Source organism: Athalia rosae, chromosome 5 (assembly GCF_917208135.1).
Source record: "Athalia rosae chromosome 5, iyAthRosa1.1, whole genome shotgun sequence".
In the NCBI taxonomy this organism is placed as follows: domain Eukaryota; kingdom Metazoa; phylum Arthropoda; class Insecta; order Hymenoptera; family Athaliidae; genus Athalia; species Athalia rosae.
Window position 1 is genome coordinate 11,866,721 of NC_064030.1, and position 140,662 is coordinate 12,007,382.

Here is a 140,662-nt window from a genome sequence, read left to right on the forward strand (position 1 = left end):
ATTAATTTTATATTAATTACTCCTATTTCTTATAGGTTAGGTAGGGACCATCGTACGCCACGTTACAATGCCCCCCCCCCCCCCCCAATAAATATGTCGAAATGAGAACGATATTAGTTGGTGTTAAATATTTATCAATGAACCCTCTTTATTGTATTTATTTATTTTATTTTTTTCGAAGCATTTAGACATCTTTATTTACAATCTGTATTATATTTGATAACACCTGTCTCATCATTGTACTATGTACTCCGTTTATTTATTATTTTTTTTTTTTTTTATTTTTTTTTAAGAATAATTTTTCTAACATTTCTAATTTGATTTTAGATAATTTTCGTGGAACAATATCGTCTCAGCTGATAGACACTATGATGGGGGAATTTTTTACAGGGATACAAGATTCGAAAACAGGGGGTTTTTGGAGACGGGGCTGACGACTCTCTCCTTAGGATCTAGGGGTTGAGGATTTTTTATGGGAGAGGGAAGGAGTGGCTGGACAAGTTCCGGAATCTGGTAATAGGCTTGGATCCATTTCCTGGTCATTTTCTCCTCCAGCGTAGTTGATGTTGACAGATTTTCAACATTCTGGAGCCTTTCGAATTCACGTTGCAGAGGAAATCGAAGAGGGGTACCTGGACTCCAGCTGGCGATATTGTCCTCGGATTACCGAAAGTATTACTGATTTCGCCTCCAAAATTATCATAATTATCTTTGAACTGCCCGATGTCGTTGATCACGGCATTTGAATTAAAATTTAACTCAAATCGCACATTTCCAGTGATAAGTGTTGGGTTTTCAACCCTTTTAGAGGTAGCCCCATCAATATGTATGATCCGAAAGCGATCAAGCAAAGAGACATCGCCATCAAAGTTACAAAAATGACCGAATTATGAATTCAACACTCACTCTATTCAAGGCGATCAGCGTAGACACTCTCTCTATCTCCCCCTTCCAGGCCAAGCATTGAATTTGCCTGCCGCTGCCATTATTTCCGGTAAATTTGAATAATTTTTCTTTTTTAATTTTACCAACAACTTTAATTCGTTCAACGGAGTCAACGTAGACGATGATCTCTCTATGGAAAAATTTGAGTAACAGATAAATCAAATGTATAATGCGATTTATAGCATTGCACATTTTTTGTATCTTCATAAAATCAAAAAAATTGTCTTACACCGTCCGGTCACTAGGAGAAATGTCGTCGATAACTTCATTCGGAGATAACGAAACCACGATAAAGTTATTCAAGGAATTATTGAACTGCTTGTGACGGCAAGTGTGCAGGCTGAAAGAATTTAATTTAAACAAATTTTTGTTTGAAAAACAAGATGTATGAAAATTAGTAACTAATTACCTGTAAATGGGTTGTCATAGTATTGGCCAAGAGATAAACTTTCGTTCTGACTCGCTGGATTCTATTAGAACTCGAGTCGATTATTTATGAAGCTATATGCGTAGCAATTTGTTGCGTGATCCAAAATCAGAATCACTACGGTATACTCTTACGATGTCCACCTGTCTTTGATACGAGAATCGACGAAGCCACGTACACGCGTAAAATTAATATTCCAATGTACTTGGATTCAAAATTATTTCATTGATATTTGTAGTAAAATAAAATAATCATGCCGAGCACTACAGACACGTCGTGAAGTTAGACTGCACTGTTTCGTGTACTGGATATCGAACAATCACTTCAAGAGCTGCATACTTGGCGGGCGCATTTTTTACACACGCTCTCATGTTTTTATATTATAATTTCAAGGAATACATTCTGCTACATTGGAAATGCTATAATTCAAAGTACATTACAAGAATAAGTTATAATTTTATTGAAAACTGATGCACAAGTGAGCAAACAAAATCAGATTCACGAAACCATGTAATGGACAACCTTAAAATACAAAAGAAAAGACAGCTAAAATACTCTCCCGGAACAAAAAACATTGGTAAGCCAACAGAAAGTAATCAAATATAACACGTAAGACGTCAGAACAGTCCTCATCCGATATACATGAATCATTGGCACTTATATATTCATCTGACATTTGACATAGCACAATTAATAATGAGTAAGTTTGTTGAACGAGGTGAAGGTTCCAATTCCTGATACTTCAGTGAAGTTACACATGTTTTTTTTTTTAATACGAATATTCTAAGCGTCATACTTATTCCATTAGCAAATATACTCAAAGATGAATCGGTTCGCGATTAAATTATCGTAACCGATGAAAAATATACTGCGAATAAAAATTAGCGGGTCACCCTGTTTTCACTCCGAAAAGCGTCCAATTCCGAAACCTCATAACCGCTCGAAAAATTCAGGTGGAGAGAGGTAATTGAGGTGAATTAGAGCATTTTGAAGCTTGAAGCTTCACCTTCCAGACGCTTTGAGTTGATTTGGATAGCGCTTTATTGTTCACTAGTTACACCCTCCTGATTCAACTCGTGTAGAAAACGTGAAGTAAACTTCTGACTTTGAGAAGGTGCACGAGGTGCTTCAGTCGTTGGATTTCAATTTTTCTGAAGTCATTTTAAAGGTTAAAGTGTCCTCTTCGAAATACGTTTTTTTTTCATTTTCGTACGTTTTTTTGCATGAGTTATGCGACTCTGAAGGAATTATTGTCCATAAATATTTGATCGAATATCCTGACCGACTCAGTCATCGTATCAAAGTTTTTCAGGAACGATTTTGAAGCCCGAAACTTCGAATTTGCAAAACCCTTATCGCAGTATTATCTCATGTGAATTTTTGAAGCTCTGTTACCTTTCGAATGCACCCCTCCGCATCTCAGTGTTGAAACTTGAAATTTTACCTCTTGCAGGTCGCGTAAAAATGGCGAAATAAATGGCCCGTGGCGCATTACTCATGTAAAAAAACGTATAAAAAATTTCAAAAACGTGTGTATATTTATATCTGAAACGAACTGTTTGTACCAATCTTGAACATTCGCATTTTGACCAATGCCCGTGATGTCGTGTCCCAATCATCGGACTGCATTTAACTTACATAGAGTCAATAACTAGAGTATTTTCAGTAATTGGAACATCTACCTCATATCGATCATCTTCGTGAAAAACGCGATTCAGATTTTCATCTTACATCAGAGAAGTAGTGTTTCCACATATTCAGGCATATATAAAAAACTTTATCTGTATCCGAGATATCTATTTTTCCAATTTAATTGAAAATTCAAGTTCATGATAATTGGGAATTGAATTAAAAAGCCTGTATACTTGCAATCGGTCTTCAACATTCTGTTTGCCTATACACAGGAAAAAATCAAATATTTATTTATTTGTACTCTCGATTATATCCCCTCGATTAATGATGAAATAGCAATTACCCTGTAGAGATGGAAAAATAGAAAACATGGAGTATCGCCTTGGGGATTAGGGCGTCGGGCGTCGCCGATTTTCCTGAAGGCTCCCTAATCCTCAAGGCGATACTCCGTTAGTATAGGCCAATCCCATTCGTCAAATAGTAAATGATTCAGGCTAATATGTACGCAGTAATATACCTGCACGTTGGCCCATTTTTTATTTCAAATCCTATTCATGATCCTAAAGATAATTTGGAAGAAATAAAATGATACAAAGTACACTCGTAAAATAGTATTCTGGAGCAAACAGATGATAATATAATGCGCTCCCCAAGGATGCAGCTCTTGAAATGATTATTCGATATCCAGTACACGAAACAGCGCGGACTGACTTTACGACAAATGCTTGTCGGGAATCTGTAGTGCTCCGCGTTATTATTTTATTTTACTACAAATAACAGCGAAATAATTTTCAATTTGGTACTTGGCGGTTTATTTTTACAGTTCGAATGTTTTTGCCTTAGTCGATATTTACGATTCGGTGGAGGTCGGGTAGCAAATAGCATTCATTCATTTGGCGATGACTTCATAGGTTTGTAAGGGGTTCGGAGGGTTCGCGTGGCTACCAGAAAGCATCTCCAACGATTAATTGAAATATTTGATCTAGTGATTCAAAGGAAAAGATTAAAAAAAAAAAAAAATGTTACAGCAAATTTTCACTGGGCCCCGGGTTCGGCCTGATTAACAAATTATGTAGTGATATTTGAATGGTTGCGGCATTGATTGAATTAAGCGTTACATAATTGAAAAATGCATATGAAACTTTATCTGTATGATCATAGCTCGAGCAAGTTCAAATATACAAACATGAGTACAAACTACATAGTTTACAATATCGTGATTTGAATAAAAACGAGATTTTTAATAGACAAGACGGATTTGACGAAAGCAAAACATCTCAAATATTGAAACTAAAGAAAACATCGATGGGTTGGTAATAGTAACTGATAATAAACTACACTTTACCATTCAGTAATAGAATTACCTACATATCACGGCCATCTATAAAATCGCAGTCAAAACTCATAATCCTGAGTCAACTTGATTATTTCATATCTTGAATTATTGAATACATTAAATACAATTATACTTGTTATACCTGATTATATATTTATCATGTGTTTTAATAGTTTACAAAAGATAATTAGTCGTATTTTCTCGAGTTCAATAAAAAAAAAACCACTAATAAAAATAGTCTTTAGCTTTCGATTTCGCGTGATCTACACACTCAAGTATTAAGATCCTATCTCCAGGTAGAAATTTGAACTTCCCAGGCACTTTATGGAATATTCCGTAATAATTTTGCAAATTTTCACTCTCCGCCAAGAGTAATAGCATTATTGTTCTGGCAAAGTCCTCCAGCTCGCTTATAAGATCCCCCGTAATTTTGCGGAAACACAAGACGTTGTCCAGGTTGTTAAATTTCAAGATATTTTTTACGTGTATAGGTACGCGAACGCCTATGTCAACTTCCATCCGTTCCCACAATTTACGGCGACGCTTTTCTTCAACATCAATTGTGCCCTGCATCTTCTGTAAATCATTCGCGGTACCGTTAATTCTATCGACAGACATAGTTAAACGTGTCCACTTTCTGCGGTGTTACGTCCGGCCGTCCTTCTCTTTCAATAGGTTGAAAGTACTCCCAAATTGATTCTGAAATTTAATTTTCCATTGAGCATCCCACTTCAGCTTAATAAATTTTTAATTCTGAAATAACTACCAAAATAATACGTGCAACATTCTTATTTATGTTTTATTTAAAGCATGCTTATGATTCAGTCAAATAGAAGAAATTACAAATGTATCGATGAGTACGAATAAAAAAAATACAAATAAACGAAGATAAATAACAAAGAAAGCAAATCGTCTCGAACAATAAATGATCCCAGATAAAATATTTTCAATAGGGCTATAAATGAATAACATACAACTCATCGGAATCAAATTGACGGGGTAGTGCACTCCTTTTTTTTTTTTAAATCGATTTTCCAAAATATTAAATTTGTATTCCATAAACCTCCAAAAGCAGAAGGGCAGTAAGGCATAATAGAGGGACTAGGCATTGCCGAAAGAGCGTAAGAGACTTTTTAATTCATAATTATCTAAGAATTATAGCGAAAAAAGCTTGAATACTTTTTTATCGAAACCATGCTCTTTGAAGAACCACGAAAAATTCCGCTAATTGGTTTTTTTCGCCAAAATACTCTATCGTGGTTTCAGAAGAGTTATTTTTTCAGGCAGCTATACTACGGTCATATATCAGATGAAGAGTCTTGAAGAAAACCTTTTCATGCAATTCAAGGGGTTACATGGGTTGACTTCGCTAAGAAAAAGCTGTTTGGAGAAATGTTTTTCCTATAAAGAATGAATTCTTCATTCTGAGTTTTCATTGCACCATAGATACACATTCAGTGAACATTCAGTAGAATTTTGGCTCAACAATGTTCCAATCTCAAGCAAGGCGAGTCCATTTCCGGTGACACCCCGGAAGTTGAAGTTGGATATGATCGTTGAATTGTTTTTTATAGTAGGTAGAGATGTATAACTGGACTAATGATAAATTCGCTTAATATGTATAATCAGGTTACAGTGCCAATTGTATAGAAGATTGCTTGTCACTGATCGTGAGAAAGTGTCCGTAGATCATCAACGCTCTTGCCTTGTCAGTCATATTTCTCCCACCCATCATTCCCCAATCATCGATTCTCGTTCCCACATTCAACCTCTTTTTCGATGATTCGTTACATATTTAAATACTAACCGGACACTATTCTATACCAACCTGACCTTGAAAATAGCATTTAACCCTCTGTAGCGCCGTGTAACATTTCTGTCGCAAATCGATTCTCTGCCTATCAAGATTAAAATATTTTTTCAAACCCATGTTGAGTCAATGATGCTCATCTGACAATAAAACGAAGCAATGATCGGACTGTATTTTCTAAATGAATGAAAAAATTCAAATTTTCCAGAAACATATGTATTATTATTTTGTTCGACAAAAACTTTCCACTATTTATTTCGAAAATTTTATATCTTGCCCTACAGACCGAGGGTTGAATAATATCTGCACCAATTTGCAAAATTTAGCAATTTTTCAACAAATCTACCCATATTTTGAACCACGATTTCCAACAGTTTCAAACACTTGCGATGCAATTTTTTTATTATTGAAATGCTTCCAAGTAATTCCCTATAATTTCTTATGACTTTACCGAATTTCACGTTATCCATAAGGATCCTTTGATTTCCTCTACTCGACAGTACGACGTTTAGCCGTTGAATGTACGATCGATCACCTGAGCGGAAAGCCCATCGCAAAAATGTTGGAATAAATCGATAACAAAACAATATCGCAATAGACCGGGAGGCTGTATATTGTGTAATTCGGTGCCAATTTCCCGTCTCATTGTTAGTGACCGAAAAGGTAACAGGCGATGTTAGGGGGTTACGAAAGGCGTTGACTGAAGATTTTTAAAGACAGCCAGCGAAATAGGGTTTATTGAAGCTCGAGATTTTTACTGTCGCCGGACGCCCTCTCAGTGACCTCGAACAGTTCGGACTCAACTACAATGTTCGGCGACGGGTAACGTAGGTCGTCAAACTGTATCTTACCAGTCGCTATACGAGTTCTGCTATGTCGACGTCAGCGTTCTAAATACAGGTTATTCCCGGAAATTCCGAATTTATTGAGAATGGAAAACGGTTTAGTCGACAAGTCCACTTTTTACGAATTGCAGAGAACCTTCACCAGAAAATAATGGTTCAGGTATGACGTCCAGAAACTCTTAGGAAAAATTCGGATTGCTTTATAAGAAAATTAAAAAGTTGTGAACAATGAGGGAAAAAAAAATGGAAAAAGCCATCATTTTTTAGGAATATTGCAGATTAAAGAAAAATCCTTGAAGAACGAGAAATTTGCCGAATAAAGACCTATTCCTGAGAGTCTACCGCCAATATTTATAATTACAATTTAGAGATGAAAATAGTGCATAAACACGGGTGATGTGACTACTCCGAGCTCGGCACGATTCTTTCGTACGTAAACACAAAAAGAAAGTTACAACTCATTAACGAACGAAAAGATTCGGAAACCATTTGGATACTTGAATAAATAAAACTGAAAAACCAAAATCGTAATTTCCCGATTACTCATGCTTTTGTTAATCTAGAACTTTTCACAACTCCTCATTCAACATAAAACCCCAATACAAAAACCGCAAATTCTTTTACTTCTGGAATTTATTTTTAGAAAGTTGAAAAGAAATCCCGTTTGACATGTTTGAATTTCCAGTTTCGACTTTTTTACTAACAATCAGAAGGATGAAAAAATTGAAACATAGAGCTATGAAAACGACCTTTGTTTAAAATGATTTAATTGTTTCCTATTATAACCACGAAAACTGTATGAAGACATTTCTTAATTAACAATTCTTGTTGCTGCTGAATATCAATATCAAATATTTTTTTTTTAATCTGTAATGCTGAGTCATATTCTACAAAAATGGTCTATTTTGTATTCGTTTATTGAATGAACAAATTTTCAAATACGAATGACTATCCGTGCTATTTACTTTTAATATTTTGTCGTTGATTCTTTGGCCGAATTTTTGGAAAACTTCGTTTTCAGGAAGCACTGTGAGAAGGTAAATCAACATGGCTTCCCATATAGTCGCTTGAGTCAAAGATCCATAAGACAGAAAAGAACTGTCGCTTGAACCGAAGATCCATGCAGACAAAGAAGAACTGTCGCGTGATCCGAAGATCCATGCAGACAGAAGAGAACTGTCGCTTGATCCGAAGATCTAGGCAAACAGAGGAGGACTGTCGCTTGATCCGAAGATCCATGCAGAGTTTTATTTTGCCGGATCATTCCTTAATGGAACTTTGCGACGGCAGCACGAAACCGAAATCTTCTCTGAAATTTTCAGAGCTGATTGCTTCTCGTCTTCTGAAAACGTCGCTTAATTTTTGTGAAACGATTGCATCATCACAAAAGTTGATAAAAAGCCTTACACTTATTGAGCAACCACCTTCGCAAGCGCTTCATTCGCAATTATGCCTTGCTGCAACCGGGTCGTTAGGCGACGAATTATTTGCACCTTGGATCTGACAATACCGCGAAGATCCAAGTTCCGCCTCGACCAATTTTAGAATATTAATTTAATTCACAAGTTCAAAGCAGTGTCAATTCTTGATAAAACAACACAAAATATGAGCGATAACTAGCTAGATCAAAGATCTAGCTATAAGTCCACTTTTCACGAATTTCAGAGCACCTGTACCTAAAATCATGGTTGAAGTTTCATGCGATTTGGAATGGTGTCTAGAAATTCTTTGGAAAAATTCAAATTGCATTCCAAGAAATTCCAAAAGGTATGAACAATTCAGTGAAGAACATGGAAAAGGACATTATTTGTAGGGACTATCTCGAAAACTATCGCAGATATTGCAAATTCAACGATATTGCTTGAAAAACAAGAAATTTCCCGAATAAAGGCCTAACTCATTAAAGTTTACCGGCAATATTGTGCCATTTCAATTGGGAGGTGAAAATAGGGCCAAAAACGGGTGAAGTGACTATCCCGAGCTCCGCACGATTCTTTCATACATACAGAAAAAGAATTCCTACTCGTGAAATATATATTGAGGAATAAGATTCAGGTACCATTTGGGTACCTGAATGAATAATAGCCAAAAACATATTCGCAATTTCTCAACTATGTGTGCTTCTGTTAATCTAAAACGTTTCACAACTTCTCAATAAACATGAAAACCCCCTTCATTTTCAAACTGAAAACCACAAATTATTTTACGTGTGGAATCTATTCTCAAAAGGGTTTCAAAGAGATCTAATATTTCGATAGCTCCGTATTCTTATTATCGAAAACTACATGGAAATATTTTTTGTTCAATTTTTAAGCCCCATCGTTTAAAGAGTTGTTGTAAACGAATGCGTCGTTAATAAGATAATAGAATGTTTTTTTGGAAAGTGAATCTTTGATGCAAACGATGATTCTTGAAAGAAATTTCGTTTCTTAAAAAAAAATTTTTATCACTTAAAACCCAATTTCTTAATGACATTTTTTTTCAACAACTTGTTATGAATATTAAGAAACCGTTTTTCTTCCAAAACTCTTAATTAACCTTTGTCTTCATTGACAAAGAAAAGAAAAATGTCATTTTTTTATTTTTAGTTTAACAAATAAGTTGTTACAAACAAATTAAAACAGCAGAAAATTATCCATTTTACATTAATCAAAGACCAAATTGAGCTTACAGCCAAAGTTCTTGTTCAATTATTTTTTATAATTCATTGCGATTGTTTTGAAAAAAAATTTGAGACAAGTTGCAGATATAATGTCATATCAGTAAGAGTGTATGAAATACATATTCAAACATAAAAGCAGGAAAAACTTGTTTACAACAATTTTTTGAACAATGGGAGAAAAATTAAGAAGAAAAACATTTTCATGTAGTTTTCGATAGGAAAAATGCGGATCGATCGAAATTTTGTATGAAATAACTTTTTCCAGATGCTCAATTCAAGTTTCTAATTTGTTCACTCCATAGATTGTAGATGAAAAAGAAAAAAATAAACATTTCAAAATTTTCTCAACGAGGATTTATTTGGAAGCCTTTCAAGAATAATAGGTTCAAGAAAAGACAAGAATTCGAGATGTGTTTCTCGATTATGTTATAATCAACTGACGGTGTTCATGTACATGCAGCAAAAAATTCCTTAGTAATCCATGGATAACTAATTGGAAAATAGCGATAACAATATTTGGCCGCCGGATCATTGTTTCGTAATCTATTCAGTAGGTGTCTGAATTTTTTCATCTCTTATTTTTCATATTTAATACTGGCTGGTGAGGGCGTGACGCGCGTAAACCAGACTGCCCGTTTTCATCAGTATTTTCACCCTTCTGGGAAAATTATGAAGAATGGTCCTACAGTTCCGGGAATGGGGACTTTCTTTCGGGAAATTTCCTTCTTTTTTTGCATATTTTTGAAAATTTGTGGAAAATCCTAATAACTTTTCAACGTAATCGTGAAAAACCAAACCCCTTCTTTTTACTAAATTGTTGATAACAATCGCAATATTTTCGAGCGCCACTGCAATTCAAATTTTTCGAAAAGTTTGCAGACGCCATTTCGAATCAAATGACACCTCGATCATAATTTCCAGAGAAGGCGAACTGGAATTCGTTGAAATGATGCATGTTGACCGGATTAAATGGATACAATGTATGCCGTACGTTCTGCAGCAACCGCTCGTTAGAAATAAAGAAATGGACGATACAATTTCAATTGATTTCAATCTTTCTTATGTATTGAGTAGTTTGGTTGCATTTGCCAACTCGGTGCGAAGAATATGTATTATTCGAATCCACATGTCGTACAGTGTTCCTTATTCAAGCCGTTTATAAAAGATGGGTCATTTGTATTCATAGCAAAAAAATGTAACAACACCAATCAAATCTAAACGTAAAACACGATCGAATCGGTCAGGAATAATTTGACCAAGTTTCAACTTCAATAAATAATTGGAATTGTGTTGTCCGACTACTTGTTTGAACGACTAGTGTTCAGTTTTTCAAAAGAACACTTTTTTAGACTAGCTTTGCTATCACTCTCCAAAGCGATAGAGTCAAGTTCCAGGAATGTACTCTTTCTCGGTTTCGAAACATTTGGAGAGTGATGGGAAAGCTATGGTATTTTTTTCAGATTTTTCAATGGTGTCGATCATCGTAAAAATGACTCGCGAATGCCGCCGCCGAGCGTACACCAAGTAGCGAAGTATAGGAGAAAAGATCCGGTATTCTCAACGGTTTGACGCGCGCGAGTACGCGCCTAAGCGATGATATATTCTCGGATTTATTATTTGATGATTTTTTACTGGAAAACGAAGCCGAACGCACCTCTGAAATTAATTTACAGGCTGTAGTATAGTTCAAAGTATATATCAGCATCACATTAACCAAATGATAAATAAACTTTTTCGGAACCACCTATTTTTTCTGAATCTGTGGCACTATCCGCGTAAATGCTAAAAAAAGAATTGAATCTAACATCATTTTTGATGAAGTTATGATTTTTGAAGAGAATGCTGCTCAATTTTTCGATTGTTAATAATAAATCGAAGTTTGCACTGATTCAAAAATCCTCTGGCACAAAAATTCTAACTCCCCATGGACTATCGACATACAAAATTAAAAAAATATTTGAGAGGTTCACGTGGAATGGCCCATGTACAGAATATAACGACCTCTTGGTGAACTATTGACCTCGCAATTTTCAAATCATCAACCAACTGATGTCTACAGTAATAATTATAATGACAAATAGTTACATTTGTATCATCAATATAACCATTTTTGTATTACCTATGGAAAAAAATGCATTTGAACTCGGAAGCCTTGCATTCCTATATCTCTGTAAACTGACGACTTTAATCTGAACAATATCACGCTAATGACTCACTTTGGTGCGATTGATATACTGTAAAACGAATGCTTCACTTTCGGATACACCCTGTATGATATAATTGAACTGTTTTTTCCTCCTTCCATTTCCGTAATTATTTCTTTTGCTTTCAATCTTCGATTTTTTTTTGTGAGACCTACAATTGAAAACTTCCAAGAATTCCTAATACCATATATATCAATTTACGTACATTAATGTCTATTTGTAGTTGTAACTTTTTCCGTGGATACTCATTTCAAAATGGTAAGAAAACAAAAAATTGAAACGAATCAAGTTAGTTTAAAATAAAATTTTTATTTTTTTAATAAATATTCGATATAAAATTGTATTTCTCGGTTATTGGGTGGTTCTGTGAAAATTGAGATCATATCATCATAGAATGTTGCGAATGTCAGGGGGTAAGCCATATAATGCACTAAACGGCCGTTATATTTGAGAAATTCATTTCGGATCTTAATCGTTATTTGTAAGCCCAAAATCATGTGTTTTTTTTACATTAATCACTCCAATATTGGGCAAAATCATATTCGCTTATTATATTTGGTAGGATAAATACTCCTGTAGTGATAAAAAAGTAACACAGCACACACGTAGAATGAATCTTCATAGAATATACATATGGGGCATTCCATGCCAAATCACCGAGTTTTTTTTTCGACCCCTTTCGATTTGGCTGAAAATGAACTATTATTTTCTACCCTATCAAAGACATTTTTCTGAATTTTTTCAGATTTTTTTTCCCAACCCAAAAAAAGTTACGAATTTTTGAAAAAAAACCGCTCTTTTTTTTTAAAATGCTATAACTTTCTCAAAAATTTACCTTTCGGAACGTTTTTTTTTTTGAATTCTTGTTTTTAAATTTAGATTTTAGAAAAAAATATAAAAAAATTTCCAGAAGTCAGGATCTATGAAATATTTTAGTTTTTTCAATACAATCGTGATTTTTTCAAATTTCGACACTTTTGATTTTCAATTTTTTTGTCTTAAAAAAAACTTCAACTAAAACTGTATTTAACCCCGCCATTCCCATTTTGTACCGACTTTTTTTTCTAATTTTTTTTTTCGATTGAAAAAAAAGTTTTTTTCAAATTTTGCTCATTTTATAAAATTTGCACTAAAATTTTTTTGGTTTGCTTCTTAAGCCTCAGAGGTCAAATAAAATTAAACTAAGAAAAATATAAATTGTATTAGTAAGAATAAAATTATTTTTGTCAGCTTAAAATATTTTCTCTAGGTAAAATGTTCTCAATTTCTCAATTTTTTTTTATTTCTGTCTTTTCCCGCGGAATAGTCGCTTTAAAAACTTTTTTAATTATTGAATTCTGTTGTGGAGGTAAAGTCCTATTCTTCATCACCAAACTCCAAACAACACTGTGTGATTAAGAAACCGAGGAAACAATCGTTGAATCAACGCAAATCATTATAATATTGAGAATGTATAAATTATAAAACATTATACTTAAATAAAATAATTTTACTCTTACTAATACAATTTATATTTTTCTTAGTTTAATTTCATCTGACCTCTGAGGCTTAAGAAGCAAACCAAAAAAATTTTAGTGCAAAATTTTATAAAATGAGTAAAATTAGAAAAAAAAAGTTGGCAGAAAATGGGAATGGCGGGGTTAAATACAGTTTTAGTTGAAGTTTTTTTTGAGACAAAAAAATTGAAAATCAAAAGTGTCGAACTTTGAAAAAATCACGATTTTATTGAAAAAACTAAAATATTTCATAGATCCTGACTTCTGAAAATTTTTTTATACTTTGTTCTAAGAACTACATTTGAAAACAAAAATTCAAAAAAAAAAAAACGTTCCGAAAGGTAAATTTTTGAAAAAGTTATAGCATTTTAAAAAAAAAAAGCGGTTTTTTTCAAAAATTCGTAACTTTTTTTGGGTTGGGAAAAAAAATCTGAAAAAATTCAGAAAAATGTCTTTGATAGGGTAGAAAATAATAGCTCATTTTCAGCCAAATCGAAAGGGGTCGAAAAAAAAACTCGGTGATTTGGCATGGAATGCCCCATATGCATTATTCTCAATATGCGTATCACATACCATGAACTAGCGTGTTAATTATGTGATTATATGGTCTATCATTTGTAATCAAAAAATTTCTGCAAATATAAATAAAAACACTCTTCTCCATCCACAAACGAATGGAACAATTATTTCTGGTAGATATTAGAGCAATGAGCGAGAAAAAAAACACGTTATTTTGGGCCTACAGGCTACAAATACCGAATATGATCCTTCATTTCGCATACTATTGCCAATGAACAATCAAATATTCAGTTACAGTACAGCTATCGTAAGTTCCAGATTACATGCGCATATTCGATATTATGAGCCAGAAATTTGAATACTTACGTGCTTCGTTTTTCATTGCTAGAGATTAAATGAGCTCGCGTGCAAGTTCTAGTAAAAACCGCGGCCGTTGACTGAAGATTATTAATCTTCAGTCAACGCCGCGGCACATTCGGCGAATAATGCAGCATGTTTTTTGTGCTGTCGTGACGGCATACTATCGTTTCTTTTTTACCGATGCGACCGATAATGCAGAACTACACGGTTAACGCCGTGCCCCCCGTGGCCCATTGCTTGCGTCAAATTATTACCTACGGCTGGCTGTCTAAAAATCTTCGGTCAACGCAACACATCGTCGGAGAGTTCGCGAGGCTTTCGATTCTACTGCAAAATTTTAGTCTGGAGGAAAGCGATAATGGTGTGCCGAATGCAGCAACGCAATGCGAACTAAACTACAAAAGATCAAATATCGCAGGGCAATATCTCACTCAAAATAATGTATTCTAGTAGCGATTAACAATATTCGATAGGGTATCGCAGACGATGGTCTTTCGATATTCGCCAAAATATACGGTACCGAACCTCAACGCATCTACGTTCGTACCCGAGAAAATAGTGACGTAATCTTTGGATTTCACTCAAGCGAAATACGCAACAACAGCAAAAGTAAAAGCAATTAATGCTTAAGGCGAAATTAGGTGCAAAAATTAGGTGTAATAGTAAGCGAGAAGATACGCTACTAGAGTAGATACACCAGCCAAACTCGATATCAAAATAATATTTTTTCAACACGTGCATGGAATCGGCCTTTTGTATCGTAAGTTAAGTAGATGTCACATTGCTTATTTTTCACGTGGACTAATTATACCTCCGTCGGGAGATCATGAACTTTGGTTCATGATTTCGAAAGTTTATCGAAATTTCAGTTTAGTTGAATTTTGGTTCAAAAATTTTCTATTGGAAAAAGGGCCTATACTTGCATTTATTGACAGAAGTACGATGTGCAACAAGGGGTGAGGGCAATTTCTAGGTAGAGTGAGATGATGGTGCACGAGTCAAAGTTGAGGGCTGAAACCTACCCTAACGCATGCCTCGCTTGAAATGGCCCGTTTTCTCTTCTTAATGTATAACGTACGTACTATTCGAAGGTAACAACCAACCCCATTTAATATCAAAATAATATTCGAAACGCAACATCCGGCCACCAAGCCTCTCTTACTTTAGCCACCAACGCGGTTCAACAGCAGCACGCGGGTTCGTTCACAACAATTTCAATTTCTCAACTCAATGAATTACCAAAATTAACAAAGGAGCTTCATGGTTTTACATAAAATCATCGGCTTACCTTACAAAGAGTAGTGACGATAACAAACTTTGGCAGTATGTAGAAGGCAGCGACAACGCGTGATTTGGTGTCGTAGGACAGGCTTGTCGGTCACGGGCAATGTAGTCGACACACAACAAACGTCGTAACGTTGGGTATAGATAGGAATAAAGGTGCGGGAAGCGTGGTGGGGGTATGCTTGTGTACGTACACCGACCGTGTTCATGAGTGAAATACGGAAACACGACGCTATCTGATTTAGGTTCTCGCAAAATATCCCTAGTCGAATTTACAGCAGCGCCACAGCAGAGGTGGGGGATCGCATCGACCGGCCACGATCTGTTATGATCCACGGTGTGTTTACCGAAAATATTAGAATCTATCTGTCGATAATATCGTAGAAACCACGACTGATGTTATTTTGATCAGAGAAATGATATGGTGGATTAAATAGGATAGGATGATCTCCGTCGATGACAGAGTAAACACTTGCCTTTGATGCATTAGAAATGAGTGTTCTGAAAAAAGGACAATAAACGAGACGCATTAAGGATAATCCCACAAAAGGCACCTACGGTGCAAAAAAGTTCGCCAAGTACATCAAATATTCAACAGTAACTACCATTAAAATATATCTAATGATTGTAACGATTCTCTTATTTAGGGGATCGCTAGCCTGGTTGATCGGATTAAGACGATCGACCGATATGTTATGGATTAGGATCTTAGGACCAATGAATTCAAATTAATGTTAACGTCTTTTGACCTATAGTCATTTTATATTAATTCCAATAAATTGCGTTCATATATGCACATAACAAAAGCTTATTAAATCTCTTCGGTCCACTTGTCTAACAATCTTGAGGTGTAAAAATGAGAATATATGACGCTATCACAGATATAATAATAAATTAGTGAACCAACGATTTGCGGTGAAAACAAGGCACAAAAATAAATAACGATTATTGTATAAATAAAAATGTCGACAATAACGAAATAACAGGCAGACTTAGCTTTAAGCAAAACATATATGTTAAAATGGACAGATGAAGTAATTGTGTATATGACAGAATCAAGCGTAGAAAGGACTTATAGATATAAAATATATATTAGGGCCTAGTATGAAACAGTTCGATTCAAGTTCTGGTCTCCCTTATCTCTCGTGGAAATGTATATTATTTATTTGAAACTTATCTGATAATTTCCTGGGTATATATATATAGGTATATTTGACGTGCACGTCGCAACGATCCTGGGAGACACACACTATCTCTGGGCTTCCTTTTGATTTCTGCGAATCCTCGGCTCTTATCGAGGAATTCCCGATCGTCCCTCTACCTCACCTCGGCGATCATCGCCGATAATTATTCTATCGCCTTCCATTCTACACATGAAACTCGGCCCTCCACCTTGTTGGTGCCTAAACAGGCACCCACATGATTAATCAGAAGAATTCATGAATAATAGGAAAAAAATAATCCAAATCAATTACTGTGCCAAGTACATGGAACTTTGCTACACGAATAGAAATTCTCGAGAAGATTGGAATAAAAATAAAACAACCCTAATAATTATTTGAAAGATTACGAAATTGGAAAGCAATTGATAAAAATCAATTCAATGAATTAAAAAACAATAAAGATTGGAAATATAAATTAAATTAGAAAAAAAATATTGGAGTACGTAGTTCTTGGCGGGCTAATGCTATATTGTCCTGCAAGAATTCTGAATTTTTTCTCCGAAATAGCCCGCCAAGTCCTACTACTGTAACGTGCGACTTTCGGTGCGTCAACAATTATAAAGGGTTCGCCCCCTTGCTGGAAGGTTTGGAATGATAAAGGTTCGACAATTGGTGTTCTCGTGATTACTTATTTATTAATACGTAAGAAGCCCTATTTGATGAAGAGGATTGATGTTGCTCAGCCGGATGGTAGTGGAGAGTCTCAGTTTTCGACGGAATAGCGAGAAGAAGGAAAACTCGGAATTAGGTGGGGTTTTTAGATGCAGCTAGCAACAGCATAGATCAACAGTATGCAGAGTGATGCGGTGGAGAAATAGGAGAAGAGGATGTAGAGGGTCGGGTTGATCGTGGTATAGTTTGATTGTAAGAGAAGAAAAAGAAGAAGAAGAAGAAGAGGAAGAAGAGGAAGAAGAGGAGGCGTTAGACGTAACACCCCCCCCCCCCCCCCCCCGCCCCGTTACACGGAACATAGGTTTTGGGACAAAGGGTATGTTCCTGATACAGAGGTGTAATTAGGGCGTAGGTATTGATATGATGTGTTTTTACAAAGTTCTTAGTGCTAATTAGTTGATATCGATACAAATGGTAAATGTAAAGTTCTGAATGTATATATGATTTTCAATACTGGATATACTGTGTTCTTATTCATTAGGTAGGTTGTCTGATAGGTGGACCAAGTAAGTACGGGATAATCCTTTATTAGGTCCGAAAGTACATTTGTTCAACTAACGTACGTAAACATGTTATCCTATTACTTACATACTAATCTTTAGACTTGTGAAGATGGAAGAAAAAGAATTCGATTTTTAATCGATATTTTGGCAACCATATAGGTAATAATAGTTAATATTCACATATAGTCCCGGACAAAATTAAGTGGACACGTAATTTTTCCACGAACGTCATCTTGATTCAATAAAAAAAATCAATAAAAATGGAATTTCTTGTTTTCATTCTACCTATTAGTTTTCAATTCAAATGAACAAACAAGCATTTCTATTGGAAATAATATTTCATACGAAATTTTCGATCAAGATCGAAATGATGAAAAATTTCAAGTTGACAGAATTAAGTGGACACGTACAGAATTCTATGTTTTGATTCTGTTGTGAGATGTATATCGACCTTCATGAATGTCAACACTCGTAACCATAAGGTGAACAACAATGTTATGAGTTTAGTACGCATTATGACTTTCAATAATCGAGTTCGTAAAGATTACATCAATACCGCCACGAAAAAAAAGGGAAATCTGCACAGAGATTCGAAATTTTATTATATCAGACGTCAAAAATAATATAAGTTATCGAAAAATAGCTGGGAAATATAAAGTTTCAAAGAGTGCAGTGGAAAAAATCTACAAAAAGTATTTGGAACATGGAACCATTGAAAACTTACACGGTCGTGGACGAAAGCGCAAAACTAATTCTTACGGTGAAAGAAAAATTGTAAGAGAAGCTCGACGTAATCCAAACGTAATATCGAGAAAAATAGTCGAACAGTTGAAACTAGATATCAGTTGAAAAACTGTAAGGCGGAGATTGAAAGAAGCGAACCTGGTGAGCTGCGCAGCAGTGCGTAAGCCACATATTAGTAAAATGAACAAGAAGAAACGATTGAGTTTCGCAAAAAAATACGTTAATGTGCCCTTAAACTTCTGGAAGCGGGTAGTTTGGAGTGATGAGAATAAATTTGAGTTACTCAATAAAAAAAAAAGAGAACGTGTTTGGAGAAAGCCAAATGAAGCCCTAAAAAAGCAATATGTTACGCCTACTGTAAAGTATGGAGGTGGGTCAATCATGATTTGGGGGTGTTTTTCATGGCATGAGGTAGGAAATCTAGCTTCCGTTGAAGGAATTATTGATGCTGATAAATATATCGATATTTTGAATGAGAATTTGGAGGAATCGGTATTGAAAATGGATATGGAAGAGAATTTCATATTTCAGCAAGACAATGACCCCAAACATACTGCTAAAAAAACGAAACAGTTCTTCAGAGATTGTGGGATTGAAGTTCTCGAATGGCCGCCACAGAGTCCAGATCTTAACCCGATCAAAAATTTGTGGAGTTTGTTGGATGGAACGATCTCTCTGGAGTACCGACGTAATAAGAAAAAAATTTTGTCCAGACTACAGATGGAATTTGAGAAAATTGACTGTGATTATCTGAAAAAATTGGTTGAAAGCATTCCTTAAAGGTTAGAAGCAGTCATCAAAGCTAAAGGCAATAATACTAAGTATTAAATATCCATACCGTTGATTTTGGATTATGTTATTTTATGATTTCGTACAAATCCGAATAATGTCCTTTTAATTTTGTCCACCCATAATTTGAGATTTTTTTTAACTAGAACGACAAACTTATCTATATTATTTCATCTAAATATGATACTTATTCATTCGGTTTAATTGAGTATCATTCTGTGAAAAGTGAGTGTAGATTTTTACGCAAAAATGATTCTTGTCAAAGTAATAAATGATTTTTGTTGATAATTACGACTGTCCACTTAATTTTGTCCGGGACTGTAGATATAACACAATACATTCATGATGTTCATGAGCTTATGACTATCTTAATCTCTAAGGCGATACAATTGATTTTTACATGAATGCATTCAATAATCTGCCCTGATTTCCCGGAGTTCTAGAGGGTGTTTTCCGACTCTAGTAAAGGTTGATGATTGTACTTTCGGGTACTTAGGTTTCCTTATTTCGGGTTCTACGGTGGGCAAAGGTGGTGGAAGTGCCTTCGGGCGTGTATCGCGTGTTATATTGTAGCTGATTGTGTCGAGGTGAGGATGTTATAATCGATGTTCTTATGTGCCACATCTGACTATTGTGGTTGCCTGCGATAGTTCTAAGGGAGTGATTGGTATTCAGTCCGTATATAAGCTAATTCTAGTTTATTTAAGTGTACTATTTAGGTTTTTTACTGTTGGTAATGTAAATCTCGCCTAACGGCTCGTAGCGACATCTCCCACACTCGTCTTCATAAGAATGCCCCAGAAACCTTACGCTCATGTCGCGACATGTCGCAACAACACGACTGTCATAATTATAAATCGTTTTCGATTGAGGGGTGCTGTTTTAACTGGGAACAGTTCTGAGTCGGAGTCGTTTGCAGTGTCGGCAAGATCTGGTGGTCTCACATTTTTCTTTCGCGGTGTCGGATTATTCGATGATTCCGTATTTCGGAAGCGCTTGTAATGTCTGGTGGTTTCCGGAGCCGAGACCGTTTCAGACTCGTCCGTTGAGTCCGAAGAGTGTAGTGACTTTGTGAATTTCTTCTTCGGAACTAGACTATTTGAAGATTCTGTGTTTCGAAAGCGTTTTGAAGGTTTGTTTATTGTTGGAAATTCATTTCGCGGGTTTGAATTGCTTGAGAGATGTGCCGTACGAGGTTTCGGAAAGCGCTTGATTGTTTCATAGTATTTATCGACGTTAGGGTGTGTCGCGGTTATTTCGATATTTGAATCATCTGATGCGGGAGATTTTAAGCTTATTACATTTGATGGCAAAGAGTTAGCGGACGTGTTTTCTACTCTTGGCTGTTTAGTTGGTGCTGGATTTGTAGAGTCGTCAGAGGTCTGTCGAGGATGACGCGGATATTGGTGTGATATTTTTTGTTGCTTATTTCTTTCATCTGCCGCGGTGCTTGTTTCTGACCGGAGACGTTTACCGTCCATAGGAAAAATTTGGGTGGAGTCTTGCGGAAGATTTCGGGAAAGTGCATCCGCATTTGAGTTTGCCGTGCCCTTTTTGTATACTATATTGTAAGTGTATTCATCGAGTGTCAAGCGCCAGCGCAATAACCGGGAGGTGGGGGTCTTTAACGTTATTTAGCCAGACAAGTGGTCTATGATCGGTAACTAAGGTGAATTGCCGTCCGTACAGGTACGGCCTGAAATGTTTCACTGCAAAAATAATTGCTAGGAGTTCCTTGTCTGTTGTTGAGTAATTGATTTCTGCGGGTTGTAACGTTCTGGATGCGTGAGCTATTGGTAAATCTTTTCCGATTTTGCCTTGACTAAGTACAGCGCCTATTGCATAGTTTGAAGCATCAGTTGTCAATACGAAAGGCTTATCAAAGTTTGGGTATTGTAATAAGGGTTCGGTGCATAATGTATCACGTAGTTTTTAAAAGGCTCGTTGATGTTCTGAGGTCCAGAGAAATGGGATATTCTTTATCAGAAGGTTGGTAATGGGTCTTGCTATTTTGGACATATCAGGAATGAATCTACGGTAGTAGCCGATCAGGCCTAAAAATTGCTTGATTTGTCTGGGGTTCTTAGGAGTTGGGTAATGTTTCACAGCCACTATCTTATCTGGATTGGGTTTGACATCGTCTTGTGTTATTATGTGCCCTAAATATGCGACTTCTTTTCGCAAGAACTCGCACTTGTCGGGTTGTAGAGTAAGTCCAGCTTTTTCTAGTCGACTCATCATTTTTTTGAATTTGATTCCATGTTACTCTATTGATCCGGCATTAATAACGATATCGTCTAAATAAACGAACCTAGAAGGACTTGATTCATTAGTCTTTGGAAGGTGTAGGGCGCGTTTTTTAGCCCAAATGGCATTCGGTTGTATTCATAATGTCCATGAGGTGTAGAAAAGGCGGTTCTCGCACTGTCAGTAGGGTGCATGGGGATTTGACGAAAGCCCGATGCCAGATCGAATGTAGAGAAGTATTTTGCCGAGCCTAACTGATCTAAAATGTCGACGATGTTTGGAAGTGGGTACGCATCGCCGATTGTTTTCTCGTTAAGTTTACGAAAATCTATTACCATTTGCCACTTCTTTTCGCCATGTGCGTCGGCTTTTTTCGGGACTACCCACACGGGTGAGTTGTAAGGCGAGGATGAGTGCTTAATTATATCTTGCTCAATGAGTTTGGTTATTTGTTTTTCGATTTCAGCTCTGTGTTGTTTGGGGTAACGGTATTGTTTCGTGTTTATGGGTATGTTGTCGGTTCTTGGTATGGTGTGTTGAACGAGCTTCGTCGAGCCCAGCTTATCGCCCGGCAAAAAAAATAAATGATTATATTCGGAAGTGAGATCAATTACAGACTGCCTCTCTTCCTCATTCAGGTGATCCAATCTAAGATTTTGCTTGAGGATGTCGAGACGCTTCGCATCATAGTTAGGTGCGAATTGGAGTATATGGGGTTTGTTAGTGTGTATGCTACCGCGATTTTGTGTCGGTGAGTTGCTTGTGTTGCGTTCGTGTACCTCTTCTAAAGTTACCGTAGGCCTTCTTATCTCAACAGCTGTTTCGCTCGAGTTCATCGCATAAGCGTTTGCCTACTTGTTACGATTGCATTACCTAAAAAAATATCAGGGCCTAGGTCTAATTTGTTGATAATTCCTGTTTTTGGTGACGATTTTGCCACTTTCAACGGTATCACAATCGCGGATCGTGGGGGAATCGATATAGTTTCTTCGTTTAAAATTTTTAGTGTCTCATTGTTGTCTCATGTTACCTTGCTCATCGGGAACGAAATTGCGGTGTTGGTGTCCCGTAGAAATTTCATGCTCACAATACCCGCCTCTTTGATTGGAAACGAGTCATTTACTAAATGGAACTCATATGTTGATTTACCGACTTGGATATCTGAAGTTCCCAACGTGTGTACCGTTTCGGGTGTCATACCTGTTATTGTCACCGTATCTGGTCGCATATATGCGTTAGGATTTACCATACCGAGCTTGATGACGTTTATGTCGGCTCCTGTTCAAGCAAGAGTGTATTGGTATCGTTTTTGAGCTACGGTGCTGCTATCTGAACTTTTGGAGTACATATTAAGGATGTTGTTAAAATGCGATAAGTATTGATATTGGCATTTTGACGTCGGTAGGTGAGTGGGATTGTGCCCGTGTTTTGTGAGAAGATTCGGTTTCTTTCAAAACAGACAGTTGCATTCTCGGAGCGTAAGAAATCCGCGCTTAAGATTCCGTCTTCCATAATTGGGAATTGATTATGTACTAGGTGAAATTCGTGTCTAGTTCCCGCAAATTCTAAGTCCATGCTTTCTAGTGTTTCTACGGAACCTTCGCCTATTCCTTTGATGAGGCATGTATCTTTCGGTGTGAAACGTGTATCTGGGGTGATTACTCCGACTTTAATCACATTTATATTCGCGCCCGTATCTATTAGTAACTTCGCGGATTTTCCACGAACTTGCTTGGACTCTATGGTAATTATTGGTGAGCCGAAAAATATTCTCCTGTCGAGTTCGGACGCTCCTCCCCGGTTCGGGCCGTCTACGCTTCCACGCGACGATCCCGTGATTCGTTTAAATCTTCGGGATAGCAATTTTGTTCTATTTCGTTTTACAGTGCGGTGCTCACGTGCGCGTATCTACCGCGATGGTGATTTGATTGCCTGTGGCCCGGCTGATTTTGGAAGTTACTATTGTACTGCTGACGATTCGGTGTATTATGTCTGAAATTTGACCGGTTGTAGATTCGATCATCGGTTCTGCCAGCGGGTTGATTCGATTGACCACTGACTCTCGGGTGGTCATTTGATCGTGCGACATCAGATGCGCGGTTAGGTTGATCGCGTCGCCCGTCGTGTTGATCGTATTGAGTATCTTGGGAGTTACGATTGAAAGGATAGTGTCGAAGATCCTGCTGGTTCTGAAAATTCCGCGTACGGCACTCGCTGTACATGTGTCCGTTTATTCTACAGAACGTGCAGTACTTATTGTTACGTTCTCTTGACATGCAAATATCAATGATATGGCCTGATTTCTTACAATAGTTACAGTGAAGTCTGTTTCCAGCCTCGGGTCTATGATTATTTTTAGGGTATTCCCTATTTCTATTGTCAGTTATGGTATCATGATTGGTATCCTGTCTGACCTTTTGTATGTGTTACTAGACGGACATACGGTTGCTGGGAACTTCTCTGAAATCCCGCTCGCGCAGGCTCGTTAAAGAATCGCCAATGAGGAAATGACCGGGAGTGTGGACCAGGGGGTCATTGGAATCAGAAGAGATTGGGGTTAATGGACGTGAATTTAAGATCGCTTCTATTTCTATCGCTAAAGTGTTGAATTCCTCGAAAGTGAATAAAAGGTCTGCACCTGCGGTGCGTTTGAGGTGTAATTTGAAAGATTTGACTGCGGCTTCCCACAGCCCGCCAAAATTTGGTGATAGCGGCGGTATGAAGTGCCATTGGATGCCCTTGGTGGATAGAAAATTCTCGATTTTGTGTTGCTGGTCAGCTTCGCGCAAAATCTTAACGAATTCGCGAAGTTCGTTGTTTGCTCCCACGAAGTTCGTGCCGTTGTCAGAGTAAATGTCGGTGCACAGACCACGTTGGCCGATGAATCGTCGCAGGGCTGCGATAAATCCGTCACTTGTGAGATCGCTGACGACTTCTAGGTGTGTGGCCTTTACCGACAGGCATACGAACACAGCGACATATACCTTGATTTTGTTGCGATTGCGGTATTTTTTCTCCTTGAGGTAAAACAGACCGCAGTAGTCTACTCCGACGTGTTCGAAGGATCGTGTTTCGGTAACTCGAGATTTTGGTAAGTTTCCCATGACCCAGCTTCCTAATGGGGGGTTTGTTCTGATGCAGGTGATGCATGGTTTGATTATTTTCCAAGCTTGGCTACGACCGTCCAATGGCCAATAGCGTCGACGGATTGCGTAGAGCGTGGCTTGGACTCCAGCGTGAAGATGAGTTTGATGCTCGTTTTGAATCATGAGCGTGGTGACGCGATTGTTCTTGGGCAGAATAATGGGGTGTTTTGCGGAAAATGGTAAAGATGAGTTTTGAAGTCTGCCGCCCACTCGCAAGATTCCATCTTCGTCTACAGATGGATTTAAACGCGCGAGCTTGCGTTCGACTCCCAGGGATCTCCCCCCAATGAGGCCTTTAATTTCTTCAGCGAAGACCTCCGTTTGTGTCAGTTTAATAATGGTTCTCAATGCGAATCGTAATTCGGAAACCTTGAGGAAGCCCTGGTTTCTTGGTTTTTTCAAGAAGCGTAGGCAGTATGCGATTACTCGCTGCAATTTCGTGATGGACGAGTACCGCTTGAGTATTCCCAATTCTGTTTGATTTGTTGTGACGAGACAGCTCGCTTGTCGTTGCTCTGGTAGCTCCTCGAGTTGCGGAAGGTCAGTGGTTGGCCAGCTTCGTTCCTCTTGACTAAGCCACGACGGACCGTTGCGCCAGTGAGAAGGTTGTATGAATTCCTCGGGTGCTTGCCCGTGAGATGCAAGGTCTGCAGGGTTGTCGTGTGTACGGACATGATGCCAGTCTGTGCTGCTGGTCTTCCCTTGAATTTCCGAAACCCTATTAGCGACGAATGTTTTCAGTTGGTGTGGTGGTGTGTTGATCCAATGGAGCACGATTGTGAAATCGGTCCAGAGGCGAGTTTGGTGAAATTTCATTTGGATTTCTCGTTTTACTCTGGTCGCCAGAGAAGCCAAGAGTAATGCTCCACATAATTCAAGCCTAGGGATGGTGATTGTTTTAAGTGGTGCTACTCGTGATTTGGCGCAGAGTAATTCAGTATGAATTTCTCCTTTGTCGTCGATGGTTCTGAGGTGAACACAGGCTCCATAGGCTTTTTCGCTGGCATCGCAAAACCCATGGAGTTGAATTTCCCGGGCGTCGGTCGGGACGACCGCCCGTTTGAACGTGAGGTTGTTTATGACTTGAAGCTGTCGGTAGTAATCTGACCATTCCGTGTGAAGACTGGTAGGTAGCGATTCGTCCCAATCTAGCTTCAGACTCCATAAACGTTGCATAATGATTTTAGCGGTGACGATGACTGGAGCTGAAAGACCCAAAGGGTGAAATATCTTCGCTGTTTCGGACAGAATGAAACGTTTTGTGATTTGAGATGAAATGTTAGATGCATTGAATGTGTAGACGATCGAGTCTGTACTGGAATTCCAGTATACCCCGAGAGTTTTTAATGTGGCTGGCTCTCCGAGGCTCAGGTGTAGATTTACGCCTTCTCTGGGAATTTCTTCCAGGATTTTGGCATCGCTTGCTGCCCATTGGCCAATGTTGAACCCACCGCACCTTAGTAGTTGTGAGATTTCCTTTTGCAAGCAGATGGCTTCTCTTATCGTCGGAGCTCCAGTTAGGACGTCGTCGACATAAAAATCCTCCTTGAGGACCCTTGTCGCTTTAGGGAATCGGTGTTTCTCGTCTTTTTCGAGCTGATGTAAAGTGCGAATTGCTAAATATGGCGCAGCGGATAATCCGAAAGTGACCGTGTGGAGTTCGTAAGTTCGTATGGCAACAGTCGATGATCGCCATAGTATTCGTTGATATTTTCTGTTCTGTGGTCGGACGATGACTTGACGGTAAATTTTCTCGATGTCCCCAGTCAGAACGTAGGCGTGTTTTCGGAAGCGAATCAACAGGACGAATATGTCTGGTTGGATAGTAGACCCGACCAGAAGAGTGTCGTTCAGTGATATTCCCGTGTTAGTTTCGGCCGATCCGTCAAAGACTACTCGTACCTTGGTTGTGAGGCTGCTCTCCTTCATGACCGCGTGATGTGGCAGGTAAAAACCCGGTTCTCCTGTTGTTGAATTGTCGTCAATTGCGGTCATGTGTCCGAGGGTCAGGTGCTCTTGCAAAACTGCGTGGTATCGCTGCTTAAGATCCGGATCTCGGTCAAGTTTACGCTCCAGTGCAATTAACCGCTTGTGGGCCCCAGGTTTTGATTCCCCTAGATTCTTGATTTTGTCATTGAATGGTAATGCTACGACGTAACGCCCTTGCTTGTTTCACGTGGTGTGTTGGTCGTAGTGTTCTGCACATTTCACCTCTCCTTCGGTGCGATGTCTTGTGGGAGGCCCTTCCTCGAGCTCCCAGAATTTTGTCAAGTCAAAATTTGGAACGTTGACAGTGGCGTGACACGTGCTCCTTATTGTTGGTCGAGTGAGGGGTGCGTTTCCACCAATAACCCAGCCCAACCCTGTCTTTTGTAAGTAGAGATCGGGACCCTCAGGTGTCGATAGATTCAGCTGACCGATGGACAATAAAGACAAGGTGATACCTGCGCCCAAGAGTAAGTCGACCGGGGCAGGTATATGAAAGTGCGGGTCGGCTAATTTCAGATTGGGCGGAATTTTGATAGCGTCACGATTTATTGGATGATGTGGTACGGTTTGCGATATGTGTGGCACTACGAGGAAGGTGAGTGTTCGCTCGTAGCCATTGATCGGCGATCTTATAGTCGCCATAACTAGATTTGTCGCGAGCGTGGTTAGTGCGTTGACTGCACCAATAGATATTGAACAGGTAGTTTTCTTGAGACGCAAGACCCTTGCAAAAGCCTCGGTCATGAAGTTTGTTGTCGAACAAGTATCTAGTAGACTTCGGCAACGAATAGGTTGGTGATTATTGTTTAATACGTTGACGATCGCGGTGACCATGATATCGCTGGTCGCTGAATTGACCACGAGAGCAATGGCGTTGGGTGTGTATGTTGGAGAGTCTACTCGGCTTAGTCATGCCCTTGTTGGGGGTATATTTCCTTGTTGTGCCTGGCTGGTGGTCGGGATGGCTTCAGTGGCCGGTTCCTGACTACCTGGAGGTTTGTGTAGGAAGGTGTGATGACGTTTCTCGCAGATTCGGCATGGGATTGACTGACAGCCTTTGACCGCGTGACCTTTTCCGAGACAGTTGACGCAAAGTTTTGCCTTGTTAATCGCCTTCTGTTTCTCTTCTATCGATAAGGTACGGAAGCGGCTGCACGCGTAGATGCGATGTTCCTCGTTACAAAATGGACACGACGCAGTATTTGTAGTTGCAAACGCTTGAGCTTGGGGTAGATTTTGGGGAGTCCTCCCTCTCTTGTTCTGAAATTCTACAGGTTTCTGTGCCATACTCTTATGTCCGTTAGTAACTGCCCCATTGTGGGTAACAAAATCAGAGCAATTTGCTCGTTTCTCTAGAAACTCTAGCAGACTTCTGTAGGAAGGCATCTTATCGTCCTCTAGGGTTAGTTCCCATTGCCACGCGCTATTTTGGCTGACCTGTGATAGGATCAGGTGTATTAATGGAATGTCCCAGTTGGAGACTAAAGCCTTCAGATTTTCGAGGGCTTGCGTGTGTTGATATACGGTGTCGACAAGGCTGTTGAGTGCAGACGGTGTGTCCTTCTGCAATCGAGGATAATCGTGCAGGATGGCCCAGTGACGACGAAGAATTTTACGCTCACACTCGAATTTCTTTTTCAGAATTGCTAACGCGACCGCGTAGTTGAAATCAGTAGTTTCAAGGCATTGTATAGCACTAGCTGCTCTATTCGTTAAGGATAGCCTTAAATATTGTAATTTGCGGACCGGAGTTAGATTGTCGTTTTGGTCAATTGGTGAACTGAAGATGTCGTAAAAGGAAGCCCAGTTTTCAGTTGAACCGTCGAATTTAGGTAATGCGATTGCGACTGAAATAGTCGGATTGGCGGATCCCGGAGTTGTTGCTCGAGATGTTTGATTTGGTGTTGCAAGATTCGATGACGGGTGGTTATTGTGCTCGCGTAGTAATTTTCTACTCTTAGCTACTGCTCTATTATATTTCTCGACCATCTCTGTCCGTTTGCTGCATTCGGTCTGGTCGAGGTCTTCGATTTTGTTCTGTATATCGTTAAATTTGTCGAACGACTGTTGCATGCTCTCAAACGAAGCGTGAAGATAATCGGGGTCACGTGTGTCCGGGTTTTGGACCCATTTTTCGAGGATTTTCGTGAAATTTGTGATGGAAGCTTGGATTGCTCCGCGTCTGCGACGCAGCGGCTCGATAGCGTTCATGGTAAGGGGTTTAAGTTGTGAGGATGAAGGGATTGACGATTTGAATTAACGAACCTACCTTGTCGTTGGGAAGTCTCGTGCAATGACTTGTGAATCTGATGTTCTCCGTTCCTTGATGAGCGGAGCCCTTGGATGTGCGAATGCCTCTTCGATTGTAGATTTGGGGCGTTGTGTAAGATGCACTGGTAGCTCAAATACGCGACTGCGTGCGTTTTTTGAGCTTTTGGGGGCCTATGCGTTTGTTACACCGGTAACTTGCATAACTCAATATCCGGCTCGAAGGACCATGTACATGTATCACGCGTCTTCTGAACACTCACACGATTTTGTTAATGTCGAAGCGTACGCGATACGGTCTACAATTTTAATTAAAAAACCGTAGGTATTATTAAAGGGGGTTAAGTCAACCAAACAAATACAATATTTACATCTATATTTGCTAGTTAAACATTGATAAATAGTTACAGTTTGTGGTTGAGTATTGACGAAAGACTAATTGTAAGTCAATTCTTCAGGAGTACAGCAAGATCTTGATCGCTGTGGATCGCTTCGTGGACGATGTTATACTGAAGAAAAAATGGATAGAATTTTGATTGTTGGCGTTAGTGGGAGTGAAGAAAGAATTTTGAGTAAGGGTAGGAAATTGTTTGTAATTACTGATTGATGGATATTTTATTGGTTGATTTTTCTGATTGGCTGGACTTGAAGAAGGGTGGTACATAGATTTTCCAGAAAAACGGTATGTTGACCGAAACAATAGAGGAAAAAGTGTAGAAAATCACGTACAAGGATCATAAAAAGGTGAGGAAATTTTGGTTTTATATGCTCGCACATTTGGCGACCAAATGTGCGAGCGATTCGATAGGTAAAACTATGACTAAATCATTGCGTGTGCGTCGCAACAGACGGCGTATAGGATGGCATGAATCGAGTAGTGTCACCTCCCGTCCCGAAACTTACTGGCCAGAAGCCAGACCAAACCAACACCTACCGTTCCGGAACTGATCCCATCACTGGATAAAACTTGGTAACCTCCCGAGATGACGTTCTGCCTAGGAGGACATATGGGAGCCGAGGCACGTGTAAGCCCAGGCCTACGTTCGGACTCCCAAGACGACATAGGATAGAGATGTTGTTATTGACGACGAGGGCTCCAAGTGCCTGAGTCGACGCAGCCTCAGATAGCCTTCCGAACGCAGACAGCCAGCCGGTCAGTATTCAAAAGCAAGCGCGGCCAACGAGGAAGCATGGATGGTGACATCAGAGGAGAGGAGAAGCGCTGAATAGGCAAATTCGATTGTCATCCGAAAAATTGCGCCCTACACCAATGTGGCCTAATTAGGAGAGAGGAACGCTAATCCGGAACGATTTTCGAGAAAGAAGATCCTGCACATCGGCGCTCAACTCGTCCTACTCTGCGGCATATCGTTGTACAGACAGGACGTATCGTTAGATCCTTTCGTACCAATTAAGATCATCCTTTTCCGATTTCCTCATCTACCGTATCTCTACCGTTTTCACCTTGCCTACCGCTACCGTTGTGACTTAGATTCACTCCAATCCATCCTTTAGTTTCACAGTTTATTGAAATCTCGAGTCATTAGTTAAAGTTTATTAGTTAAAATCAGTGGGTGCCGAACTCCTTCAGTGAGGTAAGGTTTTCCACCTTCTGGGAGAGTCACGAAGTCGCCGAGTGAGGGTTGGGAATTGCCTTGCATTATTGCGTATTATGTTATATTTTTCGTAAGTCGGTGGGTACTAGCCCCACCACATCCCGTTATAATTTGTTAAGTCGGTGGGTACGAGCTCCACTGCAATTTGGTACGGTCCGGTCCGTTTTGAGTATTTGTTAAATTAGGCAATTCTGCGACTTGTCCCGGCCCACCTCGTGGCCGATTACGATATCGTTTAGTCTGTAAAATAATAATTGATCTGAGTCTGTAATTTGGTCTTCTACCGTTTTTTCCGTGCATTTGCTGCACGTGGCTTAAGTCTGCCATTTTGTAATTAAGTACTAGGTTAAGTAAGCCTTGGTGATATCTGGTGATGCTGTATGGTATTTTGATTATAATTTGATGACTTATGTAATATGTTCTACCGTATGGATTTGTAATTTCTTTGGGTAATTTGTTACCCCTACTATAAATATTTTGTTCCATTACGTTCCCGATCAGTTTGTAAAATATATTTGCCCTGTTACCGTAGGGTAGCCACGGAAAAGCGCTTCGTGTAAGACCGCGCCTTTCTCCCGTTCGTAATTAGCGTACATTTGGTCAATTCGTAAAAAGTATCAGTAATCTCCCGTTAGGCCTCCCGAAAATCTAAATTATAATTCTGTACTACCGTAAACGATTTCCCGCTACCGCTAAACGAATTATATTTTGTTACTTCCGAGCTTTTGTAGATCTACCGATTCTCTACGTCTTGCCAGATTTGTTAAAATACAGTCTCTCGTAATTACGAATTTTGTTTTGCGTTATCGTTGTTTTCTTTGTGCCCTAATTGTTGTTGTGAATCCACGCCACTCTACCATTTATTCCGCTGTTAGACAGCCTGTGCCTAGCCAGGCACTCCGCCGAATGTGCTTTCGTTTATTCCGTAAGTTGTGTTAATTTGTTAAGTGACGCGATAACGCGTCTGGCGCCCAACAATCTTTTCGTCCCGTTTTCCGTTCCGCTTTCCGTTTTCAGTTTCGTACATATCGCGCCGAAGGCACGTGCGTGTTTCCCGGGTCCAACTCGCTCGGGTTAAAAATTTAGCGCGTCGCAGCACGCACACAATCGATTCTCGCTGGCGCGCGGCGTTCCCGATTTTGATCTTACGCGTTAATCGAGAAACTGGCAATTATGTAGCTTGAGGGGTTGCGAAAAGCGAATACAGAAAGTAATCGAATTAGCACTAGGTGAATTTTTTTTATTTCATCTTCATGAAAAAGTTCTTCAATTTCTAATTCCATTTTGTGGGATTGCAAAATATAACATAATTTCTTGCTTCCAACCACCGCGTTGAAATAAGGCTTCGTTCGTTTCTCAGTTCCATATCGTAAGTTTAAAAAAAAAGTACAAAACTTTGAATCTCAATTATGGGATTCAACGGAAATTTTCAATCTCTAGTCCCACATTCATTTGTTGAAAAATCAATCAAAACTACACTGAAACTTCCTATTATTTTAGAGCTCGGAAATTATACATCATAATTTATTAAGGATATTGCTGTAATTTTTTTTTCTTACGGGTCAGAAATTATACTCGATAGTTTAACGCCGAAATTAAACAATGAAAATTGGTCACACACGTACGTACATGCATGTGCGCCGACATGGACCAATGTCCACCTGAATATTGTCGACTATATATAGTCTCTATAGAACCTGATCAAAAGTCTGCATCCGAAAATCGGATTGGATCCAATCAGTGCTTGTTTCTTCCGGAATTTTCAATTCTCCAGCGGAAAGTTTGAAATTATTGTTTATTCCAAATTTATTAAATAACAATGAATACCGACCATGTTCATTTTCTAATACGTGGTTTGAAAAACTAAATCCTAATTGTTACTGTCAGAATAAGAACTAAATAATACAATATTATTTTCATCCTTAAGTATATCATTCGAATGAAAAATCAATTGTTAATTTTTTATTTCTGTCATTCGAATAAGAAATTCATTCCGAAACTCCTTAATCCTAATATTTGAGTTAAAAATCCGTTTCTGATTTTTAATATTAACTTATACAACGTGATTGGCAACCGTTTACTTATTTCTCCGGCAACAGCAAATTGTGAGGACGATAATGACACAAGAATTATCAGTCAACATGAAACGATGATGGAGTATCACATATATGGGAGTATTACATATGTGCGTTTCCTCAAGCATGCAGCAGCACTCGCTTTCGACAGCGACATGTAGTCCCAGAAAAACGGAAAAACACTGATGCATCCAATCTTCGATAACTCATGCCAACGCTCGTTTACGAGGGACCACCCCTCAGCCCTCGTGTTGTCCTTATCTCAGCATCCTTATTATAGAGCATCTTTTTTTAAAACTCCAAACAACCAATAGCAAGAAACCACGCGGTTATTTAAAAATTAACTCCTCTGGAAGCCGCACCAAATGAAGTCATATAAAACCCAGCATCATGCTCCACCGTCTTTCATTTTTTTTTGAATACTCATCTTATTGAACTATCATCCCTCGAAGACTCATTTTCGGATGATCATTTTTAAACTCTAATTAACACGGAAATCTGTGATCAGCAAAATTCAAAATCCTGTTTTTACCCCGTAACTCTCAACTCAGTTTTGAAACTGATTTTCTTATTTTTGTTGTAGAACGATACCAATCATTTTCATGATTGAGGAACATTAATTCTGAAACGAACGAATAAATACTGTTTTCAATTACCATCGATAACACCCTTTTATTCCAACTGTGAACAGTAGTAGGCTGCTGACAAGCCTAACTAACTACGGTAACGTGGTAAATCGGTTGTGTGTTAACGTATCGACCAGACGAATTGACCATCACAGACTCGAAAGATAGAAAGGGCAGAACCTCTGCAACATTTTCACGTCCGAACTCGGTCGATAACCCGGTAGACAGATGAATAACCTCACGACGTAACAGTAGGTTGCAATTGTTATTTCATTGTTAGTTGAACATGTCTAGTCTGTGGTTGAGACTGAGATAGAGCATCAGACACAGCTGCGTGACTTCTGCGCTCATGAATTTTTTGCTTCTTTTCCATCGAATGTTCGTCATCACCTGTAAATGAGTAAAGTATTCGTGAATAAGATATTTATGAAAAAACAAGTACCATTCGAATATCCGATGAAGAATTAGATTCGAGTACGTACATTCAAATTATTTGTAACGTACGGGCAATATCTATAATCTAATTAAATGAATGGAAAAGCAGCCCTGTACTATATGGGATGATTTCCACTCTCACGGTCGAATAAAAGCGTTGCTCAGTTTGGGATCCAGTTAGTTCAAATATGAAGCTATAGATTGAGGTGTTTCTCGAATTATATTGCTGCCAATGACTCGACGTTCATATTTTACATTGGCATACTGGATGGAAAATCTATCGGCGAGTGATTCATTTGGTCTCATTGAAGTGTATTGCTCAATTTTGCCATAAAACCGTTCTCCGATTATAAATTAGCGAAGCTTATAGGTTCAGTTTGGTTGATTAAAACGAGATACCCGTTCCCAACACTTTCGATATCCCGCACTCTGCGGTTCGTGATTTCGTCACATCTAAGAGCGCCACATATTCCAAATACAAGAATAACCTTCAATCACCGAGAAACAAGAATTCAGAATAATTGAGTAATTGGTGAAAACGAATGTGGATACCAACCTTTGAAGCTGAATATTTTTTACGAATTTCATTATTTCATCCCGCTTGAACACTCGAGATTTCTCAGGAACCTTCAGAATTGTTTATGATCAACTTTTAGAATTTTTGAATTCGTTAGCATCAATATTGTCTCTTGTATTTAGTGGTTTTTTTTATCATCGATCAGATACTCTATGAGGTCGGCGATTTCAGCATTTTACTTGAGTCTTTGAAATACGCAACTATATGTTAGTTCTTTCGGCAGAACGGCATCATTATCATATTGTTCGGATTGCGATAACGATGACGACGCGACAGTCGGACGTCATGTGGGGTAGAGTTGGGAGCTGAAACGTTGCTGACCTATCCTGCGAGTCATGAATGAATCGGGGTCGCTGCAGTCCTGTTTGCAGGAAGAAAAGTGGTTTTCGTCACACGCAGTCTTCCAGGGACATCAGTAGCGGATTCACGTACTCGAACCCTTCGAATTCACTTTGATCGATCTTATCTATCACTCTCGCGTCATCGGGCGTCAGGTGGACGGGTTCGTCGGTAAATTCTGGTGGAAAGTTTGCCAAATCTCTGTCAGAATCTAATCTTGGTTTGTAGGGCGGAGTTACTTGTTTTTTTTCCAACACATCCCAATCAATGGCCTTGAAGAACGAGTGTCCAGCGATGTCCAAGAATCCGGAAGAACCGCATCCCAATCGTTCCGCAGGGTCTTTACCGAGGAATCCTTTCAGAACGGAAGCTGCCTTGACAGAGAGTGATCTCGGTATGCGGATTGTTTTCTGTAAAATGACTTGGAAGAGGTAATCTTCCGTATTTTGATCTGGATTTTCGGAAGCCCCAGCTATATCGAACGGACTACGGCCGGCCAGCATTTCGTAAAGCAGTACTCCGAGCGCCCACCAATCGACAGAGAAACTATAATCTTCCCCTCGCAAAATTTCCGGTGCTATGTAGTTCGGCGTTCCACAAAATGTAGCTGTTGTATCACCCTCCCTTACCCCCTCCTTGCACATTCCATAGTCGGTTAATTTGACGTGACCCTCGTGGTCTAATAGCACGTTATCCAGTTTCAGATCTCGGTAAATTATTCCTTTTCGATGCAGAAAATTGAGAGCCAGGCTAATCTCAGCGGCGTAAAATCGAGCGTGTTCTTCGGGTAGACGTCGTTGCCTTTGCATGTGGAACATGAGGTCGCCACCGCGAACGAATTCAATGACAAAAAAAAGGCGAGATGGAGTTTGGAAACAAGAATGAAGACCAACGAGGAACGGGTGATTCGAAGCAGTCTCAAAAACGTGTTTTTCCGTTTGTACCCAGTCGATATCTTCGTCGTCCGTTACCAATGCTTTTTTAATAACTTTCATGGCGTAAATTCGCCGCGTGCGTTTCAACTCAACCAGCAATACCTTCGCGTAAGAACCACGACCGATAACTCTAATCAGTTCGAAGTCACTCAACGAATATTGCCTTTGCATTTCGCGCATGTTGTCCACACCCGCGCCGGCTTCCAGGGGTAATTCTTCGCCCTCGTCGCCGGGAACCCGGTTGCGAGAATGGTCGTCGACCGTTGCCAGTTCCGGAAATTCCTCATATGGTGGTACCGCAGGAGGGCAATGATTAGAATCCGACTGTTGTTGGTCACCGTCTCTATCCGATGCGAGTGATTCCGCTATTTGCAACGAGTGTAGGCTGGAACATGGCTTACCAACTACCTTATGGCACTTTTTGTGAACGAGAAGTTTGCACTGAATACATTTGAAACCTTGCCTTCCCAATCCCCAGATCCGATCTTGGCAAAACGCGCAAAACGCTCGCCGGTTGAAACGTTTCGCCTGAAATATGTGACCATTGACACGATAAAGTTTTCTCCACCTGCGTGCTCCGCGTCTGTAGATACTCCTGTCCTCTCCCTCACATGGCATTCCTGGCGCGGCAGGTACATTCGGGAAAACGTGTATCGTAATTTCCGTGTCTTTGTTGAGCTCGTACAAACGTAGGGCCTCATCCAGTTCCAATTGTGACCCTATCGTACAGGGATCACCTTCCTCGTCCACCCATTTCATTGTAAATTGGTCGTGTTGGAGTTGATCCCATCGAGATCCGGCTCCGAATCCACAAATTCCACGCATTTCTTCGCGAAGAGCATCCATCGACATTCCAAAGCCCGCGGCAACGTACGTGATTTGCACCTCCCCGTTGTGAACGATTTTCACCCGTATCTCGTTGTCGGCGTCGTCTGTCTGCGCTGGCATTTTTACTGTTCTTTCGGCTGTGCGGAGGGGCCGAGTTCCGTATTTCTATCTCGCTCTCTCCTCCCCTAGACTTTTTCCTATCGTATTCGCGGAACAATCTTGCGAAACTTTGTTATTATTACCATACTAGGCATAAATCTGGTGTATATTATTCACCGAATTCTCAATACAGTGCCAAAAGTTATTTGAAACTTTAAACCAAATTTAACGGCATCAAACCAAAATTGAAACACGTTATCCTAAGGTGGACGCGCACCGTCCTCCACTCGTCGCAGTTATTGCGAGAAACAATCAATTGAGAGCTACACCAAAGATGCTTACTAAGCGTGTAACACCGACTGCTCTTGACGAATTCTCACACAGTACTGATGTTCTGTAGGTTTACTGGGTGTTATATACCTGCACGGAAAACCTGGGCTGCACAGGGACCTGCAGGTGCACTTTGACCCTCCTGGAAATTTTCCAAATGGATTTTTTCTTCGAATTGTGCAACCCTCCGTCTCTCTCGTCGTCGCTCTATTTCCAAAGGATTCGACGCATCACCGCGTTCCATTGTGTAGTATTTTATATTTTATCACAAGTTTTACTGGTTGAGTGATGGTGACAATAATATTTAGTATAATGATAATAAAGATTTATGGTGTAAACTATTATTCAGGTACTTTTACTTCTCACTGTGAACTTTTTCGATTCTTTGTTTTATATAAATAACATAAAAAAAAAAGCGCGAAACATTCATCCATCACACATCTTCACAGATACAGACAACACAACAAGTCGTAGGTAAGTTGTATATAGTAATTACATATAAATATATAGTCAGTACTAGATTAAAATTGTATAAATAAAATGGTTGTGGTAAAATGTTCTCTGGGGAATATTGTTATGAGCATTATCGCTATGTTTAATTTCTTATAGGCTTAATGTTTGGTTTGAACTTAGCTTTATCATTTCGTTTCTTTTCCAGGGTGATAAGCGGAGCAGGACATGGATGGCCAAAATGCGTCCTTCGTACTTAGGTAATTTGTTTCCCCGAATCTCCTTTGGTCAATTATTGCTGGTAGTTTCAATTTCAGGTCCTCCAAGGAATTAGAATTTCATCCTGAGACGTCGATGGTTCAAATGGCGATATGCTGTTGTGTGATTTGATGAGTTTACTCTCTAAGTTTTTATATATTCTTTTGTCGTTGAAAATATTGTTGTATTCGTGAAATTTAATGTTTTTAGATAACTGCTTTGTATATTAATAAGTCTTATTTTTATTATAGTTAGCGGATCGCACTGGATTTAGTTTAGAAACACGTTTTATCAAAATTTTAATAAAGACAGGAAAAATACCAGTCACGTCCTTTCCTGTTAACTGTCTTCCCCAGAGTGTCATCCTTTCGTTCCTTCGGATATTTTCAAAGGTGAGTCGTTATTTTGACTGATCATTAGCTGACTCAGGCGTCGCTATACCTACAGCGGTAATTTCAAATCTAATATCGTTACATTATCCCCCTTTTATCTTTCATTAGGGTTGTCAGACAATTATTAAAGATAAACATTCATTCTCGCATACATTACAATATAGCGCATTATTAGTTTATCGTTCACAGGTGATATCGTCATACTTATACTTATTACTTAAAACTTATGTCTGTATATAATAAATGTAGCGGCGAGGCGGTGGTAGAGCAATGAAGCAGCAGGTTCGTCGTATTAACTTAAAACTACTCTGAAAACGTTTGTTCAACAGCAACCTGATAATATTTTTTTAAATTTACCCTATTATATGCACCTTTCATATTAGTTGGATCGTTGACTTCGGATAACCTATATGTATTTACCCCGATGATCTTAGTTATTATGTATGGGCCTTGATAAAGATGGAAAAACTTTTTAGTAACTTTGTCTAGCGCGCTTGACTGCATAGGCACTCTTATCAAGACCAGGTCTCCGATTGAAAGTTTTATTTTAGAAATTGCCTTCTGTTGTACGCAACGCTTATGAAATTTTCTTTTTATTCGGTCTTTTGCTATGCATATTTTAGTTTCGATGGGTGTCTCGGTTGATTGTGGAAATTTTATTATTTTCATTATCTGATCGATAGGACTAACACCGAATTGCAATTCATACGGCGTATAGCCTGTGGTGGAATGAGTGGTGATGTTAAGGATCTCTTCTATCTGAGTTATATGTTTTGCCCACTTCGTATGCTTATCACTACAATAAATTCTAAAAAATTTTCCGAGTTCCCGCATTATTCTTTCGGTTGGGTTAGATTGCGGGTGACGAATGGACGAGAAACATACTTTAATACCAAGTTTTTCCAATGTTATTTTCCAAGCGCTCGATGTAAATTGAGTCCCGTTGTCTGATAGAATCCTGTTAGGCTTTCCGTGTCTAGGTATATAATTATCGATAATTTTCTTCAATGATATTTGAGTAGTGGCACGTTTAATTGGATACAGCGTTACATATTTGGAGAACGCATCTAATACTACGAATATATATGACACACCGCCCAGGGATCGTGGCAAGGGTCCGTAAAAATCAATCGTTATTAAATCATTTGGTTTATCTGCTTCTACCAATTTATATTCGCCTTCCATGCTATATGTGAGGTGTTTTACTCGCTGGCATAAATCGCAATTTAAAACGAACTTTTTAATGTAGTCATTCATTTTTCTCCAATAATAATAGGTTTTCATATGTTGTATGGTTTTATATACTCCTGGATGTCCTAATTTACTATGCACTGCATCGATGAGTTTCTGAATCAAGTTTTCGGGAACTACGACCTTCCAATGATCATCAATACCATTACTGGTAAATAACACGTCATGATTAATTTGATATCTATTGTCAATTATTCCTTTTTCAAGTTCGTCTAACTTAAGTTTAATTGTGGGGTCGTCCTTTTGCCATGTTCCCAACTCTTTAAATTCGGGAGGTAATGCTAAATTGACTGTTACATGATTAATGGATTTCGTTGATATTTTAGATTTGTGCTTATGGTTCGATAAATTACGAATTGCCTTTAGCTCAGATATTATTATGTTTTCGTCATTTTGCTCGTAAAATTTTGAATCGGGATTGCGACTAAAGAAGTCAGCCACTAAATTATCTCGTCCAACACAATAAGTAACTTTGAAATCATATTGTTGGAGCAATAAACTCCACCGTATAAGCCTGGCATTCTGATACGGCGTGCTATTCAAAAAACAAAGACCCTTGTGGTCAGTAATTATTTGGAATTCGTTACCAATTAAGTGACATCTAAATTTGGTTATTGTATATACAATGGCGAGTAGCTCTTTTTCGGTCGTTGTATAATTTATTTCTGCCTGAGTTAAACAACGGCTAACCAATCCTATCAAATAATTATTTCCATCTATACAGGTTTGAAATAAAAGTCCGGAAATCCCCCTATCACTGGCATCGGTTTGTATTTTGTACGGTGCGTTTGGAATGATATGATTCAATGTTATGGTTCTAAGAAACTTGTCCTTTAAATCTTGGAAGGCTTTTATGTGTTTTTCCTCCCACAACCACGCAGTGTTTTTCTTTAAGAGTTCCCTAAATGGGTCGATATAATTAGAATATTGCATGCAAAATTGACGGTAGTAATTACAGATACCTAGGAATTGTTGTAACTGTCGCTTATTGCTAGGGTCTTGAAATTCAGTGATTATCTTAAGTTTCTTAGGATCAGGACAAACTCCGGTCCGAGATATAATGAATCCTAAAAATGGGATGGTTTCCTGGATAAATAGCGATTTACTCAGTCTTAATGTGAATTTATATTTTTCCAGGCGGGTGAAAATTAAATCGAGATGTTGCAAATGATCCTTAGAGTTATGTGAAGTAATTAACAAATCGTCGATATATGGCGTCAGGAAATCCGAAAATTCATTGTTGAAGGCTAGATTGAGTGCCCGAATGAAACCATTACCCGCGGTTTTGAGGCCAAAGGGTACTCTGCAAAATTGGTATAATTTTGAATTATAAAGAAATGCCGTATATCGTCGGGATTCGCTATGTAGCGGTATTTGCCAATATCCATTGGTTAAATCTACGGTACTAAAATATTGCGTTCCATGGTATTTCTGTAAGATTTCGTTTATAATAGGTGGTGATTCGTTGTCAGACTCAATAATATCATTCAGATAACGGGCATCAAGGCAAACTCGAACTCGCCCATTTTTTTTCGAAACTATCCTTAAGGGATTGCAAAATGGACTAATCGACGGCTCAATTATTCCCGCATGGAGCATTTCGTTGATTTCTTGGTCAACAGATTTTCTCAGCGATAGTGGTATTGGATACGATCTGCGAGTAAATGCTCTATTGCTATTAATTTGAATGCGATGTTCATATAGTGTGGCACAACCTGGCTTGTCAGAGAATAAGTTTTTATGTTTAATAATTAATTCAAAGAGGGGTTCGGTAAATCGAACGTCCTGTATCATAAGTTTTGACGCGATCATCCGGAATTCTTGGAAGAAACTGTAGTCTTCTATTTCGTTATAATTTTTGCTGTTTTGTGAATAATGGTAGTGGTTTTCGTCAGATGTTACTTGTTGAATACATCGATCATTACGTAAAGATTGTTCATCTAAATTTTCCATAAATTTATTGTCAAAAGCTCGTCCAGGATCACTGACGATCTCAGTTATTTCTAAATTATCACTATTTACCATATTCGAGTAATTCACATTATTTCTATCATTTCTATCTGTTTGATTGAAAAAATTATCACAATTTAATGATTCAGCATTAATATTAGCGATATCCTCTTCAATAGGCATATCTTCTGTTGCATTGTATAATTCATTATCAATATTTATCTCCTCTGAGTTTCTACAATTCTTATCTATGTTATCAACTTTACTATAATTCATTTCAACATTTTCTATATTGCTCTCATTAAAATCGGTTATTCCAACTCCTTTGGTACAGTTTTTTTCAATGAATGAGTTAATGTGGCAAAGATTATTATCTTGATATTCTACCCTTGAATAATGTGATTCTTCTACGTTGGTGGACTCATTTAAGTAATTTTTTATCGTTTGACGATCAATAATTTGAATGTATGTTATGTTATCATTAATAGAAGACTCCAATCTATTCACAGACTCTCGGCTGTACGACACAAATTCGTTAGCCATTACCGTTCCGTGAATTTCTATGGATTCTGTAGAATAATTTAATACTACTTGATTAACTGACAACCAGTCATCCCCCAATATGACATCTACAGACAATTTAGGTACAATTAAAAAGGCATAGGTCATTCTCCGCTGATCTATATACAAGTCTATCAATATTTGTTGCTTCACGCTCACCGCCTTTTTTCCAATTGCTGGATATACCTTGATGTTCGTTACTGGTAGTACTGCAAACTGACAACTAGCCATAATTCGATTATAAAAACTTTCAGAAATACAAGTTATTTGACTCCCTGTATCGAGTAGCGCATAGGTGGTAATATCTGCTATTTTAACCAATAGATGTGGACATTTCAGACCCTTTTCTTTTGCAGCGTCTTTATTTTGACAACTAGGTTTTATATCCGCCGATAGATCCTCGATAAATTCGTTTGACCATCGGTACGATAACGGATCTCTGTTTATCGCACCCGAATTTAGTTTAAATTAGTTGCAGGATTATTAAATTGGCATAAGTTAGGATTACTAGCTACTTGATTATCGTAATTTGTTGGTCTTACTAGCACCGGAGGTGGATATCTTGTGTTTGGCAATATAAACTGTTGCGGCACTGTATCATAATACGTACGGTGTCCAGTGGGATTCATATAGGATGAACCATAATTATTACTGTTATTATAATTATTATTAGGGCGTGATTGAAAACGAGATTGTCGACTATAATTATTTGATATCACCCCCTGTATTTGATTCCTGTTCTGATTTGGTCTATTAAAATTTTGAGTTTTGTCTCTATCAAATTCTCTGCCTTCTTGGGATATGTCTAGATTAGATAACGATTGCATTATTAATTCACTATTGTTAAAATCTATGGTTGCTAATAAATCTCGAATCCTTGCTGGTAGTTGTTGTACTACAGCATAATTTATTTCATACGTAGACAACGCGGGCTCAAAATATTTCGCTTCTTTAGATTGTCGACGAAAGTAACTGCGCAATTCCCCATCTTGTGATTTATAACGACGAGACGACCATCGATTCTTAGCTTTGACTTGGTATTGAACGGAATAAAACTCCCGTTTAAAATGCTTCCTGAAATTTTCATAAGTGTTGCATACTTCTTTATTTGCTTCGTACCATATTTTGGCTCGACCTTCTAATATACTCCCGAGAACCCAATCCTGTTTTGCGTCGTTAACGTTATGAACGTTGAAATATCTCTCCAAATCTCGTAAAAATTCAATGGGATTACTTTTATCTTCGTCAGAAAATTTTGGTGCTTTAATGTCTAACTGGAGATGTTGAAAATGATTTATCAGGCCACCTAACAAACGATTGGTAGTATTATTTGAGTCATTTGATACCTCTATATTGTTACTTGACGAAGCTCGATCTCGTTGATCTTTTTCACGTTGCAACATCTTAACTTGATCAGCTAATTCCTGACAAGTTGCAAATTGTGTCATGCGTAATTCAAGATCCGCTTTTTGCTTCTCCATATTTTCTCTCTCTCTCCTGAGCTGCTTCATTTGCTCATCCACCGTCTGGCTCGTTCCGTGCGCCATTTTAAGACGATAGGTTGTTCCAGTCCTTGACGACAATGTTTTGTTTTGAGATTTGGACCTAGTTACAACCGGACTATGAATAATCTTACCCATAGGCAAATACAAAACAAACAATTACTTTTACACACACATTTGTACCTAAAACTTTGACCTTGGGCTCAAGGCCTGCACGTTGGGCGCCAATGTAGTATTTTATATTTTATCACAAGTTTTACTGGTTGAGTGATGGTGACAATAATATTTAGTATAATGATAATAAAGATTTATGGTGTAAACTATTATTCAGGTACTTTTACTTCTCACTGTGAACTTTTTCGATTCTTTGTTTTATATAAATAACATAAAAAAAAAAGCGCGAAACATTCATCCATCACACATCTTCACAGATACAGACAACACAACAAGTCGTAGGTAAGTTGTATATAGTAATTACATATAAATATATAGTCAGTACTAGATTAAAATTGTATAAATAAAATGGTTGTGGTAAAATGTTCTCTGGGGAATATTGTTATGAGCATTATCGCTATGTTTAATTTCTTATAGGCTTAATGTTTGGTTTAAACTTAGCTTTATCATTTCGTTTCTTTTCCAGGGTGATAAGCGGAGCAGGACATGGATGGCCAAAATGCGTCCTTCGTACTTAGGTAATTTGTTTCCCCGAATCTCCTTTGGTCAATTATTGCTGGTAGTTTCAATTTCAGGTCCTCCAAGGAATTAGAATTTCATCCTGAGACGTCGATGGTTCAAATGGCGATATGCTGTTGTGTGATTTGATGAGTTTACTCTCTAAGTTTTTATATATTCTTTTGTCGTTGAAAATATTGTTGTATTCGTGAAATTTAATGTTTTTAGATAACTGCTTTGTATATTAATAAGTCTTATTTTTTTTATAGTTAGCGGATCGCACTGGATTTAGTTTAGAAACACGTTTTATCAAAATTTTAATAAAGACAGGAAAAATACCAGTCACGTCCTTTCCTGTTAACTGTCTTCCCTAGAGTGTCATCCTTTCGTTCCTTCGGATATTTTCAAAGGTGAGTCGTTATTTTGACTGATCATTAGCTGACTCAGGCGTCGCTATACCTACAGCGGTAATTTCAAATCTAATATCGTTACAATTGTATCCAGCGTTCGAAGAAATGGAATCTCGTATATTCTTGTGCAAGATGATACATTTTGATAAGTGAAATAATTTACGTTACGTTCGATACATAATTTGAATTATCGGCTGAAACATCGTTGTTACTGTAATCCACCACTTTCATGGCAGGATATTGGTGGTAATGTTGAGTCCTGTGATCATGGCTTGTCCTTTACGTAATGACACTGAGTACTTGTGATGTTTTGGTCAAACATATTCGAGCCATTCGTAGCGATTTGGCAAAAAAGAACGCTGAGACTAGTAGTGAACTATCGAGCAAACGGTCTAGATGAGATCTTACCCACACTTCAGCTTACGTGAAAGAAAAGAAGCTTATTCAAAAAAAATTTTACCTCATAACAATTTCCGAGAAAATAATCTACCATGCAAGTAAGCGGCGGACCAAGTTGTGGGAGAGGCCTCGGCGCTTTTTCCCGCTACGCCGACCGGGTCGATTTTTGAGAATTCGCATCAGAAACATAGACGCTTATAAATCGGTCATGATGATTTCTCGGAGTGTTTTTATTCAATTCATGGCATGAATGGACGACTCAACATATACCTCAACGTGGTTTCCAATTGGTAAAATAACTAAGATACGCTCATTTATTTATACCAATAAAAATTTCATTTCGTCGATATACCGATATTATTTTGGAGAAAACCCTGTTTTTCCTTTGAATCTACCGATTGCAAGCACCACCTTCAAGATTTCCTTTACCAGTCATCACTCTAGCCATTCGAATTGCAAAAGCATTCACGGATTTCGCCCCATCGCGTAGGTTGATAACTCAGAGCGGTCGATTCTGCACCGATCCATGGAAAAGAGTTTGAAGTACGTATACCATGAATGTCGAAGTCGTAAATCCATTTTCGGAACAATTAGTCGAAAAAATACAGATTTTTCTCTCCCTTTTTTCGGTAATTTCGTGTCAATCAATGAAGAAACAGAGACGCGAATCCTGAATTTCTGAAAACCGCACACGAAAAGAGTTGGTTTCAAAATACGGGATCCTTAGAAGTCGACGATCTGAACGAAAAAATCGGACCTGGTGTTACACGCACATGATCTAGTAACGCGTTATCTGCTCTCCCCAAAGGAAACGAGAGAAGGGGTCACATCGATACACCCGGCACTTTTCCCTAGCCATGGTATTATTAATTATGTCAATCAAACTAAAATCGGAGAATTATCGAGGAGCAAATAGATGAACCGTTGGGCGCCAGACGCACGTCGCGGCAACTATTGGAAGAATTCCCAGAACGCTACAAAGTCCTTCAACATAGAGTTTCCAAAAATCTATTAATTAATCCGAAAGTGCCCTAGGATTTTATGACGGATATGCTCGGCTAATTCACCCCCGCTTCAGATGAAATGGTAGAAGGGCGGAGCGACCGATTTAAGTTGCAAAATGGACCTAACATTACCAGCTGACCGCTGTTTTGTAACACCCAACCGAATAATCACTCATTGTCAGTCAGTTCGAATGAACAATTGGTTGCTCTGATGCAAATTATTTGCCAGAGCTCAATACAAAGTATAAATTTACAAAATACGAAAGACTCCATACTATGCGATGCAAAGCATTATGATATAGTACGACTCATTGTCAGAGGGAGTCGGGCGATATACGATGAAAGAAGAGGGCAATAAAATACAGAATAAGGAGGGAAGAAAATACAATACAGAAAAAGCACCTCGGGTGCGAAAAACTACATCAAGTAGGTACCCTACTTTTCCCGCCTACTCTGATTTTGCCCCCCTTCTTCCATGTATTTTTAATAAATTTTGACAGAATTAAAGAACAAAAACAAAGAGGTGGAAGATTGATGACTTGGTACTAGGTCGCCGAATTCCACGAATTTGTTGGCATATAGTTTTTGCGATACACTTGCTGACATATATTCGCGCGGGTAATTTTCTTCACGGTCTTTCCTCTTACGGCACAGGATTATTTACATTTCAAATTCACGGGATGTGCTTTTGTCAATAATTCTTTGTAACTACGATGAAACTGAACTTCTTCGCCTACGCGTGGCTTCCGACTGACATATGTACCACATTCAGCACCGCAGTAAGCACAAATGCCTGTTATCGATAAATATCTCATTATCGCGAACGAGGAAACTTTGCTTTCTTTGAAGCTGATTTTACACGGCAATTTGGCGTGTGGCCGAAATTGGTTCATCACGACATATGTCCAGATACCACGTTTGAGAACATTGTATTTGCGTAAGCGTTGCCGTTAGTCTCTATAGCTCACAAGTTCAGGAGAAATAGCTTCCCATTCTTTTGGAGATAACTCGATGATGAAGTTCTTTTCGTCAAAATCTTTGAGGCTTGATCGACGATTTTGTTACCCAGTCAAACTTTCGTTATCAGTCGCATTGGGGCTACTATCTGTGCTAGTCACAATAATATATGTGCTCGATTCAAGACTATTTGTACTTGTAACAAGCTCGGTATCAAGAGTATTTATACTTGCATTTCTTGTTGCATTACGGCTCCGGCTGGTTTCTACTGCATTTGTATCTGTTACTATCGAAGGTAGTTGATTGATACCTTATGAGAAACTATCTCATGAGCCATATCTATTTTCTAGTACGATCGTACAACAGTATAATGCGAAAACTTTATGACCATTCATAGCTACACTTAAACCGTGCCATACATGAGAAAATTTGCTATTCTGCCGTTGCTTAAGAAACCCGCATCTCTTTTTTCAATGAATGAAGAGCAGAACTCTTCGCCGGAAAATTGCGTGGCTTCGGAAAAATGAATTTCAAACAATAGTAAGTGAAGAAAAATTACTACAGATTTACTAACATTAACAGAAGACCTCGAAATTGTGGATTTGAACGTGAAAAATTATTTTTGCACTCTGGTTAGTATTTCAAATTGAGCGGCAAATAATAAGAATTAATAATATTATAACATGTTCGAGTTATATAGGTAGATAAGTATTTTATTGTCGAATATCTGAAATCTATAAATGTTTCAACCAGGCTGTAGCGTAACATCTGAAAACTTATGCGCAATCGGCTAGCGCGATAATGATCGTCAGTCAAGCTTACTTTTAGTATTTCTATATTCCCACAGAATATACGTTTGAGATTCAATCAGAGATAGGTATTCAAATACAATATATTAAAGCCAATAAGAGCATCGCAACCTCCTGCCTTCGAGCGTCTTTCGAACACGACTTTTTGTAATTGTTCCAAAGGCTATGACGTATTGTGCGGATCTCGAAAGTTGGGCCTCCGATGTTCAGCAGTTTGCGGCAATTGTCATGAAACGTCTTGCCTGAATGCTGCCCCAATCGAAGATTCGTTAGAAAAAAAATACTGACATCGACGAACCACAAACCAATTCTATCGCTGATTCCGAACAATCTTGGAATTTTCCACCAGTCCCGTGGGAAAATCAAGTACGATTCGAGAAAAGGGAAAGAAATTAAAAGAGAATAAGCTACAATTAATAAGTTACATGAACAAACTTCATTTTTTTAGTGATGTGTTCCTAACTATTCACGAAGGAAAAGATTAGATAATACTTAACCTGGGAAACTTCATTTTTGTACGGTAGACTTTAACATTATGAGGTTGGAATAAGAGGACTCAAAACAGAAACGTCAACATTGCACACTTGAAAATACTATTTTCTTATACCCCAATGTCTATAAAAACGTCAAAACGAGAAGATACCGCACCGAAACCTCGCTATCGATCATTACATGCAATTGAATATCCATTTGGAATTTATATTGGGGTATTAGTTCCAGACGACCGGTAAGCTATAAGTGTTGTCAATAAAGTCTGTCTCACCTTTTTTGTAAAGAATATTCCGCTCTTTTTTGATATCAGTACACCTCATGGCCGTGTAAAACCGACACGAACAAAGATATTCGCAAAAACCCGAAAATGGTCATTTTTTCACCGTTTTTAGGCTGTCAGAAGTTATGCGGACAGCCAAATTCCGGGAATTTTTGGCACCATATTTGGAGAGCTGAAAGGTGGGTTTATACCAATTCTTATCTTGGTCAAACTTTTTCCGAAGTGAAAGCCTCAAGCTCCTGGACTTTCTGGATGACATATAACTTGCTGTACGACGACAACGGTGGTGATTCTAATGAAACGACCTGCAGGTGTTCCGAGATCATCATATCTTGTCTTGCTGATCACCGATTTTATTGGAATTTGTCTTAAATGAAACTGCTCCTGGATTGATATAACAGAAGTGCTTCCATATTTGCTGTAATATTTTCCATATAAGAGCTATTTTATAAAACAAAAACGCAAGTTCGCTTCCGAGCTCCCGTCGCAGTGAGGATACTCGGTAGTGCGCCCGTTCATTTGAACCCAAAAAATCACCTCGGGTGCGGAAACCTACACCGAGTACATTGATTTATCCAAATCAGTCGTCATGAAAAAATCGTTTCTCAAAAATGACCGTGAAATAGAATTCATCGGCGAAAACAGGATCCAAATCAACCACTGTGCCAAGTAAGCTTGGCGTAATCATAACTGGCGTAGTTGAAAACTGCGCGATATGATTCAGGTTGACGCAAAATATCCCTAGAAAACTTTACGTACGATGGATGCGGGTCGAGCGGCGCCAGATCCCCACCTCTGCCATTGCGTTGCTGTCAATTTCCCTAAGGATATTTTGCGCCGAACTAAATCATATCGCGCAGTACGTACGAGAAAATATTCCGATAGTTGTATCAGCAAAACTTCCCAAACAAAATGAAGCAGGCTCTAAAACTAGATATTTCTTTCCCCTAAAATACTCACAACATCTTTCAAGGATTCTAGTCCTTTGTGTATCCATGTATCAACGATCATGACTTACTAATTCTTTACGTCTCGTTATTTTCGGACTGAGTTGCGACAGTGAGCTCGGAAGATTCCCAACTGAAGTACTTTCTTATCTGGTAAAAATAATCTTTCTAATCAGTATGGGCATGTATGGCGAAAAAATATGACGAATGAAAACAGAACTATTATCAAATGAACCCGAGCATTCAGCATGGTATGGCCGTTGCCGAAGGGTAGTGACGATTACGTCCAGAGAGCGCGAGTTATTCGTCTTCTTGGCTTTGAATCATATTCGAAAAACTCCAAAAAAGAGATGCCAACGGCACGCGGTGTTCCCAAGCGGTCACCCATCCAAGTACTAACCGCGCCCAATGCTGCTTAACTTCGGTGATCGGACGAGAACCGGTGCATTCAGCATGGTATGGCCGTTGCCGAAGGACAGTGATGACTGCGTCCCCAAGGCGCGAGTTATTCGTCTTCTTGGCTTTGAATCATATTCGAAAAACTCCAAAAAAGAGATGCCAACGGCACGCGGTGTTCTCAAGCGGTCACCCATCCAAGTACTAACCACGCCCAATGCTGCTTAACTTCGGTGATCGGACGAGAACCGGTGCTTTTTTTTTTTTTTTTTTTGTCAAAGTGTTACGTCCTAACAGTAGAAACGTCGAAAAGGTCCCTCCCGTTCGCGGTGCTTGTGGCACTTGAAGAGTGTGGTGAATGTTAAGAAAATGAAAAGGATGATTTTTAGCGACTTAGAATACTTTTATTGGATAACTGGTAGAATGAGCTTGAATGAGTTCGGAAAGGAAAGATTGAATTGATGTCCGACCCTGCCGGTCGGACAGAGGAGTAGTGAGTCTTTACATCAGGGTGAGACTTCTGGAGGATGGACGTCCCGGGGTAGGGGCAATTGCACCTTACGCTGCAGTTTAACGTGGGAATAAAGTGGTAATAGGAGTCGGAGGGACTAGCGGTCAGGTTGCGAAGGAGATAGGAAAGCGTTGTAGAGTACAGGGTCTGGACGTAACAATAGAATTTTATTTATAAGTCCTTTGTTATATACAGTTTCATTTATTATAATATGGAAAAACTCCTTAAACATATTAACATCATCACAATAATAGTATTCATGCGTTACGGCTCGCCGCTGCGAGCACTACACGCCAGATTACGTATTTATCTAATACGCCTCCTTATCGTTGCACGGAGACGTAGGTGTACTTTTCGTAGTTCCCGTATAGGGTTGACAAAGGCATGAGGGGCATTGCGGCCTTTCGGCTGACGGTTTTGATCAGAAAACGGCTTTAGCAAAAACTAATCAGGGGGCGAGTTCATGTACATTAATTAAGCCTAGTGATAAGAGAGGGGCAGTACAAAAATGAACTAAATAAGATGAAAAAATAAAATGAACTGAGATAAACCAAACAATCAAACAGAAACGAATTACAGAATAATCGGACAAAACAAAGGCGGGAAACTTAAAGACACTAATCTCGTACATTCCTACGACTATTGTTGCCTGTGGACTAGAAAATCACAGCTGATGGGATTGCGCTGCTGCTCTGGGCGTTATTGCTGATTTATCCACCAATACTTCTCACTGTTACGTCTATGATTGTCCTTAAGGTCTTTTGCTGGGAGTGCTACGTTGCGTCATTGTCATGCGCATCTTCACAATTGCTATTGGGATTGAATAAAATTTCTTTTTGGTGGAGATTTCTTTTGACGTCGTAAATGATGGGTATATTATGCTCATCCTGAATGTATCCGCATCCGTCGAGGTAAATGAAGGCTTCCGAAGGGATGAAGCCTGATAGTATTCATGTATCTGACGTAGGCCGATGAAGCTGACCTGTACCTGCCCAGACAGATGCGTATACATTTTCTTTCAAAGATTCTGATTTTTTCCATCATTCCAGGGCTTAAGTTAAACCATATCGGGCATCCATACGTGATTATAGGTCTTATGAGAAGTAAATGGCACAAGACTTTAATCTTCTTAAGTAGAAGCGGTGCATGGAAGAGCCGGATTGAGCCGCAAAAGGCCTTTTGAGCCTTACTTAATTGTATGTTTACATGTTGATTAAATCTGTCCCTGAATATCTAACAGAGTCTCTGTGCGCGACGGGTGTGCCGTCTCTTCTGCTATCCCTAATTTCAAAGTTTTTCCAGTTTTTCTTGGCGTCGCGAGACGCTTTTTTAAGCATAGGTCTGAACAGGATTGTCTCGCATTTAGCCGTGTTTATTTTTAGCTTCCAGGTTCTGTAGTAATCGGCAATTTTGATAAAAAGATCCTCGAGTCGGATTTTGAGTACTGAGGGTTTTCTACCTGATATGTATTATATGACTGAATCGTCCGCGAATGCGATCGCTTTCTTCGAGGGATCCTTGTTCAAGTTGGAGAGGTTCAAAATGTCGCTATTATAAAAATTGAATAAAATCGGCGAGTTAACGGTACCTTGTTGTAAACCGTCGGCAATGCTGAAGGTTTTTACTGAATCCAAGTAGCCGTCACAGACCGCAAACGCTTGTCATGTAACATAACTCATTGCCAGAGCATTTGAGTAAGTTTTACAGGAAAGTTTTTTCGTATCAATCTGTAAAATAAGCCGTCTAGCCATACGGTATCGAAAACCTTCCCCAGGTCTATCAAGCATGCTGCCACGCAATCGTTGTTGTTCAACGCCCAACAAATATCTGATGTGAATTTATTGATGGCGTGGACGGTTGAATGTTTGTGTCTGAAACCAAATTGAGATTCCGGTATTATCTCATTCTCGTCACAAAAGACCGTCAAGGCTTTATTCACCAAGACTTCAAAGATTTTACTAATGTTTGACAGCAAACTGATGGGTCTGTAGCTTGAAGGGTCTGAACATTTCTTGTTTTTTTTCAGTAGAGCGATAACTTTTGCTGTTTTCCAACAATTCGAAAAGTAGGTGTTGTTGAGCGCGTTATTGAAGAGAATGCAGTAGTAGTTGACAATTTTTTTTTTAAGATGTTTAAGTACTATACTAGGAATATTGTCGTAACCTGCTGATTTCTTATTACTCAGTTTTTTTGAATATGTCCCTTAACTCGATAGCTGATGTGAAATATTTAAGGGCTGCTTCGTCACTTCTAAGTTGAGTCGCCGGATTGCAGTCAGAGAAGGTTGTGACTGTTTTGTTTGCAGCCCTGTCACTTCCGATGGCGGATTTCAGTTCTCCGATTTTGGTTTTGATCAGAGCGGCGTGTTTGCCTTTGCCCAGGTTAGTATTTTGGATATTTGTGGCTGCGAAGTGCGCTCCTATGACGTTCAGTTTTTCTTCTCGGTTGGAAATTACGAAGTTTGAGTGATCGCGTATCGTAGTGATCGGTGATACGCCGGCTGCTGTCAGGAGGTTGTACTTAGTTTGCGGGATCACTAGTGTTGGTATAGGTTTTGAGCTACGCGGTCTCAATAACCGATTTATCTGCGGGAATAGTTTATCCGGTTTGTCGATAGCTATGTCTCTGATTTTTTTTTCCCAGTGCCCGTTTACAGATCTGGAGACTTTTACTCTTATTTTCTGTCTTGTTTCCGTGAGCAGGTCTTTCAATATATTGAGTTGGACTAAATTACCCTGTGGGTTGATTTTATGTAATTCATTAATTCGACTGATAATGAACGTTTTGTGTTTTTGTAGCTCACTGATTTCTTTGGTCATGTGGGAGTTCAATTGCGTGATTTCGAGCGTGAATTTCTTTCCATGAGTTTTTCGCGGCATAAGCTGCTATGATAAAAAGATTGTAATGACAGTTGACTCGCAATTTGACTACGGTAGCCTCTAAGGCTCTCGCGTTCGATAAGCAGAGCGGGAAATTTCGCTCAAATTTGATTGGATGTCTGATCAGCAGTGCCGTCCCCCCTCCTTGTATCGCATTCGGTCTGTCATTTCCGATCATTGCATAATTTTCGAAGGACATTTTGAATCTGTCGCTGAGTTTCGTTTCGCCCAAAAGGACAAACTCAGGTTTTTCCAATTGCAATAGATGAGCCAGGTGATTCCTGCGCTGAATGGCTATAAATGAGTTGACATTTACAGCTATAATACTTAGCTGCTCAAGACTCAGATTGTTGACCTCGATCGCTATCGGTTGAGTTGTATACCTCGATTATGCTTTGTATATTCATTATGCTTACCGTATTTTGTGAAACGTCTTCTTGTATTTTCTGGAGTTGGGTGTTTAAACGGTCAAACATTTCGATAAGACGGCTCGTTTCGCTCGCGCGCATTGGTCTTGCCTCAGCCGAAGTCTCGGTGGGATCTCTGGCCTCACCGCTACTAATTTCATTGATTCGCGATCCTCGGCAGGCTTATTAGCTACATTGGAACTAAAGGTGGTTGTCGGGTCTACGATCTTGGCAATTTTTACTAGCTTTGCTTGGCTCCACTTGTTCGCTGCGTCTACTTTTTGAGCAATAATTTTACCGTACTCGGCGATTTTGGGACAGCCGCGATACGGAGCGGGATGACCGTATTTTTTACAATTTACACAAAATACTTTGGATTTGTCGGTTCGCTCGTTTGACGGGATTTCACATTGACCCGACTCATGGTTCTTGTTCGGGATTACCAATTTTTATGTTTTATCCCCAATAGATTTAGTAACATTTTTTGTTATGATAGTTACCGACACTGTCGCTACTAAGTAAAAAAATGTGCTGCGAAACGCATCATTCCGCGTCGGGGATGTTGCAAGAGAAAAATAAATAAAGAACTTAAAAAAAATAAAAAAAAACCACCACAAAGTTAATCGAAAACGTAACATAAAATTTGGTCCTTCGAGCCGGATCCGACGGTATAGTGAAACACAGTGCGAAAATTCAGGGTGAATAAAGTAACGACGCCACGCCGACGGCATACCTGAAACAAAGAAAGCATTAATATACCACTGATTGTGCTAATTCTCATCGCAGTGCTTAACAAAAACGAAAAGCAGAACGCCAAAATAATACAAATCAGTTCTTATATCAGTGAAAAGTGTGAAATAATTACAAATCAGGAAACAAATCATAAAGACAAGAAAGAGACAAAGACAGAAACTGATAGCGTCGGTTTCTCACTCGCACGCTAGGAATAAGGCAGAACTCAGCAATTATCGACAAATCACAGCAGATCACGAAAAAGGAAGAACTTACCGACAAGTAATGATAAAGCAGAGTCAGCAACGCAGGAAGTAGAAATTATCGATCGGCATCAGAGATCAAAACAAGGGTGAGTGAGGCATCCTATAACAATCCCTGACGTATTCCCATTCCTGATCCAAAATGGCAGAACTTATACCATTATTACAAAAAAGAGGAAAATACAAGGCAAAATTAGGAAGATTCGAAATCTTCTTAAGCACGTGTACTCAAAACGAACTAGATATACTACAGACCAGATATGCAGATATTACAGAAATTCTTAAGTTATTCGAAAGTGTTCAAAATGACATAATGGCTAAGCGAATTGAAGAAAACCATCCAAATCTGCAACAAAAGCTAGCGGAAGATGAGGCAGAGACTGAGCGTTTCGAGGAAACTTATTATGCCGCTATGAGTGCCGCTAAAACGAAATTATGCGCACAAAACGCAAGGGTTACACCAACTAGATCAAACGATGTTACGACGGATGATGCCAGACACAAATCACGCGTAAAGCTACCAGAAATAAATTTACCTAAATTTAGCGGTAAATGCGAAAATTGGATAGAGTTTAAAGACGCTTTCGAATCTACTATACACAATAAGTCAGATTTATCAGATATAGAGAAGTTTCACTATCTTAGAGGACTAATAAGTGATGAAGCAAGTAAGGTAGTGAGTACCCTATCCACAACTGCTGAAAATTATAAAATCGCATGGGAACTTCTACAAGCTAAATACGACAACGAAAGATTAATAATGAACACTCATCTACGCGAGTTACTCAATCTAACGGAGATTAATAAGCAAAACTACCAATCCATGAATCAGCTTTTGATATCGGTAAGAAGTCATACTCAACCGCTAAAGGTATTAGGCGCACCCGCAGAATCTTGGGACATCATATTGATACATATTATTACAAATAAACTTGACTTCTATACCAGAGCAGAATGGGAGAAGCAAGTCAATAGTTTAACAAATCAAGAGATGCCAGAGCTAAAGGACTAGCTGGACTATTTGACAAACAGATGTCGGACGCTACTTATGTTATCAAAAGAAAAACCTTCGCAAGAAATAAACAAGGGAAAACCTAAGATAGAAGGAAAGGTCACTTTAGTTTCCACGGGGCAAACGATATGCGATTATTGTGAGGGGAGTCACCCGCTTTATTGGTGTCGAAAATTTAATAAACCTTCTAGTCAAGAAAAATGGGAAGAAATTAAACGCTTGCGTTTGTGCCAAAACTGTCTAAGAAAAGGCCATCTAGGAAAAGACTGCACAAGAGGACAATGTAAAAAATGTTCAAAGGGACACCACACAATTCTACATCAGGCTCGCAAATATGTAAATTCACAAGAAAAGGAAGCTAGGATCGTGGCATCAGTTAGCCAAAAACCGACTGAATCAACACAAGGTGAAGGAAATCCTCCACTGGTGGATCAGCAGGAAAACCCAACCACTGTATTACCATGTATGCCTAAGTCACACTCGTCCGTCATATTGTCAACCGCTCAAGTTAATCTAATCGATGCAAATAACGAAGTTGTGCAAGTCCGGGCATTGCTAGATCCAGGATCACAACTCAATTTAATCACTCAGAATCTTGCGCAAAGACTAAAATTGCCCATTCAGGATATTCGCCTACCACTAAGCGGAGTCAATCAAGCGCACGTAGATGTTACGAATTCTATTACGGCCTGCTTAAGGTCTAGAACGAGTAGCTTCGCAACAAAACAGGAATACTTCATTTTGCCAAAAATAACAGAACGTCTTCCACAAGCAAGACTCAACCTTGAAGCGATAAAGGTGCCAGAGGATATATTACTCGCCGATCCAGAGTTTGATTCACCTGGAAACATCGACGTGTTACTGGGAGCAAACATATTTTGGAAGGTACTGAGCACAGGAAAGATCACTAGCGGCAAGGGACAACCAGTATTGCAAAATACTTTGCTAGGATGGATTGTAGGCGGTGAACAAGCAACACGAACAAAACCCCATGAAACAAAGGTCTGCAATTTGAGTGTCATCTCATCTCTAGAACAGCAATGGAAAAATTCTGGAAAATCGAGGAGATGCCATCGAAGCAACAATTAACAGAGGAAGAAAGATATTGCGAAGAACACTTCCAGAAAACACATAAAAGAAAAGACGATGGAAGATTTGAGGTCAGACTCCCTTTAAACGCTAATATACAGCTAGGAAAATCGGAGAAGGAAGCGTCCAGAAGAATGTATGCATTGGAAGCGAGACTTGCACGCGATTCTACATTAAAGAAGGCATATAGGGAATTTTTGCAAGATTATGAAGCTATAGTCGACACATGTCGACTATAAACGCATCAGATATTCCTGATGAACAAGAAAAATATTACTTACCACATCACCCGGTCGTACGAGAAGAAAGTGCCTCTACCAAGCTTAGGGTAGTGTTTGATGGATCGGCTAAGACATCTAATGGTTATTCTTTGAATGACAAACTGCTACCGGGACCCAACCTGCAAAAGGAGATCATCAGTATTATATTGAGATTTAGACTATACACCTACGTAATAACAGCGGATATAACTCAGATGTTTCGACAAGTAGCAGTCAGCAAAGAAGATCGTACTTTACGACTTATCCTATGGAGGGAGGAACCTACGTCAGGAATGCAAGCTTATACTCTTAACACAATCACCTATGGCACTACTTGTGCACCCTACTTAGCTATGAAATGCTTGCAACAATTAGCGAAAGATGAACACGAAAGATATCCTGCGGCTGCGAACGTCCTGCAAAGAGATTTTTACATGAATGATGTGCTTACGGGAGCCAACACTTTGGAAGAAACAACTAATCTACAAGGGCAGCTAATGGAGCTACTACACCAAGGAAAATTCGAACTACGAAAATGGAGATCGAACGATCTTCGAACATTGCGACACTTGAAGAAAATAACTTTACCGAAATTAGAGCTATGCGCAGCTACACTACTAGCTAGATTGCTCGAACTGGTATTAGATTCTTTAGATAAGGAAAGGATCGACGATATAAAGCTATGGAGTGATTCCACGATTGTTTTATATTGGCTGAAAATGCACCCTGCGCAACTCAAAACCTTTGTGGCTAACAGGGTAGCTTTAATACAAGAAATAACCATAAATTGTGAATGGAGACATGTCGGATCGCAGGACAACCCTGCCGATCTACTTTCAAGAGGAACTACAGCAGACATACTTTTAGAGACTAGATTATGGTGGAATGGACCGAGCTGGTTATCGAACAAAAAAGAATGGCCTAAAGGAAAATTTGTACTACAAGAAGAAATTCCTGAAAAAAGAACTGTGCTGATCTTGGCACCGAAGACCTCCATGATCGAAGTTTTGCAAAAATATTCATCTTACTCTAAATTAGAAAGGATTATAGCTTATCGCCAAAGATTTTGTACTAATGCTCAAGGCAAAAGGAGCATAGGACCCCTATCGGTAGAAGAACTCAATAAAGCGGAGATATCTATTCTCAGAATAATACAGAGACAAAACTTTCATCAAGAATAGCATGATTTGAAGCAGAATCAGAATTTGAATAACAAAAGCAAAATAATAGCTCTCAAGCCTTTTCTAGATCAGGATGAGTTGCTGAGAGCGGGCGGAAGACTTCAACACGCACTGATCACTGAGGAGCAGCGACATCCCATACTGTTACCTGCGAGTTGTTTTATAACAGAACTTATTTTAAGAGAATTGCACGTCAAGTTATCACACTGCGGACCGGAACACTTACTTACTGCAGCTCGAGCTCGATTCTGGCCTATTGCTGGAAGAAGAGAGGCTAGAAAGATAACCAGAAACTGCATAGCTTGCTATAAATTCCGACCGAAACCTGCAAACCCAATGATGGGAAATTCACCCGAATCTCGAGTAAGTGGCGGCACTAGACCATTTCACACTTCAGGTATAGATTATGCAGGTCCGCTACGGGTTCGGGAAAGTAGGCGTCGTGGAAGAATACCTATCATTAAGGCATATATAGCAGTATTTACTTGCTTTACCACGAAAGCAGTACACCTTGAGCTGGTGAGCGATCTTACTTCTGAAGCTTTCCTTGCTACCCTGAGACGATTTGTCGCCCGAAGAGGACTTTGTAAAATTCTATATTCAGATAATGCTACCAACTTTGTTGGAGCCGCTAGGGAGCTAAAAGATATTTATAAATTCTTGTCAAAAAATGAAGAATGCATCGCTACCAAATTGACTGAACAACAAATAACCTGGAGATTTATACCTCCGAGAGCACCTCACTTTGGGGACATTTGGGAGGCTGCAGTGAAATCAACTAAACGCCATTTATATACGATCACACAAGGTCTCAGTTACACGTTCGAAGAATATTATACCTTGTTAGTTGAAATAGAATCTGTTCTAAACTCAAGGCCATTGACATCCTTATCATCCGATCCTCATGATCTAGAACCCCTAACTCCCTCACATTTCCTACATGGAGCCTCACCATTAGAGCCTATAAGCTCAAGTTACATTGACACCCCGGACCATCATCTGTCTAGGTGGCAACACATTCAAAAACTGAAGTAAAATTTTTGGAAAAGATGGAAAGAGGAATATCTCCATCACCTACAAACTCGTACTAAATGGGTTGTGGGAAATGAGAACATTAAAAATGGTACCTTAGTTCTTATTGCGGATGACAACACTGCTCCGCTATATTGGACGTTGGGTCGTGTAAGTCAGGTGTACCCAGGGGAGGACGGCGTTATCCGAGTGGCTTCAGTGAAGACTTCCAGCGGTACCTTCAAGCGTCCGGTGAAGAAACTGTGTGCCCTTCCTCTCGATACATAAAAAAAAAAAAAAAAGGGGGGAGAGATGATTTATTTGATTACTTAGCTTTGTTGTTAGTAATACCAAAGAAGTTGTTACCATTCATAAGATATCTATTGATGTTTAATTATGCCTAACTTAAACTTATATGTACTTACCTTCTGAAAGTTGAAGCCGTTCCTTCAAGGCGGGCGGTATGTTTGGGATTACCAATTTTTATGTTTTATCCCCAATAGATTTAGTAACATTTTTTGTTATGATAGTTACCGACACTGTCGCTACTAAGTAAAAAAATGTGCTGCGAAACGCATCATTCCGCGTCGGGGATGTTGCAAGAGAAAAATAAATAAAGAACTTAAAAAAAATAAAAAAAACCACCACAAAGTTAATCGAAAACGTAACAGTTCTCTTCACATTTCACACATCTATGGCTGAGTTTGCAATTGCTCGATATGTGACCTATTCGCTGACAGCGTTCGCATTGAATTTTCCCTCTCCTTTTCAAAGAGTCCTAGGTTACAGATTGAAACACAATGTTTTTTATGTTGTTTAGTTTCGACAGGTTGCTGTTCGCCGACAATTTGACTAAAAACATGGGTGGGCTTCTATTAAGCCTTTTAGAATTGGAAGTGGAAAATACCGAGACACCCTGGAAATCTAATTCGTCTATTGACTGCGCTTTCAGGGCTTCGAGTATGTCATCCGCATCGAAATCTTCCTCTCTTCCCTTGAGTAGAACTGTTTTTGTTTTAATTTCGTTTGGTATGAACGTGAGAATTCTGATATTCCTATTTTTAATGGTTTTACAGGTTTTTTTCTACTCGATTAGATTGTCTACGTGGATGACATGCTTATTGTGCCTAATTCTTTTTATGTTAAAGTTCTTAATATTCATAGAGACTAGCATAAAGTTGGATATGACTTTAGCAGACTGGTCTATCGTTATAATCGGTGGTGTTTTTTTGACTTTGTTTGTTTTATTTAGGAAAGAGGTACTACTTTGGTTGGTCCCTTCGTGTTGGTGATTCGGATGACGCGTAGGCGAGGCTCCGCTGTCAACCTGGTGGGGGTGGCCGGCGTTATTGTGGTCAATGTCGATGAGCTCGTCCTCCGCTGGTGTGTAGCTGCGGCCTTGGCTTAGGTTGCTGAGTGATGATGCTCGACGTTGTTGTTTGTTGTGCTCCAGGCTCCGCTGAATGTCCGTTCGGTTTAAATCCACGGCGCTCAGCTGTTGACCGAATTCGGGTCTCTTACTTTTAAATGACTCGATTCGGGTTGCCATGTCCAAGTTTACTTTCTTGAGCTTCTCGATTTGACGTAACGCGTGTTCGAGTTTCCGTTCTATTTCGGATTTTTCGAAAATCTCGGCTCCCATCCATAACGGAGATTCGCTGGATTGATTGGGAATTTGTGTTACATCAGATGCGAAAACTTTGGCTCTTGGGCGCGTAACTAAGTTGGGTTTCGGTGCCAATTTAGCTTTTTTGCCGCGCAATTTCGTTGTTGCGCTTTTTGTAGCCCGTGCCGATGACGTGTGCTGTGTGGGAGATCTCTTGGATGTCTCTATGAACGCGGATCCGGCGCGCTGCATTTTCACAGATTTGTCGGTTGGGATGGGTACGATTGATTCGTTTGAGATATCAGCAATTTTTCTCTTGGTCGAAGATTTAAGAGAAAAGGATGCGTTGGTGGATGATTCCATAATTCACACGAGACGGTGCTCTTGTTGCGTCGGGGGGCACCCCCCACAGCGGTTATCTACTTTCTTTTTCAGTTCATGCACAAAAAAAAAACTGCCCGTGCACGCAGCGTTGTGTCACTGCAGCTCTGTAACTTCACACGTTCCAAAGATTGATGTGTTATCAACGCTGAAAGGTATCTGCCTGACTTGATTGAACCAACGCTCAGGCAAGACTGACGAGAACCGGTGCATTCAGCATGGTATGGCCGTTGCCGGAGGATGGTGACAGCTGCGTCGCCAAAGCGCGAGTTTTTCATCTTCTTGGCTTTCGAATCAATTGAAAAAATTGCAAAAAAGAGATGCCAACGGCACGCGGTGTTCCCAAGCGGTCACCCATCCAAGTACTAACCGCGCCCAATGCTGCTTAACTTCGGTGATCGGACGAGAACCGGTGCATTCAGCATGGTATGGCCGTTGCCGAAGGATAGTGACGATTGCGTCCACGGAGTGCGAGTTTTCATCTCTTTGGCTCCGAATCTTATTTTCGAAAAAATTGCAAAAAAGAGATGCCAACGGCACGCGGTGTTCCCGAACGGTCACTCATCGAAGTACCAACCGCGCTCTACCGACTCTCCAGATTACGTCATTCAATTCGAATGTATTTCAAATGTATTACGTCAGATGTCATATTTTTGTTTATCGCCTCTTTTTGTACCTAAAGCTGGTTTGGTTACCTCTTGCAAATCCACGCTTCAACATTGTATGATTGTATGTTTGATATAATAAAGAATATTATTTAACAATCAGGTAGCATTCTGAGGTTGACCGAACATTGGCACTTCGGTCAACGATTCTGGGGTTCTGATACATGAAACACCCTACGAATTACCGTTTAGTTTCTCATGCTCCGACTTCTCTGTGCTGAGTCTCACAACCTATCCTGATTCTGGCAAACAATTAGATTCGATAAGATATGCCACTTTTTCTAGCCTCATTATGGCCAATATTGTTCTTTCAATAATTTTTCACATCTTTACCATCAACTTATTATGACTATTTTCTACATTTCGACAATAACAGTCGACATGTATAGAATTATTAAAAGTATATTTCGGCATCAAAATTATCAAAAGAGCAGCGAATAAGATTTACTGCCGTTTGTTGAAACATGGCAGATGACGGCAGTGCAAACTCAACGAAACGTTAGATTAGTTCCACTTGTCTGAATTGAAATAATCATGACTTCGGCCGTAGGTGTTAGACACTACGCGATATGATTTAGATTGGCGCAAAATATCCCTAGTGGAATTCACTTACGATGGATGTGGGTCGAGCGAGCGAGCAAAACTACACGTTTTTGGCGCTATTTTCATCCCTCTGTACAAACTATGAATAATGGTCCTACAGTTCTGGGAGTCAAAACTTTTTCTCAGGAAATTTCCTCTTCTTTTTGAATCTTTTCGAAAATTTCGAAAGTTCCAATCAGTTTTTGAGGTATTTGCAAAAAACTAAACACCCGTTCTTTTATGAACTCAATTGTTTATTACTTTTGTAATTTTCGTAAGCGATTCTTGATTTTTTTCAATAGACATCTACAAGTTGTTTCGAATCGAATGATATCTCGTTCATATTGATTGAGAGATTGTTGAAAAATGTTGACCCAAAAAAAAAGCAATCGTCGACCAGGCCTGTTGACAATTTCGATTAGTACCAACCTATTTCTCCTCGAGTTCTGTCTAACTACTTCAATTATGACTGAGGTTCGTGTACATGCGTCAAAAGATCTAGATGAGATCGACTCTTCTAGAGTTCTGAAACTTAAAAATATAAAGCTCATAAAAACAATGAAAATTAAAAGATATCCCAATTTTACGAATAACGAAACAAATGCCTACCTGCGATCCACGGACAACTATGTGCAGAGGGTATACATCGCTCAATCGTTCCAACCATCAATATTACGACGCTAGAAACGGTAGAAAAAGTGGCAAGTCTTCGAAAATCTCATTGTATGCGCGAATCGAAACAAGTTCTCAGACTTAGTACAGAAAAGTCGGAACCTGAAAATCTAAACAGCATTTCAAAGGGTGGGCTTCTAGAATTAGAACTTCAAAAAGGCGATCTTGACTAGATCTTTTAATGGATCCACAATGTATCGCCGTACGAGTTTGATTAATCGTATCTCTGGTATCAATTTTTAAAGGTAACCGAATGAACGTTGAAAAGAAGAGAGTGTGGATTTCTTTTTTTACCAGTTTTTCTAGTTGATCCAAGCACATTGTCGCGTGTCGCCAAACCTTTCGGTTCCGTTTTTGTTCAAAACGCCAATAACTGAGTGAAAAAAAATTGTACGGTCGTTTCAAAGGAACCGTTTTGAAGGTCAGAAATTGATTTTCAATCGAAATATCTTACATTTATATGGAAAGGAATCTCACGTTCTGTACGGAACTGTAAACTTAACGAATTGTTGGGTCAATCTCACTTGACTGAATTCAAATAGTCATAAGTTCGGCTGTAGGTGACCAAGACTAATTTTTCAAAAGGCTTATCAAAGAGAAAACTTCGAGCTTAGGAACACTGCTTTACTAAGATCCGAGCGTCCAAAGTTGAGCGTTTTTTCGGTCGAGAAATAAAAGTTTTGCGAAACGTATTTCAACCAAATGCAGGGGGCGTCAATATCTCATCAGGTACATAACTAATAAAAATTCCGGATTGCAAATAACTTTCCAGAAAGGTAGATTGTATGTTATATTTGAAATGAATGCATTATTTCGAATCTTGGAAAATATGACTGCAGCAGTAAGCATTCGGTTCGTGGTATTTTGACCCACGAGCAGCTCTCGGCACCTGCGCGCGAAGAATAGGTTTTCGGGGCAGGTAGGAAAACGAGGTATTTATATTCGATCATCAGCCCCCAAGGACAACAGTTGCCCGATAGCTCTTGATCGAGTTACGTGAATATTGTGACGCCAAGCCCAAGTTCGGTATAAACCAACCGAAAATTCCGTAAGTCTGAACTTGTTGACAAAGCCCTATAACTCTAGCTGTCTCCGCATTCTTCGGTCAACGCTTTGTAGTAGTTCTGTATCATTGAAATGGAAGACCAATTGAAGAATTGTGCCGTCAGACTTTTCGATGTAAACGCGGTGAAGTTCGGTAATTTTGTCACCAAAGCCGGCCTACAGACGCCTGTTTATTTTGACTTGAGAGTCATAGTTTCGCATCCCAGTTTAATGGTAAGTTCATTTCACATGAGAGCTCGTATCTTTCTCGGCTATGGAATTCATCACTGGCAAAAATTTCAGAAAGCTCTATCGAGTTTACTATGGAACTTGTCAGAAAATAGTGGAGGTGCGACTCAATTATGCGGAGTCCCTTATACAGCTCTGCCATTAGCAACTCTGATATCGGTAGAGGCGGATATGCCCATGCTCATAAGACGCAAGGAAGTTAAAAGTTACGGGACCAAGAAATTGATCGAGGGTGAATTCAAGGAGGGGGAAATTTGCGTAATCGTCGAGGACGTCGTGACCACCGGTAGCAGTATCTTAGAAACCGCCAAAGATCTGCTCAACGAAGGATTGAAAGTCCAAGAAGCCATCGTCATTCTCGATCGGGAGCAAGGTGGCAAGAACAATCTAAAAATCAACGGTATACGAATGAGAAGTCTGTATACTCTGTCTAGTTTTATGGGTTACCTTCTAGAAGCTAGAAAAGTTACGTTGCCCGTAGTAGAAAGCGTTTCAAGTTACTTGAAACGAACTCATGTTCCCAGTCTTTCAGGGAACGACGGTAATAGAACCAATCGATAATGTGCAGTCATTTTCACCGATATTGCTGTTCAATTGTCATAATATCGATCATCCATTCCATAGAAAAATCTCTGAATCGGTTGCAGTTGAGGTTTGAGGAACGGGCCAAGCTAACCAAAAATCGCGCAGCTGCAAAATTGCTCGATCTCATGTCCACGAAAGAGACCACTCTCTGTTTAGCGGTGGATCTAATCGACACGGATGCGATTTTGGAACTCGCCAACATGGCTGGACCTCACATAGCCGTGTTGAAAACACACGTCGACGCGATTGAAAATTTTACGAGCGAATTTCCAAAAGCGCTTCGCGAGCTAGCCGAAAAGCACAATTTTCTGATTATGGAAGACAGAAAATTCGCCGACATTGGAAATACCGTGTCTTTGCAATACAGAAATGGAATCTACAAAATAGCAAACTGGGCAGATTTCGTTACTGCCCACACACTTCCAGGCTATGGTATTATTGCTGGTTTGAAAGACGGACTCGAAGGTATTTCCGCGGATCGTGGAATATTTCTGGTCACAGAAATGTCCTGTCAAGGTGCGCTCACATTGGGAGACTACGTCAAAAGTTCGGTCGTTTTGTCAAAGTCGTCAAACTTAGTCGCAGGTCTGGTCTGCCAAGCAAATGTTTTCGCCGACCCAGGTCTCGTACAATTGACACCTGGAGTCCGATTAACCGAGACCACCGACACCTTGGGACAGCGGTACAACACTCCACACTCAGTCGTCCACGCCGGTGCAGATCTCGTTGTTGTAGGCAGAGGGGTGACCGAGGCCAGAGATAAAAGATCGGCGATCGTCGAATACAAATCAAAATTATGGCAAGCCTATGTGGAACGAACGAGCAGTTGAAAGTGCTCGATAATTCCCTAGTCAAATATTCAAATACGGCCCATGGAAGAATTGTAAATTATTGTGTTGTAATTTGGCCGAACTACCGAAGAGATATATTTTTGTACTACGTTTTGACGTTTGTAAATGTGTAAATGAAAGTCGAATATTTTCATTAATTTTTGTATGACGAAATATGGACTGCAAAATTGAGCAGTTTTTGAACAGTTCAAATTTTTTCAATTGGCGCATGTGCAAAGGACAACAGAAGCGAGGCGGCAAAAACGTCGCCGTTGGAGTTACTCCTCTGGAAAATAACAGATCAGTCTGAAACTGCTTGGGAAAACTCATTGAAGCGTGGTGAAGGGGGCTCCGGTCAGCTACAAACGGACAAAATAAGTTTAAATCAGTAATTGATTTATTTCTACGAGGTTGCGAATCATCTGTCGCTGGTACCAACTCGCAGCACACGGACGCCAACCACAATAACACAAAAAACGCGAGCCGAGCATGCAGTACCAAGGCGCGGCCATGTTGACGCTCAACCCGTCCGTTTACCGTGGATGTCAGACCCACGCAGCAGCTAGCCCTGTACGTGTGCGAATTCCGCCTAACGTCTCAATCTTTAATCAACGGTTCGGTGGCGGCACTGGCACAGCCTTAAATGATCTCTCTGGATAGGTTTCAGAGACATCTGTGTTTCACCGAGGAGTGATTTGTAATATGTAGGTGTGTATTCGAGGTATGATTGGGTAACCCCCATCGAATAACGTTGCGGATCTCGACTCAATGATGCGGTAATGGAACTTTTGAACCCATACATGAACAGCGCTAGGTGTTACCGTCACAATTGATAACACCCGAACCACATTGCAGGTGAACCATCAGCATTTCTACCGGTGGTTCAAAAAAACGGACCAAGTTCACATGCACCCGTATCCATCAGATTATGGAATGTGCGATGATCTTACCGATCGACTGCACAACGGATTTGACATGATACCGATGACAATAGGGGTAATAATAATGGCGACAGTTCGGTATGTCTGAATATCGCGTTGATGAGGTTGATGTTGGTGTTCGCGAGAAATGATGTCTATGACTTATCCGGAACCTCATAGCATGTGGAAGCAGATATCTAACTTAGTTCGTTTGTTTTCAGATCAACGCCATGTTAAATATATTTAGATATAATTCTCTAGTTTTAGTATTTTTTATAATTGAGTCTATTGTGTGAATATGTTATATAAGTAAAATATATATTTTAGTTTGACAAATGCGGCAGAATAATTTTATTTTACCACCCCTCATCCGTTGCGAGACGGAACACATCCCCGCACGACTAAGATGTTTAAATATTCCATATTAGAGAAAAAGAGAATCGGCAAGTGAGTTTCTTTACTAAGACGGAAGCTCGAAAGCGGATTACGATTCTGACCACCAAGCTATTGGTTCATAAAATTGTTCTTTTGTGAGTTCAAATAATCAATAACTCAATGAAGGCGGTAACGCTTCATAGGTGAAACTCCCGAAAAAACTACAGAACAACAAACTATTCGAATAATCCATATTTTACAACCTTTTGGGGATTGAAATAAAGGTAAAATAATTGTGAGGTAAAATAATCTGTTGACAATTCTACAAGGGTTTGTCGAAATAGCGTACTTACGATTTCCGCCAATAAATCCACACGCGAGATAATGATAACTTCGAGTCCATCACACCACACTCCGGACACGGATTCAAGTCTAGATCAACCCTCAGATGAAACAGATAGAACGTTCTTTGTGCAAACAAGATGAGACATATACAAAAATATTAATTTGTATTAAATGAAAATTCATGAGAATAATAATGTTCGGAAGCTTTTTTCGAAGATACGAACCATCAGTTAATATTTAGTGATTATGGGTTCGAAAGCACCACATATGAAAAATTTAGAATTTTTTTAATTATCTGCTTCCGTTTATGAGTGATACAGTAAATGTTGTGCTAAAAATGGCCTTTATGAGCGTCCTACGCGCCCCCTAGAAAAATTCAGAAAATCTGCTCCTTGCACAGAGAACTTTCTATCAGCGATATCTTTGATTTTGGGGGTCACCAACAATTTGAAGCTCTTTCGATCCGCCCCAGTCTCCAGTTAGGTCTGCAGTATTTCCGTTCTTTGGTCTGGTATAATAGTCTAATCAACGTGTACCATTTTTGCGACTTCCAGTTCACCATCTCCGGAAATTAGAATTCAAGTGTCAGTCGATTCAGAATGACACCCTCAAACTTCTTGAAAAATTTTAAGTGGCGGAACAACAAATTGCAAAAGTTATTAACAATAAAAAAAAAACGAGGGTTTGGTTTCTTGCAAATATCTCAAAAACTATTGCAGATATCGAAAATCGAAAAGAAGATTCTCAAAGACCGGGAAATTTTCTACGAAAAAGTCCCTCCTCCCGGAACTCCACCGCCATTATCTATAATTTGAAATTCCAGGCGCGCCGACCGATTCGGCAACTTGAACAACAAAAATCAGTTTCACCCATCAAACATCAAACTTAAGGAATGAAAAAAACTTATATACCTTTTAGATACTTGAATGGACAATAATCTGTTGGAAAAAAAAAATTTTCTCTAATTTTTCAATTAGATATCTTTTTGTTGATCTAGTTTTTTTTGCAAGACGCAACCGAACATACCTGTGAACAAATGCATTGTTTACATGATATTCCAAAAAATTTTCTTACTTATCTCTTCATTCATGGAAACAATGATTTTCAAGCGGAGTATCGTTTCTCAAAGAAATTTATGTATTGCTGAAAATCGCATTTGTTGATTAATAATTTTCTTCTTACGTCAAATATTATATGTCGAATATAAGATCGTATGAGTGATTTCATCATGGTCCTGTTTCCATTTTGCATATTATCTCTCATATATGCCCATACTGATTGGAAAGATTATTTCTACCAGATAAGAAAGTTTCGAGCCCACTTGTAAGTACCTCAATTGGGAATCTTTCGAGCTCACTGTCGCAACTCACTCCGAAAACAACGAGACGTAAAGAAGTAGTAAGTCATGATCGTTGATACATGGATACACAAAGGACTGGAATCCTTGAAAGATGTTGTGAGTATTTTAGGGGAAAGAAATCTAGTGTCAGAGCCTGCTTCATTTTGTTTGGGAAGTTTTGCTGATACAACAATTGGAATATTATCTGTTACGTACGTACGTACGTACATGTATAAGCTTGGCGTGATCATAACTGGCGTAGTTAGACACTATGTGATATGATTCAGGTTGGCGCAAAATATTCCTAGGGAAATTGACAGCAGCGCAATAACAGAGGTAGTAACCTGGCGCCGCTCAACCGCATCCAACGTACGTAAAGTCTGCTAGGAACATTTTGCGCCAACCTGAATCATATCACGTAGTTTTCAACTACGCTCGTTATGATCATGCCAAGCTTACATTGAAAAATCATGAGAGTGGTAAGTTAACATGCTTATTTATGCTTGTTTATTATTCATTAATCTTATTCAGAGTGTACCAGCGACCCCCATCGTCGCTTACTTTTCCATGGTCGTATGACGTCGGTGTGACGTAATCGCGTATTACACATCACTTCTCGGTAGAACAACAGATCAATCTGAAACTAGCTTTGATCATGCTTCGTCAATTCGCTTGGTCGAAAAATCCGTTTCTGAATTTGGATCATTCACCTGCCGACTCTTGCCGATCGACCGGTCGCTTTCGATATCTGTGGAATCGCTCATACCATATCGGATTGCGGCTAATTCGATTACAATTAGCGATCTCTGATCTACGCTTGTCTTACCTGCGAATCTTCTTTTTCTCTAATGTGTTCCGTCTCGCAACGGATGAGGGGTGGTAAAATAAAATTATTCTGCCGCATTTGTCAAACTAAAATATATATTTTACTTATATAACATATTCACACAATAGACTCAATTATAAAAAATACTAAAACTAGAGAATTATATCTAAATATATTTAACATGGCGTTGATCTGAAAACAAACGAACTAAGTTAGATATCTGCTTCCACATGCTATGAGGTTCCGGATAAGTCATAGACATCATTTCTCGCGAACACCAACATCAACCTCATCAACGCGATATTCAGACATACCGAACTGTCGCCATTATTATTACCCCTATTGTCATCGGTATCATGTCAAATCCGTTGTGCAGTCGATCGGTAAGATCATCGCACATTCCATAATCTGATGGATACGGGTGCATGTGAACTTGGTCCGTTTTTTTGAACCACCGGTAGAAATGCTGATGGTTCACCTGCAATGTGGTTCGGGTGTTATCAATTGTGACGGTAACACCTAGCGCTGTTCATGTATGGGTTCAAAAGTTCCATTACCGCATCATTGAGTCGAGATCCGCAACGTTATTCGATGGGGGTTACCCAATCATACCTCGAATACACACCTACATATTACAAATCACTCCTCGGTGAAACACAGATGTCTCTGAAACCTATCCAGAGAGATCATTTAAGGCTGTGCCAGTGCCGCCACCGAACCGTTGATTAAAGATTGAGACGTTAGGCGGAATTCGCACACGTACAGGGCTAGCTGCTGCGTGGGTCTGACATCCACGGTAAACGGACGGGTTGAGCGTCAACATGGCCGCGCCTTGGTACTGCATGCTCGGCTCGCGTTTTTTGTGTTATTGTGGTTGGCGTCCGTGTGCTGCGAGTTGGTACCAGCGACAGATGATTCGCAACCTCGTAGAAATAAATCAATTACTGATTTAAACTTATTTTGTCCGTTTGTAGCTGACCGGAGCCCCCTTCACCACGCTTCAATGAGTTTTCCCAAGCAGTTTCAGACTGATCTGTTATTTTCCAGAGGAGTAACTCCAACGGCGACGTTTTTGCCGCCTCGCTTCTGTTGTCCTTTGCACATGCGCCAATTGAAAAAATTTGAACTGTTCAAAAACTGCTCAATTTTGCAGTCCATATTTCGTCATACAAAAATTAATGAAAATATTCGACTTTCATTTACACATTTACAAACGTCAAAACGTAGTACAAAAATATATCTCTTCGGTAGTTCGGCCAAATTACAACACAATAATTTACAATTCTTCCATGGGCCGTATTTGAATATTTGACTAGGGAATTATCGAGCACTTTCAACTGCTCGTTCGTTCCACATAGGCTTGCCATAATTTTGATTTGTATTCGACGATCGCCGATCTTTTATCTCTGGCCTCGGTCACCCCTCTGCCTACAACAACGAGATCTGCACCGGCGTGGACGACTGAGTGTGGAGTGTTGTACCGCTGTCCCAAGGTGTCGGTGGTCTCGGTTAATCGGACTCCAGGTGTCAATTGTACGAGACCTGGGTCGGCGAAAACATTTGCTTGGCAGACCAGACCTGCGACTAAGTTTGACGACTTTGACAAAACGACCGAACTTTTGACGTAGTCTCCCAATGTGAGCGCACCTTGACAGGACATTTCTGTGACCAGAAATATTCCACGATCCGCGGAAATACCTTCGAGTCCGTCTTTCAAACCAGCAATAATACCATAGCCTGGAAGTGTGTGGGCAGTAACGAAATCTGCCCAGTTTGCTATTTTGTAGATTCCATTTCTGTATTGCAAAGACACGGTATTTCCAATGTCGGCGAATTTTCTGTCTTCCATAATCAGAAAATTGTGCTTTTCGGCTAGCTCGCGAAGCGCTTTTGGAAATTCGCTCGTAAAATTTTCAATCGCGTCGACGTGTGTTTTCAACACGGCTATGTGAGGTCCAGCCATGTTGGCGAGTTCCAAAATCGCATCCGTGTCGATTAGATCCACCGCTAAACAGAGAGTGGTCTCTTTCGTGGACATGAGATCGAGCAATTTTGCAGCTGCGCGATTTTTGGTTAGCTTGGCCCGTTCCTCAAACCTCAACTGCAACCGATTCAGAGATTTTTCTATGGAATGGATGATCGATATTATGACAATTGAACAGCAATATCGGTGAAAATGACTGCACATTATCGATTGGTTCTATTACCGTCGTTCCCTGAAAGACTGGGAACATGAGTTCGTTTCAAGTAACTTGAAACGCTTTCTACTACGGGCAACGTAACTTTTCTAGCTTCTAGAAGGTAACCCATAAAACTAGACAGAGTATACAGACTTCTCATTCGTATACCGTTGATTTTTAGATTGTTCTTGCCACCTTGCTCCCGATCGAGAATGACGATGGCTTCTTGGACTTTCAATCCTTCGTTGAGCAGATCTTTGGCGGTTTCTAAGATACTGCTACCGGTGGTCACGACGTCCTCGACGATTACGCAAATTTCCCCCTCCTTGAATTCACCCTCGATCAATTTCTTGGTCCCGTAACTTTTAACTTCCTTGCGTCTTATGAGCATGGGCATATCCGCCTCTACCGATATCAGAGTTGCTAATGGCAGAGCTGTATAAGGGACTCCGCATAATTGAGTCGCACCTCCACTATTTTCTGACAAGTTCCATAGTAAACTCGATAGAGCTTTCTGAAATTTTTGCCAGTGATGAATTCCATAGCCGAGAAAGATACGAGCTCTCATGTGAAATGAACTTACCATTAAACTGGGATGCGAAACTATGACTCTCAAGTCAAAATAAACAGGCGTCTGTAGGCCGGCTTTGGTGACAAAATTACCGAACTTCACCGCGTTTACATCGAAAAGTCTGACGGCACAATTCTTCAATTGGTCTTCCATTTCAATGATACAGAACTACTACAAAGCGTTGACCGAAGAATGCGGAGACAGCTAGAGTTATAGGGCTTTGTCAACAAGTTCAGACTTACGGAATTTTCGGTTGGTTTATACCGAACTTGGGCTTGGCGTCACAATATTCACGTAACTCGATCAAGAGCTATCGGGCAACTGTTGTCCTTGGGGGCTGATGATCGAATATAAATACCTCGTTTTCCTACCTGCCCCGAAAACCTATTCTTCGCGCGCAGGTGCCGAGAGCTGCTCGTGGGTCAAAATACCACGAACCGAATGCTTACTGCTGCAGTCATATTTTCCAAGATTCGAAATAATGCATTCATTTCAAATATAACATACAATCTACCTTTCTGGAAAGTTATTTGCAATCCGGAATTTTTATTAGTTATGTACCTGATGAGATATTGACGCCCCCTGCATTTGGTTGAAATACGTTTCGCAAAACTTTTATTTCTCGACCGAAAAAACGCTCAACTTTGGACGCTCGGATCTTAGTAAAGCAGTGTTCCTAAGCTCGAAGTTTTCTCTTTGATAAGCCTTTTGAAAAATTAGTCTTGGTCACCTACAGCCGAACTTATGACTATTTGAATTCAGTCAAGTGAGATTGACCCAACAATTCGTTAAGTTTACAGTTCCGTACAGAACGTGAGATTCCTTTCCATATAAATGTAAGATATTTCGATTGAAAATCAATTTCTGACCTTCAAAACGGTTCCTTTGAAACGACCGTACAATTTTTTTTCACTCAGTTATTGGCGTTTTGAACAAAAACGGAACCGAAAGGTTTGGCGACACGCGACAATGTGCTTGGATCAACTAGAAAAACTGGTAAAAAAAGAAATCCACACTCTCTTCTTTTCAACGTTCATTCGGTTACCTTTAAAAATTGATACCAGAGATACGATTAATCAAACTCGTACGGCGATACATTGTGGATCCATTAAAAGATCTAGTCAAGATCGCCTTTTTGAAGTTCTAATTCTAGAAGCCCACCCTTTGAAATGCTGTTTAGATTTTCAGGTTCCGACTTTTCTGTACTAAGTCTGAGAACTTGTTTCGATTCGCGCATACAATGAGATTTTCGAAGCTTGCCACTTTTTCTACCGTTTCTAGCGTCGTAATATTGATGGTTGGAACGATTGAGCGATGTATACCCTCTGCACATAGTTGTCCGTGGATCGCAGGTAGGCATTTGTTTCGTTATTCGTAAAATTGGGATATCTTTTAATTTTCATTGTTTTTATGAGCTTTATATTTTTAAGTTTCAGAACTCTAGAAGAGTCGATCTCATCTAGATCTTTTGACGCATGTACACGAACCTCAGTCATAATTGAAGTAGTTAGACAGAACTCGAGGAGAAATAGGTTGGTACTAATCGAAATTGTCAACAGGCCTGGTCGACGATTGCTTTTTTTTTGGGTCAACATTTTTCAACAATCTCTCAATCAATATGAACGAGATATCATTCGATTCGAAACAACTTGTAGATGTCTATTGAAAAAAATCAAGAATCGCTTACGAAAATTACAAAAGTAATAAACAATTGAGTTCATAAAAGAACGGGTGTTTAGTTTTTTGCAAATACCTCAAAAACTGATTGGAACTTTCGAAATTTTCGAAAAGATTCAAAAAGAAGAGGAAATTTCCTGAGAAAAAGTTTTGACTCCCAGAACTGTAGGACCATTATTCATAGTTTGTACAGAGGGATGAAAATAGCGCCAAAAACGTGTAGTTTTGCTCGCTCGCTCGACCCACATCCATCGTAAGTGAATTCCACTAGGGATATTTTGCGCCAATCTAAATCATATCGCGTAGTGTCTAACACCTACGGCCGAAGTCATGATTATTTCAATTCAGACAAGTGGAACTAATCTAACGTTTCGTTGAGTTTGCACTGCCGTCATCTGCCATGTTTCAACAAACGGCAGTAAATCTTATTCGCTGCTCTTTTGATAATTTTGATGCCGAAATATACTTTTAATAATTCTATACATGTCGACTGTTATTGTCGAAATGTAGAAAATAGTCATAATAAGTTGATGGTAAAGATGTGAAAAATTATTGAAAGAACAATATTGGCCATAATGAGGCTAGAAAAAGTGGCATATCTTATCGAATCTAATTGTTTGCCAGAATCAGGATAGGTTGTGAGACTCAGCACAGAGAAGTCGGAGCATGAGAAACTAAACGGTAATTCGTAGGGTGTTTCATGTATCAGAACCCCAGAATCGTTGACCGAAGTGCCAATGTTCGGTCAACCTCAGAATGCTACCTGATTGTTAAATAATATTCTTTATTATATCAAACATACAATCATACAATGTTGAAGCGTGGATTTGCAAGAGGTAACCAAACCAGCTTTAGGTACAAAAAGAGGCGATAAACAAAAATATGACATCTGACGTAATACATTTGAAATACATTCGAATTGAATGACGTAATCTGGAGAGTCGGTAGAGCGCGGTTGGTACTTCGATGAGTGACCGTTCGGGAACACCGCGTGCCGTTGGCATCTCTTTTTTGCAATTTTTTCGAAAATAAGATTCGGAGCCAAAGAGATGAAAACTCGCACTCCGTGGACGCAATCGTCACTATCCTTCGGCAACGGCCATACCATGCTGAATGCACCGGTTCTCGTCCGATCACCGAAGTTAAGCAGCATTGGGCGCGGTTAGTACTTGGATGGGTGACCGCTTGGGAACACCGCGTGCCGTTGGCATCTCTTTTTTGCAATTTTTTCAATTGATTCGAAAGCCAAGAAGATGAAAAACTCGCGCTTTGGCGACGCAGCTGTCACCATCCTCCGGCAACGGCCATACCATGCTGAATGCACCGGTTCTCGTCAGTCTTGCCTGAGCGTTGGTTCAATCAAGTCAGGCAGATACCTTTCAGCGTTGATAACACATCAATCTTTGGAACGTGTGAAGTTACAGAGCTGCAGTGACACAACGCTGCGTGCACGGGCAGTTTTTTTTTTGTGCATGAACTGAAAAAGAAAGTAGATAACCGCTGTGGGGGGTGCCCCCCGACGCAACAAGAGCACCGTCTCGTGTGAATTATGGAATCATCCACCAACGCATCCTTTTCTCTTAAATCTTCGACCAAGAGAAAAATTGCTGATATCTCAAACGAATCAATCGTACCCATCCCAACCGACAAATCTGTGAAAATGCAGCGCGCCGGATCCGCGTTCATAGAGACATCCAAAAGATCTCCCACACAGCACACGTCATCGGCACGGGCTACAAAAAGCGCAACAACGAAATTGCGCGGCAAAAAAGCTAAATTGGCACCGAAACCCAACTTAGTTACGCGCCCAAGAGCCAAAGTTTTCGCATCTGATGTAACACAAATTCCCAATCAATCCAGCGAATCTCCGTTATATCTTTTTCGCAATTTTTTCAATTGATTCGAAAGCCAAGAAGAGGCATAACTCGCGCTCTCTGGACGTAATCGTCACTATCCTTCGGCAACGGTTATACCATGCTGAATGCACGGGTTCATTTGATAATAGTTCTGTTTTCATTTGTCATATTTTTTCGCCATACATGCCCATACTGATTAGAAAGATCATTTTTACCAGATAAGAAAGTACTTCAGTTGGGAATCGTTCGAGCTCACTGTCGCAACTCACTCCGAAAACAACGAGACGTAAAGAAGTAGTAAGTCATGATCGTTGATACATGGATACATAAAGGACTAGAATCCTTGAAAGATGTTGTGAGTATTTTCGGGGAAAGAAATCTAGTGTCAGAGCCTGCTTCATTTTGTTTGGGAAGTTTTGCTGATACAACTATTGGAATATTATCTGTTACGTACGTACGTACGTACATGTGTAAGCTTGGCTTGATCATAACTGGCGTAGTTAGACACTATGCGATATGATTTAGGTCGGCGCAAAATATCCCTAGGGGGATTGACAGCAGCGAAAAGGCAGAGGTGGGGATTATTCTGTCTTTGTCTACACTTGTAAGCACAATCGCAATGGTAAATTTTTCTTGAAAGAGCTGGCCGCAATAAGCATTCAAGCTCATGAAGAATATGAGCAAAGCATATGACGCATTCTGTCGAAGCACCTTGATTCTGGGTGATTCTTTCAAGCGAGTATCAAAATCGCAATACTTGGCTGATGCGACGGTACCATGGAATACCATGAAATGTTGGAGAAACACCATATAAGAATGTGGAGAGAAGTGTAAGAAAAGTTGTCGAAGGCGTGAGTTGCAATTATGTGACAGGATTAGAGAAAAGGCGGTGGGTGGAAAAGATTATCGATGCTGATTTAAAACCCCTGGTGATTGATCTTGAAGAGTTGGGATGTTCGAACTATCGAATATTGCAGTATGAGGCAAAAGTATTTCGCTGGTATAGGGACTGTCATGGCGATGTCCCAGGGGGCATCAGGAGGGTACCATTGTGTATTCGAAAATGTTTACCGACTGGAGAACTGGTATGTAGGGGAGTATGTCGAATATTATAAAATCGCCTTTTATAGTTTGGATGAGGGGATGCGGGTTTCAAAGTTCAGAACTTTGAGGAGATTGCCTTCGTATTCCCCAACTCGTCATCGTCAGCAGATCGTGTCTATACATATAGTTAAACCGTGTTGTCACATCGAAGGTTGCTGAAGGTGATAATGTTCATGTTTTCCAAAAATTATAAAATTTCGGCATTCTAGCGTTGATTCACTCAATTCAAATTATTAGTATTTTGTGAATTCGAACAATATGGACTTCACGGAATTAATAAGCACTAGTCGATTGGAGAACTCGTCACCGACAAAAAAAATGTCGGACCTGGAAGTTGGAGGAAAATATAACATATCTGATTTGAAGTTAGTCAAAACCATGCAAATTTGGGTTAAAAAGGATTCTGGAATTAGTGTCAATTTCAATTTATTATTAACAATCGAAAAATTGAGCAACGTTTTCTTTAAAAAATCATAAGTTCGTCAATAATTATGTTAGAATCAATTTTTTTTCATGGCGTTTACGTTTACGTGTTTACGGATAGTGCTACAAATTCAGGAAAAAAATTAATGATTTCAAAAAAGTTTATTCATCCGTGAGTTTTTGAATGATTTTGAAAACACTGAGCGATAGCAACGAAAAAATAAAAAAAAAAGCTGACATATACTTTGAACTATACTACAGGCTGTGAATTCATTTCAAAAATGCGTTTGGTTTGGTTTTCGAGTGAAAAATTATCAAAGTTGGCGGCGCGCGTCAATTCGAACTCGTCGTCGCCTGGCGCGTATAACCACTGAAATAGAGATATATTTCAGTGCGTATAACTGGCGCGCTTTCAACTACCGACGGTCGCTACTTGGTGAACGCTCAGCGGCGGCATTTGCAAGTCATTTTTACGATGATTGCCATTTGAAAATCTGAAAAAAATATCATAGCTTTCCCATGAGCGATAGAATCACGTTCCAAGAATGTGCTCTTCCTCGTTTTCGAAATATTGCAAATAATAGTATGTCTCATGCATGACTTACGGGTACGACAAGGATTGCTACGTTTACGTACACGAACCTCATTCACAACTGAAGTAGTTAGACACTACGCGATTTGATTTAGGTTGGCGCAAAATATCCCTTGTGGAATTTACAGCAGCGCCGCGGCAGAAGTCGGGGGATCCGGCGTCGCTTGACTCGCATCGACCGGCCACGATCTGTCATGATCCACGGCATGTTAACCTCACAAAACTGACATAGTCATTTAACTATGATTTAACGATAAACGATAGAAGTGTATACCGAACATATTAGAATTATCCCTAATGCGTCTCGTTCATTGTCCTTTTCTTACAACAATCATTTCGAATGTATCAATGGCAAGTGTTTACTCTGTCATCGACGGAGATCATCCTATCCTATTTAATTCACCATATCATTTCTCTGACAAAAATTACAACATCAGTCGTGTTTTCTACTATATTATCGACAGATAATGTTAATACGTTCGGTAAACACTTCTGACGCGACTCGTTTATCGTTGAATCATCGTTAAATGGCTATGTCAGAGTAGTATGGTTAACACACCGTGGACCATGACAGATCGTGGCCGGTCGATGCGAGTCAAGCGGCGCCGGATCCCCCGACCTCTGCCGTGGCGCTACTGTGAATTCCACTAGGGATATTTTGCATCAACCTAAATAAAATCTAACTACTTCAGTTATGAATGAGGTTCGTGTACCTGTACTCATGTACGTAGCAATTTAATCCATCATACATCTAATTTGGATTAATAAGTTCATTCTGCAAATTGTGGATTTGTTAATCCTATTCTTCTAATTACTCAAACAATACGAACAAGTGTTTCTGAATTTCGAAGAAGATAACTCAAACATACCAAACCAATTCGCTGAAATTAGGTACGTTACATTGCACTTGCATTGTTTATATCCTATCGGTGGAATTTGACCAATCACACGGCTTATTATGTTATTCAAACACTATTTGTAACGAATATAAACCCCAAACAATTCAAAATTTTTAACATTCAGTCGACTGCGAGTGTATCGACAAGTCCGATCATGAATCATCTTATTCTTTACACCCGTATTCTATATTTCACAACAATGACTGGATCTATAAAACAATGCTGTAATCCTTTTTAAAAAAGTCCACTTTTCAATGATTAATTCTGTTTCGTTAAACATTTCTCTCTTGGTAAGAGGGGTTCGGGATCCTTATTATAGCGAGATGTTTGAAAATTATTCTACATATCGTAGAAAATTACATATTGATTATTGGCGATATCTAGATTCAGGGTTCATGGAGCTGAAGACCTAAGCTATGGAGAAACTGAGCGTTCTGGTGTGTCACACGAGTCAGAGATAACATTTGTAATAACCACCCGATTCTTTCGTTTCAAATACAATCCGAATTATCCCGGAGATTTTACGTGCAATCGTATAGTTAAAGTTTCTCTACGAAAATTAACCAAGTCACCAACGTCTTGATCAACTATTCTCAATTGTATATTATATATGTTAACTGTACGGTGTTCGGTATGCAAATGATGCTGGTTGGCACTTAAACAATCTTATATCCAGATGTAACAGTTAGGGTACACGATGCTCGTGCCCCCGCAGTTATATTGCACTCGACTCGTACAGCATTGATTTTTGGTATGCGCTCTGGTAATTCAGATTTACGAGTGATATTACTCGCGAGAAGATTCCGTTTGAAACCGAGAAAACGACCAATGGAATCTTCCGGTTCGAAGTTCACAATTTAATTACAGGTGAGTTCGCTATGCAGTTCATTGTTAACGGCTTCCAAGCTCATGCCAATATCTGGGGGTACTGTCTTCTTCGAACAACTTGCAATATCTTCAATTTCAAAACTAACGGCGGGTAATATAATAACTGAATCATGCACCTCTACAACATCCGAACTCCTCCCCGATCGTCGTCTTATGGGAAACTTATTTCAACCCACATCCACGTTGGGAATTGAATCGAGTGACATTAGCTCAGCGAGTCCGAGCACATAGTCTTCTGTTGGTGATAACTCTATAGGTGGAAAATATTGAGCCTCCAGCAAACAGGATTCCCACGACATCATCAGGGTCGAGGAATCACACATGAATGATGTCATATCTTTGTGTTCCACCCCTTTATATATGATTACTGATAGATTTGAGGCACACGTAAGCACAAATTACAGTGTTATATTCTCGATATCACTCATGATTGTACTTTATGCTACCAACACCGAGATACTTTACTAGTTCTTCAGGAAGTTGTTGTAACGGTATTAACCATTTCAAACATAATTCAAAATCGCCGCTAAGTAAAGCACCTGAGCAGCACACTCGATGGTCAGCGCAATTGCCCGAAATGCGCAAAGGAACCAAAGGACACGATACTCCGGGGAAGACAATTGACGACAACGGACGTAACTGGGAGTTTCCTTATCATTAATCATATCTAATTCAACACGTGTTTCCAAAAACTACATCCAGTGCGATCCGTTAAATATAACAAAAATAAAACACATTAATCTACGTATCAGTCTTCAAAAAATGTCACTTTCAACAAATCTAACAATATCTTTCAACGTTATAAGTATGTAGAACAATTTCGAGAGTAAACTCGCCAAATTATATCATCGCACTTCACCACCTGAAACATCGACACCTCAGCATAAATCTCGGATCCCTTGGGATGTCTGAAATGGAGAAAAAGTATCACTAATCACTGACGAAGAGGAGATCCAGGGAACTCAATTCTCAATTACAGACCATTAAAGGATATTATTATTTTCTTACCATCCATGTATGGTATTCACCTTTGTAACCTGAGGAAATCAAGTACAATAATAAAGATAAGTGAGAACGAATAATCAAGTTAACAAGATAAAATTAACCAGATTAGCATAATTACGTTAGAAAAAAACAAAACAAAACAAAAAACCAAGAGCAATTTTATTAAAACTATTTATTCATACAAATTTTCGTTTATGTCTATATACAATTATAATGTTACTTACCTGTTTTATATGTGAATGAATGAAGCATGAATGATTAGCGTAGGACATATTAAAAAGGGCTGTTAAAATATTTCAAAATATACACATCATAATGTTTGTCATGTTATAATTATCATTGTTATTATTGTTCATGAACCCTCACAATAATAATCTATGAAAAAAAAACTCAAATTTTGTTACATTGTAAATCACCGAAACTATCGAAGTGAATTACATCGTTGCCATCTTTCTTGTAAGCGACCATACAGTGCATTCCTCGACCATTTTTATCGTCAAGATTAAAAATTTCTGATTCGCACTTTCTAGGTCCACAGCTGGGTAAGTCATTTCGCATGAAAACGCCGAGAAAATATGGAATTTTTATACTTGAGTAAATCGGCATCTGCAAGAGCTCGGTGTCGTAGCTTTATTAGTTTCTCGCACGTTTCAAATACAATCCCATACCTTTTTTGTATGGTTTTAAGTATAAACCTTTTATACCTATAGCACTGAAGGTTGACAATAAAGGAATAAGAGATAGCAAAATGAATTCTTATAATCCTATATTTACGAATAAGTAAATATAAAAATATTTTTGTACAAGGTTATAGACCGAACCGGACAACGGCAATTTTCACCGTGACCGAGGTAAATCATACCAATCCGCCTACGTACAAACTTACCGACTACCCGAATAAACCCATCGAGGGCGGATTTTACGAGGAGGAGCTCAGCAAACTTACAATAAACACCCCGATGGTTATCTTGTGGAGAAGGTGTTGCGTAGGCGTGGAGATCAGGTATGCGTGAAATGGTTGGGATTTGATAGTTCACACAATAGTTGGATACATAAATTAGAGATGTAGAGTGAGGAAAAATATATTTTTAAAAAAACATTTTCGTTACAAAACAACTGATTTGTTTATTTATCTATAGTTATAACACAAAATAAAAATTTTGAAAACATTTTAAAAGAATTTGGAAACATTTTGTGAAAAATTAAGTCATGAACACCGAAGAATGTGTTTTCTATATCCTAGCAGAGGGAAGTCCCAGTCTCGAATGCAATGTTGCATGTTCTAAATTTTTACAAAATGTTTCAAATGTTACATCAGTCACCACTGTCACCAACGTTACGTCGGTAAAATGTTCATCGGCGTTATTATTTAGGTTCGTTTCTCGTTTTATGCAACTAAATGCAACTGCAGGAAAAGGATTCAAAGCGATAAAGGTGATTGAGAGTTCATTGATGAATATGATATGAAATATGTTTGTCAAGCTCGGGGAGGCTTACAGGCGTAATCAGATGTGGTTAAGTCTCGAAGAGTAATTAATATTATTGACCAGGCTCGGGAGGCTTACAGGTGTGTTGAAGAATAATTGTAGAATAACCGATCCAGGATTTCGGTGTTTGACTAAGGAATTATATCCTCGAAAACCGTACTGTTTGGTTCTAAGTTCGGAAGTAATTTCGATATAAAGATTAGTAATAAGGTAAACTCAGTTTATTGAAAGAGGGGGTAGGTGGAGTGGGAGTGCACGTGTAGCTGACAGGGTGCAAATCGGGAAGTCATTGCCCTGCATGTCATGCTGATGCAAGGTCGAGCAATGACCGATGACAGTTGAAATAGTGAGGCAGGAAAAAGGATATCGGGTTGCATCCAGTAGAATTGGTGGTAATAATTGATATGTATTGGGAATTGGTAAGAATGGTTGGGCGAGACGTTTGGACCGAGGTCCGGACGTAACACCAAATTTCTAAAATAAAATATAAAAAAAAAAATATTTCTATAATTTATTTATTCCTACATTTATTCTTCCCTGATAACCCCACAGTAATGGGTTTTACCGGGTATCAGATGACGTTTATCATCCTGCCAACTCAGTACTAATTTATTCTGTATGCTATTACTCACTCTGAGTTCTCTACTTCTTATCATACATTGTGGCTCAAATAGATTCTTGTACTCATTGAGACATCTTTTATAATCATCGAACGTGATGCTTTTTAATGCAGAACCCCTCACACCTTTTGCACGCAACCCTATGAACTCTGTCATGAATCCTCCCACTATTCTGATCCTCCATTATACCTAAATTTTTTTTATTTTTCAATGGGATACCATACACATTGTGGGCGGATAGTCTGAAGTATTATACATTTTGTCCACATCACGTTTGATCATATCATAAATATTTGACACGTTAGCGTTTTAGGTCAAGCTATCGGTATCCGTATACATACAATTTAGAAATGTTTTTCAATGTAATTATTAGGGTGTTTCAAACAAAAAAAAACATTTTTTTTTCTTGATGGTGTCGAAAAGTTGAAAGTAAATTTAAAAACAACAATTTTGACCCCCATTAGAGCCCTTAATATTGATGTTAAGATTTGCCTCAATCCATTTGTAATTTTTCCATTTGAATAACACGAGAAAATTTTTGTTTCATTTTTGAATTTTAATTTCTTCGGAATGGCTTGTTTCCGCAACATCCCAGTGAAAGGTTTTATAGGACATTTCACGCTCTACAAAAAACGTCTGAAGGTCGAAGTTGATTTGATCAACCGTATAAAAGATATCTGCGATCAAAAGTAACCTCAATCAAAATTTTTAAATATTTTCCAATAAAATTGCGAAAAAAAATAATACGTTATGTTTCGATACCATGATGAGAAAAAAAAATTATTTTTTTTTGAAACACCCTAGTAATCATAGTGAAAGTTGTAAAGAATAATTTTCGATAAGTCCACAATAACAGCACCAATGTAGATGGGCTTATTGAAATATACATTGGTGCGATTCCACTCGATAATCACCATATCGTTGTCAAATTTCATGCGGCTGTAAAAATTTGGTTTTGCGATCAGAGCTCTCCTGCCACCCCATTTGGTTACTACTTTTACATTTTTATGTATTCGCACATTCTTCAGTGTCTTTCCGAATACCGCATTATTCATTTGTTTATAAAAGTTTTTTTTTTCAATTTACACTAAGCACAACAATTAGCGGGCCACCCTGTTTTTGCTCCGAAAAACGTCCGATTTCGGAAACTCATAACCGCTCGAAAAATTGAGGTAGAGAAATGTAAAGAAAAGTATTTTGAAGCGTGAAGCTTCACCTTTCAGATGCTACAAGTCGATTTGAATTGCGTTCTTGCGTTCAATAGTTGTACTCTCCTGATTCAATTCATGACGAAAACGTCAAGTGAACTTTTGACTTTGAGAAGGTGCACCGAGTGTCTCAGTCGGTAGATTTCAATTTTTTTTATGTCATTTCGAAGGTTGAAGTGTTCCCTTGAAAACACGTCCTTAAAATTTTTCGTACGATTTTTTTTGCATGAGTTATGCGACTCTAAAGCAGTTATTGTCCATAAATCTTTGATCGAATACCCTGACCGACACAGTTATCGTATCGAAGTTTTTCAAAAACGAATTTGCAGCTCAAAACTTTGACTTTACGAAACTCTATCGCAGTATTTCCTTATCTGAATTTTCGAAGCTCTGTCACCTTCCGTATGCACCCCTGCGCATCTCCGTGTGAAAGCTTGAAGTTTGACCCCTTGTAGGTCGCGTAAAAATAGCGGGATGGGTGGCCCGTGATACCAAGTTCAAGCTTGAACTGTCCCCTATAAAATGCGCACTTTCGTTTTTTTTTATCTTCTTTTTCCATCGCGTTATTCAACTCAGAACGCAAACAGAAGATTCAACCATTACCTCCGGCATTAGCATTACCCAAGGTGTACCGTGTAGAGGTTGCTCGGTAGGATTTACACCTCGTACCTTACCTCGTGTGTGAGTATGCATGCATTTTGTGCGTACTAGAGATCAGGACCCCATAGTTCGTCAATTCTACGGTATTTTTCAACTCCAAACCTTCTCTGGTACGTGTATATGCGATAAGAAGGAAGAGTTTGATAGTAATTACATGTCGTGTTCAAGTAATCTAAGAGAGAGCGCTGGTGCATGCTATTGGGACGTAACAACGTTGTGGTTATGTTAGATAATTCATTAGAATATTTTTTATGCGCGACTCGACGTTGGTAGATATTTCGCAGAGCTATGGTTCTCGAAAGTTGTTTATATTCGGTCTTAAAATGCATTCAAGTTCCGCGTGAACAACAAACGGTACAACTCCTTTATTTTGATTATTCGAAATTTCCAAGTTTTTGTTTTTTGGAAAATCCATCCTGACATTATTTGACCGCATACAATACTGCTTATCATTTTCATTGTACCATAATGGCACAAACATCTATCCCACAAGAATTGTCGACAATTGTGATTCGATAGTTGTTTACCAAGCAAACGGGAAAGATTTTATAATCCAAGCGAAGTGAAATCTCGGTTAAAAATTATCCAACTCATCATCATCATCATCATCATCATCATCATCATCATCATCATCATCATCATCATCATCATCATCATCATCATCATCATCATCATCATCATCATCATGCATTTCGCTATTACTCATCATCATTAATAAGTGAATCGTGTTAACACTCACATGCATTAAATTCTTGCTTAGACAAAGCGGCACGATGACGCTTTCTTTCAACTTTGCACAATCTGAAAATGTTTAGAATTTAATTCCATTCACAGTAACCCTTGAATCAATAATTCAACTCTGAAATACACCGCTGATAGCTCTGCATCCTGTTCACGTGGGTGTTTGCGGGGTGAAGAGCGGCAGTCACAGACCATAGAAAGCATCAATCATCGTTGTTCCGTACGTTGCAACGGCCTTCTTTTGTTGAATATGTGGAGAGACCACCGGGAAGAGGTTCTTAGCGGATAATGCAGATCACTAAATTAATTATCTCAGAGTCCATCCCGAACCACGTTGTTCAAAATCCTCAACCATAACGAGCAGAGGATCCTGTATATTGTCCCCGAGACAATTTTTCAGCCGGTCGGTTGATGCCAAGATCGTTACGTTTCGCGTATTGAAATGCTCTATTTCTATATTAACCACATCATTCTTGTCATTTTTAAATTCACATGAAAGTTATACCTTCACTTTGATATTTCCACCGTTGACTAGCATATTTTTCAAACGATCTATTGTCACTGTTCCAGCATCCGCCGAACACCTACCCAAGTCCTTGTGTCGAAGATTCGTAACGACATCGGTACGGATTCGACATTCGAAAACACTTTTCGTTCCATCCCATGGAACAGGATCGCGAAAATTGTCCGCAGTGCTGTTGCTCTTGCTGCTGCTTCTGATATACTCCCTACAATGTTCATATGTTTTTGACGTTGTTGTTGTTGGAACGTCCCATCCCATGATCGAAGTAATGAAATTATATGTTGGATTTCTTGTTTTTTAACAAAAGCAAAATTCAGGTAGGTAAAATATTACCCAGAGACTCAATATTCTGAAGTCCAATATCACGCCAGCGTGCGATGATATTCACAGCTGTCTCCTTGGAATTTAGCGTAAATAACAAGTTCTACGCGTTTTCAATGGACTTAGCGAGATCCATATAAGAGATATATCTGTCCATAATTTCCCAACGTTCGTTTTTTCACTTCGGCGAGTGCTATGATTGCTCGAGAATAGAGAACGATCGCTCGTGAGATGCGCATACAACCATATGAACAAAATCGAAGGTTGGACTATGGTTTTCCCTCAACGGTACGAACCCGCCCCGTTTTCAGGTCAATCTTTTTAGTCACTGGATACTCCTCTACGTGAGGGTGGATCGCCTAAACTTTCACACCCCTACCCGTCGAGGATCACTCATACCCCATTGGTCGTTGTCATTCGAGTTCTGGTTAGAATTTTCTTCAATATCAACCGTAGTTTCTTTTGCGAAAAGAATGGATAAATCTTCCCACCAAAACCAAAACGAATCCTGCTGATGGTGGGGCTTTCACCCTTAAATAGGGTAAGTATTGTAGTCCGGGAGCCAGCGACATTTTATTTCACACATTTGATAAAGAATAATTTCATTATTGTCGTGTCATATTAACGCATCCTTGACATTGTTACGTCCCACGGGACTCCTAAATTCAAAATTTTTAATATCCCCTAGATTTTAACTAAACAAAGGTCCCAGAGATGACCATTTGAACCTGAGATCTTGCAGATGTGGAATCTGGAGAGTCGGTCGTAAAACCCTAGAATAGTCTAAACAAATCCCTGGTCCGCACGCACATTTTCAGGCCAAGACCCTTTTCTTCATATTGTAAACCACTCCGAGTTCGAAATATTCCATTAGCTTCATATATTGCTTCAATTATTAAGAACCAATTTTTAACATTTACTAATGAACAATTTTAAACCGTCTCCGCGTTAAATAAACATTATCAGACACACATTACACTTGTTAAATTGAAAGAATTCAGTCAAATTTCAATCTTATAATATAAAATCCGTACAAAACATGATAGAACCTTCGTTCAAAAACAGAAATCAATGATTCAAATTCACTAAGAATTTTCCATTCCGGAGTTGGTAAAAATCCAGTTTTTTCATTAAATAATAGTAAACTTACAAAAACCGAACAATTTCTCGAAGATAGTCATAAAACTCAAGTGTTTGTACCCCAGAAAACTACCCCAGCATAACCAGGCCCAAATGGGAGAAAAACTCAACCAATGGGATATTTTACACATTTTGAACAAAACAGATAAACACATACGATTGGAAGAACCCCCAAAAGAAAATTCTAACCAATTGTAGAGATTTACAAAACACCGCCCTCAAAATCTTGGTATAAAAACTGGAACTCAACTAAAAAATCTCAGTTACAAGACTCGCAACAAAAATCACAGTTCCAGACAGATATACAGTTACAGTTCCAGTCTCACAATCAGTTACATAGTTGCAGTCACAAGAAACAGTTCCGGACAAAAACTCACTCACTTAACTCATCCACCAAAAACTTAACTTCAGTCCAGTTTTCTAAAAAGTTGAATCGGAAGTCCACCAGTGCAGTTCGCACCATCTTCTCCAATTCAAAATCAATTCGAGCAAGGTGTTATTCTCATACATTCTCCACTCTTTCCAAAATTCTTACTTCCCCAATTCATTCCACTCCCGATTCTAACTTGAGTTTTTTTTTTGATCAACTGTTAGTTAGTATTTTTATATTATAAATTTTGTATTTTATATTTTATTCTGGAAATATAACCACGTATTCATTCAAAATTCACCCTTGTTTCCAATAATTAATTCTTCAATTTTACCAATTTCAAATTTATTCAAAAGGAAAAGTCTGTGTCAAAACGAACTCGCTTTAACCGGCTGATGTTCGTTTTCCTCTAGATTTTCCTTATGAATCAGGCGGCTATTGAGAAACTCGCTTAACCCGGCTGTAGTTATCTCAAGAACCAAGTGATTCTTACGAGTAAATTCGATTTTTATATAAAATTCCATGAGAAGGAAAGCTGGACGCAGGGTCCAGTTACGTCGGCTTCAGAACCAACTTACACAATCTATTGCAGTTCCCCAAAACGAAATTCCTCAGTTTATTTTGGATAGTTATTTTAATACGGAAAACTTACCTTCAACCTCTGATACCCCCGAAATCCCCAACCCTTCTACCTCTGCATCAGCCAATAATTCTTATCCCCGACAAATTCCAGTAGAGTTTAAACCTAATTTTCCCGATTACAAGCAAATCAATAAATCAGATCCGAGGAGACAAGCATATAAAACCAAATCCCTCTTCGAGTAAAACATCATCCTCAAATTTCCCGTGTTATTATTAACCACCGCTATTTCCAACTTTGCACTGGTCTCGAGTCCCAGGTGAAAAGTGGACCCAAAAAATCGAGACACACACTCTCCTGTTCACGTAAGATCCATCCCAAACAAAACTAAACCGATCGGACGTAACAACATAGAATCAACTCTTGCCGGAGCACCAGCGGGACAATGCTTATTAGCAGCTTATCAATGTTGTTAAAAAAAACCGAGACAATGACAAAGATGATAAAAACTGAAACTTCACTTATCGTTTAACGACATATCAGTTGTAAAAAAAATCACTCTTGCCACCTGTATCGTAGACAATAGTTATACTCCTGCCATGGACCTGAAGATGTATAAAAAAAAAAAATTACTTAAATGATAGAAGCTGAATTGTTTTTTACCGGTAGCTTGTTAATTAAGAAAGCAGAAAAACTTATGCTGCCAGCTATTTGTTGGAACTTGGCCTCGGCAGGAGGTTGTGAAGTTGTTGTTGGATAAGTGACACACAGCACGGAAACGAGTCTGAAGTCATCTCAAAAAAATATTTTACATCTTGTTTCTCTCATTTTTTCCGGTGACTGATTTCACAAAAACATGATAAAAATATTGATAGACATGAAAAAATTTACGAGTATGGACATAATCATTGAAAGAATTGAGAAACAGGAAACCACAACAAAATATGAAGTCACGCTAAATCTTCTTCGCCGGAATCCTCTCTATCGCTTATTTCGTTGCTATTCATTTCCTCGGGATCGTCTCCTTTCTCGGCATCATCATTTCGGAAGTTAGAGTTCCTATGATTCATAATAATATTATTTTTTTTTTTTAATATTTAATATAATTACTCCCCCACATATTAAACCGGAATGATATTTTTTATTTGCTTATGCAATTCTACGATCGCTTACATGAGTGAACGCCATTTTAATTTTTGTACTTACTGGTCACTACTTATAATACAATTAACTTATAAATCATTGCTTCATACATTAGCTGTGGATTAAAAATTATTAAACAAATCGTTTGTTTACATTGACGGCCACGCATGTATTAAAATGGCATACTCTCATGTAAGCGACTGATGATAATCGCAGCTATGACGGCACAAACTGATTGTCCCGGTAACAATAGCAATTATCACTACTAATTTATTTATCATAAATTTATGCATAAAAAAATTATCATTCCTGGTAGAAAAAAGGAGGAGCAATTTATTGGTACCCCCAATGATTAGGACAAATCATTATTTGCTGAGATATTTGATGAATAAAATTTGATTTTTCAATTACGAATAAGTAATCACCGATTAATTATTCAAGTGGAGCAATTATGTTTCCTAAACGAGCATTTCAGGAGTAATTTTTTGAGATATAATTTTTGGAAAAATGTTAATATTCGGCGCCAACTTGGTATGGTGATATCATGAAGTAAAAATATCACACTTCGGAATTTTCAGAAAATAGCCAGTTGTCGAAAAGGAAAATAATTCGACAATCGGCTATTTCTAAATTATCGACAATCGATGCAGTTGACAAAACATTCCGAAGTTAGTATATGTATCAGTGATCGGTGCTGATGCAGTTGGCAACGCTGACACACAGAGTCAACAGACGTCTTCACCAGGCTCTCCCGTAAGCAATATATGCTGAAGGATTGTCAGAGTCGGTAGAATAGCAATTTGGCGATTCGGAAAAAATGACGCGATACCCTTGTGCCTTGTACTACGCCAGTGTGCGCACGCGATGGACGCAGAGGTCCGCTGCCAAAAAGGGCAGAAAGTGTCGTGAAAATTTTCAAATATTGCATAAAGTCGTCGTCTTGGGTCATACATCGGCATTGTAATGATGCCGAGTACGTTAAAGAATAAAATATTGAATTTGCAGCAAAAACTAAGGGCTGAAAATGAGTCAAGTGACAGAGACAGGCAAAATACCGTTGGGATGCCAGGAACGGGCTTACCGCCGTCATCCTCGGGGCCTGCAGGGACTAGCCCTGTCGTCCGGAGGCCAAGACAGCGTGAGATTATATTCAAAATAAAAACTTCGAATATCCCACCCTAACTAAATTCCGCAAATAGTACCAAACGATTTTGGTCAATTTAAACTACCAAGTCTTATCAGCTAGGTTATGTTGATCCGATGAGATACAATACTCTTCACCGCGATTAATCACAATATTATTGCGCATTTTCTTTTAGTTTGTTTTACGTAGTCGGTTAACATACTCTAAATCTTTTTTCGTCTTATGAAATACAAGTTATGCGGTGATTGTGCAAAGTTTTAAGCCTTCCTAGCACGAATTTTTATCTGTACAGAGATCTTCCGAGCAGCATTAAAACCAGTATTCTGTTCAATAAATAACCCTGTTAAAATACATTGCCCTCCATTGAAACCTAACATAGAGTTTGGAATAATTCAAAGAATTTTTTGAGCAGTGGTAGATTCCGGGACGCCAACCAGACCCAGACGACAACTGGATTTGCCTGTTCTGCAGATGCCACCCCAGCGAACACACGATAGCGAATTCGACTCAAAATTGCAAGAAATTATGAAAATGAATGGAATTCTGAGCATAAATGGCCGGAAGTATCATACAGAAATGAAGGATCTGGAGCACCTTGGAGAGTTAGGAAATGGGACCTGCGGTCATGTCGTCAAAATGAGACATAAGCCCAGTGGAGTTGTCATAGCAGTAAAACAAATGCGGAGGTCAGGCAATGCCGAAGAAAATAAACGGATAATAATGGATCTAGATGTCGTCCTGAAGTCCCATGACTGCCCTTACATTGTCCAGTGCTTGGGGTGTTTTATTACAGAGTCTGACGTATGGATATGCATGGAACTTATGGCCACGTGTCTAGATAAGTTATTAAAAAGAACTAGACAAGCAATACCTGAAGAATTTCTTGGGAAAGTCACTGTTGCAGTAAGTCTTCCTTTTTTCGTAATCAAATTATTCTACTATAACAGCACTGTCTCATATGGCATTAGGTTTTTTGGGTCAGTAAATTTTGCTCAGATTTTTATCAGCAGACGAATTTGCTACATTTAGAATTAGCCGAATCTAAATTAGTCGGATTGTAATCCGACTTGGTTACTTGCTATTTATTAGTGTTGCAAATCAATTTTAACATATGTAGGGATTATAGAGAATTCGTGAGTACGATAATCTGTCTTACAAAAGATAACCACAATTGCGAGTTTGATTTTATTGAAGCTGCTTTAATGTTGCAAGATAGTTTATCTTTACACACTGTATTTCAGACGCTTTGAAATAATGATTTCTATAGTCCCACATCAAAATTCTATGATTCATTGTAATTATGGTAGTAAATTTTGTAATAATGGCAAAAATTGATGCATGCAATAATTTCCTTGCTATCAAGACATTTGACAAAAGATTGGTATCGTATATGATGGGATTTCGAAGCCACTTTGGATTAGGTATCGGTATATCTGTGAAATGTTCAAATTTTCTCTCCTGGCCTTTCAAAATCCTGATTAAATGTATGGGCTTCATCAAAATTTAGTTTAAACTTTCATGCAAAAGGTATCTAAATTTTAGACTTCTCATTTATTTCTACCAAATGATTAAAAACTTAAATGCAAACCCAGCTCCTCTTAAATGAAACAATAAACAGGAGATGTGTGGTTGCAGGGAATTCCCAAACAAGGTCTGGTTGTGTAAATTTGTTTATGCAACAGGTAAGGGCATTGAAAGTAAGAACTTTTATTGCGATATTTAAAATAAGTTCACTACCATATGAACAAAAATTATATTAATGTGCCTCAACATGGACCATTATTACTTTTGAATGTAAGACATTGTTTGCAAACTAATCTGAAATCCTGAATAATTTCTATATTATCTTAACGGTGTATACTTGACCCCCTAAGGAGTTAAATTTTCCTAGTATAAACCAGTGCGCATTTATCGAAACTGTTAAAAGCCATGTCTAAAATATTCCTACAATAGGGGATTTAGTATGTTCGCCATCCCCCCGTATGTCCGGAGTATTGTCTTCTACAGTGACATGCTCATACCAAACGTGGCTCATTCGATCAACAGGTTGCCGTTGTAAGAATAACAGATTGTACAAGTTGTCGCCGCTTTGCCTGGTGATTCTCCATCACAAAAACAATGAAAATCTGTAATATCTTGTGACCAAAAAATTGTCTTTGATCTTGAATTCGCAATGAATGTTTTTCATTAGCTTGACCAGTTTTATTTACAGAGAACACATATTTGAAAAAAAAAACCGTAGGTTGCAAATGAACTAAAGTGAGTAATTTGCAACCCACGATCCGTTTAGAAGTTTTGTTTCTCTTGATAAGTAGAATTCTTTGAGCTAATGTAAAACTACTTCGACTTTTTGTTGGAGATCAAGTTCAATTTTGTGGCTACAAATTCCATCTCCACCAACCCCGAACTAGAGATTTACCGAACGAATTTTTTTGTCCAAACAATCAACGAAGCTGTGAATAGACTACCTCTCTGTCATTAGAAAATCAATGATTAAGTTTGCAACTGCTTCTCTTTTCGAGTTGATCGTTGCTTTATTTTTCAAAGTTTTTCAATTCACAAATGATATTTTTTTTTTCAATTTCACATGTTACTTCCTCAATTTCATGTTCTCGGATAGACAGTTAAAGCGCTATCGTACCTGAAAGAAGTTCACGGCGTTATCCACAGAGACGTGAAACCTAGCAACATATTGTTGGATGAGACGGGGGGTGTTAAACTATGTGACTTTGGAATATCTGGTCGATTGGTGGACAGTAAAGCCAAAACTAGGAGTGCGGGCTGTGCAGCTTATATGGCGGTAAGTTGTCCTATGATCACTTTTGTTCTAACATGCACGAACTGAAGTTTTTAACTTTGCCTCACCTGCGACACACATTTTATGATCTCCACCTAAGATAAAACTCACTCAAACTTTAATCTACCTCACAGCCTGAACGAATAGATCCTCCTGATCCAACGAAACCTGACTACGATATAAGAGCAGATGTCTGGAGTCTGGGTATAACCTTAGTAGAATTAGCTACCGGAGTGTTCCCATATCGAGACTGTAAAACTGACTTTGAGGTGAGACATTGCTACGATTTTTATTCAAGACTTTTTCCTCTAATTTTTTGCATAATAATTGTATAATCCTCAGGTTCTAAGTAGGGTGGTACAGGACGAGCCCCCCTCTCTACCCCCAGACTCAACTTTTTCCAAAGAATTCCGTGGTTTTGTTAGCTGGTGTCTCACCAAGAACTATAAGCATCGGCCTAAGTACCAGAAGCTTATAGAACACGCTTTCCTGAAGAGATATGATTGTTGTCAAGGCGATGGCAACGAATCCACTTCGCCCAGTTCTGGTTCCGAGTGGTTCATGACAGTCATGCGACAATTAGAACAAAGGTTAGCAGTCGATTGTTGAAATAATTTTTAGTCGATATAGTGTTTTTATCCAACAATATTATATAGACTGATTAGAAATAGGACATTTTTGGTACGGAGGTTCGAAGCTACATTGCTTTTACCTTTCGTAATTTTTATAATGATAACCGTCAATTAGTAACCGTCAAAATAAAGTAACGTTTCCGTTCATAATACTGAGTGAAATAAGTGTCCGGAATGTCAGAACATAAGGCTTTGTTTAGTACTTATGACTTTGAAAAAAAAATTGAACAAGGAATTATCGTGTCACTCGGATCAACATTCCTGTGGAAATTACATGAGAAATTGGCGCTAAAATATTGCCGGCCAGATATACAAATTTGCCCAGTGTTTTTCAACATTACGTGTAGCTCATGAAATGAAAACAATTTGTCAGACTTTCACAAAGCCCACTATTTTAGAATAGATTCAAGTAACAGTGGGCAGTGAAAAATCGACCAGTGCCTTTGCAAACATCCAATTTTTAACAATTTGTTAAAAAGGTTCATACCTACTATTGTGGAGAGTACATAAGAATTCCAAAAAATTTGGTGTTGAACAACTTTTCGTGAGCTACATCCACAATGAAAATAATTCAGCCCGTAGCTAGAATATCTTGAGTTTTAAACATGGCATGAGCTCCCCAACTAATATAGTAATGTTTGGTTTGGTTTGAAAATAACTGTAATCTGTTGAACTATCGAATTTCAAGCATTGACTTTGAGTTGAAATTAGTTGAAAATATGTTATTTCTGAGTTATACATATGTATTAGACACTTGATTTTCAATCCCTTCACGTTTTTTCCCCGCATCAAGTTCACATTGATTTCTGAACCGAGCAATGAATAGTTTCCTAGTTTTATTTAACCAGTCGATTAAACGTTTTGCGTGCGTGTTAAATTGTGTTACAGCGTTGAGCCTGGGGGAGGCAGCGCAGCGTAGCATCCCCCTTTTCCTACTCCTACCCTAACTTCCATTCCTCTCGATAAAACCTCCCAATATCCATAAAAAAAACTTTTTTTTTTTCAAAAGTACCTCAAAAACGCCAAAAAATCTGCCAGATTTTCGTTTCGATTCGCCTCCCAGTTGTTTGGTTTGTGCACGCGCCTGTTACACACCCCACCTTTCAACCCCCATTTATGGTAAGCATTTGTCTTTATTTATCTCTTTATTTCGTTGTTATATTCTATGTAGTAATTATTCTGATGTTTGGTCGTCTGGCAGACAAAAGCTGCTGCGTTTTACATTCTGATTCACCTGTGCGCATTGTAGACGAAATTCTTAGTATGATCAAATAATCAAAAGTTTCACGGTATTGCCTACAAAATGTTCAACGCATTTTCGGAGTGCTGACAGTGAGAACATCAGACTGAATTTAATCCATGTGTTTTTTTTTAGAGCTGCTTATCTTCTCAAATGGCCCTTATTTATTTTTTACATTGCTTGTCAGCAACCTTTGAGGTGATGCATTAAAAAAAAAACTACTTTTTTTTATCTCTGGGTATGATAACTTATATGAATTGTATACGAATATTTCTGCTCTCCAATTTATTTAGACTCGTAGAAAACCCTTTCATCCTTCCATGTGTTGCATGGTTTTTGGATTGTCTTCTAACTTACACCTACCGGTATTTTTAGATCACACATTATGTTTTAACCTCAAGGTTGAATAATAAAAATCACAATCTATCAATGTTCGTTTTTTTCCCTACGTATTTCAACTCTCTAACAAAATCATTTGAAAAAAAATTTATACGGATCGTATTTTGGAGTAAGTTAAAACCCAATACGTGTTAGTCTCATAATCTCAAAATAACGCAGGTGAAATATAACTTCATTAATCAGCTTATGTATACTCACGGTACTTACTTCAAATATTTCATGAATTAAAGTCTTACTGATTGTGAGGTTGAAAGATGCACTCATGGGATAAGATACACATCAAAATTGATTATCGATAACTGGACTTATCTGGTATGAATAGAAGAAAATTGCAGGCACATGAAAAGTGTGTCCTCTAAAGGCTTTTTTGGCTTTCAGAGATAGAGTGGAGGGAGTGCGAGAGTTTTAAGAGGCGTCTAATTTAATTACAGACCAGCGGGAGTGCAGCCCCAATTTTCCGGACACGTGTCCTTGAAACAAACGGTTCATTTGAGAACCTACTCTGAAGCTCCAGCGTTTTTACGAAGTGGTATCACCAAAGAACTACAAAATTCCAACTTCCTACCATTTCAGCCACGTACGAGTAGTGAAAATGGTTCGAATTATGTCCCTAATAGCCCATATGCATTAAGAAGAAAAGAAACTGCTAGTCCGTTGTCAATATCAACTACCAAAGATTCAGGAAACAGCATGGAATCCAATATACACAGGCCATTTTCACCTTTATGGCAAGAATCCAAAAGCACTGATAAAAGTTGCGATCTCTTCAACACACCCGTTCCAGAAAAAAGTCCAACAAACGGTCAAACTCGACCATTCTCTCCATTCAGACAGGATACAAACTCTACGGAAACAAGGAGTAGACCTTATTCACCCTTTTCTTCAAGATTAGCGTCCAGGTCGTTGAGTCCATTTGCTCGTGACTACTCACCGTGGAGACGGGAGAATGTCGATCCACCAGGCGTGGTTCAACCTTCAACGGAATGTGGAAAATATTCACCCTTCATGCAACAAAGAGTTAGACACTTATCACCTAGCACCCATCCGCCAATCCAGGACATATATGGAAGCCCATTAGTCAGTCGGAAGAGGTAAGATTTATTCTTTATCAGATAGATAAAGGAAGTTTGTTGTTACGCATATTGCATGAGGTCATTTTTATCATCTACATCCTTCTAGATTTCCATCGGAGCCACCGGCACAGGGTTCCACTAGTCCGCAACTACTTATATCACGATATGCTCATCAGCACCACCAGCGTAAACAAGAAGTCAATCCACCAGTGGCGCAGGTCCACGGAGCATCCAAGGAATCAGCAAAAAGACGCTTTGCTTCTTACGTTAGGCTTCGACTTGGCAGTGACCGTGCTCCTTCCCCAGAACCTCCTCCGAGACTCAACCGTGGAGAATCTCCGCTGGCTTTGAGAAGGAATGTTAACGATCAACCCTCACCTTCTTTTCCCAGAAGGTACGATATTCCTAAACTATTATTCAAGATACTTGTCGAGGACTTGAAACAGTTCATTTTAGTTGAAAACCCATTAAACTCATTATCAGCAGAGGGCAAGATCAGTCGATTGGTTCGTTACCCAAACTGGTTTGCGGCAACTTGTCGCTTGATGCAAGACCAAAATTATCGCCCTCAGCAACTTATTGAACTTAATTTGCTCTCAGAAATAAAAAGGCGCAAATTATTCAACTTCAGGTACGTGTCACCATCACCGCCGCAGCCCCCACCCAGAAGACTTTCTGAAAGCAGTTCCGCACCTGGGAGTCCACAACATGTCCGTGCCCGCCTACGTTACACGCCTGAACCCCAAAGAAGGCCCCCACCCACGTAACCCACCATGAAATCCCCCAATAGTTGGTATTTTATCAGTGCCATACACACGCCATATTGCTTCGCCAATTATCACTCATGACTTAGAACGGATATCATGCGTTCACCGATTGAATGGCCCCATACAGCAAACACCATGATGTACGCATATATATACAATAAGGTAATCCACCTCGGCTATGTAGCCCACATCAATTTTTAATATGCAAATTTCATTACCCTGTGGGGGTGTCATGATACCACTTATTTAAGATATATTTGCCTGAACCGTTCACTGCCGGGCAATTTAATTCTTTCACGCACCGGAAACTATTGTCTAAATGACAAAGCAGTGAGATTAACCCCTACATCTATTCGTATCTATGTACATATTTCTACAAGGTTATTATAAGTTTGGGAAAGGCATTTCTCTGAAAAATGGCATTAATATGAAATTTTTTTAAATTACAAAATTCACATTTTTATCTACACTACTAAAGTTTGATAACGTCAAAAAAAATTGAAACCAGCCTAACATACTGCATCCGAACTTTGCTGATGCGTTTTTCTCTGCATTGTCATTTTCTTATTCTCAGGAAAAACTTACCGCGTGAGACATGTATAAAATTGTATTAACGTATTATTTCGTACAGCCAAGTACGTACGTACATGCAGCGTTCTTGACTCTATATGAAGAGAACGCTGTCCTTCGTTATTATTATTAATTTATTTTTTCTTTGGTTTGTTTTCTTCATTATGTTCTCTGTTACCTTGTGTGTGATAGTACAACGTCTTCAGCGACAACAAACTGCTGGATTAAACTTCAATCCTATCAAAACGTCCTGGCTTTCACTGGATATCTTATTAATTACTTCGGTTTGAATTACAATGCAATTATAAGGACAACATTGTTTGCAAACCAAAACGACACAGACCACTGACCTAGCTCTTACAGTTAAGCACAAGAGTCACGTCTCGATACTATAATTTTAATTGTATATTACTTACATAAATCAAAGACCTGGTAGATAGCACGATGTAATTATTATTTTCAAAATCATATTAACTCATGATAATACTAATTACGTTCAGTCTACGCTCGTAATCACCTTTGTCGCTTATTCGGCAAAAAGATTTGTTGCTATGTAAATAAACTTATATTTATACGATTTGCTTTTTTCATGTTTTACCAAAAGTTACAACCAAGCGTTCGCTGAACTAGCTGGTCACCTGTTTGGCTGAGGTTAGGACACGTACTGTTGTAAGATGTGGTCTAAGGCTGAGTCTCTCACATATGGGGTAACGTCATCCAACGTTATCTTCATTAAATAGCAGTTACAATGACTCCAATGAGAAATTTTTTTTTAAAAGATGCAGCATGAGAAGAAATTATTTCAGCAGAAGATCCGATGATAATTCTCGATGCAATCATACAGAAAGCATCCAGTTCATCACAATTACCAAGGAAACGGACGACAAATAATTGGGTAAATACCTTTTTTGATACACATGCTACGCAGTATTATTATCAACAATGATATCAACATTTCTCAATTTTTGTACAAAGTTATTTTCTTTTATTTATAAAAATTTATTTACAAGTTTCTTAAATGTTTGTTATTTGTCGATTTCAAAACACTCTAGATTGAAGAATGGCCTTTTGCAATAAAGAGCTGAAAGTTTTGTTAACTTCACTGCAGAGTATTTCGGCAGATTTATCACCTAGAGCTGCCTGTGCCAGGCTAACTCGACCCAATTGCAACAGTAGGGCAGTCGTATCCTCAGCTAGCGGTGGGAATGCCAAACAGATACGTGTGAGAGCTGGTAACACTGGAATGAATAATATCACTCTGCCCTTTGCTGGCAAAACACCCAACAACGTCGCAAGAGTATTGATGGCCAGACGCGAAACACTCAGAGCTTTTGGCAAAGCATACTGAACGGCTAAGTGAGATGCTAGATCCACAGCAAACACTTGCTTCTCTGGTTCGGGCTGCGACAACAACTCTGGTATCCAATCCAAACAAATGTGCATAGAAGGGATACCGGAAACAGTAATTGGTAACAACTCCCTCGGGTATCCCTATAAGGAAGGAAATTGTCATCTTACAATGAAATATCATGAGCGCATATCTATTTTTGCAAAAACTTTCTACTCACTTGAAAATGAACTAGTTTAGCGAGCGATGGATCGGCAATGAAAACTTGATGCAGGTATGAACAAACGACGCTTCTTATTTCCCTGAGGGACCACATTTGGCCAGGTAATATACGATCCTCTTCCGTTTCTAAACAGGCTTCGAGCAAAATTTGTACAGCAGCGCTTTCTTGTCCAGCAACGAGAGCAGTTCTAAGATCTTCTCTTTCTACTTCGCTAGTAAGCTGACCAATTTTTTCCGTCAATGGTCTGTCCTGCATGTGTCTGGACAGTTGAGATCGAGATGCAGCTAATGTAGCTTGTAAAATTCTGCCAGTATAAAAATAAGAGTTTAATATAGAATTCAGATGCCTGGAGGAAGAAACTTCCCAAGAATGATAAAAAGCTAGTCATTTCTCACCGAAGAATCACTGACAGGACCGGCGCACATCTAAATACTCTAGTGTCGCAGCGTAAAACTTGTAGCGGATCAAGCACGATATTTTCTTGGGTGAGAAAAACGTTTCTAACCATTGTATTTTCGATGAGCAATGCGTTGATCGACAGTACCCAGAGACACCTTGGTAATACTGTGTTCAGTCTCAGCCATACTTGCTTGTATAACTCTGGAAGAAGACATAATGCGATATCAGAGTGTAAATAATAGCTTAGATTACTCAAGAATGGACCAAACTCTATTAGGTGCACAAATGAGTGGCTACAGACCGATTTATTTTGCACGCATTGTTCCACACACTCTTCACGAGAGAATGCTGTTATAAATGAAACCCCAGAAAAAAGCTTCACTTATATTACATTACGATATTTAAGTAAAAATCAAACTTGACAACTAAATATTCTGATGTTATCTCCATCAACTTGAAGGGTTTGTATCAAACACGAAGACAACTCAACAATACCTTGAATATATCTGGGCACCTTATTGTCCAATATTGCTTTGAAGTAATGTATTATTATTTCAGCATGCGGCCAAATGTCCGTGGGTTTCATATCTATAAGCTGTCTCAATAATCTCCCTGTTCTTGAGGGGCAAGATTCGATATGTCCAAATGCCTCGATAATGGCAACGTCGTTAATGATCACACTTTCGTAATTGTTTGCCATGGAGTCTATGTTTATCATCTCTTCGTCCAACCAATCATCGACCAAAGATAGATGCGGAAAATGCGTAGCTAACAACCTCAGCAAAGGTGAAAACAATCCAGCATAGCTCATTTGATCCCTCTGTACTTGTTGCAATAGGTATTTGATAGGTAATTCAGATAAAAACTCTGTAGAATATGATTTGACTTTTCTACCTTGCGATATAAAGTTATGCATATTTGAGAGTCTCACATCTTCATACAGTAGCAAATAATAAAGAAGTAAAAGTTGTGAAGTGAGCGATGGTTTCAATGTATCAACGTTCATGTACTCCGTCTCTGTATCGGTGATACTAAGGACAGATTTTTTTGGATCAAAATTAGCCCCAAACACGCTATTTTGAAACACCCTTCTTATTTCATCCTCCGTTATTGGTTTGTTTGTATGTTCTGATGTTCTGTTATTGATGACTAAAATTGAGTTTACGTAAACTTCCACTAGGGCTGGCAGAACTGGATGTAACGGAGGTACACTGTCGCAAATCTGTCGATAGATCCAGTTTTTAATTGGCACTTTGTGTTTAGCAAAAGCTCGTGACTTGAGCAATTGGTGTATACAATGAACCGGCAAAAATCCGGGTATATTTGCGCTCAAATTGGCTGTTACTGGAACTTTGACTGCATGGGAAGTGACCACTTGTTCGGTGAAGATTTCCTGAGTGAATATCTGCTTCATTCTTGTGAGGTTGTTTGGCCTGATTGCTATTTTCATACCAAGCGTGGCACAAACCAATTCACAGATTGCAGATAGCTGATTGCTATGGAAGTGGATCGCCATCAGGAGCAACATTTCCCCAAAGCTGGCGGAGACTCCGCTTGCACTCTCAAAGTAGGCCTCTTCTCTGACCAACCATTGCACCCATTCAATGCTTCTCTTCTCTAGGTTATGGTGTCCAATCAGTGAAGGGCAAGCGATCAGCATACACAATCCTAAAGACACAAATCTAACACCAGCCGGAGATGGGGGAGGATGCGAAGTCAATAGTTGGACAATCATAGCTATTTCATCGTCTTGGAATTTGATTCCTCCAATTCCTCTGAGTGCGCAATAGAGCCTGAGCAATGTGCTAGCCTGAACGACGTGTGACTCTGCCAACTGCCTGTCTGAACTATGAGAAGTAATTGCTTGCAACCTCCGGAGCAGTTCTTCTCTAAGAGACTGCAATGCTGTATGAGATTCCCATTTTCGTTTCTGACCATTTCTAACAAACATTGCAATCCATGTTCTAACTTGCTGGTCATTTCCTAACAGCAATCCTGATACAAATGCAACCATATCGCTTTCTGGCTGTAGCTGATCCAAATTTTCATGTTCCAAACTCAAAGTGACGGCAAGTGCAGGCATACGGCACAATTCTACGCACTTTGCTCTGACGGCTAGGGCCTGGCTGGGATTCATTTGACAGAGCATCGCCAGAGCTTGTGTTCGAATTCTGCCTAGAGCAGATTCTTCTTGTCTCTCTCCGTTCGCTATGAGGTGAGTACAGACTTCAGCAAAACTGTCAGGACTGTTGGCAACAATCCAGCAAATTATCTCAGGACCGTGCTTAACGTGTAGCAGAGTCTCCGCTATGTCTAAAATAGATAATAAAGCCGGAAGTTCGGCCAAAGCTATGCATACAACATCACTTATTTCTTCCATGTAGACCGCATTGTCAAACAAGTCGGACTGTTTTATCTGGAATTCTTGGTTTCTCTGAAGTTCCTGGACTTGAGACGCAATAAACAGGATTTCACTAAGTACCAGACGGAGCCTTCTAGTCGAGTCGCTGCGTTCGAATTCCAGAGCTAACCCACTCTGCAACGATTGCGCAAGAATGCTATCACTTTGTACACTTCCCAGCTTTTGCCTGAAAGGAAATATGAATATTGCAGCGTATTGGTCATGAATCGTTTGTAGAATCATAGGAACAACGAGGTTCTGTCATGCTATCTATAGCTGTATGAACAGGCTCGTCAGTGGGTTCTAACCTCAATTGCTGTTCCTTTCGAACGTCAGTTTCAAGTGCATGAAAATCTATGGAGAGTAGAGCTACAATCGAATTGACCAGTTCAATGCCGGATAGTATGGTCAAGATTTCTTTTCTCCCTTCCGCACATTCTTTAGTTATATCGAGCGGCGAAATCAAGCTCATCCTAACCAAGCAAGGGAGAATCGGTCGTATTTCCTTCTGGGAACAGGTCGCAAGTTCTACTATATGTACATTTTGAATCGCGGTGAAGACCCGCGGCGTTACCGCCGTGTTAGTTCGCATCTTCAATCGAATTAATTTAACAATATTATTTTAATTCAACTCATTTTCACAGAATATCTCCAGCACGCGAAAGTTTCTTTTGCAAACAGTAAATGAACGAATCCAGACTGTAAACACTCTCTTCCCAGATGTCGCCAAATGGGCAAATAAGATACTAGTAACTGAATAAATAGTTACTCAATGCAAGCAGCGTGTAAATTACCACCTCATGGTAATAATATACGTAGGTAATAACAACAAAATCAACTGACACCGTGGCATCAACTGGGAAATTTTCAGTCAACGACGGTAGGTTGCATGCAGTAGCTGTTCCGTACTGTCCTCTCTTCGAATTTGTTAAAAATTCTGGTATCCACGTTTGACAGTTCCTAAATATTACATCAAATAGTATCGTGAAATGGGTTTCATGAGCTGTCGGTCTATTTTCACAAAACACTCAGCAGAGCAGTCAATGAAGGTGTTGGGTAATCTGCCAAGGGAAAAACTTGGCTTCCATCGTCAGTTAAGCAGCAGCATGGCACAGTATTCATTTAATTATACATTGCCCTTTCATAGAAACTCAATATTCGTACTAGACTTAAGGTTTTAATATTGCAATCCATGTATTATGAATAATAGTTCGTCTCCGGTGAAGCTGGCATATGCTTCTTATGAGTCGGCGGCGGGATCATCGGCGGCTAAAGCTGGAGCTGCTCCAATCATAATTATACATGGTCTCTTTGGCTCCAAGAATAATTGGAATTCGTTATCTAAGGCAATTCATCAACGGACAAATCGTAAGGTAATTTGATGTTGGTCAAGGTGAATCTTCAACCACATTATCGTACGATGTGCTTAACCATTTAGGTGATAGCTGTAGATGCAAGAAATCATGGAGACTCGCCACATACTTCAGAGTCGACATACAGCGATATGATGGAAGATGTGGTTCTGTTAGTGAAAGACCTAGGAATTGAAAAAGCAGTGATGGTTGGCCATAGTATGGGTGGGAGGGTAATGATGTTCCTGGCTTTGAATCACCCAGAACTTGTCGATAAATTAGTCACGATTGACATTTCGCCAGTAAGCAGTAGCTCTAGCCTTTTGTCTATGACATCAATATTTGAGGCTATGAAGAACGTGACGCTGGAACAAAATGTCACGTTGTCCAAAGCTCGTAAGACTACCGATCAGCAATTGTCGACAACTATTAAATCAACAGCTGTTCGTCAGGTATTGTATTTTGATAATTCTGTCCTGTTGATATTCGTAATTGTCTACCACCCCTCTCTGTGACAACTATCAAAATTGTCCCTAGTTTCTTTTGACAAATCTAGTGGAGGCAGAAGCAGGTAAGTACAAATGGCGGGTGAACCTACCAGTTCTCGAGAAGAATTTCAAAACTCATCTTACCAAGTTCCCGGCTACAACTAGTCAGTTCATGGGACCAACTTTATTCATCGGAGGCAGTCAGAGCGATTACATAAACGTCGATGATCATGATAAAATAAAGAAAATGTTTCCGGCTGCAAAAATCCAGTACATCTCTGGAGCTGGTCATTGGGTGCATTCAGAAAAATCACAAGAGTTTCTGGATCTGATTACTTCTTTCATTAATGAAGTGCAATGAAATCACCTTGAAATTAGCTGGTAAGCTCTAAGAGAAAAGACCAAAGAGTTCCTAGCCAATGTCATTTGGAAGTCATGTAGAAAATAACATCGATGACTGATCAGAAAGATATATGCTAGCAAGACTGAAAGCATATTCACGAGACAGTAGTTACAATTCAATCCGGCGAATGTGCGTTATCAAAACTTATGAAAGACATTCAAGGATTAAGTAATAAATGCAAACAACTTACGACCTCTGTTTTAACCGTTAGTATATTTTCCCTCATAGCGAAATTGTGACGATGTAAAGATATTATTATCCGCGATGCAGCCATAATTATACTGTACAAGACTACTTCAACTCGCAATAACTGCCTTTTGAAGGTGCCATAAACTATTAATCAAAATCCTCGAATCAATATGCAACATTCTTCAAGCCCTTATTCGCAGAAAAACAATGATTCGGTGCTATTGTGCCAAGTTATACACGTCTTTTTGCCAACATGGTTGAGTCTGTGCAAGTCATTTGTGCAAGGGCAATGTTATTTGTATTGAATACCAAAAAGATCTTACCAAAAAGAGCAAAGCTGTCCAATTACAGAATGTTGATGTACTGTGTTGCCCAAAAGCTTCGAGACAAGGGTATGTATTGCGATGTCAAAGCCGACCTGAAATGACTTTTGAGTAGCAGTTGACCGAATTTGTTAATGCGAAAATGTATGCCGAGAACGCGAGAATAGGCTGATGAGAATTTTAGTTGCATTACAAAATTTTGTTAGTATATTTTTGTCATGAAACTTTCGGACCACATTGGATTCAATGCGTTTCCCCGTTATTGGCTTTTTTGCGCTTGAACTGTAATGTTCATACCAAATGCCAAATTTTATCGAAAACCACATTCATACGCGTAAGACATCGTTGCTACTTTTGGTAACTCTGTACTGAATGTGTTCAATTGCATCAAAACAATTCATAACCAAGTCCCCCGTCGTAAGCATAATCTGCTTTGTTGTGCATCACAAGCCTGTCATCCACGAAGTAAAAGGAGTCGGACCGTGTTTCAAATGGATTAGCGATCATCTCCGATACTGCAACAGTTTGTTGTAGTCACTTACAAAATCAGAAGTTCGTATTCGCTGTATGAATAGAAATAGCAATTGCAGATGAATCTCTGATGAGTGAGTGTCAAATGAATTTTGAAAATTTATTTCCGCCGCCAGATGGAGAAATCGGTTCGGAATAGTGCCAAGGTGAATTATTCCATTTGTAAAGAAGGTCTCGAAGCTGATAATCAAGTAACCATAAAATCATAATAACGAGATGAGCTTGCTACATGAAGAGATCAGGAGAAAGATCGCAATTGGTGTGCTATAAAAGCGCAATTTCATTTAATTTGAAATCATGTGATTCTTTCAGCTATTTTAAATCTCCCATCTTAAGAACTTACCCAGCTCCGGAGGAAGGGCTGGGAACTCGTAGATATGTTCACATGTATTCTTGCTATTTGGAATACAGAAGCCAAATTCAAAGTCAAACGTCTTCAACAGCTTGTTTCGAAAAAAGTGTCGTTCAATCATTCTGAATTTATTGACTGGTCGAGAGCCGACCATAAACTCTACAGTAGCTCCAACTGTTTTCAATTTCAAAAACTGTGGGGTGAATTGGTAGCGTACAAATCTTCCTGTATTTGGATCACATCCTACTACATCATCTGCCTCAGTATCAGGATCTGGATTATTCTCGCATTCTGAAAACATTTCATCATCATAAGGTACACGTCACAAAGCAAGCAAATTGACCTGGTACTTCAAATGAAAGACAATCCACCAGCTGAGAGCATTATTCTTCACACTAATGATTGGAAATCTACTAATTGTGTCCGTCAGACACTCTGAAATTCAGAGGCAAGTTTTCAATAAAAAGGAGGAGTTTGGAATTAAGGATCGTAAGGGATTTCCCTAGGAGTGGATTTAGTCTTTCATCTTTAAAAATTAGAAATTGACAGTTGCCAGGTATCATTAAAGTAGATGATTGGTATGAATTGAACCACTGATATGAATAACCAATTTTTAGACAATCGAAATTGCACATAGGGGTAAATACTCTTTGTTATTAATCTAGCTGTTTAGGGCTACTTGTCATGGCGTGCATCGTCAGGTGGTTGAAACCTCTGTTTCTTTTCAGCGTAATAATCGATGTTAAGATGACACTGACCTGTAGCCGGAGGTTTGGCAATTTCAAATAACACAGTTCCTGTTTCCAAGTCTCGTATTTGGAATCTTGTAAAGTCTATCTCATATACATTAGCTTCAGGTGAACACAAGTATTCTGCAAATAAAGTGGAAAACTTGAGTACTGGATCTCATATTTGGTAATATTAACGACATTACAATCGTTGGCAATAAGTCATCAGCCATGGACATAATCAATGTAGGCAGCATCAGGGTAACGGGAATCAAGATTGAACATCCCTTATTCAATGTAGAATATGTGTTGCCTGTTGTAATCATCATTGAGGAAAGTAGATGTGAAATAAAATGGAGAAAATTACTCTCTGTAATGGTTGGCATATGTAGAACCATGTCTGGAGTAACAGTTTCGCTTTCCAAGGTCTCATTTCCATTACTTTCATGCACAACAGTCGGGGTGACTTGCACATTGGCCCCAGTGGTTTGATTCCTGCTCACTAAACTCATAATCGCTAAAATGTAAAGAAATTACTCCAGTACCGTTCACGGTCGCCTAAATTCTAACTATACGTAATCGGTAGCTGCAATTATTTCATCTGAACGGCGATAGGCTTGTGTATCAACAACCCACCACTAAATTTGACCAGTTACTACTTTGCCCACTGATATATATTATATCAGTGACTCTGCCTTTGACGTTCGGTGGATTGATTATTTGATTTTGGAGGGTCCCAACTTTCCGACAACAACTTTTTGCCCTCACCATTGGTTGTATAACTTCGAGAAGATTATCATCATTGTTCGGAAATCAGTGGTGGCTCCGGGTGTACTTTACTCTCGTGGGCGGTATTCAGATTACAAATCAATCGTTAGTCGGTAGGTAATGGTCCAATTTGAACCTTTGACTGTAATTAGTGTATTTAATTGTAAAAGAGTTAAGAAAGAATTGAGCTTCTAATTTTATTTTTAACCAATAACTGATAATATTCTCTATTGAATTTCATATCAATCAGCATAGAATCGTTTCCAGGTCTAACGGACGTTGACTGACGTAACGGACTTCAGTCAACGTAACGGGGATATTCCTGTAAGATCTGGAAATATCCAGCGGTCTATTCAGAGTCAAGATATTCAGATATTTTCTTTGCAATTTTGCAATGCAAAACTGGACCTTTGCACGATTCTACGCTGACCGTTCTTCAGTCAACGCGCTGATAGATATGAAATTCGATGGAAAATATTATCAATGAGAGCCTAAAAATAAAGTTAGGCGCTCAACTTTTTTTATTTATTTATTTTTTTCTAATATACTAATCAGATAGTTTTGATCAAACTATCAGACCATCATTCACCGACCGACGACCGACGAACGATTGTGAAAAAAATTATTCGAATCGGTCGATGTTGAGGGGACAACCATTGAGTAACTATACTTTAGTACAGTACAGTTACTCAATGGGACAACTATTGGGGGGTATTCACATGTTACACAGTCGACCGAGCTCAAAGGACGGTTTTCTCATTATGGTTCTTAACTCTATGGTCAAGTAGAGACAGGGATTGCGCATTCAACCGTTGGTACGAAATCTAGCAGACGATTCGTTCTGTGTGCAAGTTCAGTTAAATCCCCATTTATTCTGCCCTCAGATATTTGGATTTACGTAAGTTCTTTCAATTTATTTTTTAAACCAGAAGTCTCAATTTGTGATATAAATTTTTTCAAACAATAATTGCAGGTACAAAATGTCTGGGTTTACAACAACACTCTACAACGTTGTGTGTAGGCGCACTTCAACCTTCGCCTTGGTAATAATCGGTGGTACTTTTGTCTTTGAAAGAGGTTATGACGTCGTTACCAGAAGTATTTTTGACTCCATTAATAGAGGAGTAAGTATCGAGTGAATTGTCGCGACTCTTATTTGTTCAACTAATCCACCTCTGAAATATTTTCTCTACAATCGTCCACTTCCCGTTTTAAGTACGGAATGCAAATTTATTGGGGTTAAAGTCAATCTGATCACTGGTCCTCAGGGTGAGATTTCATACTTACAATGACCTGCAGCAAATAGCAAGAATAGCTTTCATCGATCGTGATAATTACGCATTTTTATGATTTTAACAAACCGACCCAGCTACGGTTATTTGCGATATTTTACCAAATTCAGCTAATCAGCCCAAGATTTGAGGACATGTGTACTATTTTCTTGAATTCCTCTAACAAACATTCCCATATAGCACTACTTTATCCCAATACTAAGTAAAGTACTATTTGGTATGTCATATGGTTACTCAATGAAGTGATTTTTCCACATTGCTAAATCGTAATTAAGAGCATATCTAATTACATTCTGTTCTTGCTTGAAATATATTTTATTGGAGTGATTTCTGGGATAAAATGCTTCGTTGAGAGCTTTTTTTGCAAGTATTTTGGTATCGGTTCCAAAATTCCTGTTCTTAATACTCTCTGTTACCCCTTTAGATTTCCCAATTATTCTAGGTAGGGCTAATTGATTTTTCTTTTCTCTTTTGCAGAAACAATGGAAGGACATCAAACACAAATATGAAGAATAATAATGAATCGAATGGCAGTTTATGCATACAATAGTCTTTAATAAATCACAAACAATTATAAATACGTATTAATTAAAAAAATATCACCAATATCTGAACACTTCCGAACCCAATTCTACTTATTTGCAAAGAATATTATCGATAGAAATGAGCTTGGTGAGTTACTAGACGCTATACCCATAATAGATATTCAAGTTGACTGCAGAGTTTGTCGGGTATGATCACATCAGCTAAGTTTTAGATGCACAGTATATTTGATGCACTGCCAAGTTATCAGGGGCAAATGACTCGTCACAAAATTCACAAGGTAATTTGGATTCAGAGTTATTACCCACGTAATGATTAGGTCTTGTATCACGACTAGATTTTGGCAGTGTGCACAAATTACAATGTTCTTGATATTTTTCAAAAGTAATTGGTCGGTTGCAAACATCACAAGGAATAATGGAGTTTTTCCTACCTCGATTCCTTGGAACTTTATTATTCCATACAGTAGTGAAGGCATACTTTGCGCAGTCGTTGTAATGCTCCATATATCCTTCGAAGGGAATGCCTTCGTTACATAATTCGCACGGAATTGTGTCAGTGCCATCGCAATCCAACTGAGCTGGAGAATCTAATAAAACACACCCAATTTGATGAGCCTGGTATTCTTTCGCAGCAATAGATTTACCACAACTGCTACATCGGACAGTAGAAATTCTTCGAAGTATGGGAACAGTCGTCTGCCAGCCACGCATGCATGACACTGCATGTCGGTTCAACTCTTGCGGTGTGAACATTCCGTTACAGAATTCACAAGGTAACAGTGTCATCGTTTCACTATTCCCAGTACTTGAAGCAGTAGCCATAGTTTGTTTCCAAGATGGTCGTGGCCCTGGTTCTGTAATAACAGTGATTAACATTGAATAATAGAACCTTTCAACAGTTTCAACAATTTCGACCACCCGAATATTTATACCGATACATGAAAATTAGATGAGCTGAACTTTTCAAAAATCATATTGCATCTTCTGCTAACCTGATGGTAGTAGAGTAATTATCGTTTCAGAAAAATCCCTACAATTAGTCAATGCAATGTTTTAAATTCTGAAGTACAAAACAAACATTTTGAGCAAAAAAATCTAGAACACAGAAAAAATCGATATCGATTTTGTGTACAAATATTTAATGTCAAAAAATACGAAAAAAAATTAATTTGAGTGATGTTTAGAGTCAGCTTTTTATAGCTTATAACATCACTTCTTTTACTGTACGAATATGGCTACTATTGGTCGAAGGAAATATGGAATATGTGCCTCACAATCACAACTAAACTGAACTAACTGAATCTGGACAAAGAAATAATAGGATGTCTAAAAATACCGTCTTTGGGAATTTTAAGATCATTTTGAACTCAAATTTAAGGTTCATTATCTTGTTCTACAACCCACCATCATCCAACTTTAAAAATGTGTGGTTTGATTCCAAGTGTAACTCTTTGTATTTCAGCAGCACAAATTCTTCGCAATCTTCACATTTTTCTGTGCGAGTGCCGCAGTAATCTGTGTGCTTGGTCATGTCACAAGAAGGCAGTTCTAACTCACAGTAAGGGCAGGCAATCAGACGTTTGAAACAATCGGTTTGCATGTGATTTTGCATGAATCCTTTTTCCACATCTTCTCCACATGCTTCACATTTTTCAGTTCCATGTTCTGCGATAATGTGGTCATCTATTTCGTCTTTGGGATAAGGGTCTCCACAGCTTGTACACAATTGCAAATGCCGTACACAATGCAGTGTATGCATCATATAATTTTGCGGTGCTATCTTCAACTTGCTGAAAGAAATTGTTAAAGTTACAAAATGAAGGTGCCAAAATTTTTGTTAGTTATTGGACATTTTTTGATGCAAGCATAGAATATATCTATAACGCAAGCTGGTGTGATGAATTGATTTAATTTTTTTTCAACTGGTCTTTGTCAGCGATGGGGTTAATAAACTCCCCATACAGTAGTTTGATTTCATAGGATTCAAAATCCAACTTGTGAACTGTGAAATTTGACTTACCAATTAGCGCATGTCCGAGTCCCTTCTTCGGTCATTTTGAGCTCTACTTTTCTTCTTGTTCCATACAATAACAGTACTTCGTTACAATTCGTTGCTTATACCTTTACGGCAGGCGCAGAGGGTTAGCTCCAAAACTTGCCTTTTTAGCCATCGGGTTATCCGAAGCAGGGCGCGTGAGGTATTTCACCAATGGCAACGTTTTGTTGATAAACCGACCATTCACGTTGGTGGGCGAATGATAGCCGGACCATTCTATTAGTTCTGTTTGATGGTTGATTGATGGCCGTTGTAACTGAATGATATTACATAACCGACTTCCTGCAGACGACGCTGGTAATTTTGGTAGTATTTACGTTGACATTAGAGGGTTATATCACATAACCATAAAGATGAACGGAGTCGTACGAACGTTCGGTTCGATAAATTCTCCGTTGAGGCTTGGCTGTAGTAGAAATTTGCACGCGAATGCAGATCTACTGGAAAATTGTACTAGCGTGAAAAACCGAAATCCAAGGAACTTGGAACTTCTCCGGATAGCGCGAAAACCTACTGGCTATCATCTGGATAGGCCGGTTCGAGAATACTGGCACACGTAAGTCATACGATTAACAATTTTCATTCCTCTAGTACACAGTAAATCTGTTATAAAGCTGGCAGCAGAACTTCATCTGAAATTAAGTTAATCTAACTAGTCCAGGCATAGAACCCATGTTTGATTCGGAGTATTCTAATGACCCATCCCTTAGCTAGACATCTGCTCTACGCATAACAATCATCACCATAACTAGTAAAGGGAATCTTTAATCAATTTCTTCGTTGTTTTCCAAACTTTAACTTTGTAGGCACAGTGAACCTATTTTGTGACTCAACAATGATGGTAGTTGTCATTGATAACCAGCTTGCGTGGGAGCATTGCTTGGCCTTTAATTGCTCATCTTTTCAAAAATTAGCTGAAATATAATAGTCAGTAACACTCTTTTCTTTCTGGAAAACATACTCAAACTAATACAATCTAGAATTGAATTTATGTGAACTTTTCGTTTAATTCAGCCAATGAACAACCAGAAAAGGTTGACTCAGAGAACCTAAATGAAAAACAAACAATAAGAAGCATATAGTAGTCGTTACTTGCATGATGAGTAGATTAGAAACCTGGGAATTTGCATGGCCAAATTTAGTATAACGATGAAATATTGAGCTAGCTCGTCACCGAATTTATTCAATAAAAATGATTACATACTTACATTTCTGCATTATATATTAGATGTTGGAAGCTTCTGTGCGACAAAGATGGTCCCTTTTTACTGTTGACACTTGTGATACAAACGATTAAAACACGTTTGCCAAGGCTCAGATCTTCCTTCTCAATTCACCCTTGAGAATTTGGTCCCCCCACTTTGGGAAAATGAAATTTTTCCTCAGAGTTCTCAATTTATTTTGAATAGGTCTGTTCTGAGTGCAAATGGAAAAGTTATGCAAGATTTTCATTTTCCGAACCAAAATTTCGATAAAAAAATTTTTTTACTTTTAGTTTGGGACTTTTTTGTGAGCCTTTTGGGTAGTCCTACAAGAGCTTTAATGGTAATCTTGATAAAATTTTTTGTATCGAGTGCAATTAGACAAGTTATTGAAGAATCAATAACCTCGATTCCTTGAAGTTACCCCCCCCCCCCCCCCCCCTCCCCCCGCCCCTTGATCTAAAATATTTTTTTGAGAGTAGAACTTTTTGCAAGACCTACAAAGAATCATGCAAAATGAACCTATAACTCCAAAGAAAAGTTTTATTTTCCAAAAGTGAGGAGCGAACTTTACAGTGGTCCCCAATCTGCAATCTAACTCCAATTTACCCGACTATAGGTTGAAATTATCAAAAGCAGCGCGTTATGTAGCTGCCTCAATATGCCATTTCGAATATGGACCAGTCATCACTGTGTCAACAAACGAATGGGCTCTAAAGAAGCAGCTTTACAGGTGATTATATACTTTTTTTATCACGGGACATATACGCTCTACTGTATTTCAGCTAAGTTTTGATGGGTTGTGGTGAAGGAAACATTCAAGGATATAATTAAGTGACGTGTTTCGATATGTCAGACAGCCAAGTCAATTTTCTGAGTTAACAAATTTTTCTTCTAATTAATTCAATTGAAAATTCAATGTAATTATTTCTCACAAATGGTACCCAAAGAATCAGATGAAATATTCAAGTAACATCAACGATTTTTGATTCTTCAATGACGATTGGTGAACTAAAGTTATTGGTACGATATGTGAACTGTTCTCGTATGCAATGAATAAATTCAAATACATTTCTGAAATGTGTGTAATCGTAGCAGAAGTATTAAATTCTTCATTGGTGTAAAAAGACACTAATTGCTTTTTAAAAATTTTCAAGGACCACCGATACTGCGGCCTACATTAATTTGGGAAGGGTGTTGGCTCAACGCTGCTTAGAATCCGGAATATCTTCGATCACCTGTTATTTGGATGCACCTGAGGGTGGCAAATTAGAGGCTATGATTAAAGAGTTAGAAAAAGGAGGCTTAAAACTGACAGAACCATCGAGGTACAAGAAACCGAATCCTTGGGACCAATTCCGACCTGAAAAACCATGGGATTATGAGAAATAATAGTTGTATTTGCAAGTTAGGTCAGTGTGCTGAGATTTAGTGCTTCACTGGAGTAATTGTTGTATAGTAATGAATGAAAACATATTGTGACACAAAATAAAAGTGTTTTTTTTGAAGTATCTTGTAATTGAAAAATTATTATTCAATAGTCTTGAAACATTAGTGTTCTTCCTGTTATTTTTTACTAGATTTTAACGTTGTTCAACGTATTTTATGAGGCTTATGCTAAGACGATTTTTTAGAATTCTTCAGAAAATATACAATGAAGCAATGCCATGTTAGTATACTGTACAAAACTTCATCTTTCTAAACTTCGAATTACTATATCTAGACCTTTTATATAATTTAATTGAATGTAAAAAAAAACACATACAATGAGTTACGACAAACTATCGCTGTCGCCAGATTTTGTTAAACAACACGTCTTACTTCAAAGAATCGCTTCAAATAGAACACTTGACCTAGCGTCATGCAGACTAGCACTAATGCCTCAAAGAAAGACCACATGACCACCCGAGAATTTGTGCTTTCGTTGATTGCACGGTGAATTCGATCTCGCACCTGTAATATAAAAAGTCAATTAAGTTTTTTAGAGTTCCTAAAGTTCAAGATTGGAGAATTTTCGCAACGCAATTTACTGCTCACTAGGATTTGGCAGCTGCTACCAACTTCTCAAATGGGCTCTGACTCATGAAAGATTTTATGAGACAAAAGCAAGCCGTTAAGGTTAGAAAATAGGTGATATCTTTTATTGCAAATTTTATGTGGAAAATGCTTTTTCAGTGTAGAAATCAATGAAAGAACCGACCTGCATATATTCTTGTTCGTGTTTGACTCCCGTTAAACTAGCGCTGAGCTCTCGAATCATGTCTTCTAACTTTCCATGATTGGGGGCATCGCCCTCTTGCGCTTCTGCATCACCACCTTCTGCTCCTTGTTTCGGAGGTTCCCCAATGTCCATGTTGAACATGACCACTTTTGGAGTCATGGTACTCATTTGGTTTCCAAAGCAGTAGGTATATATACCTGCTGTATGAGCGGAAAATGTGTATTTCCCATTAGTCTCTCGTTCTCCCTGATAAATCACTTTGCCGTCAGGCCCAACAATCTTCACGTCTATATCCAGAAATCCTCCCTCCGATGTTTCAAACATAAGTCCTAGATGGTTGTGAATCATACAAAAAAAAAAATTTGTTAACACAGAATCAACTGTATTTAATGATATGGATGCTGGATTGGGTACCATGCAAATGAAAGAATAAAGGTGAAATCAGGTTGTGAACAACTCAAAGCTACCGTTGTTGATGAATCAATAAGATAGCTGTGCTTAAATTTCTCAGTTTTTCTTAGTTAGGTCCCATACTCCATAACTAGACTAATATCATAGCTGAGCAAAATAATGAGAACTAAATTTTCTTTTCAATGAAGTAGTTTTCAAACACACAGTCAAAATTTTCTTGGAAACGGCATAATACTTGAATGGCAAAATTCTTTAAAAAATTTGTTCGGCAAGTTTAGCACTTAATATGATATAGACAGCTGCGTATAAAGTTGATTTGGTTCTTACAATTGTTCTACGGAGCGACCGGTGTATTTTAATGGGACAGAAAGATGTGAGTTGTGAAAATCAACTCTGGTGTTGCCAAAGTAAAAATGCAAAATAGAATAAATGTGAATTGGGGAAAGAAATATTGGGATAAATTTGGAATTGAGAGCTTGTACATAGTACCGTTATGTGCAAATAGAATATTGTGACATCGATAAGTTGAATAGTACAGGGATGTATAATTAATGTACACATATTAATGAATCATTTACTGGACTCTAGAATGAGAAGACAGCGTCAGTGGAGTGAGCGATCTTACAGTTCGCATTTTATAAGCATTTCGGAGGTGGTGAAGGATAAACTAACCCATCTTGGTGCCATATTCCACCTTATCGAAGAAGCACTCCTCGGCGTGAGCATCAACTGTTATGGAATACGCACTTGTATAGCCACTCCATATTAGCACAAATATATTACACAAAAGCCAATTCATTTTTCATTGATAAATCATTCACCCTAGTCAAATAATCGCGTAATATCACCGCGCCACGTAGCTCACGTCACCAGTCGCGCTACCCACCACCGTCAGCCGTCTGAACGCCGTTGGTCATGTGGCCGAAACCGTCGCGTCCAGTGATTCCATTGGTTGGATTCTAGAATAGCTTTCTCAATTACAGGCGAGAGTCTTCAGGTTCATTTAAGACGATTTAAGTTAGCGCCCGAGTCCAGCAGAATAGATTGAAAACGTTCAATCGGTTGTGTGTGGCTAGAATAAAACAAAGTTGAAACGATAAGTTTGCACGTTCGACCGTTTTGGAGAAAATTGAAAATAAGAGTGGGGTGCTGAGTATCGATACCCTATTTTCAAAAATGACGTTAGGCGAAAAGCCTTTGAAATTCAATGCTAAACACTAATAGTTTTCGCGTCGTTTTGCGGTACCAGCACCAGATCCGAATTAGTATTAGTGTGAAATAATGAGAATAAAGTTACAATTAATTATTTTTATTTAATCGGCAGTAGTAGGCACAAAGTTCGGCACTGTGCATGTGCCGCAACGGTTCGGCTGGGGGTGTTCCGCACTTCTTCGCACGCCGCGGAAATCAAACCATTAAATTAGATGCCGGGAGGGTTGACTACGGATCACTGATAAATCACGGGCACCAGGCTTTCAGCACCCATTCACAAATATTCATTAATTTTCATTACGCCAATTGCTAATGGATCATCCACGCACGTATCAACCAAGTATCACTATTCAATAATGATGATAGTGATATTAATAATGAGGTGTAATTAAGTTGATAGTCAACAATTTTTCAGAATGATTTTAGTCGTCGACTGAAGTCAGTCAACGTTTTAGTGTGGCAGGTTTTTTGATTCCCCTCATTATTATCATGATTATTATTGCCAGTATTATTATTATTATGAAGTATTGTTACTCAATGATATAGGTAATCGGGCGACAAAAACTTCGTAAAGTCTTGCTTACCGGCGTGTCTATTTTTGGCCAATTCAACCTGGAGAAAAAAAGTAAAAGTATGAGATCTGATGACTTTTGGTCAATTTCAACCATCAGTCAACGTTTTCTTTCTGCCACAAAGTATATGTAGTACGTACGTTGACTGAAGACAGCCCTGGGTAAAACTTTGTCCGCATAAAGCGGGTTTGGCGGATTTGGCGTTAAAACAGCGCTTTGACTTACCAGCCGAATCCGCCAAATTTTGGTAAGGCGCGGACGAAATACTGGATTGATATGGCCGGTGAATTCGGTGTAGTCGATAAGTGCAGAAACCACTTATGACGCTAAATCCGCAGACATAACTTTCCTTGTTATCGACGCGAAGTTGTTAAAAAGCCGAGTAAAAAGCACTTATCGACTCCTTCCAAATATTTGTAAAAAACCGTTTGAAAATTGAAAGTATTTTTCTTCTGTGAATAAAAAAAGCGTGTATTTCTATATTTCCTCAAGAGGTTTTTTTTCACATATCGAAGTTGGTGATTCTTGTGAATTTAAAAAATTTCGGAATCCGAAATATTTTCACACTACCAAGTAGTTGAAAAAAAAAGAAGAATTTTGTAGTAAAAATATCGCGGTGCATATTTTTTCGAAGAAAGTGATATTATCTCATTATTATCAGAGTATTCTCTCTGAAAGATAATTCATCTGAGTTTCTCGCGGATTCTATTTTTTCCATCGTCAAATGATTATTGTGGTACGTCTTTTTTTTCTAACAAAATAACATCAACCTTGAATGACATTAGATCAATTTGTCCAAAGTCCCTATTTTCTGTTTTGCAACATGTAAGAACGTTGAAGACAGATTGGTGTTTCATTGTGTGGTTCACAATAAGAGCAACATTGTTGCCGCGGCGGTGATCGCTCAGTGATTCGGAGTAATATTAGTCCAGTCGGATGAAACATACCTATAATTGTGGTCGACATAGGTAAATTATAAAAAGAAAAGATGTCTCTGTTTAGATGTTATGAGAAAAAAGTTCATAAGATATTTGTGGGTGCCTGTTTAGGCACCAACAAGGTAGAAGGCCGAGTTCATGTGTAGAATGGAAGGCGATAGAATAATTATCGGTTATCGCCGATGATCGCCGAGGTGAGGTAGAGGGGCGATCGGGAATTCCTCGATAAGAACCGAGGATTCGCGGAAAGGAAAGGAAGATTAGAGATGGTGTGTGTCTCCCAGGGTCGTCGCGACGTGCACGTCAAATATATATATATATATATACCCAGGAGATATAAGATAAGTTTCGAATAATTAATATACATTTCCACGAGAGATAAGGGAGACCAGAACTTGCATCAAACTGTTTTATACTAGGCCCTAATATATATTTTATACACATAAGTCCTTTCTACGTTTGATTCTGTCATATGCACAATTATTGCATCTATCCATTTTAACATATATGTTTTGCTTAAAGCTAAGTTTTTTTTACTGCCTGTTATTTCGTTATTGTCGACATTTTATTTATACAATAATCGTTATTTATTTTTGTGCTTTGTTTTCACCGTAAATCGTTTGTTCGCTAATTTATTATTATATCTGTGATAGCGTCATATATTCTCATTTTTACACTTCAAGATTGTTAGACAAGTGGACCGAAGAGATTTAATAAGCTTTTGTTATGTGCATATATGAACGCAATTTTTACTGGAATTAATATAAAAAGACCATAGGTCAAAAGACGTTAGCAGTAATTTAAATTTATTGGTCCTAAGATCCTAACCCACAACATATCGGTCGATCGTCTTAATCCGATCAACCAGGCTAGCGATCCCCTAAATAAGAGAATCGTTACATATTCCTAAAAAAATCTGGGAACATTTTTTAACTCGGTTTCAATTTCTACGCCGAAAACCGTAACAATATTTGACATGATTTGACGAATACCAAAATAAAGCTGTGTATTCGCCCTCGCTAAAGCTTAATTGACCGTTCATCTACGATTTTTCTTCGCAGAGACATAGATATCTTACTTTTTTTTAGTAGGTAATTGTTTGGAAGTGGGGTCCACTGTATAAATATCCATGAAAAATCGCAGAATTAACATTTGTTAATCTTTTTTTCAAATTATTCATCTTCAAGGATTGATTAGGGAAATACTAGAATTTTTGAAATTAGATGTTTTGAATAGTTTTTGCCATTTTTAAGTACTAAAGCTCATATTTTTTATGTCTTTGATAGAAATTTTTATGTTCATGGACAATCTACGGCAACTCCCGGGGCCCCTCTCCTCAAGGAATCAGATTCTGAAGTCATCCTTATCCGGCAACTACCGATGTGGACCCTCAGTCTAGTCAACATGTACCATTTTTGCCATTTTCAGTTCACCTTCTCCGAAAATTATGATCCAAGTGTCATTCGATTCGGAATTCGGATTCAAAAATTATCTCGATTTGTATGTTCAGTTGTGCCTTCTAAAGAAAACTTCATTAAGAAAAAAATATCTGATTGAAAAATTAGGGGAAAAATTTGTTTCCAGCGGATTATTGTTCATTCAAGTATCCAAAAGGTATGTGAATTTTTTTATTTCTTCATTCAATTATTTGATGGGTGAAACTGATTCTTATTGTTCAAGTTGCCGAATCGGTCGGCGCGCGCGGAACTCACTTCACCTGTTTTTAGCCCTATTTTCGGCTAAAAATCAAAATTAGAAATTATGGCGTTGGAGTTCCGGGAGGTGGGACTTTTTCGTAGGAAATTTCCCGCTCTCGAACAATCTTTTTTTCGATTTCCGATATTTGCAATAGTTTTTGAGATATTCGCAAGAAACCAAACCCCGTTTTTTTTTTCTAAATTGTTAATAACTTTTGCAATTTGTTGTTCCGCCACTTGAAATTTTTTAAAAAGTTTCTAGGTCTCATTCCGAATCGAATGACACTTGGATCATAATTTTCGGAGAAGGTGAACAGAAAATCGTAAAAATGGTACATGTTGACCAGATTACTATGAGTTATTCTAATTGTAAGCCGCTCGGCAACATATTTTGGTGCTTCGGTATCGTGTCTCTTTGCCTACTGTATATCTGTATATTAGTCTAATAGTTATATTGTAATAAATATTATTTTAATAAACTCCAATTGCTGGGCCCCTTTCTCCTATAAACCACATTGGGTATGATTATTTAAAATTATACCCATGGGGTGAAGGGTGTAAGGTCGCAGACCCGCTAACCGTGGATAGGGCGTACCTGGAGGAGTACTTTGAGCAAGGACACTTGGGGTCGAAAACGTCTCCTGCACACAGACGCGAACCACTATCACACGAAGAACGCACAATTTACGGAAAAGGCACCGAATAACGGACCAGAGCCAGCTGTACGCTAATCCTGTTGTTGACCTACACAGACAGCTGGCCTACCTACCGATTTGGAGTTCGGTGGCAGTGCTGGAACAGCCCCAACGACGTAGACTAAGGACAGTCCTGCAAAATTTGGTCGTGGAACGTAAGATTTCATGCTCTTCCAATTGCCAGTATCAAAAAAGGGGGTTCGCATTGGAGACACAAAGTCGACCGCGTAATAACCTTGCAGTTTAAGTTCAAGGTTAAATCGAAGGTCACCAATGAATTCCTCGCTGAACCATAGATATAACTGAAGAAGTGACCGTAACCTTTTTCAAAAATATCATACTTGAGAAGATATTCAGCCGTCGCGGGAGTTGATTGACACTCTGTATATGGGGTATTCCATGCCAAATCATTAAGAACTTCAAAAAATTGAAAAAAAAAAAAAATTCTCAAAATTGTTGAGCGACAGCTACAATTCACGCGAGATTCATTTTCTGACCTTAAGCAATGAAATTTTCGGGTAAGACTGAAAATTAAAGAACAGAAGTGAAATTCGCGTAACCCTAATTTATGTATAGTATATATGTATTTCTAATACATACTACTTTTTTTATTACAACTATATAGTTCAAACGTAGGAATTTCCGGATAGGAATTATGTTCATCAATTTTATTCGGTTGACCATTACAATTAAGAGCTTGAAACATGACATGATTTGCATTTTTTGCCAAATCAGTTTTGCAGCAGAATCTTTGTATGGTACGGAAATTTTTTTTCAGACGCAAAACAACCGATCACCCGCTCAAGGTTCGGATCGTCGCCCAATAAAGCACCGCGTAATCCACCATCATCTACACCTCTGGCGAATGATATGCTGTCGGCCAATGTTCTCAAGCATTGATCACGAGATTTCGAGATCGTCGGCGACGTTTGATATCCGGACCGTGCCACGTACATCAAAGCCTCGCCACGCTGGCTTCCGAGTTTCGTGATCCCCACTTTTTCTTCTCTTACAACCTTCAGTGAATCATCAACGGTTTTCGAAGCTCTTCGGCTCTGCCTCTTTTGGACGTCTGAAAGTGCCCGACTGTTTAGGATTTCCATTATACGTTGGGCAATGAGGTTTTTCTTTTCTGACTTCTGCCAGCACCCAGTCGCAACACTTTGTTCATGTGCTTGTAAAAACGCTTTCAAAGCAGAATCAATTTTGCCTTGACGTTGTAAACTATCGCCCATCAGCAACCTTGATTCCGCAAATTTTTTCAGAATTTGTTCGTTCCGCAGAACTTTCAAGGCCATCTCGTATCTGCCGTTTATCGCATGCTCTACTGCCATATCGTACCTGCAGAGTATACAGGATTTTCAAGAGCGCAATTCTATGTGGTATCAGCGCACGGTGCCTCGGAAATGAAAAATTTGAATGCTGCGAAAACTTGATTCATGATGTTTTTTCGAAAAGGCCCTTCCGATTCACATAACTAAATTTCGGAAAATTTTGAGTATTTTGGAGAAAGTATCTGACTCATTTCGTTTGTTTCAAAATTGTGCCAAATTTGTAATCATTTGAAAGAAACTACGAATCGCGGTCTCGAAGCAGTTAGAACTTGAGGGATCATCCGCGGCAGCGATGTTACTTTGATAATGGTTCATTGGAAACCAAAAAATCAAAAATATTTTGGTGCTGCATGACAGTGGTTCTAGCGCGTTCTAAGGATATTATTATTTATCGATGAATAGAAAAACGGCGAAGATTTTACAAAAACAAAAAAAACATAAACTGACTGTTGTGGGTGCTAAAAAAATAGTGAAGATCAAAGTTCGAATACTTTTTGGGCGTTTAGTTTACGCTAGAGTTGTTCATGTGTAGAATATGTGGTTAAAATTTCATAAGGATCGGTTTATAGTGGCTCCGGAGAAATCATCTCCGTCGACCGCAAAAATGTAGTTTTAAGATAAACGAGTTTGGAGTTTTTAGAATTATGCGCTCAGAAGTAGCAACGTATACATAAGAAAAAAGCATAGGTAGAACGCCCCGATCGTTATGAAGGTTGAGCACAATACTTGAGTATATGTTCTCGCGAAAAATGAAAAATAAAATCGATTTTTTAAAAATTCTAAACCAGTATGATCTCTTAACCTTATTTCAACAAAATGGCGTGTGGGATCACCTGATCAAATACCACTGGTCAATCAACATTGCTCTGGTCTGGCTAACGCTCAGATTTCCCATAATAGATCCTCGTTTATTATGGGTAGGTTCAAGCAGCTTGTAAAAAGCTCTGTTCACACTATCGAGCCATTGAAAAGCTTCTTCGAGACGACCAGAGAGCCGAAGAACTATTGTTTTCAGCACGGTGAAACCCGGGTTGTAAGGATCGCAGTCAGTCCCTTTGTCGATCGTTATCAAAGCTTTATCGTAGCATCCATTGATGCACCAAATTATCGCATAGGCAAGCATGGTGTGCCCGGTATCGACGATCACCTACGCGTATGAATCAAAATAAATTATGCACCAGCTTGATCTATTCGTGAAGGTCGTTCGGCGACGAAGATCGTTATTATTTCTTATAACCTTACCTCCAACAAATCTCGGGCTTCCATATTCTGCTCGTCCAAAGATACTGCTTTCCGTAACATTCTACGCGCGGCAGCGACTTCTCGGATGTGAATTTTGAATTCCGCATGTTGGGTCATTAAGTCAGCGGATCTTTGCGGTCTCGCCCCCTTCATGAACTCGGACCATGCAACGCGATACGCCTCATATTTATCCAGTTTGCGGAGACACCGCAAAAGCGAATTCTACAAAGAAACCGAAAATAAAAATAGAGGAATCGAGTCGAATTACAGCAATCGGAATATACTAGCCTGTAACTCGTAGATTTCATCAATATTTGGGTAAAAAAGTGAGGCTTGTTCGTAATCGGCTACAGCTTCGATCAACCTGCGATTTTTCTCGTGCCATCGTCCTCTTTCGCGATAACTATTTTTCAACTTTTCATGGTATAGAAGCTGTATTGCTTCACTATGAGAGTATTTATCGTCAAATTGCAACATCTTTCTCGCTGCTTCGTACCATTCAATTGCCCTATTCCAAATCCCTTGAACAGTGCGAACAGAACAACAAAGAGTTATTCAAAAAATGTTCACTTTGCCACAATGAGCCGAAAAATCGCCGCCTAAGTTTCACGGTAAAACTAATCGAGTACAAGAAGTATTAACTGCAGATGATATAATGTAATATTCGAAATTTCAAAATACCTTTTTTAACGCAGATATCGCCTCTTAGAGAATAAAGGTGATGCGAACGCGGATTGGAGAGCAGTCCCTTTCTGATGATAGAAAGTGCATCTTCTGGCGGTTTGTTGGGATCTCTGAGATATTCGGTCGCCTCTGTGAGTATACTATCCAAATGTTCTTTTTCCGTAGATTCGATCATGTTCTTCTCGCGATTCCATAGTTTCTTCAACTGCATAGAAATACGAAGAAAGTAGCAGGGTAATTTCGTAAAGAATATCAGCATATCCATTGGGCTGTTTCAGAAGAAAACTTCTTTTTTTTTTACTCGGAAGCAGGTTCAAAATTTCGTTCGGACTCAAAGAGATGCCAGTTAAAATTTCAGCTCTTAATATTAATTTATACATATCCCTCATCGCACTTTTTTATTTTCCAGAAGATTAACATAGAAAAAATGGTGTTTGTTGCTTTCGAATTTCGTTACTCGCTAACAGCTTAATGTATAGAGTTGACGAAGACATATTTTCTTAGAGAATTGAACGCTCTACATAAAAGGTTTCCTATGATTTTTCGCTAAATCCACCAGTTCAAAAGTTCATTCCGTATACATTGAACTTTGACCTCGAATTCAACTTTCGAACCGAAATTAAAATTCTTCGGAGATGAAAAGATCCAAATTGTAAATCAATCATTGTGCCAACTGTTGATCTTTGGCGGGCTAATGTATTACTACAAATACAAGTATTCTGGATTTTTTTTACCAAATAACCCGCCAAGTCCCACTATATCTCTAATGTTTTGTTTTATTTATTTTTTTTTCAAATTTGATCTAGTTCCTTTCTTTATTTTTCTTTCAGATTTTATATTGATTCATTTGATAATTCCAGTCTCCTTTAGTACTGTTATGCATGATGTAAAGTAACATACATGTACTTGGCACAATGATTGATTTGGATCATTGATTCTCCGAAGAATTTGATTTTACGGTTATTCTTTAGGAACGCTTTTTCGATGGCGATTGATTTGGATGAATTAATGTACTTGGCGAAGTCTCTTTCACCATTTTATGAATTTTCGGAATTTGGACGTTGACTCGGTCGACAGCGATCGTTTATTGGTGTTCACCGACGAGTGCTAGAAATATTCACAATGTGATTGACGGATAGTGATTCAGCCTACGTGTTGCGTTTTCCAGCACATGTCTGGTTTGCACGATTTATCATATCCGCAAAGCAATTGCATCAACACGCAAAGCAGGTACCACCTGTTTCGAATAGCTAAAATAAAGTGTTACATAACCATCTAACATATCACAATAGTGAGTATTGTACGCATTTATATCTTTTTCTTAATCAATTATTCTTTGCCCATCGATACGGTCGCTCGAAGTTCGGTTTTTAGGCATGATAAGGCGCAAAAATTGCAGATGTTTCTCTATATAATGAGAAAGTCTTGAGACACATATTAATCATAATATTTTGAAATTATAATTATAATAATAAGGAAAAAATAGAATGCATTTTTTTTGTCAGAAAGATTCCATCGAAGTTAGGAGAATCGTTCCGCATTTTCGTTGGTGAACAGTTATCGATGTTACGGACCAGCTTGCGCTAACCTTAACAATTCTTCTTCTCTTATTTCATATTAATTATTTTCTTATTTCAAATTAATTATTTTATATTATTTCATATGCGGGTCTTACCTCATACCAACTTAGAATCAACACCGTCGCGCCTAATTGCCCGGGCATAAACAAATCGGAAAAATACCCAATGTGGTCATAAAGTGTTTAGAATATAACAGGCGAGGGATGTTAGGTTTGGGAGTAGCGGAGGAATCGTATCGATGTGGTCAAGTATATGTGTCTGGGTGCTAGGGTAATCTGAGGCCGCACTTCCGATCTCAAGTGCTGTTGACGATAAACGCGCTACAAAGTCACGTATAGCGATGGTTCCCAGAAAGCAAGAGCTTTGCTGAGTAGGAGATCGTCAAAAAGAATAGACTAGGTTCGACTTAACTTCATCGATGCGATGATCCCAAAATTCCCCAAAATATGTAAGAGGACCCGTGAGACTAAGGGACAGAGACCTATTGGGTATATGAGATGTATGGACGTTGAAATGTGCGTATGGGTATTTAGATCTTGAAGGAGTAACCTGGGAAAAAAGAGTCGAAGAACTAGCATGAATCGACTATACCCGGTGACCGCGGAGCCGCTGGCGGAAGAGCTGGGACCCGCGACGACAGGTCTGCCCTATGAGTAATTAGCTTAAGCTTGCTTAGCGCCCTGATTGGTTGAGACCCCTGGACCCAAAACCATTGCAACCGCGCGGAGTAAACATAGGAGTGGAGAGTAAGCAATTTTGAATCCCGGTACCTCTGGACCTCCGACGCATTGCTCAGGGCATTCGTTCGTCAAATCTCAGGGAGTGAGCGTTGCCCGGAATAACTAATTAGAGCATTGGTGATTTTATAATCTTAAAGTTTTTGCCGACAAGACTCAGTGTTTCCTTAACCCTTCTAACACTTCAACTCTTCTTTCAATTATCAATAAAATTAGGGCATTCGTTCGTCAAATCTCAGGGAGTGAGCGTTGCCCGGAATAACTAATTAGAGCATTGGTGATTTTATAATCTTAAAGTTTTTGCCGACAAGACTCAGTGTTTCCTTAACCCTTCTAACACTTCAACTCTTCTTTCAATTATCAATAAAATTAGGGCATTCGTTCGTCAAATCTCAGGGAGTGAGCGTTGCCCGGAATAACTAATTAGAGCATTGGTGATTTTGAATCTTAAAGTTTTTGCCGACAAGACTCAGTGTTTCCTTAACCCTCAAAGTCAAATTCAACCTCTCATAGATCAAACTTCAATCAAACCTTCGCAGATCAAATCAAGTTCAGTGCTTTAACAATTAGAGTCATTAAATAACAAATCGAATTACTATACCAATTTCATGAAATCAACACCTTGCCGCGACCGTCATCTGCATCCAGGGAAACTCCGACAGCCAGGGCGCACAGCATTAACTCGTCATCAGGGAGAAAAGAGAAAGAAAGCAACTGCATCACGAGGTCTCAGTTTCACCCTATCTGTTTCGTTCTCGCCCGGTGTTTGTACCATCAGTTTCCAGTTTACGGTATTGTTAATCCAGCCTTACTATTGTAACACCTTTATACCGAAACGCAATACTGTTAAGTGCGGAAAACGAATTATCGTTGTGAGGAAACCCTATTTCCGCAAACCTTCGATCCAATATAGGATATCGTTCCTAGACGTATGTACGTACCTGTAGGTACATACTTATACCTATATATACAGGGTGGGGCAATAACTATTACCACCTCAAATATCTTCGAAACTAAAAGTTGAAGCGGAAAATTCTTCCTATAAAAGTTATTTAGTATTGAGGGGGACGTTGTATAGAGACACCGATTTTTTTGTAAGTGGAGGCGCTCAGGAGATATCAAGGTCGTCTCCACTTTTTTAAATAGACTCATATGTTTTTGGTCCCATAGCGTGATAGCGGCTTCTAGGACGAATTCAACGACCTATAATACAAGTTCGTTTAAGGTCGTACGAGATCGTTCGTTCATCAGTCTTACCTTACAAAATATGCTCAAAATGATGGCTACTAGCGTCGATGCAATACTGTAGCCTTCTAATTGCTGTCAGGGTACTTGAAAAATATTGTTTTCAAAGAAGTACCAAATACGCGTGAAAATATAGAACAACAAATTATTACAGCATGTGTACGGGGTAGAGCAGTTCCCGAACCTACTTTTAGAATAGGAATCTAGTCCCCCTTACTTAGGAAGGACTAGATATTGTTATGTATTGGGCGTGAAAAATGAAGAGCGCGCCGCTCGGCTACCCCTCACGTCACATACTAACTAATCCCACCGCTGCCACCAGTTAGTATGTGATGTGAGGGGTAGCCGAGCGGCGCGCTCTTTATTTTTCACGCCCAATACATAACAATATCTAGTCCTTCCTAAGTAAGGGGGACTAGATTCCTATTCTAAAAGTAGGTTCGGGAACTGCTCTACCCCGTACTGGGGCTCAAGAAAATGGTTACTAACAGATATTAATGACCGCAAGGAGACAGTGTAAGAAAAATGTGTAAATGAATTAGATTAGCTGATTCGATTTAACTGAACAATGATAATGTAGATATATTCTTAATTTGCACAAGTAATACCATCGATCACGGGTCTAGGTATTTCCTCAAAGTGCGGGTTGCGCTTGACCCGGCCGATGAATGATAGTCGCTAAAACTAATAACATCGATTTTGGCTATCTGGTATAATCTGCTTCCTACTCTACTCGAGGGATGCGCAGATTATAAATTATTTAACTGGCCGAGAATCCGTCAGACCTTGGAAATCTGGTCACGGGATTTACCCGTTCTTGGTAACGTATCACTAAGTCTAGCATAAAAATATGTTGACAGTAATATGAATATATATACATATATATATAAGTATGTACCTACAGGTACGTACATACGTCTAGGAACGATATCCTATATTGGATCGAAGGTTTGCGGAAATAGGGTTTCCTCACAACGATAATTCGTTTTCCGCACTTAACAGTATTGCGTTTCGGTATAAAGGTGTTACAATAGTAAGGCTGGATTAACAATACCGTAAACTGGAAACTGATGGTACAAACACCGGGCGAGAACGAAACAGATAGGGTGAAACTGAGACCTCGTGATGCAGTTGCTTTCTTTCTCTTTTCTCCCTGATGACGAGTTAATGCTGTGCGCCCTGGCTGTCGGAGTTTCCCTGGATGCAGATGACGGTCGCGGCAAGGTGTTGATTTCATGAAATTGGTATAGTAATTCGATTTGTTATTTAATGACTCTAATTGTTAAAGCACTGAACTTGATTTGATCTGCGAAGGTTTGATTGAAGTTTGATCTATGAGAGGTTGAATTTGACTTTGAGGGTTAAGGAAACACTGAGTCTTGTCGGCAAAAACTTTAAGATTCAAAATCACCAATGCTCTAATTAGTTATTCCGGGCAACGCTCACTCCCTGAGATTTGACGAACGAATGCCCTAATTTTATTGATAATTGAAAGAAGAGTTGAAGTGTTAGAAGGGTTAAGGAAACACTGAGTCTTGTCGGCAAAAACTTTAAGATTATAAAATCACCAATGCTCTAATTAGTTATTCCGGGCAACGCTCACTCCCTGAGATTTGACGAACGAATGCCCTAATTTTATTGATAATTGAAAGAAGAGTTGAAGTGTTAGAAGGGTTAAGGAAACACTGAGTCTTGTCGGCAAAAACTTTAAGATTATAAAATCACCAATGCTCTAATTAGTTATTCCGGGCAACGCTCACTCCCTGAGATTTGACGAACGAATGCCCTGAGCAATGCGTCGGAGGTCCAGAGGTACCGGGATTCAAAATTGCTTACTCTCCACTCCTATGTTTACTCCGCGCGGTTGCAATGGTTTTGGGTCCAGGGGTCTCAACCAATCAGGGCGCTAAGCAAGCTTAAGCTAATTACTCATAGGGCAGACCTGTCGTCGCGGGTCCCAGCTCTTCCGCCAGCGGCTCCGCGGTCACCGGGTATAGTCGATTCATGCTAGTTCTTCGACTCTTTTTTCCCAGGTTACTCCTTCAAGATCTAAATACCCATACGCACATTTCAACGTCCATACATCTCATATACCCAATAGGTCTCTGTCCCTTAGTCTCACGGGTCCTCTTACATATTTTGGGGAATTTTGGGATCATCGCATCGATGAAGTTAAGTCGAACCTAGTCTATTCTTTTTGACGATCTCCTACTCAGCAAAGCTCTTGCTTTCTGGGAACCATCGCTATACGTGACTTTGTAGCGCGTTTATCGTCAACAGCACTTGAGATCGGAAGTGCGGCCTCAGATTACCCTAGCACCCAGACACATATACTTGACCACATCGATACGATTCCTCCGCTACTCCCAAACCTAACATCCCTCGCCTGTTATATTCTAAACACTTTATGACCACATTGGGTATTTTTCCGATTTGTTTATGCCCGGGCAATTAGGCGCGACGGTGTTGATTCTAAGTTGGTATGAGGTAAGACCCGCATATGAAATAATATAAAATAATTAATTTGAAATAAGAAAATAATTAATATGAAATAAGAGAAGAAGAATTGTTAAGGTTAGCGCAAGCTGGTCCGTAACATCGATAACCAATCAAAGTTAATCAAAATGTACTACAGTCATTGGGTAAAAATTTGGTTGTAATACCATAGTAATAAAAAAAAAAAAAGAATGAAAAAATTAAAGTTTGTTCGAAATAAATTCATTCTACAACAAATTGCGATGAAGCAAGTTCGTGTAACCTGCACACATCAGTAACAGCTGAAAAAGTAAGTTGATCTTAATGAATCATTGAGATAATTCATCAATGTTGAGAAAAATGGATAGACGTTGACATAATGTGGTTATATTGCAGATGGAAAATATTAAACAGACGCTAACGATCGAAGGTAATACAATTTTGAACAATCTATAAGTACAAAAATATCGTAAGAATGCAAATCTTGAAGGATGAAAATTTATATGAATCCGCATCATTATGAACGTTACCTGGTCTGATATTGAAAATTTCAAAATAAATCAAATTTCGAAAATAAAATTACAGACGACGGATGGGATTTCATGCTATGCGAGCGCGCGAAACTCGTGGAAAAGAGAGAGGAAGAAATAGAAACGGAGGTGCGAGTGAAGGTGAAGAAAGAAATAGAGGAAAAAGGAAAGAAAAAGAATAAGAAGAGAAGAAAGAATAAAAAATATAAGAAATGAAGGAAAAAGGAAAGTAGAAAAATATAAAAAGAAGAAAGAATAAGAAATAAAAAAAAATAATGTTCAATTATAAATTATCAAAAAAGATAACTAAATGAAAAAAAAATTAGAATATAATCCAAATAATTAGGATTAAATTCATAACGGTCATGTGCTGCATTGTTCACAATTTTATAAATAACATCTGAAAGATCTGTACTATTCCAAATTTGCTTTTTGATTGATCGATCTAAACTATGTGAACATCAAATGTTGCTTCAAATTTCGAGACTGACAGAGCAAACATAGGTTTGCTCTTGTATAAGAAATCTTCTTCAAAAAGAAATAGAATTCATTACGACGAAGCGAGCGCGAAGCGCGAGCCTCAGAAGCGCGAAACGCCGAGCGGGTTCGCGCGCGAAGCGCGCAGGGGCGAAGCCCCTAGTGTTGAATAGAAATGTAATGAGTGAAAAATAAGGGTTCCAATTTTTTTGAATTCACTATACTTCAAGCTCCGTTCACTTTTATCGTTTGTTATATTCACATATCATTGACATGCTATTCGTCTAGGTGTCGAAATCGATCGGATCACTCGATGTATAAATTTCCTACTTGTGTAACATGGATTTTTTCACTCGTTGTTGGTGAAAATTAATTGACAAATTTTCACGATTCATAAATCTCGCCAATGTTCGGTGAAATTCATTCGCTTAGAATAAAATGATGGAATCACCCAATTGGTCACTGCGTATTTATTGATCTTCGATAACGTGCGATACATGAGGAAAACAACAACATCAATTTCATCACGGTTCGCATTGATTAGTAATTCATAACTTTCAATAATTGTCGGTACTGATAATTTCGTGCCTTTTCCGCTCCACATCTCTCGTGGTGGAAAATTTTCCGGCTGCTTTCATTAAATATGATTATTAAGTAAGCAATTTGAAGTCAGAGGTCCAGATTGTGTGACTAGAAAGGTGTATTCCAGGATTGAGCAGAATATCCGTCGAAAAATAAAAAAGTCGGGAAGACATGAGTAAATTGAAAATTCGTAGACCATCGGTCCATGCAAATCACCTCGAGAATGGAACTATAATTCATTGTGATGAAGTTAAAGACTGTTGTCCTTACTGGTTTTTATGACAGTATCGTTGAGATCGTGATAAACTGTCACAGAAATCATGATCCAATAGCAAATTACGTGAAAAATAATCAGCATATAATTTACAAATATATGTGTGGTTTATGACGTTCGGTGACCCAATCATTGGTATAGCTCGATGTTACAATTCAATGTTCCAATAATACGTACATACCTCGGTTTTGAATTTCCGCGCATCTTGCCGAAATTTACACCATTCGTCCTACAACACGATGCTCGTCTTATCGCCCTGATTACTGTTAGGAAACAGGTTGAGATGAGGTGGAGAATAATAATTTTCAATATTTTTACCTCATAATTGATGTCACGCATTCGTTTAACGATTTCTAAAATTCTATCACTTCTGAATGCGGATACGAGTACGGTAAAAATAACAGCCGAAGCAACAAGTATGTCACACGATGCATAAAACACGTTGACTAATGGCGCATGTTTTTTATCTAAAGACATGACACAAAAAACCTTTCGTATGACGATACAAATTTTCCACTTTTTTCAACGGGGATCTCTTGTGAAGTTTTTGAAACATAGCTCCAGGCATTAAAAAAAATCTCAGCTTCCTATTTCTAGAATTATCTGGATTTGTATGTTCAGTTGTGACTTGTAAAAAAAACTTCATTAAGAAAAAGATATCTGATTGAACAATTGGGGGAAAACTGATTTTTGTTGTTCAAGTCGCCGAATCGGTCGGCGTGCGCTGAACTAACTTCACCCGTTTTCAGCCCTATTTTCGCCTGGAAATTAAAATTATAAATAATGGCGGTGGAGTTTCGGGAGGCGGGATTTTTCGTAGGAAATTTCCCGCTTTTGAAGAATCTTTTTTTCGATTTTTTATATCTGCCATAGTTTTTGAGATATTCGCAAAGACCCAAACTCCCGTTTTTTTTTTCGCTGAATTGTTCATCAGTTTTACAATTTGTTGTTCCGTCACTTGAAATTTTTTAAAAAATTTCTAGGTATCATTCTGAATCGAATGACACCTGGATCATAATTTTCGGAGAAGATGAACAGAAATTCGTAAAAATGGTACATGTTTACTAGACATTTTATTAGCTTGGCGAGGTTCGTCAGCTCTGTTGGCTAACCGACACCGGAAGGTCACTAGGAAATAAATAGAAAGGTGGACGTTGACATACAAATTGATCATGTCTCAAGACATTGACGAATGGAGAATGGGGAATAGGATAAAAAATTTTATAGGCCTGGCTAAGGCTTCCAACAAAGCTTCGTCGGATGTCTGAAGAAAATGCTAATGTATTCTATCCTTAAACTACTTTGCCTCATGTGACCAAAATCGTTATCGCTCTATAAAATCGATCGAATATGATAAATCATTACAGTAGTGTATAATAATTTACCGTAACTTCATACACACATGATTAATTTTATTCCACTAATTTATATGTTTCACAAACAAACAATTTCACGAGTACTTAATTGCGGCGACCGGCTTCGATCATTTCCTAAATATCCGTTTTTGTCATATTTTTGGTTTGGACGTAACGTGACGTTTTCGGAGGTTCACCCTTTATTTTGGTCGAATGTAGATTACCGACAAGCTGCTATTCGCAGATGAGATTTAATTATTCACACAAATAGCATTCCCCGAATGGGGGATAGCGGAGTTGAATTCAATAAAACACAACCGCATAGTAAAGTGCAAAACTGACGATTCAAATTCAGCGACACTGGTTGATAAATCCAATGCGATGCTCTTGCGGTCAACCGCAATGCAGTGCGGGATAGACGTTGCGATTCGGCGAAAGGGAGGTTAGGAAAAAGGCACGAAAATACAGTCGACTGCCCATAATCCGGATTGCATTCCGTTGATAAAAACAATTCCAAGCAAATACATGAATACATAAATATGTATTGTATTGTACATACTTACATTGTGTGCGTACCTATACTTATGTATATTTTTCATTAATCTAATATAATATGAATTCAAATTGTTTGATGGTTTTATTTGTCTGCTTCAATTATCAAACTACTGAAGTGAATCATTACAACGGTTTTAGCAAGTTTTTTTTTTTGTTATGATCTCAAGCAAATTTTTCTTGGTTCTGTTCGAAAATCCGGACTGGGTTCGGTCACAATTGATCCAGGTTATCGACGGTTCTACTGTACATACATACATACAATACATGCATGTACGATGAGATGAATTTTCGTGAGAAAAATATTTAAGCTTACAAAGATTTGCGTTTTTTACGTTTGCATTGCCGCGATATGGAGTCAATCGTCCAAATAAGATATCATCAACCAAAATGATTCGTTTTTTGACAAATTTGAATCATTGGTTCTGGCAAAAATCGAAACCAAATCGTACATGGCTTCCATGCCGAAAGTCAAACAATCGATCTACCGAAAATTTGTTTGGTAAAGAATATTTTTACCTCTAGGATATTTTGTGGAGAGCTGTTCGTGGAAACTAGGTTTCTACAGGATATTCCTGGATCAAATTTTGTAATAATTTGAAGCAAACTTCGATGTGGTCTTGTACAAGGCTCATAGACTGACCTCTCACATGATTTCGAAAATTGAACCACTTTGTTTCGTTGGTTTCTATGCTGTCCAATTTTGCTATTGTCGATTCTACGACTTGGTCTTATAACTGAAATGCATCTTACCATCTTACTTTATCTTAGCTGCATGCTGACGACTTTAGATTCTCGATGTGTTACATGTTGTTGTTTATAGGATGTTCCATGACCTTCTATGGCGTCTAAATTTCACAATTTTGGAAACAGAGATTACTTTGACTCACAATATTCAGTTTGAATTCAGCGTCACCATCTCCAATTGGATCATCAAAATAAAATAGGCCATCATGACGCACAAACCCTGTGAAAGAGATGAATAGATGAGAATTTTGACGTTCTTCCTGACATTTATCATTCGTCTTTATCTAATCATTCAGATTGCCTCACTTTGTAGAGGTATGAATAATCCAAAGGGAAGAAATTGAAGACTGATATGTAGTGCCAATTGTGCAACAGTTGAGTGTGGAAAATGATGAACTGAAACACAAAATATCACACGGCGAAAAATTTTTGGTATGATTTGGCGTGCAGATGCTTTGAAATAATCACAAATGTTATTTTCTCCAAGAAATCAATGACTCGATGATTACGTACCTCATTTTCGAGATCCGGCACTTCCGGGAATTTCGCCCACATCTTGGTCAGAATGGTTTTCGTCGTTCCAGCCTGAAAAGATCAATTATTGAGTCCATCGGATAGTCCGTAAGCTACAATAAGTTTCGAACCTTCTCGGATAAGGGGAAAGAATACGACTTGATTGTTTCACAGACATCTTACCTGTCGGCTGGTTTTCACAGCGCAATGAGCGATGCTAAATAATTGAAGAATACAGGCTAAGCCTGTTTGAGCTACAGTGTACGATAGGCGCGTCGGCTCGATCATTATTTTTGTAAGCAACTTCTTATTTCGAACGAAGACAAACAGAAGGTAGCTAATATACGTCATCAGGTGGAAATCTCTGATTATTATCAGAAAAATCGGACCGGAAAATAATATGACAACTCTGTTCAGCAGGCAACAAAGTTGGCGGTGCAGACCTTCGATCAAACGAACGCGGGCAGGGTAGGAGATGCGTCTCTCGCAAGACGTGAAATTCCTTTCTCTGATTCGGGAGAAATTTGGTTGTTGCGAATCTTCGGGAAGCTCGGAGAAAGTTTCTCGAGCCGATTCCATGATTTTGAATAATTTTTCGTTCACAAGTTTGAAACGTTCTTCGATCAAAAACAAAGTTAGCGTAAACATCAGAACAACGGCCAGAATGATCAGGTCTTCCATTAAGGCGACTATCGTCCTTAAAAGTTCCCAATCAACGTACAATAAGTAGTTCGCGACAGCCATCATCCCAGTGGTGGCGATGGTCGTTAAAATAACCGCGATAGATTTTTTCATAAATTTGTCGTTCGCCTCGACGATACCGGCAATTTTAAGATCTTGACTAAAATCGTAGAGATCGTTCCCTAGGCGGACAAACTTTTTGCGTAGAATCAGAAAAGTAAGAATACTAAAAACGGTCGGCACAGAGTTAGCAAACACATTAAACTTTATTAAACGTGAAATTGATTTCGTCAAGGCCAAACTACTGAACCACTTTTGTTCTTTCATTAACACCACAAGTGTGTAAGTGACGTTTAAAAAAATTGGATAGATCAAACCCAACCAACCACATCCATAGAATCGATCGTTTTCGAATTCGAACGGTGCAAGACCGCAAACTTTGAATGTATAGTAAACGAACAGCTTCGAAAATCCCCAAAGTTTAATGGGGTCGAAACTTCGTTTAATTTTCCTTCCAACCCGACTGGCAAATCTTGATTGTTCAAAAGACCGTTCCATGGCGAATAAAACTGCCGACAATCCGACTGCTACCGGATAGAGCCAAGACTGAACTGAAGTAATACATATGGTTGAATCGATGGGTTTACTCATAAATGTATGTAGAATATTGCCTCGGTTCCATAAAATCCTATCGATCATTACCTTTTCACGAGCCCCATTACATGTTTTTCACAACGTGACACTCTATGTTCACTGGTCATCTAACAACTGAATATAATTAGATTTATGTAGTTGCATCGCATCCTTCGGGTTTCAGTCGCACAATTAATTGACATTAAAAAAAATAACCGCAACTGAATAATTACGCTATTTTTTAAACACAAAGAATCGTGATTACGGATGCTGCATTAACAGATTGACCATGGGAATGAAAATCCATCAAAAATGGATTTTATTAAATATTTCTAATCATTTTTTCCGGTAACCAAATCATCACTTTGGTAAAAACAAAATTTAGTCTATTCCGGAGGTAAAAGCAGACAGCGATATTAGTATTCGATGGTTCAAAAATACGGAAAATTGTAACATCGAATGACTCAGGATTGAAATTTGATTTTCGTTGAATTATAACCGATAACCTTATTGTAAGAATTTGGAATTCTGTCTTCATCGGTCCATATGTGTTTCGAGTCTTATCGTGCGGAACAGCTTTTGCGAAATTTTCGTCGAATACCAAACAATTCCCGTGCGCCACGTGATCGGTGAAGATCTATAAAAATATGCAAATTCGACCCTGAAAGTTTCATCTCATAACCCCACCTCTTGTCTAAAGTGGATTGAAAAAGTCGATGGCAGTAATTGAACTTATCGATAGAAAGGCCGTGTTCCTTAATATGCACGGAGAGAAGTTTACGACCGAGCTTATGACCCTCGTAAAAATATAGATAGTAACGATTACCGGAAGGCGTAGTAGAAAAAACTCATTAGGAATATGCGCCCAAGTTGTCAATGTTGTTCGAAGAAACGGGATACAATATAGTTGGTGCGTATGTACATTTAAATTATTGGTAATATGCCCGAAATGTTGGAGTAGTTTTCTGGTCGATATATTGTGCCGTGAACATCACGTATGTTCTCTATGCGTAAAGTGAATTGATATTGCATTTCGTTAATTGGGTAAGACTTCCCAATAGCCCCAAACCCAATGTTAATAAAATCGCGTTACTAAAAGGGCGTATCAGAAAAAAAAAATTCTCTAATTAACTTCAATGTGAGTAAAATACATGATTCTGTAGGAAAACCGAGAAAAAACCATTTTTTGTGATACGCCCTTTGGCTATAAGAAACAAAATTCTTACGGTCAAAAGGGCGTACAACTTTTTTTTATTAGCAATGATTACTAGGCCCAAAACAAGAGATAAATATTATAAAAGTAGTAAAAATACTCCTCAAACGTACTCCTCAACTCAATTTAGTTGAAAAAACATTTATTTAAATGAGAAAAAAAATTTTCGCTGATACGATTCCAATTCGATCTATAATTCATTCCATTAATAAATTCTGATCGATTATACCTGATCACGCAAACTACGACAACATTGTACAGAAGAAAAATAAAAATAAGCTTTTTTTACTGGAAAAATAGATTACTGATCAATTATGATATATGTATTTTAAATTTTTGAGCTTCAATTTTCCTTATGCCATTTACGCCGAATTTTTAAATTTAAGTTGCAAGCTGGTAGTTAGTTTTTTTTAGTAGAATGAGAAAATTCGTGCATAATTTGCAGGTAATTTCATGCTAATCTTAATTCATATTTTCATGGTTTTTTCTTTAGAATAAATATTTTTTCAAATAAATTGAGTTGAGGAGTACGTTTGAGGAGTAACTACTTTTGTGATGTTTTTCTCTTGTTTTGGGCCTAATAATGAATTACATTTGAAAATGACCTTTCGGCTTCAAGAATTTTTTTTCTCAAAGCCAAAAGAGTGTATCTCAAAAAATTGTTTTTTTTTTTCTGTTTTTCCTACAGATATATTCATGTATGTTAGTCATATTTAAGATGATTTGAGAATTGTGTTTTTTTGATACGACCTTTGAGCATTAGGAACGCGATAGAATATGTATGTACGTACGAATTCTATTCAAATTTCCAATGAGTAGTAAGTTGTGGAAATATCAACATAGTTCTTGAGATATACATTTTCGAAATGATGATAAGAACGTTATGAAGATTATGAGTCGAAAAACAAATTTGGTTTGAAATCGCGAATTGCAATTTGTTTTTTATTTCTGAAATTAGCAGGTAACCTCTAAATATTGAAAGAAAAATACTTGTTTTTAGGAAAAATTTCGTTTCTTTATAAGCCGGAAATTCTACACCCAAGCTAAGAAGAAAAATAATTTTTTTTCGCCCTACCCTGGTATGTATAGCTATATGCAACTAAACGTAGAATGAGTGACTTTCAGTAGATTTGTTTTATTACAGTTTTCGAATTTAACTCATGACCATACAATCCACAAGCTCACGCATTCACGTTCTTCGCCTGAATCATCACCTTACTAAATATCTGATGAGTCTACAATCTTCTAAAAATAACGAGTCTAGAAAAGATTAGCAAGGCAATATCGTTAAATCTTCGCCTTATAAATATGATGAGTCTACAATATACAGTATATTTTAAAAACAACAGATACAACAAAGGTTAGCGAGGCCCCTACGCAAGGTGTGATGTATCATTATCTCTTAGCCTTACTATAGGAATGTACTAACAATAAGTCTACGATTTATTAAGAATAACAAAAATTTGAAAACATTAGCAAAAACGATGACTCCGCTGCATGAACTCTGCTTCGATAGTATCTATGAATAAATAATAACCTTCTTTTTGATCCAATTCAAAGATGAAACAGCTGAACCAAAGTAATCACCTATATGAAAATGAAATTGGTGTATTTCAAAAACTAAACTTTTCTACGAATTATTGCTTAAGGATTCGACTCAATTCAATACATATTACATTCCTGTGAAATTTCATCAACATCGAAGAGGTAAACAATAATTCAATATTATATTCTAACTCATTTAAAAATTATTGAAATCATTCCATTTGGTTGCATGCTACAAATAAAAGCTCAGGAACTTGCGCAATAAAACTTTTGAGAGTCGATAAGTATCGATAAGTATGAGCGCAGCTGTATCAGTACTTAATGTGCAATTCTATGTCAAACCGGACAAAAAATGACTGCGTATTTGTTAAATCAAACGGAACTTTGTTCACGTATTACATATGCAAAAAGGCCCATACGTATTTCGGCATTTGTCCGAAATATTTTTTTTCGAAAACAAGTAGCGCGGTGCGACGCGACACAGATATCACTGACAGTTAATTCGATAAAGAATAGACTCCGTAGGACTTCCATGAAAATAAAAAAAATTTCCATTCAAAATTAAATTTTGAAAATGGCAGCTTCCATGGTAAAAAATCATGTAAATTATTAGAGCAGAGCTTCGGCTAAAAGCTCATCTAATTCCTTATTATACGAAGAATAAAAAAGACTAGAAGTGTTGTAGTCGTATGTTGAATAGTTTATAAGTTATTCGAATAAGAATGATGAGAAACTCGAAGAAAATACAGACTTGATATTCAAAAATTCATGAAGAACAGGCAAAAATTTTTTGCATCAGCTTACGACTCATGGCTGGTTTTGCTTAATTTTATCATATTTGAAAAAAATTTAATACGGAATTATATTTGTTTATCACAAATTTCTTATCAGATAAACAAATAAGAAATGGATTGAAATTTTTTTTTTCCTTGGAATATCAAAGTACAATAGGAACCATGATTTTTAAAACGAAACCGGCTTCTTAATATTAATATTTAACGTAAGAAGAAAATTGTTAATCAACAAATGCGATTTTCAGCAATAAATACATTTTTTTAAGAAACTATTCTCCGATTGAAAATCATTGTTTTCATCAATGAATAAATTAGCAAGAAAATTTGTCGAAATATTTTTTGAACAATGCATTTGTTCATAACAATTTTTTAAACAACGTGAGTGAAAAATTGAAACAAATGTTTTCGTCTAGATTTTGGTGGTAACAATTCGAAGTAATCGTAATATTTGAGAAAAGGGATTTTTTTTGTCGTTTTATCTATGATTTGAATTTTTTCATGCCTTAGAATGTTGATAAAAAAGTGGAAAATCAAAATTTTTCAGTTTTTCCAACGGAGATTTCCTGTGAAGTCTTTGAAACATAGCTCCAGGCATTGAAAAAAATCTAGGTTCCTAGTTTAAGAATTATCTGGCATGTATGTTTAATTGTGTCTTGTAGAAAAAAACCTCATCAAGAAAAAGACATCCGATTGAAAAATAGGGGAAAAAAGATTTTCCCAACGGATTATTGTTCATTTAAGTATCCAAAAGGTATGTAAATTTTTTGATTTCTTCATTCAATTATTTGATGAGTGAAACTGATTGATTTTTGTTCAAGTTGCCGAATCGGTCGGCGCACGTGGAACTCACTTTTTCGTAGGAAATTTCCCGCTCTCGAACAATCTTTTTTTCGATTTCCGATATTTGCAATAGTTTCTGAGATATTCGCAAGGAACCAGACCCCGTTTTTTTTTTTTCCCAAATTGGTAATAACTCTTGCAATTTGTTGTCCCACCACTCGAAATCTTTCAAAAAGTTTCTAGGTGTCATTCCGAATCGAATGACACCTGGATTATAA

The 140,662-nt window shown here is 38.6% G+C and overlaps 16 protein-coding genes, 2 long non-coding RNA genes and 3 other non-coding genes across 28 annotated transcripts in view; 7 read left to right on the plus strand and 14 right to left on the minus strand.

Moving 5' to 3' along the window:
• Positions 1-222: 222 nt before the first annotated feature.
• On the minus strand, positions 223-17,057 carry LOC125500932. Its single transcript, XR_007278387.1, has 3 exons — positions 15,525-17,057; positions 1,175-5,039; positions 223-1,075 (listed from the first exon to the last, which is right to left on the minus strand). It is a non-coding gene; the product is annotated as an uncharacterized LOC125500932 (long non-coding RNA).
• A 10,685-nt stretch (positions 17,058-27,742) lies between these two features.
• Positions 27,743-29,044, minus strand: LOC125501082. The gene has a single exon (XM_048655980.1). It carries the CDS (start codon positions 29,042-29,044, stop codon positions 27,743-27,745), a length of 1,302 nt encoding a protein of 433 aa, XP_048511937.1.
• Positions 29,045-33,123: 4,079 nt separating this feature from the next.
• Positions 33,124-37,066, minus strand: LOC105685133 (atypical protein kinase C-like). The gene has a single exon (XM_048655130.1). It carries the CDS (start codon positions 36,650-36,652, stop codon positions 34,820-34,822), a length of 1,833 nt encoding a protein of 610 aa, XP_048511087.1. The 5' UTR covers positions 36,653-37,066; the 3' UTR covers positions 33,124-34,819.
• Positions 37,067-42,211: 5,145 nt separating this feature from the next.
• Positions 42,212-43,617, minus strand: LOC125500918. Of its 2 annotated transcripts, none has more exons than XM_048655132.1 (2): positions 43,170-43,617; positions 42,212-43,097 (listed from the first exon to the last, which is right to left on the minus strand). In XM_048655132.1, exons 1-2 carry the CDS (start codon positions 43,461-43,463, stop codon positions 42,282-42,284), a joined length of 1,110 nt encoding a protein of 369 aa, XP_048511089.1. In that variant the 5' UTR covers positions 43,464-43,617; the 3' UTR covers positions 42,212-42,281. The 2 variants fall into 2 exon arrangements, with proteins under 2 accessions (XP_048511089.1, XP_048511088.1); XM_048655131.1 differs by having other exon boundaries at positions 42,212-43,428; positions 43,501-43,597.
• Positions 43,618-49,646: 6,029 nt separating this feature from the next.
• LOC112694832 lies at positions 49,647-49,765 on the minus strand. Its single transcript, XR_003150200.1, has one exon. It is a non-coding gene; the product is annotated as a 5S ribosomal RNA (ribosomal RNA).
• A 585-nt stretch (positions 49,766-50,350) lies between these two features.
• Positions 50,351-61,338, minus strand: LOC105682954. Of its 3 annotated transcripts, none has more exons than XR_007278371.1 (4): positions 59,462-61,338; positions 59,153-59,310; positions 56,866-56,984; positions 50,351-54,221 (listed from the first exon to the last, which is right to left on the minus strand). XR_007278371.1 is itself a non-coding variant. In XM_048655095.1 (2 exons), exons 1-2 carry the CDS (start codon positions 61,003-61,005, stop codon positions 59,213-59,215), a joined length of 801 nt encoding a protein of 266 aa, XP_048511052.1. In that variant the 5' UTR covers positions 61,006-61,338; the 3' UTR covers positions 58,072-59,212. The 3 variants fall into 3 exon arrangements, 1 of the variants encoding a protein (XP_048511052.1); XR_007278370.1 differs by having other exon boundaries at positions 50,351-53,375; positions 53,498-54,221; positions 59,153-61,338; XM_048655095.1 differs by lacking the exons at positions 50,351-54,221; positions 56,866-56,984 and having other exon boundaries at positions 58,072-59,310; positions 60,303-61,338.
• A 6-nt stretch (positions 61,339-61,344) lies between these two features.
• On the minus strand, positions 61,345-61,463 carry LOC112695069. Its single transcript, XR_003150343.2, has one exon. It is a non-coding gene; the product is annotated as a 5S ribosomal RNA (ribosomal RNA).
• A 1,337-nt stretch (positions 61,464-62,800) lies between these two features.
• Positions 62,801-66,791, plus strand: LOC125501163 (uridine 5'-monophosphate synthase-like). The gene is made up of 2 exons (XM_048656343.1): positions 62,801-64,776; positions 64,860-66,791. Exons 1-2 carry the CDS (start codon positions 64,080-64,082, stop codon positions 65,648-65,650), a joined length of 1,488 nt encoding a protein of 495 aa, XP_048512300.1. The 5' UTR covers positions 62,801-64,079; the 3' UTR covers positions 65,651-66,791.
• A 2,856-nt stretch (positions 66,792-69,647) lies between these two features.
• Positions 69,648-73,381, minus strand: LOC105682956 (uridine 5'-monophosphate synthase-like). The gene is made up of 2 exons (XM_048656350.1): positions 71,663-73,381; positions 69,648-71,579 (listed from the first exon to the last, which is right to left on the minus strand). The coding sequence occupies exons 1-2, from the start codon at positions 72,357-72,359 to the stop codon at positions 70,789-70,791; spliced, it is 1,488 nt and encodes a 495-aa protein (XP_048512307.1). The 5' UTR covers positions 72,360-73,381; the 3' UTR covers positions 69,648-70,788.
• Positions 73,382-74,974: 1,593 nt separating this feature from the next.
• Positions 74,975-75,093, plus strand: LOC112694833. The gene has a single exon (XR_003150201.1). It is a non-coding gene; the product is annotated as a 5S ribosomal RNA (ribosomal RNA).
• A 15,184-nt stretch (positions 75,094-90,277) lies between these two features.
• On the plus strand, positions 90,278-98,642 carry LOC105682958 (dual specificity mitogen-activated protein kinase kinase 7-like). The gene is made up of 8 exons (XM_012395220.3): positions 90,278-90,581; positions 91,000-91,490; positions 93,208-93,387; positions 93,519-93,653; positions 93,727-93,974; positions 96,087-96,746; positions 96,835-97,122; positions 97,360-98,642. The coding sequence occupies exons 1-8, from the start codon at positions 90,407-90,409 to the stop codon at positions 97,493-97,495; spliced, it is 2,313 nt and encodes a 770-aa protein (XP_012250643.1). The 5' UTR covers positions 90,278-90,406; the 3' UTR covers positions 97,496-98,642.
• A 385-nt stretch (positions 98,643-99,027) lies between these two features.
• Positions 99,028-103,198, minus strand: LOC105682961 (integrator complex subunit 2). The gene is made up of 5 exons (XM_012395226.3): positions 102,745-103,198; positions 100,531-102,623; positions 100,032-100,236; positions 99,634-99,940; positions 99,028-99,556 (listed from the first exon to the last, which is right to left on the minus strand). The coding sequence occupies exons 1-5, from the start codon at positions 103,026-103,028 to the stop codon at positions 99,104-99,106; spliced, it is 3,342 nt and encodes a 1,113-aa protein (XP_012250649.2). The 5' UTR covers positions 103,029-103,198; the 3' UTR covers positions 99,028-99,103.
• A 101-nt stretch (positions 103,199-103,299) lies between these two features.
• Positions 103,300-104,871, plus strand: LOC105682959 (protein ABHD11). 2 transcript variants are annotated; one of them, XM_012395222.3, is made up of 4 exons: positions 103,300-103,550; positions 103,647-103,804; positions 103,882-104,240; positions 104,326-104,871. In XM_012395222.3, the coding sequence occupies exons 1-4, from the start codon at positions 103,426-103,428 to the stop codon at positions 104,635-104,637; spliced, it is 954 nt and encodes a 317-aa protein (XP_012250645.2). In that variant the 5' UTR covers positions 103,300-103,425; the 3' UTR covers positions 104,638-104,871. The 2 variants fall into 2 exon arrangements, with proteins under 2 accessions (XP_012250645.2, XP_012250644.2); XM_012395221.3 differs by having other exon boundaries at positions 103,301-103,550; positions 103,647-103,809; positions 103,875-104,240.
• A 2-nt stretch (positions 104,872-104,873) lies between these two features.
• On the minus strand, positions 104,874-107,579 carry LOC105682960 (protein unc-119 homolog). Of its 2 annotated transcripts, XM_012395225.3 has the most exons (5): positions 107,439-107,579; positions 107,170-107,319; positions 106,833-106,946; positions 106,066-106,365; positions 104,874-105,706 (listed from the first exon to the last, which is right to left on the minus strand). In XM_012395225.3, the coding sequence occupies exons 2-5, from the start codon at positions 107,312-107,314 to the stop codon at positions 105,579-105,581; spliced, it is 687 nt and encodes a 228-aa protein (XP_012250648.1). In that variant the 5' UTR covers positions 107,315-107,319; positions 107,439-107,579; the 3' UTR covers positions 104,874-105,578. The 2 variants fall into 2 exon arrangements, with proteins under 2 accessions (XP_012250648.1, XP_012250647.1); XM_012395224.3 differs by having other exon boundaries at positions 107,170-107,564.
• Positions 107,580-108,339: 760 nt separating this feature from the next.
• Positions 108,340-109,470, plus strand: LOC105682953 (cytochrome b-c1 complex subunit 9). Its single transcript, XM_012395216.3, has 3 exons — positions 108,340-108,468; positions 108,544-108,694; positions 109,340-109,470. The coding sequence occupies exons 2-3, from the start codon at positions 108,551-108,553 to the stop codon at positions 109,376-109,378; spliced, it is 183 nt and encodes a 60-aa protein (XP_012250639.2). The 5' UTR covers positions 108,340-108,468; positions 108,544-108,550; the 3' UTR covers positions 109,379-109,470.
• LOC105682952 lies at positions 109,397-111,608 on the minus strand. The gene is made up of 3 exons (XM_012395215.3): positions 111,428-111,608; positions 110,812-111,197; positions 109,397-110,261 (listed from the first exon to the last, which is right to left on the minus strand). The coding sequence occupies exons 1-3, from the start codon at positions 111,460-111,462 to the stop codon at positions 109,609-109,611; spliced, it is 1,074 nt and encodes a 357-aa protein (XP_012250638.2). The 5' UTR covers positions 111,463-111,608; the 3' UTR covers positions 109,397-109,608.
• A 115-nt stretch (positions 111,609-111,723) lies between these two features.
• LOC105682951 (39S ribosomal protein L18, mitochondrial) lies at positions 111,724-114,176 on the plus strand. The gene is made up of 3 exons (XM_012395214.3): positions 111,724-112,019; positions 113,285-113,398; positions 113,823-114,176. The coding sequence occupies exons 1-3, from the start codon at positions 111,724-111,726 to the stop codon at positions 114,055-114,057; spliced, it is 645 nt and encodes a 214-aa protein (XP_012250637.2). The 3' UTR covers positions 114,058-114,176.
• Positions 114,177-114,385: 209 nt separating this feature from the next.
• LOC105682950 (transmembrane emp24 domain-containing protein 2) lies at positions 114,386-116,207 on the minus strand. Its single transcript, XM_012395213.3, has 3 exons — positions 115,970-116,207; positions 114,866-115,215; positions 114,386-114,618 (listed from the first exon to the last, which is right to left on the minus strand). The coding sequence occupies exons 1-3, from the start codon at positions 116,094-116,096 to the stop codon at positions 114,469-114,471; spliced, it is 627 nt and encodes a 208-aa protein (XP_012250636.1). The 5' UTR covers positions 116,097-116,207; the 3' UTR covers positions 114,386-114,468.
• Positions 116,208-120,559: 4,352 nt separating this feature from the next.
• Positions 120,560-126,643, minus strand: LOC105682948. Of its 3 annotated transcripts, XM_048656100.1 has the most exons (7): positions 125,843-126,641; positions 125,347-125,378; positions 123,669-123,876; positions 123,276-123,508; positions 122,988-123,209; positions 122,579-122,892; positions 120,560-121,752 (listed from the first exon to the last, which is right to left on the minus strand). In XM_048656100.1, the coding sequence occupies exons 3-7, from the start codon at positions 123,844-123,846 to the stop codon at positions 121,143-121,145; spliced, it is 1,557 nt and encodes a 518-aa protein (XP_048512057.1). In that variant the 5' UTR covers positions 123,847-123,876; positions 125,347-125,378; positions 125,843-126,641; the 3' UTR covers positions 120,560-121,142. The 3 variants fall into 3 exon arrangements, with proteins under 3 accessions (XP_048512057.1, XP_048512056.1, XP_048512058.1); XM_048656099.1 differs by having other exon boundaries at positions 125,347-126,641; XM_048656101.1 differs by having other exon boundaries at positions 121,298-121,483; positions 125,347-126,643.
• Positions 126,644-128,440: 1,797 nt separating this feature from the next.
• On the plus strand, positions 128,441-131,170 carry LOC125500949. The gene is made up of 3 exons (XR_007278403.1): positions 128,441-130,018; positions 130,105-130,138; positions 130,294-131,170. It is a non-coding gene; the product is annotated as an uncharacterized LOC125500949 (long non-coding RNA).
• Positions 131,171-131,875: 705 nt separating this feature from the next.
• The window catches only part of LOC112694831, an 11,680-nt gene continuing 2,893 nt past the window's right edge, over positions 131,876-140,662 (minus strand). Inside the window, exons 2-4 of the mRNA XM_025746172.2 lie at positions 134,739-134,810; positions 134,532-134,621; positions 131,876-134,445 (exon numbers count right to left, since the gene is read on the minus strand). Of these exons, the coding sequence (XP_025601957.1) occupies positions 134,374-134,445; positions 134,532-134,621; positions 134,739-134,810 (234 nt within the window). The 3' untranslated portion in view covers positions 131,876-134,373. The remainder of the gene's footprint in view (positions 134,446-134,531; positions 134,622-134,738; positions 134,811-140,662) is intronic.

Bases quoted from the DNA above. Each gene is read 5' to 3' on its own strand.
- LOC125501082 (XM_048655980.1), bottom strand. From the start codon at position 29,044: ATGAACGCTATCGAGCCGCTGCGTCGCAGACGCGGAGCAATCCAAGCT.
- LOC105685133 (XM_048655130.1), bottom strand. From the start codon at position 36,652: ATGCCAGCGCAGACAGACGACGCCGACAACGAGATACGGGTGAAAATC.
- LOC105682954 (XM_048655095.1), bottom strand. From the start codon at position 61,005: ATGGAATCATCCACCAACGCATCCTTTTCTCTTAAATCTTCGACCAAG. The intron at 59,311-60,302 runs GTAGTACCTCTT...ATGTATCGAGAG, and splicing joins ACACGAAGGGACCAACCAAA to GAAGGGCACACAGTTTCTTC.
- LOC125501163 (XM_048656343.1), top strand. From the start codon at position 64,080: ATGGAAGACCAATTGAAGAATTGTGCCGTCAGACTTTTCGATGTAAAC. The intron at 64,777-64,859 runs GTAATAGAACCA...TCCATTCCATAG, and splicing joins CAGTCTTTCAGGGAACGACG to AAAAATCTCTGAATCGGTTG.
- LOC105682956 (XM_048656350.1), bottom strand. From the start codon at position 72,359: ATGGAAGACCAATTGAAGAATTGTGCCGTCAGACTTTTCGATGTAAAC. The intron at 71,580-71,662 runs GTAATAGAACCA...TCCATTCCATAG, and splicing joins CAGTCTTTCAGGGAACGACG to AAAAATCTCTGAATCGGTTG.
- LOC105682958 (XM_012395220.3), top strand. From the start codon at position 90,407: ATGATGCCGAGTACGTTAAAGAATAAAATATTGAATTTGCAGCAAAAA. The intron at 93,654-93,726 runs GTGAGACATTGC...TATAATCCTCAG, and splicing joins ACTGTAAAACTGACTTTGAG to GTTCTAAGTAGGGTGGTACA. The intron at 93,975-96,086 runs GTTAGCAGTCGA...ATTTAATTACAG, and splicing joins ATGCGACAATTAGAACAAAG to ACCAGCGGGAGTGCAGCCCC.
- LOC105682961 (XM_012395226.3), bottom strand. From the start codon at position 103,028: ATGCGAACTAACACGGCGGTAACGCCGCGGGTCTTCACCGCGATTCAA. The intron at 102,624-102,744 runs GTTAGAACCCAC...ATTTCCTTTCAG, and splicing joins CGAAAGGAACAGCAATTGAG to GCAAAAGCTGGGAAGTGTAC. The intron at 99,557-99,633 runs GTGAGTAGAAAG...CCTTCCTTATAG, and splicing joins CTAAACTAGTTCATTTTCAA to GGATACCCGAGGGAGTTGTT.
- LOC105682959 (XM_012395221.3), top strand. From the start codon at position 103,426: ATGGGTTTCATGAGCTGTCGGTCTATTTTCACAAAACACTCAGCAGAG. The intron at 103,810-103,874 runs GTAATTTGATGT...TTAACCATTTAG, and splicing joins ATCAACGGACAAATCGTAAG to GTGATAGCTGTAGATGCAAG. The intron at 104,241-104,325 runs GTATTGTATTTT...AATTGTCCCTAG, and splicing joins AATCAACAGCTGTTCGTCAG to TTTCTTTTGACAAATCTAGT.
- LOC105682960 (XM_012395225.3), bottom strand. From the start codon at position 107,314: ATGAGTTTAGTGAGCAGGAATCAAACCACTGGGGCCAATGTGCAAGTC. The intron at 106,947-107,169 runs GTAATTTTCTCC...CTTTATTTGCAG, and splicing joins TATGCCAACCATTACAGAGA to AATACTTGTGTTCACCTGAA. The intron at 105,707-106,065 runs GTAAGTTCTTAA...AAACTGTTGCAG, and splicing joins AGCCCTTCCTCCGGAGCTGG to TATCGGAGATGATCGCTAAT.
- LOC105682953 (XM_012395216.3), top strand. From the start codon at position 108,551: ATGTCTGGGTTTACAACAACACTCTACAACGTTGTGTGTAGGCGCACT. The intron at 108,695-109,339 runs GTAAGTATCGAG...TCTCTTTTGCAG, and splicing joins TTGACTCCATTAATAGAGGA to AAACAATGGAAGGACATCAA.
- LOC105682952 (XM_012395215.3), bottom strand. From the start codon at position 111,462: ATGACCGAAGAAGGGACTCGGACATGCGCTAATTG. The intron at 111,198-111,427 runs GTAAGTCAAATT...AATTTCTTTCAG, and splicing joins ACTCGGACATGCGCTAATTG to CAAGTTGAAGATAGCACCGC. The intron at 110,262-110,811 runs GTGGGTTGTAGA...CTGTTATTACAG, and splicing joins ATTTTTAAAGTTGGATGATG to AACCAGGGCCACGACCATCT.
- LOC105682951 (XM_012395214.3), top strand. From the start codon at position 111,724: ATGATATTACATAACCGACTTCCTGCAGACGACGCTGGTAATTTTGGT. The intron at 112,020-113,284 runs GTAAGTCATACG...ACCCGACTATAG, and splicing joins GTTCGAGAATACTGGCACAC to GTTGAAATTATCAAAAGCAG. The intron at 113,399-113,822 runs GTGATTATATAC...AAAATTTTCAAG, and splicing joins CTAAAGAAGCAGCTTTACAG to GACCACCGATACTGCGGCCT.
- LOC105682950 (XM_012395213.3), bottom strand. From the start codon at position 116,096: ATGAATTGGCTTTTGTGTAATATATTTGTGCTAATATGGAGTGGCTAT. The intron at 115,216-115,969 runs GTTAGTTTATCC...ACAACCATCTAG, and splicing joins GGAATATGGCACCAAGATGG to GACTTATGTTTGAAACATCG. The intron at 114,619-114,865 runs GTCGGTTCTTTC...TTTATATTACAG, and splicing joins ACGAACAAGAATATATGCAG to GTGCGAGATCGAATTCACCG.
- LOC105682948 (XM_048656099.1), bottom strand. From the start codon at position 125,394: ATGCCCGGGCAATTAGGCGCGACGGTGTTGATTCTAAGTTGGTATGAG. The intron at 123,877-125,346 runs GTAAGACCCGCA...ATTTCTATGCAG, and splicing joins TGATTCTAAGTTGGTATGAG to TTGAAGAAACTATGGAATCG. The intron at 122,893-122,987 runs GTAAGGTTATAA...TCATACGCGTAG, and splicing joins AAGCCCGAGATTTGTTGGAG to GTGATCGTCGATACCGGGCA.